Here is a 133,864-nt window from a genome sequence, read left to right as displayed (position 1 = left end):
CTACCCCATGCATGTACTCCATTACCTCCCTCCCCCTCGCATCCATCACTATCCCGCCCCTATCCGTCACATCATAGCAGACCACTCTCTCTATCTCTCTCATCTCCTCCTCTTCCGAACTGTCTCCTCTAACTCTTCTCTCTCTATCTCCTCTCTCACCGCGTGCCCTACTACCTCCCCCACCTCCCCCACCTCCCCCACCAAAGCACCCGCCGCATCCTCCACTCCCACTCTTCCTACTGCTGCGGGTGGAGTCACGACTGGGGGATTGTCTACGTGACGGTGGCTGTGAGCCCTGACGTGACGGTGGCTCTGAGGGAGCACGTGATGGTGGCTGTGAGGGTGTACGTGAGTGTGTCTGGGACGAGGTATGTCTCCTCGGTGGACGTGGAAGAGGAGAAGCTGCATGCCGTCTCGTCGGACTCGGAGGAATAGACGGCACTGGAGTGCCCTGGATACTCGCGGTAGGGGTATAGACACCAGGCAGGGAAGGAGGGGGATGGGCATACATATACTCTGTAAGCTCAACCGGACCAGGTTGGCGCCCAAAATGATTCAGCATCTCCATCAGCCAATTGCTGTACGCAAATGGATCGGATGAAGAACCTGGAATATCCATAAAGAACCTGCAACAAACATCTTCATGTACATCATGGGCTGTCTCTTGACTCACACAAATATCATCATTCAAGTCAGTTGTGTTGCCTGCAAATCATGAAATCTGAAACGCCGCAGTCTCGTGCAGAAACGCGTGTATACACCCGTCAAAAAACGCGTGTATACACCCGTCCAAAAACGCGTGTATATCCGCGTGAACAGACTCTGCAGACAGGTTACACGCGCTTTTACACGCGTTTCTACACGCGACCTGCGAAATTTTTTTTTCGAAAAGACCGACCCCCGACAAAGACAGAGTGTCCTTATAAAAGGACCAACCATTGTCGCCCCTGTCAGGATGCAGTAACCCAATCGTGTGCAAAAGGACAAACCCAAAGAGCAAAGAGCAAAATAAACAAATCTGACGAAAGAGACAAGGCACAGGACAAAGTGACTCACCTCTGAAAAAGTGAGTCTTCTCTGCTCCTTCTCTGCTCCCTCCTTCTCCCGTGTGTGTGCTCCTTTCTCTGCTCCCTCCTTGCTGTTGGAAGAGGCGAAAACAGGCGAAAACGCATGCAGAGTCGATTTCTTAGTTCAAAATCTATATTTGGGGAAGGCGGGCTATTTTTAGTTTAAACATACTGTCGCGTTTATATTCGCGTTTATAAACGCGTGTATATTCGCGTGTATGATATTTTAGCTGCGTTTATACACGCGTTTTGCAGAAATTACCCGCGTTAATACACGCGATTTTTAGGAAGTAGCCGCGTTAATACACGCAATTTTTAGGAAATAGCCGCGTCAATACACGCGATTTTTGTGCTTTCATTAAAAACATATAATGATTTTGTGTTTTCTTATTTGTACACAGGATGTCATCAACCTCTTCAAGCAGTTCTGGGGAAGATGAGACAATGCGTCATCGTAATCGTGATGTGTGGTTGGGACAACGGATCAAATGTATGTGTAATCGATGTCAAGGATGCATTGTACGAGCACGTCAAATTACCTTGAATCACATCTCCATGTATGGAGAATGGAATCAAACAGGTTTAGAGGTGAGTAGATGTAAATTGATGGTATTCAAATAACTCATGGTATCCAAATTAAATTAATAGAGTTGTAACATATAATTTGATAAATTGAAGCAGGATGCAGTACCACACCCTAACATGGTACCCTACGCGCGACGAGAGCACGTAAAGCGTCGACGAGATGATGCTGGAGCTTCGGGATCTATTGTCAGAGATGAGTGGGAAAGGGATGACAATAGCCCTGCATCCCACGAAGTTGTGGAAGAGGAGGTGCTTGATGATATGGTGCGGAATCTTTTTAAGGATGATCCCAAAGGTATGGACGACGATGATATGGAACAAGAGCATCTTTATAAGGCTTCATCGACACCGGTGTTTGAAGGGTGCACATTCTCTGTTTTACGTGCTTCACTTGAACTACTTAATATACAAACAGTTTATGGATGGAGCAATGCCAGTCTTGACGCATTGTTGAAGTAAGCATTCTAACTTACAAATTTGAATTAGTGGTTTAAGGTTTAGGATTTAAGACTAATTATAATTGATGATATTGGATGCAGGCTATTATCAAACATGCTTCCAAAGGAAAATAGACTACCCACCTCAAGAGACATAGCGAGGCGCTATGTGACATCTCTTGGAGGACTGGATTATGATAAAATACATGCATGCGTCAATGATTGCATTCTCTTTCGTGGGACGCATAAGGAGGCTCTACATTGTCCCACTTGTGGTGAAGCAAGGTACAGAACAGATATGAAGAGTTTTGATGTACCTCGTAAAGTCTTGCGACACTTTCCTATAATTCCTCGCATCAAACACATGTTCAAGTGCAAATCCATAGCAGAGCTCATGTCATGGCATTCCTCACATCGATCGGATGATGGCATGTGGAGAATTCCCGCAGACACTCCTGCTTGGAAGCATATTGAAGATGAGTGGCCCAGCTTTAAAACAGAGCCCAGAAACTTGAGACTTGGCCTGGGTATGGATGGAGTGAATCCATTTGGTTTCAAAAGCACCGCATACAGCGTGTGGCCAGTTGTGTTGGTGAATTACAACCTTCCACCATCAATGGCGATCAAGAAGGGACATCTTATGTTATCCCTTCTAATTCCAGGGAAACATAAAGTCAAGCATATGGATGTTTATCTTGAACCACTGATTGATGAGTTGGAGGAACTATGGAGAGGTGTTGCGGTGGTGGACATTAGTAGGCCTCCCTCCTCTCGACACTTCGACTTAAAAGCAGTGTTGATGTGGACAATGCATGACTTTCCAGGATACAGCGATTGTTCTGGTAAGAATTCTAATTACCTCCCTACTCTATTACTATTGGCTATATATATTAATTAGACGGTTTGACTTTATTATTCTAACTTTTATTTATATTTTAACAGGTTTGAAAACATCGGGTAAACATGCATGTCCTGTTTGTGGCCCTTCGTTAGTACATGAGTATGCTGATGGTTTGTGTAAGACTATATTCGATAATCATCATCGATTTCTCCCCTCAGATCATCCTAAATATGTTGCTAGTAAGAGTAACATTCCTCCACAAACACTTCGTGCAAAAGATTGGAAGCGTATTTGGGAGTCTACAACTATTCTTCCTCCAGATGGCATGAACAGGTATAGTGATGTTTTTTCAATCTTGTTTTGTGTAGTCTCTAATTGGATTAAAGGTCACATAGAGCAATCCCTTGTGCAGGTACTCCATTTTTTTCCGGCTGCCATATTGGACCCATCTTAAGATCAACCATCTTCTTGATCCCATGCACATCTTCAAGAATGTGGGATCTGGTATTTGGGAACATATTACTGGTAAACGAGACAATGTTAGCGTACGTGAGGACTTGCGGGTCGCAGGACGTATGCGTCAAGCTTGGCCACGAGAGGTGGGTGGGCACGTTCGTCTTCCGCCTGCACCATGGATTATATCAAAGAAAGAGGAGAAGCAGGTAAAGCAGGCCATCACCACTTTGCGTACTCCCACTGGATGCATGAGATCATTGAAGGGAGCCTTTACAACCACTAAAGAAAAGAGGCGTTGAGCAACTATATGGGTTGAAGTCCCACGATTGGCACAAGATGCTTCAAGTAAGTGTTTTCCAAGTCTTGTACGTATGTTGATATTAAATTTTGTAATGCCATAAACCATAAATGTGCTCTTATGTGCGCAGTTCATACTACCTACTAGCATCGACCATTGTGCAAATAAGAGTTTGAAAAAATGTATTTATAAGATGGGCGAGCTTGTGAGGTATGTAAAACCCATGCTCAGATCACCCTTCATTATACCTTGCAAAATGAACGTGCATGAGGTATAACGTACTATTTATTTATTTTTGAATATATTTCATTGTTGTAAATGCATGTAGTGGGATTGTGTAATGATGTATACTGTAATGTACTATGAGATGGTTTAAGGAAAATAGTTTTTAATTTTGTAAAGGAATTCAGTTTTTCTCTGCCATGCGTGTATTAATCCGTGTATAGTAGCGTGTATTTATCCGTGTATAATAGCGAGTATTACCCCGTGAATATTATCGTGTATAGATGCGTGTATTACTGCGTGTATATAAACGCGTTTATACACGCGTTGATAAATGCAAATATACACGCAAACTTAAATACTAAAATACACGCGCCCGATTCTATTCAAATACAAGCGCGACCATACACGCGTTCGTAATTTATCGCGTGTATGAAACGCGTGTATGGCAGCATTGTCTTGTAGTGAACTATACTCACATTGCTATGGATTTCATCACGAGACTTCTTGACACAAAAAAAAGATGGGACAACTTGTATGTAGTTGTGGATATATTGATAGAGTGACACATTTCATCCCTACAAAGGTCAAGTACCATAATATCTATGGTTGTAGATTTGTGGAGTATATGTTCAAATTACATGGTACGCCGTAAAAAATTGTTAGTAATTAAGATATCAAATTCATAGAAAAGTCTATTTGAGACCATGGGAACCAAGTTGACTTCTAGTATTATTGCTTGTCACCTTGAGACCGATAGTCAAATGAAGAGAGTGAACATGTGGGTGGAGACTTATTTGAAACATTGTTGCCATGAGACTCAACATGCATGGGATGATTGGTTGGCTCTTGTCGAGCTTGCTTACAATAGTACTTATCATGTGAGTATTGGCATGTCACCATTTGAAGCATTGTATAGGTACAAGATCAATGTGCCAATGATGGTCATCAAGCAAGAGGGTGTTAACCCGAATGCAAACGAAGAAGTAGAAAAGATGCAAGCTTTGCTTCAAAAATATAAGAGCAATATCAAGAGGTCACATGAAAGGATGCAGTACTATGAAGATATGAATAGAAGGCCATTAGAATTCAAGGAAGGGGATTATGTATTCTTGAGACTTTCTAAATCAAGATATAGATCTCTCAAGGACAACACTAATACCAAGTTGGCTCATTGCTATTATGGTACATACACAGTTTTAAGGCAAGTTGGAGAGGTTGCATACTAACTATTATTTCCACCAACTACCAAGATACATGATGTATTCCATGTGTCACATTTGAAGGCTTATGTTGGACTAGAAATACAAGTGTTTGATGAGTTACCACTAATGCATAAAGAAAAAAGGATTGGATATGTGCCAAAGAGAATAGTAGGCAAGCGAGAAAGAGTGCTTCTAACCATACTATGGTTGAGTATTTGATCAAATGGCATGGATTACCTTTTGACAAAGCTTCATGGTTGGCAGCCCAATTCTTTGTTGGAAGGATTTGAAAAGCTTTTGAATGAATATGATGAGTGATATTAATGCCAAATGGAAGCTATTTGCTTTCTGGAAATTCACGTTATAACAGTTTGGAGGTCCCATAAGTGGGGGATTTCTCATCATGCAAGAAATATTTCATGGGACTTACATATGGATATGGAGAATCATTTGGGAGAGCATATCCTACAATGTTTAGAAGCTATTATTCTCTCATGGACAGATTTGGAGCCATGTACCCAGAAGCTACTACATGTTATATATATCTTACATGGTTATTGGAGTTACATTCCATCTCGTGGGCTAAATATTCATGGTTTTGAGGACGAAACCAATTCTTATATGGTTCAAAAGGCCATGGGATATGAATGATTGGGTGTGGCACTGCGGACATAGGGCAAGGGCCAAGGTCACGAGGGTGGGCATCAATAATGGAGTGTGTAATGGGCTTAAGTATGAAAGACAAATGTGAGCCTAATGAGGTCTCAATCACTTAACTCATTTTTAAGTGATGTATTATTAATAATAATTTTCTAGTGACATAACGTAAATAATAAATTTATTTCTTTCAAGAAATTGGTTTAAGACCCAAGGACACATGCTTAAGCAAGGCTAGGATAAGTGCTTGACTTAAACTTATTTGGCCCTTTTATCGAGGACTATCCCACTTGTTCTATTAAGACTAGGACTTATGGAAGATCCACTATTTCTTATTGGTAGTAATAGAGCTAGTTTATTTTTTTGAAGTCTTTTGGTTAAAGTTCTCTTGGTCCTAGAGCAAGTGCTGTAAGATTCTCTTGGTCCTAGAGCAAGTGCTGTAAGATTCGAGCTCTAAATTCTTTTCTAATGTCAAATATGTCAGGTCAACAAGTGCGTGCTAGTGGATGTGGTGGTAGAAAACCAATGAGATAGGGAGATAAGTTGAAAGGTGAGATAATAGTGAGATGTAATGCAGGTGAGATAAGAACGATGGTGTAGGCATAGACCCAAGCATCGACAATGGCAACTACAATGGTGTAGGCGTAGACCCAAGCATCGGCAATGGCAACAAAAAGAAACATCAGTACGGAGATAGTGCTAAGGCACAAGATGACGATGACCTTTATTTTTAAAAAAAGCACGTGGTAGTTTTGGAAGATGGAAAGATGTGTTTGTCTTTTTTGGAGAGAGGTGAACTTTTGTAGCAATTTGGATGCTCAACATCCAATTTAACACAAAACTCAACCTAGAAGGATTCACATCTCTCTCTCTCTCTCTCTCTCTCTCTCCCTGTCTCTCACTCCTTGCTAGATTGAATGGCCAACGAGTTCTTCACCCTCCCTGTGGAGAAAAGATGAAATTCTCTTCTCACGAAATGATGTTCTTGCTAGAAGGCAAGGCTCTTTGTTTGGGGACTAGATTCAATCCTTACAATGACAACATGTTGGAGTGGAGAGATGTGCTGCACCATTGATGCCTCGAGGGTGCCTCCCTAGGTCGACAACCAAGAGTGGTTAGAGAAGCCTGCTAGATACAAGTGGGTGCGCTCTTCCCTTTACTCTTGCTAAAACTTTTATAATAGCAGCAGCTGCAAGGTTGCAAGACACCGTGGTTGGCCTTCAAGTGAAGGAGGACGGAGGCTGTATTGTAGTTCAACTGGTTGTAGCATGCAATTCAATCTATGCCAACAAGAAGGAGGTTAAGGTTTTAATTAAACCTTAATCTTCCCCACAGTGTGTCAGCAGTGGGCTTGCATCGTGATCATAAAGGTGTTGTGCAGATTTGGAAACCGCCAGATCAACAACCACAGGTCGCGTACAACAGTTGCCGATGAAAATAATTTTAACATATTTTAAACCTTAATAAAATAAAGGCTTTAATGGAAGCATGGTGTGAATGTTCTCCACATGTTCCTATGCAGAGTGCTTTGAGGCTGTGGTTCTATCTTTTTTCACACCAGAGAAATGGTGTTTTGGCTAACATCAATGTCCAATCTGCACAATACACAGTAAGCTGAATTAAATTTGAGATGGTCCAAAAGGAAAAATGAGTCAGCTGTTCCAATCTGCAAGAATTTGGTAGAAATTAAGGAGGGAGCTGAGGGTTAGGCCTTGCCCATCGCCCCTCCCTATTGATGACGACCAAGCAATGTTGATGAACCCCATGACAAAGTTAATTCACTTCATACGCACGAAGATAAGGTGATAGGAGATGTAGGAACAGATTACAAAGACACAAATTCACTACATGCGCACAAAGATGAGGTGACAGGCGACACATGAGCAAAATATGCAAAAGTAGATGTCCTTAATACATTTGTAGTTGCTGCTTCAACTCCAAATCACAGAGAAGCAAAAATAGATCAAGAAGCAAGATAAAATGATGTCGATGAGTCTGCTAATGCAAGCCGTAAGGTCTTTTTGGGTGCCAGCATCGCAGCAACAACATAAGACACCCTAGGCGAAGGCCAAGAAGTGGGTGATGCTGCAAATCCTGCCCATGCTACCACCAAATTTGTTGTAAAAGTACTCGTAGAGTAGCAACACAAATAGCTAGTGTCCAGGAAGACAGGGTGAATCAAGAAGCAGATAATGCTGCAACAATCCCAGAGCATGATGCCCACTCAGCACAAGAGATAATTGATGATAATAGAGAAGAAGGAGCCCTTGTTGCTAACTATCAAAGAATCCCTACATATTAATGCAGTAGATGAAAAATTGATGCTAGTTTGTATCAGCAGGCTGTTGGATCCCTTCTTTATGTGTGCAACACAAGGCCAGATATACAGAATCCGGTCTCACAGTTGAGCAGATTTATGCATAGCCCAAGTACGAAGAATAGCCCAGGTACGAAGCATTGGCAGGTTGTTAAATGAGTTTTTGGTTATTTACAGGACACTCAGTATTCTGGATTATTTTATCCAAAGGGAGGTGAGTCACAGTTGCATGCTTTTAGTGATTCAGATTGGGCTGGATGTTATGACACACGAGTATCCACTAGTGGGTTTTGCGTTCGCCTTAGTGATTCATGTATATCATGGCCAAGAAGCAACATACAGTGCGGGGAATGACACCACTGCCATTCTCCCTTACATTCTAGAAGAATGATAGTGGTTCCATTCTTAAGGCATCCCATCATTTTGATTGAAGAAGAGAATGGCACCACTCCCATTCTTATGGCCTCAAGTCACCTTAAAGGGGAGAATGGCACCACTGTCATTCTTAAGGCCTCCCATCCCATCCCCCCTGAAGGGGAGAATGGCACTAGAACCATTCTCCCTTTAAGTTCATTGAATAATGGCGGTGGTGCTAGTCCCAAGGCCTCCCATCACCTTTTGAGAAGGGGAGAATGGTACCACTGCCAATCTCCCCAATGGCATTATGGAGAATGGCAGTAGTGCCATTTTCTCCCATTTTCGATTCTCAATTTTGAATGTGATTTTGAATTTGAATTTTAATCCCCCTTGAATGAAAGGGAGAATGGCACCAATACAATGCTCCCTTACATTCAAGGAAGAATGGCAATGGTGCCATTCTCAAGGCCTCCCATCACCTTCATGGGGAGAATGGTACCACTGCCAATGTCCCCCATGGAGTTATGGAGAATTGCAATAGTGTGATTCTCCTCCATTTTCAATTCTCAATTTTGAATGTGATTCTGAATTTGAATTTGAATCCCCATTATCCCCACCCTCCCTCCTTGTTTTGAATATAAGTATGGCACCAATGTCTATCCATTGGATTTTGAATTTTTCTCCTTGGATTCCAGAACCCTAATTTCAAAATTTTCCTCCCAAATTTGAAGCTTGCCTATCTAATATCCCAAACAATTCCCTCCCAAATTTGAAGATTGCCTATCTAATATCCCAAACAATTCGCTCTCGGTGTTTTCATCATTTTGGGCCTTAAGTTCATTGAATAATGGCAGTGGTGCTATTCTCAAGGCCTCCCATCACCTTTTCAGAAGGCGAGAATGGTACCACTGCCAATCTCCCCAATGGCATTATGGAGAATGGCAGTAGTGCCATTTTCTCCCACTTTTGATTCTCAATTTTGAATGTGATTTTGAATTTGAATTTTAATCCCCCTTGAATGTAAGGGAGAATGGCACCAATACCATGCTCCCTTACATTCAAGGAAGAATGGCAATGGTGCCATTCTCAAGGCCTCCCATCACCTTCATGGGGAGAATGGTATCACTGCCAATGTCTATCCATTGGATTTTGAATTTTCCTCCTTGGATTCCATAACCCTAATTTCAAAAATTTCCTCCCAAATTTGAAGATTGCCTATCTAATATCCCAAACAATTCCCTCCCAAATTTGAAGATTGCCTATTTAATATCCCAAACAAGTCCCTCCCAGTGTTTTCATCATTTTGGGCCTTAAGTTAATTCACTAATGGCAGTGGTGCTATTCTCAAGGCCTCCCATCACCTTTTTAGAAGGGGAGAATGGTACCACTGCCAATCTCCCCAATGGCATTATGGAGAATGGCAGTAGTGCCATTTTCTCCCATTTTCGATTCTCAAATTTGAATGTGATTTTGAATTTGAATTTTAATCCCCCTTGAATGTAAGGGAGAATGGCACCAATACCATGCTCCCTTACATTCAAGGAAGAATGGCAATGGTGCCATTCTCAAGGCCTCCCATCACCTTCATGGGGAGAATGGTACCAGTGCCAATGTCCCCCATGGAGATATGGAGAATTGCAATAGCGTGATTCTCCTCCATTTTCGATTCTCAATTTTGAATGTGATTCTGAATGTGAATTTGAATCCCCATTATCCCCACTCTCCCTCCTTGTTTTGAATATAAGTATGGAACCAATGTCTATCCATTGGATTTTGAATTTTCCTCCTTGGATTCCAGAACCCTAATTTCAAAATTTTCCTCCCAAATTTGAAGATTGCCTATCTAATATCCCAAACAATTCCCTCCCGCGGTGTTTTCATCCTTTTGGGCCTTAAGTTCATTGACTAATGGCAGTGGTGCTATTCTCAAGACCTCCCATCACCTTTTGAGAAGGGGAGAATGGTACCACTGCCAATCTCCCCAATGGCATTATGGAGAATGGTAGTAGTGCCATTTTCTCCCATTTTCGATTCTCAATTTTGAATGTGATTTTGAATTTGAATTTTAATCCCCCTTGAATGTAAGGGAGAATGGCACCAATACCATGCTCTCTTACATTCAAGGAAGAATGGCAATGGTGCCATTCTCAAGGCCTCCCATCACCTTCATGGTGGGGAGAATGGTACCACTGCCAATGTCCCCCATGGAGTTATGGAGAATTGCAATAGTGTGATTCTCCTCCATTTTCGATTCTCAATTTTGAATGTGATTCTGAATGTGAATTTGAATCCCCATTATCCCCACTCTCCCTCCTTGTTTTGAATATAAGTATGGCACTATCCATTGGATTTTGAATTTTCCTCCTTGGATTCCAGATCCCTAATTTCAAAATTTTCCTCCCAAATTTGAAGATTGCCTATCTAATATCCCAAACAATTCCCTCCCAAATTTGAAGATTGCCTATCTAATATCCCAAACAATTCCCTCTGGGTTTTTTTATCATTTTGGGCCTTAAGTTCATTGAGTAATGGAAGTGGTGCTATTTTCCAGGCCTCCCATCACGTTTTGAGAAGGGGAGAATGGTACCACTGCCAATCTCCCCAATGGCAGTATGGAGAATGGCAGTAGTGCCATTTTCTCCCATTTTTGATTCTCAATTTTGAATGTGATTTTGAATTTGAATTTTAATCCCCCTTGAATGTAAGGGAGAATGGCACCAATACCATGCTCCCTTACATTCAAGGAAGAATGGCAATGGTGCCATTCTCAAGGCCTCCCATCACCTTCATGGGGAGAATGGTACCACTACCAATGTCCCCCATGGAGTTATGGAGAATTGCAATAGTGTGATTCTCCTCCATTTTTGATTCTCAATTTTGAATGTGATTCTGAATTTGAATTTGAATCCCCATTATCCCCACTCTCCCTCCTTGTTTTGAATATAAGTATGGCACCAATGTCTATCCATTGGATTTTGAATTTTGCTCCTTGGATTCCAGAACCCTAATTTCAAAATTTTCCTCCCAAATTTGAAGATTGCCTATCTAATATCCCAAACATTTCCCTCCCGGTGTTTTCATCATTTTGGGCCTTAAGTTCATTGACTAATGGCAGTGGTGCTATTCTCAAGGCCTCCCATCACCTTTTGAGAAGGGGAGAATGGTACCACTGCCAATCTCCCCAATGGCATTATGGAGAATGGCACTAGTGCCATTTTCTCCCATTTTCGATTCTCAATTTAGAATGTGATTTTGAATTTGAATTTTAATCCCCCTTGAATGTAAGGGAGAATGGCACCAATACCATGCTCCCTTACATTCAAGGAAGAATGGCAATGGTGCCATTCTCAAGGCCTCCCATCACCTTCATGGGGAGAATGGTACCAGTGCCAATGTCCCCCATGGAGATATGGAGAATTGCAATAGTGTGATTCTCCTCCATTTTCGATTCTCAATTTTGAATGTGATTCTGAATGTGAATTTGAATCCCCATTATCCCCACTCTCCCTCCTTGTTTTGAATATAAGTATGGCACCAATGTCTATCCATTGGATTTTGAATTTTCCTCCTTGGATTCCAGAACCCTAATTTCAAAAATTTCCTCCCAAATTTGAAGATTGCCTATCTAATATCCCAAACAATTCCCTCCCGATGTTTTCATCATTTTGGGCCTTAAGTTCATTGACTAATGGCAGTGGTGCTATTCTCAAGACCTCCCATCACCTTTTGAGAAGGGGAGAATGGTACCACTGCCAATCTCCCCAATGGCATTATGGAGAATGGTAGTAGTGCCATTTTCTCCCATTTTCGATTCTCAAATTTGAATGTGATTTTGAATTTGAATTTTAATCCCCCTTGAATGTAAGGGAGAATGGCACCAATACCATGCTCTCTTACATTCAAGGAAGAATGGCAATGGTGCCATTCTCAAGGCCTCCCATCACCTTCATGGTGGGGAGAATGGTACCACTGCCAATGTCCCCCATGGAGTTATGGAGAATTGCAATAGTGTGATTCTCCTCCATTTTCGATTCTCAATTTTGAATGTGATTCTGAATGTGAATTTGAATCCCCATTATCCCCACTCTCCCTCCTTGTTTTGAATATAAGTATGGCACTATCCATTGGATTTTGAATTTTCCTCCTTGGATTCCAGATCCCTAATTTCAAAATTTTCCTCCCAAATTTGAAGATTGCCTATCTAATATCCCAAACAATTCCCTCCCAAATTTGAAGATTGCCTATCTAATATCCCAAACAATTTCCTCTGGGTTTTTTTTATCATTTTGGGCCTTAAGTTCATTGACTAATGGCAGTGGTGCTATTTTCAAGGCCTCCCATCACGTTTTGAGAAGGGGAGAATGGTACCACTGCCAATCTCCCCAATGGCATTATGGAGAATGGCAGTAGTGCCATTTTCTCCCATTTTTGATTCTCAATTTTGAATGTGATTTTGAATTTGAATTTTAATCCCCCTTGAATGTAAGGGAGAATGGCACCAATACCATGCTCCCTTACATTCAAGGAAGAATGGCAATGGTGCCATTCTCAAGGCCTCCCATCACCTTCATGGGGAGAATGGTACCACTGCCAATGTCCCCCATGGAGTTATGGAGAATTGCAATAGTGTGATTCTCCTCCATTTTCGATTCTCAATTTTGAATGTGATTCTGAATTTGAATTTGAATCCCCATTATCCCCACTCTCCCTCCTTGTTTTGAATATAAGTATGGCACTAATGTCTATCCATTGGATTTTGAATTTTGCTCCTTGGATTCCAGAACCCTAATTTCAAAATTTTCCTCCCAAATTTGAAGATTGCCTATCTAATATCCCAAACATTTCCCTCCCGGTGTTTTCATCATTTTGGGCCTTAAGTTCATTGACTAATGGCAGTGGTGCTATTCTCAAGGCCTCCCATCACCTTTTGAGAAGGGGAGAATGGTACCACTGCCAATCTCCCCAATGGCATTATGGAGAATGGCAGTAGTGCCATTTTCTCCCATTTTCGATTCTCAATTTTGAATTTTTGAATTTGAATTTTAATCCCCCTTGAATGTAAGGGAGAATGGCACCAATACCATGCTCCCTTACATTCAAGGAAGAATGGCAATGGTGCCATTCTCAAGGCCTCCCATCACCTTCATGGGAAGAATGGTACCACTGCCAATGTCCCCCATGGAGATATGGAGAATTGCAATAGTGTGATTCTCCTCCATTTTCGATTCTCAATTTTGAATGTGATTCTGAATGTGAATTTGAATCCCCATTATCCCCACTCTCCCTCCTTGTTTTGAATATAAGTATGGCACCAATGTCTATCCATTGGATTTTGAATTTTCCTCCTTGGATTCCAGAACCCTAATTTCAAAATTTTCCTCCCAAATTTGAAGATTGCCTATCTAATATCCCAAACATTTCCCTCCCGGTGTTTTCATCGTTTTGGGCCTTAAGTTCATTGACTAATGGCAGTGGTGCTATTCTCAAGGCCTCCCATCACCTTTTCAGAAGGGGAGAATGGTACCACTACCAATCTCCCCAATGGCATTATGGAGAATGGTAGTAGTGCCATTTTCTCCCATTTTCGATTCTCAAATTTGAATGTGATTTTGAATTTGAATTTTAATCCCCCTTGAATGTAAGGGAGAATGGCACCAATACCATGCTCCCTTACATTCAAGGAAGAATGGCAATGGTGCCATTCTCAAGGCCTCCCATCACCTTCATGGTGGGGAGAATGGTACCACTGCCAATGTCCCCCATGGAGTTATGGAGAATTGCAATAGTGTGATTCTCCTCCATTTTCGATTCTCAATTTTGAATGTGATTCTGAATTTGAATTTGAATCCCCATTATCCCCACTCTCCCTCCTTGTTTTGAATATAAGTATGGCACTATCCATTGGATTTTGAATTTTCCTCCTTGGATTCCAGACCCCTAATTTCAAAATTTTCCTCCCAAATTTGAAGATTGCCTATCTAATATCCCAAACAATTCCCTCCCAAATTTGAAGATTCCCTATCTAATATCCCAAACAATTCCCTCCCGGTGTTTTCATCATTTTGGGCATGTAAAGACAAGTGTGCGTGCACAATCGACACTGGTGAAACTACTATCATAGGTGCACTTCCTTGTAGTTTTTTTTTTTAATGTATGTATGTACGGGTCCATCGCTTTGCTTGGTCCATAAAATTAGGATTAATTCATATCCGTATATGAATTTTAAACTAGATAACTCTAAACTAAACTAATAAAGCACAAGTTAAACTAAACTAATCAAGCACTAATTAGATTGTAAATAATAATTAGACACAAATTAGAATCTAAACAATAGTTAGATTTTAAACGAATTAGAGAGAGAGAGAGAGAGAGAGAGAGAGAGAGAGAGAGAGAGGTGCAGAGAACGTGTGTGTGTGCGTGCGCGCGCGCGCGCGTGTGTGTACGAGTTCGAGTGGATGACTGTGCTTAAAGAGTGATCGACCGGTGGAGGCAGACCACCTGCTTGCTTTGGTCAAATCCCTTTCCGTCCCCGACAGCAAGCAAGCCCTCCCTTTTGCCTTGCGCGCGCTTGTTGGCTGCCCTCATGCTTTCGGCCCTTCCTTTGCTTTGGCTGCTGCGGTGCTAATTGTGGCGGCCTAGCCATTGCTAATATTAGTTTAAACACCCACATCACACCATATTAGTTGGCAGGCTATACCACGTTGGAATGTACATAGTGTTAGCACCTAAATTATGTGGCCATAATATCCTCTCGGACAATATTTAAAATCTATCAATGAATCAAGTGTGAGTGTCCAAGACTAAATTTCAAACTCATGCGACCTCATTAAACTTTAATATAGTGAGTCTTTTCAAGATGGCATACCAACTTGAAAGATTGACCTAAAAATTTCTCACAATTGATTTCTTTTAATTTAGTTGCAATTGTCCTAACTATCTATAGAGAATAGATTCCCATATGCTTCTATTGGGCTTTGCAAAGCTTTCTTCAAAAGGATAGGATAGTCATAGCCCCCCTTGACGCTTTCCTCCTCATACAACAAGGCGCACCACTACCTACATCCAAGTCTTATTCACTAGCACAAGTGTTGCTTTCTTTCTATACAATCAAGGTCAAACAATATTATATGGTCAAGGCTATTTGAAGTCTATCAATGAGGAGTTAATGAGTCAAGAGTGAGTGTTTACGACCATTTCAAACTTATGTGCCGACCTCAAAAAACATTTGCAGCCACTTAGTCCCTTATCTGGAATACAAGATCCATCCATAGAATCTTGGTTTGGTGGGCCTCCTCCATAGCATCTTCGTTTGGGGGAATGATTGGTATCCACAAGGACTCATACCCAGTCTCATCACCGACATTGGCTCTCTACATTTTCCATTCGATCTAGGCAGTTCGACAACCATTGCTTTGGGATTTATATAGCTTGGATTTACACTTCATCCATGCAATCGTGGTTGTATAGATTACCTCATCTTCAGGGTGAAACTTGTATCTTTTCCATTTGATCCTGAAACTTGTATCTTTTCCATTTGATCTTGAAGGATACCCGACTAGCCTCATCATGGAGGGGAGTCCTTTATCTTTTCCATTTGACCCCGAGGGGTCATGAGATTCATGTGTTGGTGTTGGTTCTTTGCAATGGTGGCACTTGGTCATGTATTAGGCTTTTTGTATATAGCCTTTATATTTGTTTTGTGCATGACCACCCTTTGATTTTGAGGACAAAATCATCATAGCAGGCAGGGGAAACATGTTTACAACGAGTAAAATAGGTAATATTTCCTCAAAAAAGAAACATTTGGCATCTTTCAAAGATTCCTTTCAAAAACGACCTTTTTTTAAGGGTTTTTTGAAAACATTGTACTTATGAGTAAAGCATGTGCAAAAAAATGACAAAATTTTGGGCACTGTGTACAAATTTAGCATGATACAAAATGATAAATAAACTAAAAACATTGAGATTTTTTGACAAAATGTTGCTTGAAAAGTCGAATAAAAGTACAAATTCATGCCATATTTTGGAGTCTTACATTAACATTAGGAATGCCAATTAAAAACCATACTCTGCTCAGTGCAGCTCCCATACTATTAACTGAGTCCTCCACTATCACTAGTGGTAGTCTCATTCCTTGAGGAAATTAATGATGCGTAATCCTCCTCAATATCCACAAGTACATTTCCCTCCTCTAAGTGAACTCCTAGAGAAAGAACTCCACTACTTCATTGGTGTGTTCACTCACGACACATTTGGTGATGAAGTGTTTGCATGCTTCCCAACATTCAAAATCTTCAATGCAAGAAGGCAAATGAACAACATCAAATCTGGTTCATCTCTTTGTTCCTTCACTTGTCCATGAACAACATTGCCTATCCCCTACATAGGTAGTAGTCTTATATAACTAGCAAAGCTTTTGATATTAGAGTAAACTCTTTTTGTGGATACAGCCATAGCAGGTATCAGGGAGGCCAAAGCCTGAGAGAAACCATGGTGTGTGAGTGCTAAGAGAGAAGAAAAGAGATTAGAGACAGAGAGACTTGCACGAAATGGTTGTATTCTATTCTTGAAGAAAGTATATTTTTATACATGACGCATGACGGTTGAGACTCAACATGGTGTATGCACACCAACATCCGCCCTTAAGACGAAAACCATCATCAAGGGAATGTAATTATTTTAATGTGCCTACATGACAAGTGAGTGCGCTCTTTTTTTGTGGTTGAACTATCAATTGTGCATAGATATAGTCTATAGATTTATAACAGTAGCTTATAGACAGTTACATCTCATCTAGGGGGGTCAATAAAAATGTGTTGAATGTATAAATGATTAGTAAATGAGTGGATTATCATCGTCTTCATTGACATCATCGAGATTGAGTTAATTTCCATCTTATGAGTCTACATAATATCTGCCATCTTCACTTGAGCTTGATTGTCCATACTTCCCCCGTTCAAGCAAAAGGGAAGATCCATGGCAATATGAACCAACAGATAAGCATGAGGGATAACCTACCAATCATCCATAAAGAAACCTGCATAAAGTAGAGACCCAGCGAAAGGGAATATCCATGGCAATATGAATCAGTAAATAAGCATGAGGGAGAACTATACCAATCATCCATAAAAGCAACTTTCATAAAGTAGAGACCCACCAGAATGATGGCACTCCGTCTTCGACCTACGATTTGGCTGCATGTACTGATCATAGCTTGGCCATTAAAGAAATTGCACACATCCACCATACATGTGGGCATTGAAGAAATCACATCTCTGGATTTTACATCAGCCCATTATCATCCTTGTGCATGGAGGGAATCGGAGTATACAAGGCTCCAGAATGATCATTTTTTGGAAATTGTCTAGTGTCACACGTGGAGGGCATCGGCGGAGTGTGCTAAGCTCCGGAATCAAGTATGAGAAACCCATAATATTGGTGGTCATCTGCAATATTGGAAGTAGGCAGGGTAGGAAATGGCTCACTTGCAAGATCCATTTTCAGAAACTCAGTTTGGGCCCGATTGTCATCTTCAAAGTTATGTGGAACATGTTGGATCTTCTTAGTTGTGAGAGAAACACCTTGCTTAATGCATGCATCCTCATCCTTTGGATTATTGAGGGCTGTGAAAAACTTCTTTTCTGAATATTCATGGGACGATTCATCTGGACCCTCAACTTTATATATGCAAAGTGCTTTTACATGCTCTCTTCTTGTATCATCTTCTTCAGGTTCATGTATTTCAAAGATTGTGTATAATGAAAGAAATGTCTCTATGATTACCTCATGGGCTGCATAAGGGTCATCTTGTGCTTCTCCTCTCTAATTGTTCATCTCCTACATTTAAATGTAGGGATTATTTTACAGCTAGCACCAAGGGCTCCTTCTTGTCCATTATGATCACTTGTCTCTTGTGCTGAGTGGGCATTATGCTCTGTAGCATCATCTGTTTCTTAATTATCTGCTTCTTGATTCACCCTGTCTTCCTGGACACTAGCTATTTGTGTTGCTACTCTATGAGTACTTTAACAACAAATTTGGTGGCAGCATGGGGAGGATTTGCATCATCGCCTGCTTCTTGACCTCCGCTGGGGTGTCTTTTGATGTTGCTACGATTCTAGCACCCGAAAAAACCTTACGGCTTGCATTAGCAAGCTCATCGACATCATTTTGTCCTGCTTCTTAATCTATTTTTGCTTCTCCATGATTTGGATTTGAAGCAGCGAGACTACGATTGTATTAAGGACATCTACTTTTGCATGTTTTGCTTTTGTGTCACCTAAAACCTCATCTTTGTGCGCATGTAGTGAATTTGCTTCTTTGTAATCTGCTCCTACATCTCCTATCACCTCATCTTCGTGCACATGAAGTGAATTAACTTCGTCATGGGGTTTATCAGCATTCCTTGGCAGTTGATAGGCAGGGGCGATGGCCAAGGCCTAACCCTCAAGGCCCTCCTTAATTGCTTCCAAATTCTTGTAGATTGGAACAGTCGACTCATTTTTCCTTTTTAACCATCTCAAATTTAATTCAGCTTAGTGTGTATAGTGCAGTTTGGACATTGATCTTGGCCAAAACACCCTTTCTCTGGTGTGAAACAAGATAGAGTCACACTTCAAAGCACTCTACATAGAAACAAACCCTTGTGGAGAACATTCACACGACCTTTATTTTATTAAGGTTTAAAATATTTTAATATTATTTTCATCTACAACTATTACATGACCTGTGGTTGTTGATGTTGTCGTTTTGAAATCTGCACAACAGGAGGCGAAGTGGCTGTACGAGAATCATCTTTATCATCATGATGCAAGCTGGCCATCACCACCCTACTCTACTGACACATTGTGGCTATTAAGGTTTAATTAAAACCTTAATGTTATATGCACATTATGTGTGCATATACTAGGAGGCTAACCCACATTAGGCTTGTGAGCATGGGAGCATGGGTTAGGAATAACCTTAAGGGTTAAGGTTATACATGGGAAATAGAGAGTCAAGAGTCACTTGAGGTCCCTCCTATATATAATAGGGGCATGGGGCACACGGAACTAGGGCTTGCTCCGCGGTCTCAACCACAATTTCCTTGACCAAAGCAACTGTCTCTTCTGCGATAGATTCTCCAAGGGGTAATATAGCACTATCTAGGTGAGGACCGAGGTTGGACGTATCAAGGTCCACCTCACATCACGTGCATATAATGCCCAAGCATTCATCCATTCTCAAGCCAACTGTCTTTTCAAGGTCATGAAGAAATAAGTATTCTTCACCTTCCACCACAATGGTGCTCAAGAGATTGATCTCAAGCTCTGGCAGCACCTTGCTCTCCTGGTGTGGGGAAGATGGCCCCACATCTTCTACTACAGTGGGCTGTTCAGCTGCTGATTGTGCACCCTCTGGAAAGTGCTCTGATGCAAGCTGCTCTTCTACACCAGCACTTGTTCCTACTGCCCTCACTTCCTTGTCATCCCTCAAATACCCTGCCAACTGCAGGCATCTCTACCTCCTCATCCGAATCCTCATCGTCGCTGATGAGGAACGCAAAAGTGGCGAGCCACGAGAGGAACCTAGTTCCTAAATTGCCCTTCCCCAACCTCTTCAACTCCTGCTTATTGAAGGTATAGTAAGCTCCTACGGGGATGCAGATGTCGATGAAGCATTCAAGGCACTGGATGTAGGGGCAGGCATATTGTTGAATGTACTTAAGCAGCTCAACAGGCACCCATCGATCATTGGGGCAATGGGGAAAGGAGATGGACTGGGGAGCCAAGTATTGCTCCATGTATGCAATCTGCATCTCATAATGTTGGGACGCAAGGGCGAGCGACTTTTCAAAGTCGATTTCACGAGAGAACATGACAAAGAGCTTGCTCTTGCCTGCCCACAGGGTGGTGGAGAGGAACACACAGAAGTTGGGACGCAAGGACGAGCGACTTTTCAAAGTCGATTTCACGAGAGAACATGACAAAGAGCTCGCTCTTGCCCGCCCATGGGGTGGTGGAGAGGAACTCACAGAAGTTGTCAAAGTGGGTAGCCATGTGAATGCAAAGAGATAGTGTGAGCTCGTGCTTGGTTTCTATCACGTGAAAATGAGAAAGAAGGCACCTTTGGCTATTTATAGTTAAAATTTAAAGTTTGGCCTTTTCACACTAGACCGCTAGTAGAAAAAATTACAGTTTGCAAAAATATTAAGATTTCAATTAAATAAAGATTGGTTAAAAAAGAGCGTGCTACAAAATTACAAGCATGTCATCTAATCTAAAATTGTTATAATGTCTTCATTTTTTGTCCCTCTTGTGACATTTACTTCATGTTGATCTCCATCTGCTTGTTGACTTGAAAGCTTGTCATTGCCTTGACCTCGATCCTGAAACTCTTGCCCCTCATGTGCATCAGAATAGAGGCTATTTTTCCATATATTGAGTTCATCTTCAAGCTCTTCCACATGCCTACTATGTGTTGGTAGGGCTATGCACCTTGCTCTGCTGAAAATTCAAGGTCCCCCATTTGCCATGATTCTGAGACCATGGCTATCCTCTCCTTACGCTTCCCAATCTGTAAAAATATAGAAAGTGGCACAATAACCAGAAAGTGTAAGGGTTAACTCTAGACATGTAGTGGAATTAGATATACCTCATCAACTTGAAACTTGACTCTTCCACATTGTCAAAGCCCATGATGCTTAAGTGTTGCCGCTCCAATGCTTGCTTGCTTCTGCCACTCGCTCAATCCATCCATTTTGCATCATCACAGCTACCTCAATAGGCATAATTTCTTCTTTTGAGACTTGAAGTGGGATCCATGTCCCGTGCTTTTGCATCCATCTTTGGTAGTGCAGAGGCATGTACAAAATAGAGCGTGCCTTCAAGAACCTGAAAGACACTGTAGAATCTACTACTTTGCACTTGTACACATCACCTTGATGTGACCCCTTATTAACCTCCCAATCCTCTCCTAGTAATCCTTGAATGAGGTCAGACCGTACCTCCTTACAAATATACATTATTTTTGTTTGGTGCATTGGCATGGAATTGAACATGTGCACAAAAACATATAAAGGACAAAACCAATTTAGCCCTACTGACCTTTGAAAACTTGAGTGATGTCTTGATATCACTTACCATCTTAAACTTTAAGCATAAGATGGTCCAAGCATCAGGTTTGGGCCATTCGGGATTGTTAAGAGGAGGGTTGGGGATCTCTTCTAGCTTGCCAAATAAACGTGGTTTTTTATCTATAAAATATGAGTGAGAAAAGAAAAAGATATTGTTCTGTACAAGATCACTTTGGCTTTGAGATACAAACATTGCCTCTCCAATGGATGCATGCATAGCATAGAAAACTCTAGTGTTGCTAGTCAGAAAGGCAAAGGTAAAGCTTCTTCGCATGGTGGCTATAAGCCAAATTCAGAATCCTTAGGTAAGGATGTAGAGAAAGAAGGTGATAAGCCTAAAAAGAAGGGCAAGTGTCACTATTGTAGGAGGAAACTAAGGCACTACATAAATGAGTGCAAGAAAAAGCTAGAGAAGGAGGAAAATAAAGAATCAGGCATGGCTGTGCCTGATGCATCTGTACCAAGTGCATAGAAGAAGAAATTTGTAATTTTTTCTCAAGATGATTGGGCATGGATTGTACATTACAATTATGACCCTTATGTTCATGATGTATGCATGTCAGTGTGGCAGAATCGAATGCTTTGTACTTTGACAGTGGTGCTAGGAAGCACATTACATCGCATCTCTGGAATCTGTCCCAAGTGTAGGAACCGTCACATGTATAAATGGTTGAGTCATATCCTGTCAAAGGAGTTGGTAGAGTTGAGCTCACTACTGCAAATGGAGGCACATTTACTCTTTCTAAAGTTTTATATGTGCCAGGCATTAAGAAGAACTTGCTGTCAGTTTCAACCTTAGCCTTGTTAGGCTTGATAGTGAAATTTATGGATGACAAATGCACAGTTCAGGATAGAAATGATGGTTATTCTATCATTGCCTCATGTACCTTGTTTTATGGCCTATACAAGATGGATATATTTGAGAACTTGCAGCATGCTGCTTATGACTCATGCTATGAGTGATGCAGAATTATGGCATGCATGATTTGGCCATCTGAATTATGGTAGTTTGTTACACCTTCAAAGGCATGATATGGTGTCTGAGTTGCCAACTCTTGAGACCCCTGTTAGACATGTATGTGAAGGGTGTATTCTTGGTAAAATGCATCGGGCATCATTTCCAAAGGATGGATTTGTGAGAGCTGTTAAGAAATTATAGCTTATACATAGTGATGTATGTGGCCCTATGAGGACACCATCTTTTGGGGGATATCTCTACTTCGTCATTTTTATTGATGATTACTCCGGATATAGCTGGGTGTATCCATTAAAGTAGAAGTTAGAGGTTTTTATGTGCTTTAGAAACTTTGTATCCATGGCTGAAAATGCATGTGAATGTAAAGTTGGCACCCTTCGTTCAGATCAAGGGGGGGAGTATATGTCCAAGGAATTTCATACATATATGGCTCAAAAAGGCATAAGGCATAAATGTACAGTGCTATACACACCTCAGCAAAATGGTGTGCCTAAGAGGAAGAACAGGTCTCTCATGGAGATGGCATGATGTATGGTGAAAGCCCAAGATTTACCTCATGGTTTTTGGTTAGAGGCAACTATGTGTTGAACAAATGCCCTACCAAAGGCCTTGCAGTCTAAAACTCCTTATGAAGCTTGGCATGGCACGAAGCCTTCTGTGGCTCATTTGCGTGTTTTTGGTTATCTTACTTATGCTTTTGTGCCTGAGCAACAATGTAGTAAGCTTGATGATAAGATAGTTAAATGCATATTTGTGGGATACAATTCACAAACCAAGGGATATAGACTCTACCATCTGGCCTTCCTCAAAGCGGATTTTGGTAAGTAGAGATGTTGTTTTGTTGAAAACTTAGTTTAACCCATGATTTCATGCAAAAAGTAACAGAATGTATGCTCACAGGACATGTTTGATTCGCTCCTACCTTTGTTTAATGGAGGGCAGCCATATGTAGAGAAATTGAATGCTCAACCAAGTGCTGAAATTCAGTCTTTGCAAAAGTGCAAAATCAGCCTTTTGATGAGGCACTTATTGAGGATGTAGTGGATGAGGAGGGAGCAGCCATAGAAGAATCTAGGCGTATGCCAAAATGGCTTGTGCAGACATTGACGGATAGCAAGTTGGTAGCTCCTTTACTTAGTAGAACTCATGCAGGTTCTCATCATGCAGATTATTCGCATGTGAATCATGCTCTCATTTCCACTTTATGTAATAAGGAGGAACATGTTTCCTTTGAGGAAGCACAGGATGATGATCATTGGATGCATGCTATGGTATGAGAAGATTCATGCATACTTGGTTGCAAATGATTTTTGCAACAGTCCAACAAAGAGTACCCTCTATGTGAAGAGGAGGAGTAAGGACACATTTTTGGTCATCGTTGGATGCATGCTATGGTATGAGAAGATTCATGCATACTTGGTTGCAAATGATTTTTGCAACAGTCCAACAAAGAGTACCCTGTGAAGAGGAGGAGTAAGGACACATTTTTGGTCATCGTTATATACGTTGATGACATGCTACTCATGAGACCCGATATAGATCAGATTTCAGCATTTAAGACTGATTTGCAGTCATCGTTTGAGATTTCAGATTTGGGGCCCTTGCATTACTATTTGGGGATTCAGCTTATGTAGTGTAATGATGGCATTGTTATGATGCAATCTAAATATATACAGAAGCTATTGAAGAGGTTTAATCTTGAAGACTGTAAACCTATGGCTACACCTATGGAGACAGGTACTCGACTTAGTCTTCAAGATACAAGACACCCCAGGGTCAAATAGAAAAGATAAAGGACTCCCCTCCATGGTGAGGCTAGTCGGGTATCCTCTAGGATTAAATGGAAAAGATACAAGTGTCGCTCTGATGATGAGGTAATCTATACAACCACGGCCGCATGGATGAAGCGTAAATCCCAGCCATGCAAACCCCAAAGTAATGGCTCTCGAACCGCCTTCATCGAATGGAAAATGTAGAGAGCCAATGTCAGTGATAAGACTAGATATGAGTCCTTGTGGGTCAAATGGATAAATGTAATATGCATCACAAACCCTTGAATCCAATGTAACAATAGATCTTGGGTTAAAAGGGAAGCTCAAGTCCAAGGGATAGTTCCTAAGCCCATAATTCTGACCATAACATGGAGCTGACATTTAGGGTATTCACCAAATTGAAAGAAAACTCAAGTCCAAGGGATAGTTCCTAAGCCCATCATTCTGACCATAACATGGAGCTGACATTTAGGGTATTCACCAAATTGAAAGAAAACTCCTAGCTAGAGTGTTAGATCTTGGGTTAAAAGGGAAGCTCAAGTCCAAGGGATAGTTCCTAAGCCCATCATTATGACCATAACATGGAACTGACATTTAGGGTATTTGCCAAATTGAAAGAAAACTCCTAGGTAGTAGAGTGTTGAATGGTTTGTGTATATCAAGACCAAGAGATGTCACAAGTTGCATGCTTATCCGAACTAGATGTTTGATAATCATGATATGTATATAGTTCACATGCATGGCATACATACACAATGTTACACCTCGACGCCATAAAAACATCCATCGTCTAGCATAGAACCGTGCCCTATCCTAAGCACTCCTAATAAAATCCCAAGCTTTGGTCAGCATTTCCTGCATATCATGCAAGAAATCCCTTGATGCATCAAGCTCGATATCCTTAAGACACCGACATCAATAGGTGCCCTCAGTTGATACCCATACATAAGCATGAAGGGACTAAAACCAATAGCTGTATGTTTAAAACTATTATAGGCAAACTCCATCATTGAAAGATATTTTTTCCAATTTGATGCTTTTCCAGAGACATATGCACGAAGCATATCCTCTACAATCTGATTCATACGCTTTGTTTGCCCATTAGACTGCAGATGATTAGAGGAATTCATACTCAAAGTAGTTTCCTCGTTGTTGTAAACCATTCGGAATAAAGTAGGAAAACATGGCATTATAACAGCAGGAACCAGGTATCCATCGGCGGCCCGATGTACCCACATCTTCTCATGGAATTATCCTAAGTGCTAAAACCCTAAGATCTCTCTAGATAATTGTTATGCATAAACATGCATAAATCAAGCAGCATAAACTCATCCACCCGGCCGAGCCCAAGAAGGGACGCACACATGAATTATAATGAAGTACATCATACCTTTACCTTGATGTCCCATACCATCAAGAGGTATCGAAGGAGGAATTCACAACCTTACAAGACAAGCTAGAGGCTAAAAAGGATACCCTTGCTGCTAGAGCAATGGAGGAGACTAAAGCACCAAAAAAGGATGAGGCTAAGTCCTCGATTGACCTCTCCGTCCCCACCAGCACTTTGGCAAAAGAAGACATTGAGCAAGAGGTAATAATCGACCTTTTACAACCTAGAAACATTTGTAATTATGTATAGGAAAATATTTTGATTTTTCCTTTGATTGCAGAGGGTGGTTGAAATTGACGCATTTGTTGGGAGAGGCGGTGGTAGCAGTAGAGACCAGGCCAAGGTCCATGGACATGATGCTGCGTTGGCGCATTATCTTGGTCGACTTCTTGTGGATGGCATCGCCATTATCCATATGGACTACACCCCTTAATCTGCCTTCACTCTCTTCTTTTTGAAAGCGCTCTCTAAGGTGTGTAGCCTCTATGGCATAGAGCACCAAATGTATAGTTCTAATTAAAAAATCCCTTGCCTTCGATTTTTTTGGTTCTGGATTTAGGGGTAAGCTTCTTGCTCGTATAGGTATAGCCAAAAGCATAGGCATAGAGGATCCTCAAGAAATAGCCCAATCACTCCTTGAGCACACTTTGCCCAATAACAAGAGAAGGAAGCTCAATATTGTAAGAAAGCTTTTGTAAAGATGATGAATCATTTCTTATTATGAATACAATACAATTTTTGCAAACTTATTTTCATCAAGTATATCATTGTTTTTTTTAGTTTGTACCATCAATGTTTTTGTGAATGCATCAAAAATGACCCTGGGAGCTTGGGGGAGTGCCAAAACAGCTTCCCCAACCCTTCAGGAGAAATTCTGATGCATTGGATGATAAATAATGTATTTTTACACATGATTAAAGGTATTTTTATCTTAAACATTACTGTTTCTCATAATCAATGTACTCAACTTGATTATAAATGCATCAAAAATGATTCTGAGTGGCTGGGAGAGTAGTGCCAGAATAGTGCAAATTTTGAGCCTGCACCCGCTGTTGTAGAGTCCAAATTTGCACTGTTCTGGCATAGCTTCCCCAAGCCTCCAAGAGCAATTCTGATGCATTGGATGACAAATAATGTATTTTTATACATGATTAAAGGTATTTTTATTTTATAAATTACTGTTTTTATAATTAATGTACTCAACTTCATTACATCAGAAATGATCCTGAGTGGATGGGGAAGCAGTAGAACAGTGTGAATTTTGAGCCTGCACTGCCACCGCATAGCCTAAATTCGCACTGTTCTGGCATAGCTTCCTCAGTCCTCCAGGAGTAATTCTGATGCATTGGATGACAAACAATGTAATTTTACACATGATTAAAGCGGTTCTTATCCTATAAACTATTGTTTCTCACAATTACTGTACTCATCTTTATTACAAATGCATCAGAAATGATCCTGAGTGGCTGGGGGAGCAGTGCCAGAATCGTGCGAATTTTGAGCCTCCACCGCCGCTGCAGAGCCTAAATTGGCACTGTTCTGGCATAGCTTCCCCAGTCCTTCAGGAGCAATTCTGGTACATTGGATGACAAACAATATAATTTTACACATGATTAAAGCCGTTTTTATCTTATAAACTATTATTTCTCATAATTAATGTACTCAACTTCATAATAAATGCATCAGAAATGATCATGAGTGGCTGGGGGAGCAGTGCCAGAAGAGTGCGAATTTCGAGCCTGCACCGCCGATGCAGAGCCTGAATTCGCAGCCTGAATTCGCACTGTTTTGGCACAGCTTTCTCAGTCCTCCAGGAGCAATTCTGATGCATTGTTTGATAAACACTATATTTTTACGCATGATTAAAGGTGTTTTTATCTTTTAAACTAATATTTCTTATAATTAGTGTGCTCAACTTCATTATAAATGCAGCAGAAATGATCCTGAGTGGCTGGGGGAGCAGTGCCAGAACAGTGCGAATTTTCAACCTGCACTGCCGTTGCAGAGCCTAAATTCGCACTGTTTTGGCATAGCTTCCCCAGTCCTCCAGGAGCAATTATGATACATTAGATGATAAATACTACATTTTTACACATGATTTAAGATGTTTTTATCTTATAAACTGCTATTTCTCACAATTAGTGTGCTCAACTTCATTATAAATGCATCAGAAATGATCCTGAGTGGCTGGGGGAGAAGCCTTGCGTGCCTCTTGCGCAAGCTTAGATTGTTGGGCCCGCTCCCTAACCAATACCCTTCCAAAGGTTGTGTGATAAAACCAACTGAACATCCCTTGTAGATAGTTTGTACGTGTTCCTCCTACAGAAGCTCCACCTCCATGTCTTGTATTTTTGAAATAAACCCCTCTTGCTTTATAATGTAATTTCTCCGTTCCTTGGGTACTCCACATGTCGAGCGATCCATACTTGTTTATGAAATACGCACCATGCACATAAACTATGTGCTGTACACATAACAATAGAATTTAATTAGAAAAAGTCAAGGTTAAAACACCAGTTTATTTTTTTACTGTACAACTTACCATATAGTGTGTTACTTTACTCTCTCCCCAAGCACTTAGCACACTTTTGGTGAATTCTATGATATGATGTTGGAATGATGCTCGTTCTTGGGCAGTTGTGCTACTTTGATTCATAATGCGAACCATGTTATTGAAATTTATCCAAAGCTGTTTGCGCATATTTACAAGAGCTGGCATTGGACAATCTACATTTGTGGTGATTGCAAACAAGTCTCTCCAGAGTCCCCAAGTCTTCTTTGAATTCTCTATGTTTGCTGGCTTCTCCAAAAATCTCCTTGCCTTTGATCTAGTCATGGAGACCTTTTGAGCAACCTCGTATGACATACCAGAGGCCTGCTTATTCACTCCAATTTTCACGTTTCTACCATGGTAGCCCAGAGAATTCAAAAGATGCTCTAATTTACCCAGGGCTGCAACTTTCCTCTCTTGTGTAGGCATTGTGAATGCATAATCGATATGGCACTTAAAAGCAATCGATCAAAGATTCTCATAAATGCATGAAGTGTGCAAAAGTGTATATTCTTTAGTGGAAAATTAATGATGGGGCTCCAATTTGAATTCTTGTTTGTAGCATATCACGAGAGATGACACCTTCCACCCATCTTGCATTTGGTTGTTCCTCATCTTCATCACATCAGTTAACTTGGTTGGATCTACTGTATCTTCTTGTTGCTTCTTCCCTTTCTTGGGACCTTTGAGGCATCCTTCCCAACAGAACCAACCTTCAATATACCTTTTCCATTTGTCTTTTTCTGCCTAGGAATATCAATCTGAGCATTGCAGTATGGACAAGGCTATCTTGATGTCACGCCGCCTTGAGCACAACCCATCATGCATTTAATTGTCTTTAAATCTCCCCCAAGATGCCAATCCACCTTGAACTTTCCTATGTTTTCTACATCTAAAAGTTGACCATCAATTTGCTTTTTGATTACATCTGTTATCCAGGGAGTCCTTTCAAACATCCATGTCAATACCTCTCATGTGTCTCCTTCGGTACCTTGAATGCACCAAGCCACCGGACCTCTTTCTCAGATTGCACACTAAAACTTGGTTTGGTAGTCTTTTCCCATGCACAAATCATGGCCTCATTCATGAGCGTAATGCTCATACGTTCTAGCTTCCGACCTTTCACAATTTGGCACTCATCTAGCTTGAGCACAAATGAAAGTGTGCTCCCCAAAATTGCAAATAAATGGTAATTTACAATATTCAAAACAAAATAATCGTCTTCATTTTCTGCTGAAAAACATGAATAGTAGCAATTGCAAGCTCTCACCTTTTGGTGAAAGACCATAGAACTTCACCATAGCTTGTTGTAGTCTCTCAATATGAACAAAGATGTTATTGTAAACATCATTGTGAAATTCTGTACTTGTTGTCTTGATTTTCTTTCTGCTCGACCCTGTGTCTAATGTTAGTGTGTCCTCAATATGATAAAACTATCCTATAGCTCGTTCCACATCATCATTATTGATATGCTTGACATTGTAAATCACTTTGAGTATAGGAAATAAAGTGCCAGTGATTCCTTGTCTTAGAAATGCATCTTTTACAACCTGACAAATTGGTTAGTACCCTTTCATGCTGATTCCAGTCGCATCACAAGCATGTTGAATTAATGAAGAATCGATGGAGGTGGTAATCTTGCTCACTACATTGCTGATAACAGCTTGGCGTATTTTAGGATGATGAGGGTCAGTAATAATTGAGAGAATATCCTTGGTATTCAGAATGGCTTTGACCAAATCCTTCCATCCCTCTTCATTAGAACCACACACCTCTTGCAGAAAATTCCTGGCAGAACACAAATCATGACTATTTTGTTTAAATGAGAGTGCATAATGAAAGTTTATGTTACTTACTTTGTTGTACGAATCCTTTTCTTCCGTTCTCCACCTTTAAACGCAAGAGATTCTATACCAGCCACCAATGTCTTTTTGCATTCACGAGCACCATTTGGCATTGCTTGAGTCGTTTGATAAGTTCCTCTAGCCTTTGAATCTTTGTATCTTTCTCCACATTCTCTGTGAGGATCTCTTTCATTTTATCTAATGATGTTTTAAGTCCTTCTTGACATTGTAGAAGGCTGAATTATGATGCTTGCAATTGAGATTGGAGAATATGGGTTTGCCAAGCTCCACTTGTAGTCAATCTTCTGAAGTATCCTAAACAAGCCAAGCTCTCCTTCACCAACAAATTGCATAAAAGATGATAAATTGCGGAAAGGAGGGTTTGCTCTTAATGGAAACTGGATAGAGATGCCCATCAACCCAAAGATCTACATTTTTCTCCTTAGCTATCCTACGAGCTTGGAAAGATTGTGCATTAGTAGGATGAGTTTTTTTAGAGCTGCCATACTCTTTAGGAATACGAATACGTAAATCAACCTTCCGTTTTCTAGCTTCACAAGGGGCTATACACACAGCTTGCAAAGGCTCCATAGCTAAGCAGAGGAAGAAGCTAAAGCGCAGGGAGAGAGAGAGAAATGAAAATGAAATGAAATGTTATATTAACATCTTCAAAAGGCCAAAGTGACCTATGAGACCAAAGTTACAACCATGTGATATCTGATACACTGTCTGGAAAAGAAAAGAAAGAACTAAGCATCTAGCCCCACAATACATCAGTAGGGGGGACATCCGGAAGCAGCAACTAGGGAGAGTGGGAAGCTAATGCTACTAGTCAAAATGGGGTACATGAGTACATGAGTACATGGATACATGAATACATGAATATGGGGGAGTACAAAAGTGACAATGAGTACAACAATATATGGCTGGAGTCATAAATTGTAATCATCCTAGGAGCTCTAGCATGGGTCTTTGCTAGATGTCCTGGATATCTGCCATAGTGAGATGCCTGGTCGAGCGAGCCCGATGCCTCGCAATGATGCTCTGAATCCTCCTTTGTAGGTACCATCTGTGATGTGAGGATCCACGAACCCTCGGGCGTCTAGATCTGCCCAACTGGATAGCTCTCTCAACTAGAGTCCCACGGGGTGCTCGCTCTACTGCTGGGCTGTCCGGCTGTGTGTCCTCCTCCCGGGTAGTCCCTCTAAAGAAGTCAGTAATCTGTCTCTGTGTGGACTCCCTACCGGTCGGGCGTCTGCTCCTGATGATGGACTCTCTGAGCTTGCGGATCTCCAGGAGATAAAAACCCAAGCATCACTGATCACAATAGTCCATGACTCTAGCCAGTGGTCCAAATCGCTCTCTGAAAAGGCCCTCGAATCTCATAATATGCTGTGTAGCAACAAATGTAGTGCTCCTCCGTCTCTGGCTCTATCCAAAAAATCTAACAAATCCTGTCCCCTAGAGGTATGCCTCTAAATCTACATGTCTCTATCTCTAACTGATGTGAGGAGGTGCAGATCTGCCCAATGGTGCACCTCAATCCATGAGACAGATGGATATCCATGTAGCTCGGTCTAAGTATAAAGCCAAAGCCATCCTCAGTGGTGCAGAGAAGATTGTCTCTATAGAAAGCCATCTTCGTCCCCAACTCCTGTGAGGGCTCTAGCCATGTCCTCCTAGTGTCCAACTAGGTCTTGTCTGATGACTCTACTAATCTCAGAATATGTCAAGGTGAGAGAGGGTGCCTCCAGAGAGTACTGGAAGGGTGGAAGTCTGTCTAAGCTGAACCCATGGAGCTCAAACCAGGATGCTATCTGCGCATACCAACATGAAGTGTCTCCCTCCATGGCTAGCTGATGAGAGGACTCTAAAGCAAGTCATGCATACCGGTGCCGGGGAAGCTCACAAGTGCTATGAATGAAGGACACTGATCTGGAAAGAGCCTCTACTACGATCGGTGGTGCTCCCATCTCGGCTCGGATAATCTCACGGGGTACTGAGGCCTTAGCCCGAATCATCCTGAATATCATGGACACAAGTGGTCTCTCCATCGATCTCCATCCATCGTATGTGCGTCCTGATCAACTGTGACGATCTAGGCTAGGCCCCCAGATCTGTACTCCATATAGCATAGCCAATGTGACCAGCGTGTCAGAGAGAGAGAGAGAGAGAGAGAGAGAGAGAGAGGGAGGAAGTGAGTGAGAGAGACTGTTAAAACTTTGCTGTTGGAGGTTTAACACAAATCCGTTTTTCTAAGTAGAAAATGATCTTTTTGATATACAAATATACTAACATGGAGTTTTTCATCAATAAATTACATTTATGAGAAAAATTTAAAAATAATAATTTTTGGGGTCCCCACAATTTCAGGATTTGACAATTAGTTATGTTTATGGGGTTGTGGGGACCTGACAGTTAGTTAATGGATGTACTGGTTTCTGACAGGCTTCTGACGTGACCCTTAAATTACAAGCTTTTTGGAGGGAAAAATTTATTTTCATCATACATATTGGTTGGGTGGTGTTTTTTCCACCTCAAAATGTAAAAAAAAATAAAAAATAAAAAATTTTCACTTTTTTGGGGCCCACCTAAATACGAGAATGTTTTGCTAATGTGGAAGGGAGATATAGCGGGAGTTAATGAGAAAGGAGATTTCAAACTGACAAGAAAGATTCAATTTATAGAGAGTGAAGATAAAAAAATTCAAAAAGTAAGAGAGAAAGTATGAGAAAAGTCAAAAAGTAAGAGAGAGAGTATGATAATATTCCCTTTAAAAAGTGAAACTAGGGGAATATGGCTGATGTGGCAAGGTAAAAAATAGGGGTCATCATAGCCTTTATCTCCCTTAAGCCCAGCTTTTTAAGCTCTAATCCCTTAAAATTAAGAATCCTTTTAGGAGGCCCTTTTTTGGGTCTAAAAAATTCCTAATGACAGAGTAGAGAATAGAGTGTTACTGGAAAAAGTATGATGCTCAATGATGTTGAAGACACTGTAGATGCTGCTACACACCAAATCTTTTCCTACACAGCCTAAACATCCAAAATCGAGTAGAACCAATCCAAAATGACGTTCTCTAGAACGTCTACAGAAATCTTACAGTGTCCAAAATGCACTCGAATCGCGTCGTGGACCCTAAAAACTACAGTATATACTATAGTATATATATCTTCTTCTCCTAAGAGGGTATCTTAATCGGAGACAGAAAAATAGGGTCATGAGGAGGGAAGCAGACTACTAGATTAAGTGTCAAGGAAGCTAGTTTTGCTACCAATTGTTGGAATTAGGGTTAGGGTTGCAACAATCCACACACACAAGATAGAGAAGATTGAGAGAACACAAACTCACTAGATTAGAATAATCAAATGTATGCCAGATACAAAAGATAAGTATATACCAAAAGTGAGTAGATAAGCGGGTGTACATATGCATAGAGGAGAAAACCTCCTAATGAGGGAAAAAGTACCCCGGCAAGATTGTTGCAAGATCAGGGTGTCCAGTTTTATCCAGTTTATGCTCGACTGGGACAATGCTTGGAGAGCAAATTTTGGGGGGCAAGGTACTTAAAATGAGATCAAGCAAATAATAGACAGAACGCTTGCCCTTAAATTAACCCAATATAACTTAAATTAATATAAATTAGTCTAATTAATCAAAATTAATCAAAAATATGATAAAATGATAAACAAATGATCTTTCCATACTTAGAGTGATCCAATTTATTTTTCCATAGATGCACCATTACAAGTACACTAGTCCCTATAGGTTTTAGATGATTCACATCAAAAATGTAATTTTACTAATTAGATTATTAATATTTGCAGGCCTTCTGATAGTCTGGAAGAATTTTGAAAAAGAGATCATTAAAAATCCAACCATTGGATTTGTAATTTTTACTAACCACCACATTCTACTAATGTCTCAGTATCTACCCACTCTTTTGATCTACAAGATTAAGGATTTTAAGTGGTAGCCATTGTGGATACAAAAAGTGGCGTATATTATAACACTTTAAAGACCTTGAAATATTTAAAGAAAATAGACAAACATCTTAAAATTTTCTCAAAAAATCAAGTTAAGCTCCATATTATGTGAAGATCTAAAGTACAAAGTGGGAATCTCATATGAGTTTATATGTAAAGGATATTAGCATTTTATGGAATCAGTTCAAATTTGGGACAGGGTGTATACATTGACTTTGTACCTAAGAAAATGAGGACTTTTGACTATCTAATGCTTAATCAAATTATGCAACTATATTTCCAACTTTGAATATGATGTTCCAACAAAAGAACTTGAAACGAAATTCCTTCATTTACTAGGAGAGATTAGCCACTAATTATAAATAAATGCCTGTTTTTTTACTGTTTACAGGGTGCCTGAGTGGACAAAACTGGGCACCCTGATCTTGCAACCACCCGGCAGTCCTAAGTGTGTTCACACACATCACTACCATATAATGCTACAGAGGGAGCAGTGCCATTCTTCCTTAAACATAAGGGAGATCGACAGTAGTGCCATTCTACCTTTCACGATGATGGGATGGGAGGCCTTGCGAATGGCAATGGTGCCATTGTCCTAAGAATGGCAGTGATGCCATTCTTCCCATCAGCCAAGGTGATGGGAGGCCTTGAGAATGTCATCACTAATATTCTTCCTTTAATGTAAGGGAGAATGGCAGTGGTGCCATTCCCCCCTTCAAGGTGACGGGAGGCCTTAAGAATGGCACCACTACCATTCTTCCATTAATGTAACGAACAATGGTAGTGGTGCCATTATTCCCTTCAAGGTGATGGGATGGGAAGCCTTGAGAATGGCACCACTTCCATTCTCACCTTTAGAGTCAAAGGAGACTCTGAGAATGGCAGGGGTTCCATTCTCCCATCCAATCAAGGAGATGGGGGGTGCTGAGAATGGCAGTGGTTCCATTCTCCCCTTCAATCAAGGTGATTGGAGGCCTTGAAAATGGTACCATTTCCTTGAGAATGGCATTGTTCACCCCTTCAAGGTGATGGGAGGTCTTGAGAGTCACACCATTGCCATTCTTCCTTGAGAAAAAGGCAGTGCTGCAATTCTCCCCGTCAAGGTGATGGGAGGTTTTAAGAATGGCACCACTGCCATTCATCCTTGAATGTAAGGGGGCGAATGACAGTGGTGCCATTATCCCCTTCAAGATGGTGAGAGGCCTTGAGAATGGCACCACTGCCATTCTTCCTTGAATGTAAGGGAGAATGGAAGTGGTCCCATTCTCCCCATGAAGGTGATGGTGGGAAGCCTTGACAATGGCACTACTGCCATTATAACTAGAATGCAAGAGAGAATGGCAGTGGTGCCATTCTCCCCTTGAAGGTGATGGTGGGAGGCCTTGAGAATGGCACCACCGCCATTCTTCAAAGAACACAAGGAAGAACAACAATTGTTCTATTCTCCCCTTCATGGGGATGGAATGGGACGCCTTGAGAATGTTACTGGTGCCATTCTCTCCTTTAAGGTGATTTAAGGCCCTAAGAATGGCAGTGGTACCATTCTCCCATTCAATCAAAATGATGGGATGTCCTGAGAATGGAACCACTGCCATTATTCCTTGAATGTAAGACTGAAAGGCAGTGGTGCCATTGCCCCCCTTCAAGGTAATGGGATGCCTTGACAATGATGGCACCAGTGACATTCTTCCTTGAATGAAAGGGGAGAATGGCAATGGTGCCATTCTCCCCTTCAAGGTGATGGGAGGTCTTGAGAATGGCAGCCACTGCCATTCTTCCCAGAACATAAGGGAGAATGGCAGTGGTGCCATTCTAACCTTCAAGATTATGGGATGGGAAGCCTTCATAATGGCAATGGTGCCATTCTCCCCTTTGAGGTGATGAAAGGCCTCGAGAATGGCAATGGTGCCATTCTCCCCTTTGAGGTGATGAAAGGCCTCGAGAATGGTAGCGGTGCCATTTCCCCATCAATCAAGGTGATGGGAGGCCTTGAGAATGTCATAACTGCCATTCTTCCTTGAATGTAAGGGAGATTGGAAATGGTGTCATTCTCCCCTTCAAGGTGATGGGATGGAAGGCCTTGAGAACGATAATGGTGCCATTCTCCCCTAAGTTAAGGTGATGCGAAGCCTTGAGAATGGTAGTGGTGCCATTCCCCCCTTCATTCAAAATGATGGGATGCCCTGAGAATGGCACCACTCTCTCTCTCTCTCTCTCTCTCTCTCTAACACACACACACATTATTCTCTTCACACCTCTGTAACCCACACACACACACATTATTCTCTCTCTCTATAACACACACACACACACACACACATTATTCTCTCTCTCTCTGTAACACACACACATTATTCTCTTCACACCTCTCCCTCTATCTCTCTCTCTCTCAAACACCTACACACACTAAGAATGGTAGTGGTGCCATTCTCCCCTTCAACCAAAATGATGGGATGCCATGAGAAAGGCACCTCTCTCTCTCTCTCTCTCTCTCTCTCTCTCTCTTTTTCTTACTCGCTCTCTCACATGCACAAAGAGTTCTCTCCACCTCTCTCTCTCTCTCTCTCTCTCTCTCTCTCTCTCTCTCTCTCAAATACCTAAACACACCCTTGAGTCTCTCTCTCTCTCTCTCTCTCTCTCTCTCTCTCTCTCTCTCTCTCTCTCTCACACACACACACACACACATAAATAATTGTCTCTTTCTCTCTGATTGCTTTAATTAGTTTCAAATCCAATTAGCGTTTAGATTATAGTTTGTGTTTAATTATTATTTATAATCTATTTAATATTTGATTAGTTTAGTTTAATCAAATTAGGTTAGAGTTATCTAGTTTAAAATTAGTATATGACTAGGAATTAATCCTAATCTTATGGAACTTTATTTATGTGTATGTACGTACATACATACATACATACATTAAAAAAACAATCCACAAGGAAGTGCACGTGTGGTTGTAGTTTCACTAAAGTCGATTATGTACGCACACTCACCTTTACACGCCCAAAATGATGAAAATACCAGGAGGATGGGAAGCCTTGAGAATGGAACCACTGCCATTCTTCCTACAATGCAAGGGAGAATGGCAGTGGTGCCATTCTCCCCATGAAGGTGATGGGAGGCCTTGAGAATGGCACCATTGCCATTCTTCCTTGAATGTAAGGGAGAGTGGAAGTGGTGCGTTCTCTCCTTCAAGATTATGGGAGGCCTTAAGGATGGCACCACTGCCATTATTTAAAGAACATAATGGAGAATGCAAATGGTCCCATTCTCCCCTCCAACGTGATGACACAGGATGCCCTAAGAATGGCAATGGTGCCATTGTCCCCTTCAATCAAAATACTGGGATGCCTTGAGAATGGAAGCAGTGCCATTCTTCCTTGAATGTAAGGGAGAATGGCAGTGGTGCCATTCCCCCCTTCAATGGTAGTGGTGCCATTCTTCCCTTCAAGGTGATGGGATGGGAGGCCCTGGGAATGGCACCATTGCTATTCTCACCATTGCTATTCTCACCTTTAGGGTCAAAGGAGACCCTGAGAATGGCACCATTGCTATTCTCACCTTTAGGGTCAAAGGAGACCTTGAGAATGGCAGTGGTGCCATTCTCCCCTCTAATCAAGGTGATGGGGACCCCTAAGAATGGCAATGGTGCCATTCTCTCATTCAATCAAGGTCATTGGAGGCCTTTACAATGACCTACGGCTCCCTTAAGAATGTCACCACTACCATTCTTCCTTGAATGTAAGGGAGAATACCACTGGTGCCATTCCCCCCTTCAAAGTGATGGGAGGTCTTAAGATTGGCACCACTTCCATTCTTCCTTGAATGTAAGGAGAGTGACAGTGTGCCATTATCCCCTTCAAGATGGTGAGAGACCTTGAGAATGACACCACTGCCATTCTTCCTTGAATGTAAGGGAGAATGGTAGTGGTCCCATTCGAGTCCCATTCTCACCATGAGGGTGATTGGAGGCCTTGAGAATGGCACCACTACCATAAATGTAAGAGAGAATGGCAGTGTTTCCATTCTCCCCTTCAAGGTGATAGGGGGCCTTGAGAATGGCACCACTAGAATTCTTCAATAATAGAAGGGAGAATGGTAGTGGTGCATTCTCCCCTTCATGGGGATGGGATGGGAGGCCTTGAGAATGTTAGTTGTGCCATTCTCCCCTTTAAGGTGATATGAGGCCCTAAGAATGGCAGTGGTTCCCTTCTCCTGTTCAATTTAAATGATGGGATTCCCTAAGAATAGAACCACTCCCATTCTTCCTTGAATGTAAGATACAAAGGCAGTAGTTCCATTCCCCCCCTTCAAGTGATGGGAGGCCTTGAGAATGGCACCAGTGACATTATTCCTTGAATGAAAGGAGAGAATAGCAATGGTGCCATTCTCCCCTTCAAGATGATGGGAGGCCTTGAGAATTGCATCCCACTGCCATTCTTCCTTGAATGTAAGGGAGAATGGTAGTGATGCCATTATATCCTTCAAGATGATGGGATGGGAGGCCCTAAGAATGGCAGTGGTGCCGTGCCATTCTCCCCTTCAATTAAGGTGATGGGAGGCATTGAGGAATGGCATCACTGCCATTTTCCCTTGAATTAAAGGGAGAATGGCAGTAGTGTCATTCCACCCTTCAAGGTGATGGGAGGCCAGAATGGTACCACTATCATTCCTTCCTTTAATGTAAGGGACAATGATAGTGGTGCCATTCTTCCCTTCAAGGTGATGGGATGGGAGGCCTTGATAATGGCACCACTACCATTTTCCCCTTTAGGGTGATGGGAGGCCCTCAGAATGGTAATGGTGCCATTCCACCCTTCAATCAAGGTGATGGGAAGCCTTGAGAATGGTACCACTGCCATTTTTCCTTGAATGTAAGGGAGAATGGCATTGGTACCATTCTCCACTTCAAGGTGATAGGAGGCCTTAAGAATGGCACCACTAACATTCTTTCTTGAATGTAAGAGAGAATGGAAGTGGTTTCATTCTCCCCATGAAGGTGATGGGAGGCATTGATAATGGCACCACTGCCATTCTTTCTAGAATGTAAGGGAGAATGGCACTGGTTCCATTCTCCCCATGAAGGTGATGGGAATCCTTGAGAATGGCACCATTTCCATTCTTTTTTAAATGTAAAGGAGAATGGCAGTGGTGCCATTCTCCCCTTTAAGGTGATGGGAGGTGCTCTGAGGATGGCACCAATGCCATTCTTCAAAGAACCTAAGGGAGAATGGAAATGGTCCCATTCTCCCCTTCAAGGTGATGGGATGGGATGTTCTAAGAATGGCAATGGTGCCATTCTCCCGTTCAATCAAAACAATGGGATGCCTTGAGAATGGCACCACTGCTATTCTTCCTTGAATGTTAGGGAGAATGGCACTGGTGCCATTCCCCCCTTCAAGATGATGGGAGGCCTTGATAATGCCACCAATGCCATTCTTCCTTGAGCATAGGGAAGAATGGAAATGGTTCCATTTTCCCCTTAAGGGTGATGGGTGAAATGCATTAAGAGTCGTACCATTCTCCCCTTTATGGTGATGGGAGGCCATTCTCTCCTTCAATAAAAATGATGGGATGCCCTGAGAATGGAACCATTGCCATTCTTCCTTGAATGTAAGAGAGAAGGGCAGTTGTGCCATTCCCCCCCCTTCAAGGTGATGGGATGCCTTGAGAATGGCACTAGTGCCATTCTTCCTTGTATGTAAGGGAGAATGGCACCACTTCCATTCTCCCCTTTAAGAAGGTGATGGGAGGCCTTGAGAAGGGCAGCCACTACCATTCTTCCTTGAACGTAAGGGAGAATGGTAGTGGTGCCATTCTACCCTACAAGATGAAAGAATGGGAGGCCTTGAGAATGGCAATGGTTCCCGGAGAATGGCAGTGGTGCCACTCTCCCCATCAATCAAGGTGATGGAAGGCCTTGAGAATGTCATCACTACCATTCTTCCTTGAATGTAATGGAGAATGGCAGTGGTGCCATTCCCCCCTTCAAGGTGATGGGAGGCCTTGGTAATGGCAGTGGTGCCAATCCCCCCTTCAAGGTGATGGGAGGCCTTGATAATGGCACCACTGCCATTCTTCATTTAATGTAAAGAACAATAGTAGTGCTGCCATTCTTCCCTTTAAGGTGATGGGATGGGAGGCCCTAAGAATGGCACCAGTGCAATTCTCTTCTTTAGGGTCAAAGGAGGCCTTGAGAATGGCAGTGGTGCCATTCTCCCCTCCAATCAAGGTGATGGGGGGCCCTGAGCATGGAAATGGTGCCATTCTCTCCTTCAATCAAGATGATTGGAGGCCTTGAGAATGGTACCGCTCCCTCGAGATTGGCACCACTACCATTCTTCCTTCAATGTAAGGGATAATGGCACTGGTGTCATTCCCCCCTTCAAGAAGGTGATGGGAGGCCTTAAGAATGGCACCACTGTCATTCTTCCTTGAATGTAAAGGAGAACGACAATGGTGCCATTCTCCCCTTCAAGATGATGGGAGGCCTTGATAATTGCACCAGTTCTATTCTTCCTTGAATGTAAGGATGGCACCACTACCATTATTACTTGAATGTAAGAGAGAATGGCAGTGGTGCCATTCTCCCCTTCATGGTGATGGGAGGCCTTGACAGTGACACCACTACCATTCTTCAAAGAATGGAAGGGACAATGGCATTGTTGGTGCCATTCTCCCCTTCAGGTGGATGTGATGGGAGGCATTGAGAATGTTAGTGGTGCCATTCTCCCCTTTAAGTTGATTTGAAGCCCTAAGAATGGTAGTGGTGCCATTCTTCCATTCAATCAAAATGATGATATTCCATTAGAATGGAACCATTGCCATTCTTCCTTGAATGTAAGACAAAAAGGTAGTGGTGCCATTCCCCCCCTTCAAGGTGATGGGATGCCTTGAGAATGGCACCGGTGACATTCGTCCTTGAATGAAAGGGGAGAATGGAAATGGTGCCATTCTCCATGTCATGTTGATGGGAGGCCCTTCTTCCTTGAACATAAGGGAAAATGGCAGTGGTGCCATTATACCCTTCTTCAAGATGATTTCTTCAAGATGATGGGATGGGAGGCCCTGAGAATGGCAGTGGTGCCATTCTCCCCTTTAATTAAGGTGATGGGAGGCATTGATAATGGAATCACTGCCATTCCTCCTTGAATGTAAGGGAGAATGGGAGTAGTGTTATTCCCCCCTTCAAGGTGATGGGAGGCCTTCAGAATGGCACCACTGCCATTCGTCCTTTTATGTAAGGGACAATGGCAGTGGTGCCATCCACCCCTTCAAGGTTATGGGAGGCCTTGATAATGGCACCACTGTCATTCTTCCTTGAGCGTTTAAATAGTGCCACTATTCTCTTCAAGGTGCCATTCTCCGCTTCAAGGGGAGAATGGAAATGGTGCCATTCTCAGCTTTAAGGTGGTGGGAAGAATGCCTTGAGAATGGCACATACCATTCTCCCCTTTAAGGTGATGGGGGGCCTTGAGAATAGTGCCATTCTCCCCTTCAATCAATAATGGGATGCCCTGAGAATGGAACCATTACCATTCTTCCTTGAATGTAGGAGAGAAAGGTAGTGGTACTATTTCCCCCCCTTCAAGGTGATGGGATGCCTTGAGAATGGCACCAGTGCCATTCTTCCTTGAATGTAAGGAAGAATGGCAGTGGTGTCATTCTCCCGTTCCAAGGTGATGGGAGGCCTTGAACGTAAGGGAGAATATAGTGTTGCCATACGACCCTTTAAGATGATGGGATGGGAGGCTTTGAGAATGGTAATGGTGCCATTCTCCCCTTTCAAGTGATGGAAGGCCTTGAGAATAGCAGTGGTGCTATTCTCCTCTCATCAATCAAGGTGATGGGAGGCCTTGAGAATGTCATCACTGCCATTCTCCCTTTAATGTAAGGGAGAATGGCAGTGGTGTAAGGGAGAATGGCAGTGGTGTCATTCTCCACTTCAAGGTGTTGGGAGGCCTTGAGAATGGCACCAATGCCATTATTCCTTTAATGTAATGGAGAATGGTAGTGGTGCCATTATTCCCTTCAAGGTGATGGGATGGGAGGCCTTGAGAATGGCACCACTGCCATTCTCACCTTTAGGGTGAAAGAAGGAACTGAGAATGGCAACGGCTCCATTCTCCCCTCAAATCAGGATGAAGGAGGGCCCTGAGAATGGCACTGGTGCCATTCTCCCCTTCAGTCAAGGTGATTGGAGCCCTTAATAATGGTACCACTCCCTTGAGAATAGCACCACTGTCATTCTTCCTTCTTAAATGTAAGGGAGAACGACATTGGTGCCATTCCCCCCTTCAAGGTGATGGGGTGCCTTGACAATGGCACCAATGCCATTCTTCTTTGAATGTAAGGGAGAATGGCAGTGGTGCCATTCTCCCCTTCAAGGTGATGGGAGACTTTGAGAATGGCACCATTGGCATTCTTCCTTTGATGGTTAGGGAGAATGATAGTGGTTCCATTCTCCCCTCAAATCAAGGTGAAGGGGGGCCCTGAGAATGGAAGTGGTGCCATTCTCTCCTTCAATCAAGGTGATTGAAGGCCTTGAGAATGGTACCACTCCCTTGAGATTTACACCACTATCATTCTTCCTTGAATGTAAGGGAAAATGGCACTGGTGCCATTTTCCTCTTCAAGGTGATGGGAGGCCTTAACAATGGCACCACTGTCATTCTTCCTTGAATGTAAAGGAGAAGGACAATGGTGCCATTCTCCCCTTCAAGATGATGGGAGGCCTTGAGAATAGCACCAATGCCATTCTTTCTTTAATGTAATGGACAATGGTAGTGGTGCCATTTTTCTCTTCAAGGTGATGGGATGGGAGGCCTTGAGAATGGCACCACTGCCATTCTCACCTTTAGGGTCAAAGGAGGCACTAAGAATGGCAAGAGTTCCATTCTCCCCTCAAATTAAGGTTAAGGGGGACCCTGAGAATGGCAGTGGTGCCATTCTCCCCTTTAATCAAGGTGATTGGAGCCCTTGAGAATGGTACCACTCCCTTAAGAGTGGCACCATTGCCATTCTTCCTTAAATGTAAGGGAGAACGGCTGTGGTGCCATTCCCTCCTTCAAGGTGATGGGGTGCCTTGACAATGGCACAACTGCCATTCTCCTTTGAATGTAAGGGAGAATGGCAGTGGTGCCATTCTCCCCTTCAAGGTGATGGGAGGCCTTGAGAATGGCACGACTGGCATTCTTCCTTGATGGCAAGGGAGAATGGTAGTGGTGCAGTTCTCCCCTTCAATGTGATGGGATGGTAGGCCTTGAGAATGGCAATGGTTCCATTCTCCCCTTTAAGGTGATGGTGGAAGGCCTTGAGAATGGCAGTGGTTCCATTTCCCCCTTCAATCAAAATGATAGGATGCCCTGAGAATGGCACATCTCTCTCTCTCTCTCTCTCTCTCTCTCTCTCTCTCCACTTCAATCAAGATGATGGGATGCCCTGAGAATGGCACAACTGCCATTTTTCAAAGAACTTAAGAAAGAATGGCAGTGGTACCATTCTCCCCTTCAACGTAATGGGATGAGAGGCCTTAAGAATGGCATGGCATCGGTGCCATTCTCCCCTTCAATCAAAATGATGGGATGCCTTGAGAATGGAACCATTGCCATTCTTCCTTGAATGTAAGACAGAAAGGCAGTGGTGCCATTCCCCCCTTCAAGGTGATGGGAGGGAGGCGTTGAGAATGGCACCACTGACATTCTTCCTTGAACGTAAGGGATAATGGAAATGGTTTCATTTTCCTCTTCAAGGTGATGAAATGGAAGGTCTCCCATCAGTCATGCCGTTCCCCACTTTAATCAAAATGATGGGAGGTGATGGGAGGCCTTGACAATGGCACCATTGCAATTCTTCGAAGAACGTAAGGGAGAATGGTAGTGGTGCCATTCTCCCTATCAAGGGGATGGGATAGGAGGCCTTCAGAATGGAAATGGTGCCATTCTCCACTTTTAGGTGATTTGAGGGCCTAAGAATGGCAGTAGTGTCATTGCCCCCTTCAATATGACGGGATACCTTGAGAATGGCACCACTGCCATTCTTCCCTGAATGTAAGGGAGAATGAAAGTGGTGCCATTCCCCCCTTTAAGGTGATGGGAGGCCTTGATAATGGTACCACAGCCATTCTTCCTTGAACGTAAGGGAGATTGGAAACCATGTCATTTTTCCCTTCAAGGTGATTGGAAGGAAGGCCTTGAAAATGGCAGTGGTGCCATTTCCCCATTTAAGGTGATGGAAGGACCTGAGAATGGCAGTGGTGCCATTCCCCCCTTCAATAAAAATGATGGGATGCTCTGAGAAGGACACAACTCTCTCTCTCTCTCTAACACACACACACACACACACATTGTTCTCTCCACACATGTCCCCCCCCCTCTCTCTCTCTCTCTCTCTCTCAAACACCTACTCACACTAAGAATGGTAGTGGTGTCATTCTCTGCTTCAATCAAAATGAGAAAGGCACTAAGAATGGTGGTGTCATTATCTGCTTCAATCAAAATGATGGGATGCCCTGAGAAAGGCACCTCTCTCTCTCTCTCTCTCTCTCTCTCTCTCTCTCTCTCTCTCTCTCTCTCTCTCGCGCGCGCGCGCACACACACACACACACACACACACATAGTTCTCTCCACACTTCTCTCTCTCTCTCTCTCTCTCTCTCTCTCACACACACACATCCAACAAGAGATTACCTGGTGAACCACAACTGTCGTGGATCTTTCCAATGGCCGAGCTCATAACCCTTGAAGTCTCCAAGCTCTACAACTCCCTGAGAAGCAATTCCACCGTGCCTCCCACGAGCATTGTGACACTGTCGCATTGCACTACAAGTACTCGTCTCTCCTCTCACCTCACATCACTCACACACACTTACTAGCATGCATTAGAGGGAGAGAGATTAGCAAGAGGACTAGCAAGAGAAAGACTCCATTGCATAATGGGAGAGTATATTGTATTATGAGAGAAATTCACATATATATATGGCCGTAAGTATTCACACTCACTTAAACTTTGGCTAACCAGGCACTTTAGGCTCATAAGAGGCCTAATGCTATTACAATGACTACTCTCATAATATATCCATGAAGTACATGACTTGGGACTTCATTCTACATGCTACCACACGCTCTTGAAGCGGGAATCACCATAATTACTCCATCACACCATTATGGGCACCCGTCCAAGTTGTAGATTTGGACACCATTGCTTCATATCTTGAATGTATGACCCTTTGGTGTATCTAACTTGACTCCTTGATGTAAGATAATGGTGGTAGCTCTTGTTAACCCTAGGAATGGGTTAACATTTTCCCCTTCTTGATGGCGATCGCATCCTTGTAATCGCGTTGAAGACCTTTGTGTGGGGAGAATGGACAAGATTTGTCGATAGCTTTGATGTTGAGTGACCCTTAATGGTCTTTGTTCCTCTGGAAGGAATAACAAAAGCTAGTTAGTGAATGAAAATCTTAGTGGTTTATTGGGAATTCCTAACCGGGTGGGGGGTGAAGTTTTTTGCGAGTGATTGCATTTTTATATTTGTGTGAACATTTTTTTCAAATTTTTTTAAAAGGATTGTTTAAACACTTTATTTTTGGCAATCATAAGCTAGGTTACATGTGATTTGTGTTAGTGGGGATGCTAAGAGATGTTAATAATGGGAGAGAAGAGAGAGAAGGATCTCGAGACATAATCATCAGAGCGAGATGGTGATTTTCAGTTCCTCATTTGATTCATTGAAGCGACATTCATCATTTAAAGAAATTAGCTTTTGATGAAGTCCCTTTGTGTGGCAAGATTCTTGTCAAATGTTATTGAGTAGGACCTATTCTTGTATACTTCTTCCCATGTGATTTTTCTATTTTTATGTATATTTAAGTGCTCTTATGAAGTAGATATACATGAAGTACAAGAATTGAGTCAAATATACTCTTATTAACCTGTTGCGTTTTGTTGAAGTGGCCACTTGTTGTTGAGGATTTAAAGAATTACGTCGACTTGCGAGGCTAAGGTATCTTCACTAAAAATTGGAGATCATTGATTTGTGAAGATGGTAGCACCATTTGGAGAGGTTGGTAATTTGAAGGAAAATTCCAGGCGATAAGTTGTACCATTGACCAAGTTTGTAATTTGAAGGAAAATTCCAGGCGATAAGTTGTACCATTGACCAAGCTTTTGCCCACCATGCCCCCCCATCCAAAGATGTGCCTGGAAGTTGTTGGTGCAAATGTTCTCCAGTGCATGAGTATGGATATGTACTCGTGGAGAAGCTGCTACATTAACATAGCCAAAAGCATAGTAAGCGATAAGATTAACAAGATATAATGGCTATTGAAGATCCTTGAGAGTTGCTTGTGATATTCTACCACTTTTAGGTAGGCCATATGTGTGACTCCCTTGTGTTTGTATGTTTTTTTTTTAATACCACTGTGCAAGCAATAGGTTCTTGTGATTAGTCTCCTTTTTTGAGAGAATAGGTTCTTATGTTCTGCACTTGCGCTTCACATCGAGAGAGGTGAAAAGAGCATTGTGAGTTTGCCTTTGATGTGCTCATAAGTCTCCATTGCAGACGTGGGAATTGATTCTTGAATTTTTGGCTCAAATGTTGTCAAGGTGGTAGATAAGGCTGCTGGTTGGTTACCATTGGGGTTTTTTGAACACATAAGCTCTTATGTAGGTGCTGAATGCATGAGAGTGTTTGAGTGACTTGCCTGGTGTTGCTTGGGCCTCCATTCTTGTCAAACTTTAGGTGAAGCTATTGGGGTTAATGTCAATAACGAGAATTTCTTCATGTTGTTCGATTTGGCAACCATATGATGGGATGACCATCATAGTATCCTTGTTGTTGAAGCACATGCACACAGGTACCCATCTTTGATGAACATTATAATGTGGTGGTTGATGCTTATGGTGCTAAGGTTTCGTTTTTTGTGCAGGCTTAGGGGACTTTTTGATGCACTTGGGAATACAAACATTGGTATTTCCTTGGTAGTATCCTTGTGCTTGCAGTAATATTTTGGGTACCCACACTTGCTGAGATGTTAAGAGTTCGCTGAGGAACTCGCATAGGCTTTTGTGGACAGTGTTGTGGAGTACTTTTCTTTTTCCTTGGCCTCTGAGTGGTGCTGCGTTGAGGAAGATGATTTCAATATCGATGCACCCAACATTTGATTCGCACCTTTGTAGTAGCCTTGAGCAACAAGTAGCTGATTCTCCACCCACATTTTGATACCATTAAGATACCTTGATTTTGTTGTCTTGGTGGATTTATCTTTTTGGTTGAAGTGGAAGGTTGTGAGTTTTTCTTCACCACTGAGGTTGCACATTTGAGACTCATGGGCATTGTTAACGATGAGCTTCAAGTCTCTTGTAGAGTGGCATTCGATGATGAGGCTTTCAAGTATGCGGTTGTCTCCTTTGGTGAGGCTTTCAAGTATGCGGTTGTCTCGTTTGGTGAGGTTTGTCAATGAAGAGGCATAGGCTCCAGGGCTTTTCCTTTGAGTTCCATGTTAGGGATAGATGGTTGCACGGGGGAAACTTCTTTAGGAATAGCTGTTGATTACAATGTTTTGGCATCGTTGTTGGCATCGAACTTCATTGGTGAGGGTGGGGTTGAAGGAGTAGATGCTTTATAGGAGTCACCCGTTTTGACACACATGGTAGGTCATTGTGTAGAGGAGTTTTTGTGGAAGAGGCTTATAACTTTTTACGTTTAGCATCGTAGAAATCCATTAAGGTTGGATCCTCTTCCTTGCAGTATGGTATCATCAACTTTGTGCCATTGACCATCATAATGACCCTATTGGCAAAGCACAGTGGTGCTTGGGTAGCAATAGTCTATTTATGCCCCAATATCAAATCTGCTTTCAACACATACTCAACCACAAAAAACTTGCAATTAAGGGGGCCAGTTTCAATATACATTATATGTTCAAAGTACCCCAAACATGGCATGTTCAAGTCTTTTGTAAAGGAAATTCTTTGAGGATGATCCATGAGTGTTGGTTAACCTAAAAAATCCCATAATTTGAGGTTCATGAGATTGTGTTCTTGTGTTGGATAAAGTTGTGCTTGAACTATGGATGATTTTTATTGAAAAGTCTCAATCCAACTAGAATCCGAGGAATCTTTTCAGTAAGATATGTTGGAAGTTCCAGCTCCTCCAAGGTCTCTTCCTCCCATAATAACAATTGTACAATGCCTGCAGGAGTGTTCAAGGTGACTGTTTGCATGGATTCATCAATTGAATACAACAAGTCACGTATCCAAGTTCCACCAAGGACAACATCATACTTAAAGGGAATCTAAGATAACATGGAATGTAAATTCCACATCTCCACCGAGTATTTGAGTAGTATAGCTAAAGTAACCAGGAACTTCAATGTTTTGTCCATTGACTCCTCTTGCAAGACCATTGTCTGTAGGGATTAATTTAGGTTGCCCCAATGACACCCAAGTGTCTATTGTCATGATGTTATGATTAGCTCAAGGGCCAATGAACACGCGTTTACACTTTACATCATTGCTTGTAGGGAAATCCAACCATATCATGATAGAATCTTCAAGAGGAACCATGGATGTTTCATTTTTTGTTTCAGCTTTAGATCTCATTTCGATTTCATATTCCCATTCACTTTCATCCTCTGTTTGGATCTTAGCTTTTTCAAGAGTACCCAATGTATACACTGTCATACTTGGTCCTTTGACGATTCTAAATGAGGTCTTTTTGGAAACTTGTGAATCCTCACAGTCTCGTTCTATGGAGCTCTTTATGTCTTGGTATAACTCATGTTGATCCCTTAAAGGTGCAAGTGCTAATGTTATGCAGGCTTCACCCATGAGAGAAAAGCATTCCTCCAAATGACGTTTTCTGAGATTGCTTTAATTTTGTCATGGAATTATCAATTTCCTCACGTGATTTCTCAATCGCATAATTTGTGCAATTTGTCTCTAATGACTCTTCTGTAGAGAGTATGTCTTCCTCTTGAAAGGGGAAGCGATACTCCTGTGGGTTTTGTATTTTGGTTGCTTTTTTAAGATTGGCATTATTCGGTTCAATCACAATCGCTGATCCTGTAAGACACTCAACCGTGCTAAACATGCTCTTCTGAGCTTGCTTTTTGCATTTCTCATATGTCATATGATCATGATTTTTAATTTGGGGGGGTTGGGTGGGTTCTAGTTCCTTGATTGGTCTATGAGCTGCGCTGAGTGAAGAATAAGAAGTCGGTTCATCCTCACTGAGTGACGTACTAGAACTTGTTTCATTTTCTGACTTTCTTTGGATCATCAGGTTTTCTTTATGTTTGCGCATGCGACGAGATCGAATTTTCTTTTGGGCTTTTGTATCCTATGTCACACATATGGGTAGTTTCTACCCTTTGGACTGTTTCTATTTGGTGCATGGGAGACAGAGGTTTTGAGTTGATTGTTGATGAATTGGGACACTTTGTAGTATCATGATCAAAGAATTTACAATATATGTAGTATAGAAAAACAGGTGCCTTGTATGCACAATGGGGATTGGGATGGTCATAGTGATTGTACTTAACATAAGGCATTTCCCTCCTCACTTATAGAGGCAATAAGGATGTTTGGCTTTGAAGGATTTCATCCTCTCCTAGAGATGTCGATTGAAAGCTTTTAAGCACGGTTGCATAGAACTCAAGGAATGACGATTCCGAGATCGATCTTTCTTTTGCCAGTGCGTCACTTGGTTGAGATGAGAAACATCTCGTAGCATGATCGTCTTCCATCATGTTGTCATCTAAACATATATCTTCTTTACAACATTGATCAAATGTTTAATTTCTCCCATGACTCATATCATGAGTCCAAGAGTTTTATCCCAAAGGATAAAGTCTCTAATGGTTTCATTTGCTTTACGCTCAATTGAATAGAGTTCTTTCGTTGCACTCCACCGATCACCTTGTCTTGAAAAGCCATGGATAAAGGCTGTTTTCAAGATTCTAAAGTTGGTCTTGATTGCTGTCATCAATGTGATGAACCATCAACTAGCCTTTCCCTCTAAGCATAGGTTCAACGCATGTATCTTGGTAGGGCAGTTGGTATTTCCAAAGGCTTCGCATCATTGTTCAACTTATTTGTATGAATTGAACAGGATCTGTTATTTTGTCGTATTTGCCCATGATTGTGGAAATCTATACAGCTGCATTTAGGTATGAGTCACTGAGGCCGTATGTGAGTGCTCTTATTGGTATGGACTCACTGAGTCCTTGGCCTACCCCCTTGCTAGACTAGTCAGTATGTCCAAGGTGGGGGCATCGAGGGGTTGAAAAGGGTTGGTACCTATAAGATTGGTGGAAATGTTAGGTAAAGGACCAAAGCCTGGTGGGATTGAAGTGACAGGGGGTGTAAAACCCAATGACACACTTGTTGTAGGCATGGCCAATGGGAGTTGCAGTTGGGGCATAGATCTCAATGGCTTGAAGATGTCAGCCATTGGGTTCAATGAGGGTGTCGGCCCACGTAGTCCCTCTATTGTTTCCATGTCTGATTTTGCCTAATTGCTCCTTAATGAGCAAGCACAAATGTGTGTTTTTTTTTAACTTTTTGGATTTTCTCACAACCCCTACAGCCTCAAGAGGCCTGGCGTACTCTTCATTGGGTCAAACGGGTGTCCGTTTGCCCTAAATAGCTTAGCCTTCTACACGCACGTGAACAACCTTCGGATATTTTTCCGAAAAAAGTGCATGCCAATAACTTCTCAGATGGAAGAGGAGGTCCTAAAACCTATTTTCCATCGCTGTCTTAAGATAAATTTTTTTTGGGAGAATTTGTTTCCTGTTTCGCAACACGTTTTTGAGGGTGTTCCAAAAGGAATTTGGAAAAACTCTGTATGAGAGAGTTGTAGTATTTTTGGAGTACTACAACTTTGCCTCTCTGAGTTGTTCGTTATTTTGTCGTTTAGACCCTCAAAAAGTAGCCCGAATATGGTTCAAAGTAATTTTCGCATTGTTTTTTTACGATTTTGTGCTTTTCGGGTTGCTTTTTGTCTCGATTTCCAGGTCGAATTTTGAGGCTACTGGTCAGAGGCCAAAACGATTGATTTTGACTTTGGACAGTCAAGACCAAATTTGAAGAGCTCGATGTCGGCTTTCCGATGAGCACTAGAGTGTCTTCATCGGATTCACGTTTTAGGAGATACGAGTCTCCAAACATGGTTTTTGTTTTTTGTCTTTTTTTGCCAACGAACCCCCTTTCACGTCGTGAACTAGCAGCGTGTAGGTCACAGCGTGAAGTGGACTTCACAGATTTTATCAGATTTGATTTTTTTTTTTTTTGCCGACAAACCTCCTTTCACGTCCTGAACTAGTAGGGTGTAGTTCACAGCATGAAATGGACTTTAAGGATTTTATCAAATTTATTTATTTTTATTTTTGTTTTATTATTTCACGTCGTGAGATGCTTAGTGCTTCACGCCGTGAAATGCTTAGTGTTTCAAGCCGTGAACCAGACTTAACGAAAAATTTAAATTTATTTATTTTTAACTGTTTCACGTCGTGAGATGCCTAGTGCTTCACACCGTGAAATGCTTAGTGTTTCATGCCGTGAATTGGACTTCATGAAAAAATTAAATTTGATTTTTTTTTGGTCGTGAACCTCTAGGCGGTGAAGTGGACTTCATGGATTTTATCAAATTTATTTATTTATTTATTTTTTTATAATTGTTTCACGTCATGAGATGCATACTGCTTCACACCATGAAATGCTTAGAGTTTCATGCCGTGAACCAAACTTCATGGAAAAATTAAAATTTTTTAAAAATTGTTTCACGTCGTGAGATGCCTAGTGCTTCACATCGTGAAAAAATGTGTTTCACGCCGTGAACCAGATCCGCTTCACATAAAATTAAATTTTTTTTTGGGCGTAAACCCTTAGGCTATGAGACCTTAAGGCATGAGTGCAAAAAATGATTCACGTGTAAACTATTTTTTCATTTTTTTTGAGGCATGAACCCTTAGGCCATGAGACCTTAAGGCGTGAGAGTGCACCATTTTTTTCGAATTATTATTACTATTTCCTTTTTTTGGAGTGTAGTGGGAAATATGAATTTCCTTGTTTCGGGGGGATTTTTTTGAATTTAAAATTAAGGTGATATGGGCATTTTTTCAAAAAGGTAAGTGGGAATCAAAAAGTCAACCTTTTGATAACACCCCTTGGCACCCTTCATAAATGACCCCCAAAATGGACAATTTGATAACTCATGAGTATCTACTCATTCAATGCTCATTACCCTTAATGAGTTATGTAAAAAAGTGATTAAGAATTAATTAAAGATTAATTCTTTCACTAATCTTTCCCTCTTTTACGCTAAATAAGGCCTCTAATTAATCCCTAATCACTAATTAATTCACACAATTGAGCACATCATTGAATAGAGCAAGGAGTTTCTAAGTTATGTGCATCAACTAATGTGTAAATCAATGTATAATTGGAGATTAATTAAGCTCTTAATTTTTGTCTCTTCTTAAGGTAAAATTAAGCAAAAGGAGAGTCAAATTCCTCCAATTGATGAAGAAATTGATGTAATTAGGTGTTTTGATGCATCTAGATGCTCTAAAAACACTCAAAAACATTAATTTTGAATACTCACATGATCAATTCAGACCCCAATTAACATATTTTCTAAAAACTTTTACCCCTTGAACAAGATTAATTACCCTTAATGACAAAAACCAGTCCATTAAGAGAAATTAGTCGAATTCAAGGGTCTTTTGGTGGCTTTGAGATTTTTTTTTTAAAATTAAGGTACTTCTAATGATTGATAACACTCTAATGCAAATAATTTCAACAAAAAACATGCAAATTAAGCTAAAATTAATGATTTTAGTTCTATGTTTAACACTAAAGAGAACTAACATTCACTAAAAACTACATTTTATTGCATTGTTTGATGCAATGGATGCAAACAAAGCCTTGCACAATGTCCTAGCATCTACACCTCATGAAGAGGGCATTGTAAAAATGAAGGCTAAGGGGGTCTTTTTATAGGGAAACACCCACCTTGATACATGGGAAGGCTCCTAGTTTGGTATAGCCACCATGCGCTTTAGTTCACGTCCATCTACCCTAGTTAAACTACATCTTACTTGAGAAAAAAGGGGCTAACTCATGCATGCCACTCATTTTTGTGGGCTAGACTAAGGTGAAATCAAGTACCACCTAGTGAACTAATAAAATAAGGATATTCCTGACACCACCAAACCACCTTGGTGAATACCATCTACCCCACCAAAACCACAAGCTGGAATACCTCTTACAACTTTTCACAAACCATTTTCTCATTTCAACATGGTATTCTTGCAACCATGGTTTTCTCTCAACTCCTTGATAACCTTAGCCTTTACCTAATTATTTGATAATTAATTGCCTAAGGTTTCTTTAACCTTCGTCTAGAAAGATTTTTAATTTATTTCATGGACCTATACCTTTTCAAAAATCAAACCCTTGTAATTATAGGGTCAAGACTGTTGAGATATCGAGCTCTAGTGAGGCGGTGGACACTGATGACCTGCCTGGGGGATAGGCCCCGCACTTACACCACTGGCATGGTTGGTGAGATCTTGGGTGATATGCGGCCAGTGGGATGACAGGCTGTGTGACAGCCACTCTAGAGACTGGCATAGTTATAGCGCCAGCTCATTTAGTCGGGTTCACACTATAGAGAACCCGTGTATGTATTTGGTTGAGTACCTTTCATATTGTGTGTACTCTTATTCTTGTATATGGGTGTTGAGTGTTGAGTAGAGAAGAAGAAGATTTTCAGCCTCTCACCTTGTGTGTTGTCTATTAGGGTTTTGTGAGTGTGTGTGTGTGCTTGCAAGAGCTCAAGCTCTCTTCCCCCCTGCATCTTTTCATGGTATCAGAGCCTGGTTTGTGCTAAGGGCTGAGCTGCAAGCAAGAGAACCACAGGAAGCGGTACGAGGGTAAGAGCTTCAACTACTCTTCCCTATTTGTGTTGGTGACTACACCCTTGTCGGGAGCTCTACGGGAGGCACCGGCAAACGATCTCCGATTGAGGAGCTTTCTTCGCGGGAGTAAAGCTATAGGGCAACTATACAGTCCTTCGGACTAAGATTTTCGGGCCGAAAACGCGTTTCGGGCGCGTCTGGACCTCCGTTTTTCAGAAAGCAGGCTATTTCGAGCACTGCGGCGGGTAAGTCATCGATTCTCTGCAGAACTCTGTTTTAAGAACTGCAGGAAGACAGATTGACTGTGCAGACACTGTGGGTGCTGCAAAGAGGTCTACAGTTGCCATTGGGTGTATGTATGTGCATTGAAGTCACTGGTTGTGACATTTGAGAGTACTGCAGTACCGCTGTGCAGGAAATACAGCATTTGTGCAGAAAAAACCAGAGTGCAGTTTCTGGTAAAGTTGTGTGTTTGGCAAGATGTCAAATGATGGGATAACTCAGATTGTGGCTGAGAAGCTGGATAAGAATAACTTCCATGCTTGGAGGTTCAGGTTGACGAATTTCCTGATGGGAAAAGGTTATTGGGACTACATAGAAGGTGAGCATGAAGAGGCACCGGAGATACCGGATATAAATCCGACTGCTGCAGATGTGAAAGAGTTTAAAGACTGGAACCAAGGAGCCAGGAAGGTTATGTATTGGCTTTCCATTAGTATACAGGACACCATGATTGGGCACATTCAGGATGCCAAGTCCCCCAAGGAGGCGTGGGACACCTTGGTAAAGCTTTATGAAACAAACACCAAGGCACGTAAGATACAGTTGAAGAATGAACTTCATACTGTGGAGAAAAAGAGCATGTCTGTGAATGACTATGCGCTGAAGATAAAGGGTATTGTGGAATCCCTTGCATCTATTGGTGTGTCAGTAGATGATGATGACAAGGTGGAAGTCTGTCTACGTGGTCTCGGGCCACAATACAAGGCGTTCAAGACGTCCATTCAGACTCGGGAAAACATTCCCAACTTTACAGATTTGGTGTCTATGCTGATTATCGAAGAGAAGAACTTGGGTGAAGACCAACAGTCTTCACAAAGCAAAAACAGTTCAGAGCAACAGGCCTTCTACACGAGTTCAGGAAGAGGACGAGGTAGAGGAGGCCGTGGACGCGGTCAAGGAGGTGGCCGAACAGGTAATCAGAATTATGGCCAGCAGCAGCAGCAACAACAACAGTCCCAGAATCAACAACAACAACAACACGCAGGTGGAAGAGGCAAATTCAGAGGCAGGGGGAGTCAAAGAGGCCGTGGAAATTGGCAAAGGCAATATAATGATGCACGTGAATGCTATTATTGTGGTAATCCTGGACATGTGCAGTCAGAATGTTATAAGAAGCAGGCTGACATGCAAAATGGGAAAGTGCAGCAAAACAACTATGCATCCTCAAGCAGAAATAATGAGGATAATGAAAGGTTGTTTGTTATGCAGCATGTTGTGAATGCCATGTCTGAAAATGTTGATGCAGCACAAAAAGATAATGTATGGTATGTGGATTCAGGCGCTTCGAACCACATGACGAGTCATGGGGAGTGGTTCAAGGAGATGAAAAACCTGGAAAGACCAGGTTTTGTGGAAACAGGGGATGACACTGCTCATCCAATTGCCCACGTTGGAGATGTGCCATTGTCTATGCAGGATGGCAAAGTGAAGTACCTTGCAGATGTACTTCATGTACCGAACATAACAAAGAATCTGGTTTCAGTTGGCCAGATGATTGAGCAGGGTTTGCAGGTTAGGTTTAACCCTGATGGGTGTTATGTTGAAGACTTTAAAGACAAGTGCAGGTTGGTTGCAAAAGGCAACAGAGTGGGCAGAATGTTTACATTGAATGTAGACATGCCTGAAATGAGTGCTGCGATGTTTGCAAATGGTTCAGGAGTTGTTGCAGACACAGACATATGGCATAAAAGAATTGGACATGTAAATGTGCAGAGATTGAAGTCTATGCAGACAAAAGGAATTGTGACAGGGCTGCCAAAATTTAAAGTGGAAGGTATGCAGAAAATATGTGAAGCATGCCAATTTGGGAAGCAAACAAAGCATGTGTTTCCACGTAACAGATATGTGAGCAGAAATGCACTAGATGTTGTGCATTCAGATGTATGGGGTCCTACGAAGACCGTGTCTATGGGAGGCTGCAGATACTATGTCACTTTCATTGATGACCACACAAGGAAAGTGTGGGTATATTTCATGAAAGAGAAGAGTGAGGTGTTCACTCACTTTCAGAATTTCAGAGTTTTGGTTGAAAAGCAAACAGGGAAATATGTAAAGTGCCTAAGGTCAGATGGAGGGGGAGAGTACTTCTCCAATGAGTTCTCTGAATTCTTGAAGAAGAATGGTATTCGGAGACAGTTCACATGCAGATATACTCCGCAGCAAAATGGAGTTGCTGAGCGGAAAAACAGGCACATTGCTGAGATTGCGCGAGCATTGATGGAAGAGAAGAATATGCCGCATTGCTATTGGGCTGAGGCTGTTTCTACAGCAGTATACAGCATGAACAGGACTCCAACTGCAGCCATACATGATGTAACTCCAGAGGAGAGGTTTACTGGAAGAAAACCAGATTTGTCTCACTTGAAAGTCTTTGGATGCATTGCATATGTGCATGTGCCAGATGAGCTAAGAACTAAGCTGGATCCGAAAGCTGAAAAATGTGTGTTTATTGGATATTCCCTTGAGCAAAAGGGATACATGTGTTATAATCCTGCTACACGTGAGTTGAGGGTAAGCAGGGATGTTGTGTTTGATGAGATGAGCAGCTGGTATGCTGCTGGAAAAGAAGCTGTTGGGGCCGATGTGAGTGGAAGTGTGGTTGCACAGAATGCAGGTCAGCAATCACAGTCTTTGAGTGGACCAGGAGAGTCCTCATCTAGTGGGTCTGTTGATAGACCATGGAGTGGCAGGCTGCGTCATAATACCAGCCCTGCAAATGTGATTACTACATCACGTAAAGGAAAAGAGAAAGTGGTTGAGCCCCTTGGTATGCCTGACATTTCTGCAGGGCATTCTCATGTTGATGGAGAGTCTAGTGGCTCAGATATGAGCCTTGATAAGGAGCTTGGGATCCCAGCTATGAGAACACCTGGTGTAAAGAAGGCTATGGAAGCCATGAATGAAAAGCTGCGAAGATGAGGGAGAGTGAAGAACCCTGTGCAGAGATTTACATATGATGGTTATGTGGCACATCACTATGCATATATGGCAAAGGTTGTGCAGGTTGTTGAGCCCACATGCATTGATGAGGCTATTGGAAATGTGTGTTGGGAGAAAGCTATGGATGAGGAGATGGATGCACTATATGGAAATGAAACTTGGGATTTAGTGCAATTGCCTGAAGGCAAGAAAGCCATTGGATGCAAGTGGGTGTACAAAGTTAAACATAACAGTGATGGAAGCATAAACAGGTACAAGGCTAGATTGGTAGCCAAAGGATATGCGCAGACATATGGGATTGATTATGAGGAAACTTTCAGTCCAGTTGCCAAGATGGCAACGGTGAGAGTTGTGATAGCAGTGGCTGCGTCAAAGCAATGGTCTTTACATCAGATGGATGTAAAGAATGCATTCTTGCATGGGGATTTGCAAGAAGAGGTGTATATGTTGCAGCCACCTGGTTATGAGGATGTGGGTCACCCCGAGCATGTTTGCAGGTTGAAGAAAGCCTTGTATGGCTTAAAGCAAGCACCAAGAGCATGGTCTGACAAGATTTCTGAATATCTTGTCACTATTGGCTTTCATGTAGCCAATGCAGATTTCTCATTGTATGTGAGACATGGTGATAGAGGGGTTGTGCTTGTTGTCATCTATGTAGATGACTTGATCATTACGGGGGACCATGATGCAGAGATCTTTGATGTAAAGATCTTGCTTAGACAGAAGTTCGAGATGAAGGATCTGGGGGAGCTCAGATATTTCTTGGGCATTGAGGTGATTAGGTCACCACATGGTATTGGATTACTGCAGAGACAGTATGGCTTGGACATGTTGTCCAAGTATGGTATGGCAGGCTGTAAGCCTATTTCTGTGCCATTGGATCAAAATGGCAAGTTGAGTGCAGATTCAGGAGAGATCTTGGAGGATCCTACTATGTACAGGAGCATAGTAGGAAGTTTGATCTACATGACGATCACCAGACCAGATTTGAGCTATGCTGTTGGGTTGGTGAGTCAGTTTATGCAGGTTCCACGGAAACCGCATTTGGATGCAGTGAGACGCATACTGAGGTATGTGAAGTCTACTTTACATTGTGGACTATTCTATGAGACTGGGACAGAGATATGTGTACATGGGTACACAGATGCTGATTGGGCTGGTAGTATCTCAGACAGAAGATCTACCAGTGGATTCATGTTTTCTTTGGGGAGTGCTGCTGTGACTTGGAGCAGCAAGAAGCAGCCTACGGTTGCTCTATCGAGTACGGAGGCCGAGTACAGAGGAGCTGCTATGGCAGCATGTGAGGTAGCTTGGTTGAGAAAGCTACTTGCAGATTTGGGTCTATCAGTGGATAGACAAGTTGTCATTTTCTGTGACAACATGAGCAGTATACAGTTGGCCAGGAACCCAGTCTTTCATGCTCGTACGAAGCACATAGAGGTCCACTACCACTTCGTCAGAGAGAAGGTCTTGGCAGGAGACCTTGACCTTGTTTATGTCAGCACAGAGGATCAGGTAGCTGACATCTTCACCAAAGCATTGGGTACAGAGAAGCTCCGCAGATTCAGGGCTTCGCTTGGTGTACATGAGATGGAGTTGAGCTCGAGGGGGAGTGTTGAGATATCGAGCTCTAGTGAGGCGGTGGACACTGATGACCCGCCTGGGGGATAGGCCCCGCACTTACACCACTGGCATGGTTGGTGAGATCTTGGGTGATATGCGGCCAGTGGGATGACAGGCTGTGTGACAGCCACTCTAGAGACTGGCATAGTTATAGCGCCAGCTCATTTAGTCGGGTTCACACTATAGAGAACCCGTGTATGTATTTGGTTGAGTACCTTTCATATTGTGTGTACTCTTATTCTTGTATATGGGTGTTGAGTGTTGAGTAGAGAAGAAGAAGATTTTCAGCCTCTCACCTTGTGTGTTGTCTATTAGGGTTTTGTGAGTGTGTGTGTGTGCTTGCAAGAGCTCAAGCTCTCTTCCCCCCTGCATCTTTTCAAAGACCATATTCTAGACGCAATGGTGGTATCGTATTTACCAATTTCCAACTCTATCACATAGGTGTTGTTCACATGCACTTAGTCGGGTTATATATTTGTGTAAATTTTGACCCTTTTCTTTGGCACGTGTCTGAGTACTATTAGATTTACACATCCTAATGATAATTTCGTTATTACTTATATGGTGGTATCACCTAAATTGTCCTTGTGTGCCTTTATACACAATGTGCACGTGCACCTAGGGATATGTGCACCCTTAATTGACTTTTCTTTGTCAAGTTTGCTTTAGCCTCTTAAATTTCCCAAAAGTTTAATGTAAATCAACACATGGGAATAAATCTCTCAATCTTTTCCTAGAGAACTTAGAATTGGAATGAAATGGGTAGGAGGGATCTTACATCCTCTCCCACTTATGTTTCTCTTGTGCCAATGCATAAAGGGGTGATAAATTCATGTACCATGCTACAATCTTTCCTATACTTTAAGGCCAGTTCATAGAGCTAGTCAAAGAGCTACTTTAGGGCTAAAACTTCTCTTCTTAAATGCGTGTCAGTTGTGACACGCCTTCAACATCTTGTGCCAATCATGAAATTTTTGAGACCATGAAATTGAGTTATTCCCTTCCTCTTTGTTGCTATAAAGGATCCCTTAATATAGACAAGGGACCTGCAAAGTTAAAAACAAGTTACATGCATGCATCCACTTTTGAAGGTTTGCTTTTAACTTATTATATATCAATTTCAAATTTCTACCTTGAAAAACCACATTGTATGATGCAAATTTTAGGTCTCCATATCTTTTATTATTATAGGCTCCGTTATAAAAGGCTTGTGATGATCTGTATCATGTAGGTCAATAAAGTCATTTTGTTTTTCTCATGGCTCCCTTACTTTTGAAACCATGCAAGGTGGTTCATTTTTGAACGTTTTCTTGAATAAGCATCAAAACCACCACTTTTTAATGGTAGAGAAACTAGTAGTCTCACTTGTTAAGCTCATATCATGGTCTTTGTTCTTGTTCATGTTCTTATTATAGATTAGTAAAATCTAGGGATAAAGAAATAATGCTTGATATTTTCCCGTCAATCCCTAAAAAGATTGGTTTGAGTTTTCCCATCAACTTTCTAAAAAATATTCGTTTAAGATTTCACACCCTCACATCTCATATTAAAGGGCTCAAGGGCCTATAAGAAATGAGACTAATGAGAGTACCAACTATGTATTGGCAAGAAGTAAATTGGTTTAGTGCAAATGGTAGGAATGTAATTGGAGTATGATTTGGCATGCTCCACTTGCTTTCTTTGATGGCACAATGCACACTATACTACCTGATTCTCCACATACACCTTAGCAATTCTACTCACATTAGCTTGAGAGAGGGATTTGAGATAAGCTAGAGTACGTCAAACATCTGACAATTGTAATATCGCACTTTCTATGTATAAAATGATTTTATTACGTTGTCATCTATATATAGCACATTTGTAATATCACACTTTCTTATATGTAAAGGAAATTATTACACTTCTTAGTCTCTTTCCTTGAGGGCCCTTCTGGGGTGGGGCATGACGTTTAAGAAAATGCCCTTGGGGAGGCCATTCACCTCTAAAAACTCCTATGAGCATCAAATCCACGAGAAGGTTTTTGGAGCAGAGTGGCCTCCCTGAGGAAAAATCCCCTATGTTGAGGCCAGGAGGAGCAGGAGGGTAGTAACTATTATGGTAAGGTAATCATTATCTTACACATCGATGGAAAGGGAATGTCGATGGTGATTCAAGGAGTGTAGAAAGCTTGACAGCTAATTAGTTTTTGAAGGGAAAGGGCATTGGTAAATTGTGAGAGGAGTGTTGCATGTCAGATTCCCTTTTTGAAAAGGATGACGATCACAACGACCCATATGGAAATTCCAGCAATCTTGCTGAGACTGTCACAAAGCGACTCACTTTTGAGGCTCGTCGTCTCGGAGCTTGCCTATTGCCTTCAAAAGTGATAAATGTTTCGAAGGGTGGTACCCCCTTGTGGTACTTAAGTGTGTGTGTGTGTTTATAGAAAGGAGGATAGAATCTCCTATGCCTATAGGCTAGACTTAGGACTCAATCTCAGAAAAGAGGGTGGGAAGCCAATGACCACATATTCCTATACCTTCTTTGACTCCAAGTCTCCATTACCTTCGTCACTCATGATATTAGAATAGATGTGGCGAGATGAAACGTGTTGCTTATTGTGCCTTCAAGGTGGTATCTTGGTGGATAAGGCTTTACACTTTATATGAGAGGTCTTAGGTTTAAATCCCCTCGGGGGATACCTCATACTAAGGGTGTAGGTGGGCACGTAGGCTGCTATCCGTACACCTTACTGTCCTCATTCGAACATCTTGACGCTTACTTCCAGTGTGCTCTTTGGTGATCCTGTGGGCCACAACAATGTGCTTGCCCTTTAAGCTCATGGTGGATGATGGTTGCCATGGACATCAAAGATCGTGACTTAACTTACGATGCCTAGTTCTACCAAAGTTGTGGGAGGGTATTGACTCCAATAGGCCGAGCGACGTTATCCCGCGGCTTGTCCATTGCCTACAAAGTGACCAATATTTAGAGGGGTGGTACTCAGGTGTGTTTGCAGTCCTGAGGCTTGCCTCTGAAGTAGTATGGTATGTGTGTAAGAGGGTGAAATTCCCGTGAGCGACTAGGAATGCAAAGGGGCTTGTTGGCACGGTATTTCAAGAGAAATGTTTACCGAAGGAAAAGGAGGTGGTGGTGGCTAAGCATCTCCGTACTACGTGGTGTAATAGACCAGAGAGTTCGTAAATTTCCGGCACGTGGGGATTTAAGTGAACACATGTGAGCTGTTGTTTTTACTCTCACACACAATTTCACACAAACGAGGAGAAATGGATCGCGCTGGAGATGGTGGTTGTAACTCTCGCTTCTGGAGACAGCTGGGCCTTATAGGCAGGCAGGCAGGATCGATGTAAAGGGACTTGCTGCTGTGGGACGTTTCATTGAACGAGTGCGATAGCGACTCCAGAAGAAGCGGGTGGCGGACTCCGGACGCAAGAGGAGGCGCTCTTTCAGCTGTGGAGAATCATAGAACTTGAGACTTGAAAGGTCCGTCCGGCAGGCGCACGACAACACCGCCGCTTAGGTTTTCGAAGGGGCAAATGGCAGGCAGGGTGGCCACGGCAAAGCGTAAGATGGCGATGGAAAGCGGAGGTTCTGGCCGTGCGGCAGTGGGGCGGGCCGAACGTGTTAGCCTCTCAGGAGCGCGGAGGTCCCCATCGCGACGCAGGCCTTGTCTCGAGTGGCGCTCCTCTCACCATCCTAAAAATAGCAATGCTTGCAATCTTAGTAAAACTAAGTTACCCCATAAGTCGCGGTCCCCTCCTCAGCACCCTCGCCATCCATTGGGCTGCCCTTTACTCTCCTGGCGCTTTCATGCCTTTATGGAGTCGCCACCCTCACAGGTGCCGCTAGCAGCGCAGTCATGGAAATGGCCAGTATTCAACTAGGAAACAGTTCTATTATCTTAGCCCTCCTCGCACAGCTCTGCAAGATCTTCCAGACCAAACTAATCATGACGTCGTCCCGCATCGTAGACGCCCCTATTTCCCACGAAGAGCAGCTAACTGCAGCCGCCACCCCCATGGCTCCTCCCCTGCAGCTGCTGGTTGATCCCGCTCAAGAAAACAGCCAATCGTCGAGGCGGCTGTCCTTACCCCAGAGCCGCGGCAGCATCCCCATCCGTCGGATCGAGAACCCCACCAGCCGCCAAGTCACCTTCTCCAAGCGCCGCAACGGACTACTCAAGAAGGCTTACGAGCTTTCCATCCTCTGCGAGGCGGAGGTGGGCGTCATGATCTTCTCCGCCACTGGAAAGCTCTCCGAGTTCGCGAGCTCAAGGTACGCCTTCAGACATTTGAATTGCCCACTGTATAGTGAGCTCTAAAGCTTACTTTTAATTACTGTTAAGAATACGTCAGGTGCAACTACAATCTACCCAGATGCTCCCTCTCCCTCTCCCTTTCACCCATACGGGCCGATCTCTAAGGATTGGGCGGCTATGCTCCACTCATATTGAAGTCAAAATGTACGGTTGCAAAGAACTCTTTTTCTTGTACCCAAAATTGCTTCCGATACATACTCGATCATCCCCTCCTCGTTCACTAGAGGTAATTCATCTTGCACAAATACCTCCAGCCCAAGGTAAGCTTTGAGATGGACACATGAAATATATCATGAATCTTTGAAGTTGATAGAAGTGCCAATTGATAAGCAACTTCAACAACACACCTCACCACCTTGTATGGTCCATAGTAGTGATGAGCTAACTTGGTATTTGTGTTGTCCTTGAGAGAATCATATCTTGTCTTGGAAATCCTCATGAATACCCAATCACTCTCCATGAACTCCAAAGGCCTCTGATGAGCATTAGCATAATGTTTCATCCTTTCTTGAGCTTGCTTCATATTAGCTTTGCATTGTTGCAAGAGTGCAACTAGCTTTTCTATCTCCTCTTTTACATTAGAATTAATTTCTTATTGCTTTTGAACCATCATTGGTATATTCACTTTGTACCCATTGCATGTCTCAAAAGGTGATATGTTAATGCTCTCATGATGCGTGCTATTATAAGTAAACTCGGAAAGCAAAAACCACTCATCCCAAACACCTTGCGTATCATGGAAATAGTGACGTAAGTAAGTTTTCACCCACTTGTTCACCCACTTAGTTTGTCCATCGATTTTCGGGGGTGATAAGCGGTGCTAGGTGTCAAAACAATCCCCATGATCTCAAACAATGTCCTCCAAAATGAACTCAGAAGCTTCACATCTCGATCACTAACAATTTGTTGTGGCACTCCATGTAACTTGAACACATGACAAATTGTTTTGCAACCATAGATGTTGAAAATTTGACCTTGGAAGGAATTAAATGTGCCACTTTTGTCAAGCGGTCTACCACCACGTATATGATATCCCATCCCCTCCTTGTATGAGGAAGTCTCGTGTGATGAAATCTATAGAGATGTGTGTCCATTTGCCATGAGGAATAGGCAAAGGTTGAAGCAAGTCACCGGGCTTATGCGTGGGATCCTTGTTTTGTTGACAAGGTAAGCAACTTGTCACAAAAGTATACACATATTTTCACATTTCTTTCTAATAAAAACTCTTTTGCACCTTCTCAAAGATCTTAAACAGTGCCATGTGCCAAATAATGGAGAAGAATGCATCTCTTCTAATACCCTCTTCTTTTAGCTTGATGTAAGCACAAGGTAGACTTTGTCTTTGTAGTAGATGAGTCCATTATAAAGTTCAAAATATAGCAAATCATCATGGGACCCTTGCTGTAATGTTTGTCACATTGGTGCCGCTTTCTCATCCAATAGGTGCTCTTCTTAGATATCCAAAATCCAATCTTTATGTACCTTCAAAATTACCATGCATCTACATGTCCATATACGTGACCATGCATCCTCCACAATATTATTTTTCCCTTTCATGTAAGAGATTTCGAAATCATAATTTTGCAATGTAGCCACCCACCTTCTTTACTTGGGAGAGAGAGTGTAGATTGAGACAAGAAGTATTGAAGCACTCTATGATCACTCTTTACAAAGAAACGACTCCCATATAAGTAATGATGTCACTTTTTTATTGTATGAAGTATTGCCAACATCTCTTGATTATAGATATGCATAACTATTTCTTTCTCATCAAGCTTTTGGCTCTCTCAAATGTAATCACTCCATATTCTTGGAACAAAAAAGCTCCAATGCCTCTTCCACATGCATTATCTTGAACCAAAATGGCTTTGTGAAGTCTGGATATACAAGTATAGGGGTTGATGTAACCATCTCCTTGAGCTCTTGGAAGCTCCTATCGGTTGTAACATCTAAAAAGAAAGCTTCCAAGAGCTTGTCGGTAAGAGAAGCGGTGATATGAGCATACCTCTTAATGATATCCTATAGAATGATGACAAGTCGAAGAATCTCCTTAATTGATGAGTATTTGTAGCCATGGGCTGATTCTTAACACACTTAAACTTCTTAAGATCCACCATAATGCCTTCCTTGCTCAATATGTGTCCAAGATAATCTCCTTAAGCTTGTCGGTAAGAGGAGCGGTGACACAAACATATCTCTTAATGAACCTTATATAGAATGATGAAAAGCCCAAGAATCCCCTTAATTGATTAGTATTTGTAGGTGTGTATCAATTCTTAACACACTCAACCTTCTTAGGATCCACGATAATGCCTTCCTTGCTCACTATGTGTCCAAGATACTCAACCTTTTGTGCCATAAATATACATTTTCTCTCCTTTGCATACAAGTTGTTGGCTCTTAAATCATCCAAAACATCCCTTACATCATAGTCACAAGGGACGCAGGGGATAGGAGCTTGGGACGTGGGGACGGTATCCCAGGACGTGATAGAAATGGGGATGGACGGATGTTCCCCTGGAGGCCTTCCACACAAGGGACAGGGGATGGGGATGACTACTGGCTGGGAACGTTGTGGGGGGCAGCCCTGTAGGGGGATGACAGAGAGTCATTGCGCTTTGCAATGGTTCGTTTTCTAGCTATTTTTCGACCGTTTAAGTGGCTGTTTGGGGACGTCATCTCCTCTTGGGCCTTGGCACTTGCCTTGGCCTTTGGGGCTTGGCTCTCACCTCTCTCTCTTGCTTATCTATATAAGAACAAGCACACACACACACCTTCAAGAAACTTTCAAGTCTCTTATTGACCCCTTGAGCATGTAGTGGGCTTTGTTGGCAAATGGGGAGCCTTCCAATAGGGCGGGAGCTATCCTCCAAGGTATGTATGGACATGTCACAGTGTCCTTTTGTATGGCTCATTGCCTAAACAATCTCCTCAAGAACATAGGGGCATTGCCATGGATCAGCCCACTCATTGAGGAGGCTAACACCATGGTCTTCTTTGTCGTTAAACCACCAAAGACTTCGGCATGAGTTCAACAAGAGAGGTACTCTCTCTCTCTCCTTAAATATTTTGATACCCTTTTTGCCTACAACTTTCCCATGTTGGGCCAGTTGAAGGATTGTAGCGGTGCTTTGAGAGGGATTTTCTTTAGCGAGATGAGTTTGTCGGCATGCAAGAGTCTCGTACAAACACTGGCCAAGAGTGTAGGTTATGGGCGGATGACGTCTCTTGGTGGGAGAGTGTGAGGACCATGGATGCTATGGTGAGGCCCATAGTCCACCTATTGAGGGTTGTAGACTCTATGCAACCATGTATAGGCAAGGTTTACGAGGCCATGGATAGCACAATAGAGAAGTTAAAATACTTTGTGCTCCTGACAAAGATAAATACGAGGAGATCCATGCCTTGTGGCTTGGAAGGTGGAATTCCTACTACTCTCCATTGCATGCAACAACTTATGTGGTGGACCCAGAACTCCAAGGCAATAAGTAGGAGAGCGATCGAGAGGTGAGTGCTGGATGGAGAACCATCTTGGACCGTCTTGTGTGCCTGATGCATCAGTTAGGCGCAAGATTAGGGACCCACTTTCCATGTACAAGTCATTTCATGCATCCTATTGCTGTCATGATGCACAGATCGATTGCTCCAAAGTTGGTGCTGCTCTACGGTGGGAGGACTTTGGCTCGGATGGACTGGAGCTATAGCATCTGGCCATCCGCATACTTAGCCAGGCCGTCAGCTCCTCTTGCTTGGAGCAACTTTGGAGCACCTACAGCCACATTGCCTCTAGGAAGAGGAACCAACTTGGGGTAGAGCGTGCTAATAACCTTATCTTTGTCAGCATGAACTTGCGAATGTTTTGCAAGAGTGTGACCAAGAAGGTAAATCCCTTCACCGAGTGGGAGATGAGTCAACAAGAAGAGAAACAAGAGGATGAGGTGCAACAACATGTGAGTGAGGATGAACTTGATGCTCCTTTGGCACAAGCTACCCATGACCATGAGGCGATTACCTCACGTGGATGATCATTCATGGATCATGATTCATGGGCCTTACTACTTAACTCTAGCCTCTAGGCTTTAACACTTTTTGTCATTGACTCATTTGAGTCCTTCCATGTATTGTGCCTCCTTAAGGCTTAGTCCTCATTTTGTATCTACTTAATTATTAATATAATCAATCGTCAATGCCTTCACTCTTTAATTGACGTATTTTGTTATTATGACTCAAAATCTTACCATTTTAGTGTAAATTTGTGCTCATTTTGATGTACTTCCAAAGTAGAATAAGTTTAGAGTAGAAAAACTTTTAAAAAAGATTTTTTTGAGTGTCATTCCCTCACTCGTCCCGTGCCCGTCCCCCGTCCCTTTTGACTATGCCTTACATGCATTAAGTGCTCCTTCTCCCCTTTGACATATATCAAGATATCATCAAACAATACAAGCACCCATTTGTAGAGAAAAGGTCCAAGCACCTTGCTCATTAAGGCTTGAAATGTTATCGGGGCGCATTGCACAACCCAAACGACATAACCAAATAATGGTAAAGACTTGTCTCGGTCTGAAATGTCATTTTGTACTCATCACCTTCCTTGATCTTGATTCTCAATTGGTGATACCCCGATCTCAAATTAATCTTGGAGAAGAAACATGCACCTTTCAACTCATCAAGCAAGTCATCAATTTATGGAAGAGGGAATCTATTTTTGATTGTAGATTTATTCAAATCCCTATAGTCCATACACATGTGAAAAGTTCCATCCTTCTTCTTGAGAAAAAGTATGGGTGATTCAAAAGGAGATTGGCTAGGAGTAACCCATCCCAATGTGTCCATAAGCTCTTGCACTTGCTTTGCCATTTCATCCTTCTCCACTTTTGACAATCTATAAGGTGGTTTGTTAATGGGCTTGGTATGTGGCTGAAGCTCTATCCCCCATAATCTGCCTCCCTTTTTGGCGGGCAAGAACTTTGGCATTTGCAATAAATCCTCATACTCGTTTAACAATTTCTTCATACCTTTATGCATAACCTCACTTTTTTTCTCATTGATCTCCGTAAGAAGCATGACCTCCTTGATGGTTTCAGGTCTTTGAGCATCCACATCAACCTTGATGTTGTTTTATAGCCCTTTGATAAACTTCCTCAATTTGTATTCCTCACTCAAGGCTTTCACATGAAGTGATAACTTTATAAACTTGTGCACATTATCCTTGACATTGCTCGTTTGAGTGAGATCATCCCATTTCTCTACCATTCTTGATCTATTGAGGGCTGAAACAAAGGTTCTCCTCATCTCATTCTTGAAATCTTCCCAAGTAGTGATCAAATAGCCGTGAGCATTCAAGTGTCACCACCATGCATAGGCATAACCTTCTAGATACAAAGTAGCAAACAAAACCTTGGTCTTATCACTACGAGGACTAAGTTCAAATTAAAGATCTATCTTATCAATCCATTCTTCAAACTCCTAATTGGTTCAGCCTTCACCCTTGAAATTAGTAAAAAGTCAACTTGTCCTTCACTCCCTTAAACTCATCTTCATTACTATGCAGTCTATGCTCAATTGGTCTAACATGATTGGTCCCAAACTCATTGAAGTGATGAGGTCTACCATGATTAGGTTCCATCCCATTCAAATGATTACCCACCTCATCAAAGTGATGACCACTCATGTGTGAAGGATGATGACCCATCTCATCAAAATGATGACCATTCATGTGTGGATGATTCCAATTTTCATTATCCCTTAATTCTTCAAAAACTATGCCTTTGCTTTTGTTCACATTTCTCCCTTGCATTGATGAAACCCCATTCATAGGACCATGCACAGGCATACCGGGCATACTTTTTCCACCTTGATGCATCAATAACAGAGGCATCTTGTCTTTTCCAAGAATATACCCATGATTCCCATCAATATGGTGCATACTAGCTTGAGGAGTATGCAATGCATTTGCTCATGTGAAGGTCCCGTGTAGTAAAAGATCCATAAGCTTGTGGTTCCATTGGTGGAAAAGTGTTTGGTGTATATGGATGCAACATAGGCCCACCGTAAGCTTCTTTGCCTTTATTTGCTTCTTACCTTAAGCTTGAGATCCCATCATAAAACTCTTTGTTGTTAATAGAGTCAAACTTGTCCACCATGAATTAAAATATTTCGTCAGTCCTTTCAATCATGGTTTGTATGAGATACATCATGTTGTTCATGTTTATGTCCCCATCTTCTTTAGGTATTTGTGGAACATTTACCTCTTGATTCAACCGTTCATTGATGTTGCCACTAATTTCTTCTTGCATAGATTCTTGATCAACCTAGTTTGGTTCTTGTCTTTCTTTCGACTCAAGAGCTTCCTTGTAGTTTCCCTTGTTGAGTTTGGTCTTCAACATCATCTCAATTTCTCAAAAGACTTTTGGAAGGGTTCCCAAACTGCAAATTGAATGGTCTTTGACTCTATAGAGATGTATTTCAATGCTCTATTTCCAATTATGTACTTTCCTTTGCCTTAGTCAACCTTGTACTATTCTCTGTTTTGACTTTTTTTGAAAATTCAACTTCAACACAAAAATGACCAAATCTTGATTAAATGAAAACCATATTTTGAATTCTTTAGATTGATGGGATGATTTAAGCAAGACCTACGCATTCATATTAATGCCTTGACCAAATTTTATCGCCAATAGTGCTCTGTTTTGACTCCTTTTACTAATCAACTATTTTGATCAAGTCAACGATGCCAAGATCAAGAGCCCTTTCATTTTTTGGGGAGCTAATGGCATGTGCAGTGCCTCCATAGGCTCAAATCTCCAACTTAATTCTTTGTTTTTGATTGGGCACCACTTTTGCCTTACGAGGAGACTTGCCGATTGGAGAAGTAAATGGAGTCAGAATGGAGCAATTGAGGGCTCCAAATGTAGCCCTTGGAGACTAGAATGAATCTATGTAAACCCCTTGAAAACAATCTCAATCCTCTTGGACTAAATTAGGGTTTAGCAATGCAGCAAAAAATTATCAAGATTGTCTCCAATTGCTATCCACACTTCCCATTTGCATTGGTAATATCTTGGACCCATTCAAAGGCATGCACCACATCAATTTGCATCTTTGGGAATCCAAATCTAACCTGAAGTGCCTTGCATATGTGCTTTTTGCAAAAAAGTGATGGTTGGTCTTGTGATTTGAAATTAAGAGCAGCTCTCTCAAAATTTGGTCATCAGTCAACCCATGGACCCAAAACTTAGAAAAGATGAATCAAAACGATCAAATCCACTTAATCAAGATCACCATGTCTCTCTTCTTGATCAAGAAAATCAAGAAATCCAAGAATTTCTTAAATTTTCTTAAAACTAAGATGAAAGTGGATCAAAGACTAAGCTTTGATACCAATGAAAGAAAGGAGCATCTAGATTAGCCTTGGTTTAACCTAATTATTCTTAGATTAGCTTAGATTAGGATGATTAGTCTAGGTTTATGAAGAAGAGAGAGTAATTGACTTGTATATTGATGATTATCAAAAGGTATCCCAAATATGGCATATGTGACATATATACATGATCACCCCTTTCACATTATCATATGAGCATGTCCTATTGGCCTTAAGCCCATTATTCATATGCGACCATTTCACTTTGTTACAAACATAATGCATGCATATAATGCATTCTTTATCATCATAGTACTTATATATTGCTAGTTATACAGTAGTTTAAATAATGGATCCCTAAACAAGAAATTGATAGTGCATGCCATTAGAAGAAAATAGTTGATAATAGTTTTTCAACAAAAGCTAAAACATTTTAGTTAAAAAAAAAGATAGACTAAGCTATTTCAATAGTAGTGAAGTACACAAGATGGCTATTATAGCACGTGTCGATAGATACCAACTTGCGTAACCTCTTAAACTAGATGAAATGCATTGAGAAATGCATTGAGAAATGCTAAGCGTTTTGCTATTATTAATACCAAATTTTTCATTTTATATCATAAAACCACCCATTCATATAGGATGTTGATATCTCATCTCCTTGTAAGCTATTTTGTGATTGCTTATCTAGTTCTTTGGAGGATTAGTGATTGCACTAGACATGCAAAGTTTAAAAAAAACCACTCATTCATGAATGTTGATATCTCATATCCTTGTAAGCTAGTTTTTTATTGCTTAACTAGTTCTTTGGAGGATTAGTGATTGCACTAGACATGCAAAGTTTGGCTGTGTTAATCAGGTCGCTTCCATTTATTGAAGCTAACTAAATCATTACAAAATCTTGTTTAAAGATACACATGGAAAATTATGATTTTCTTACTTAAGTTATATTTTTCCTTTGTATGTGATAATTTAAAATAAAATTTTGGTAGTGGTAGAAATAATTAATTAACACATGCAAATGGAAATGAGAGTACAGAAGATAAAATTCTAGCAGTGGCAGAAATAATCAAATCAACACATACAAATGAAAATAAAATTCTAGCAGTGATAGAAATAATTAAATCAACACATACAAATGAAAATAAAGGAGTATATAAAACACTCTATTCTTTTTGCAATGGGTTTTATTTAGAACTATAATGCCCTTGCTATACCAATTGTTACCTAGAAGGTTAAGCCATGCATAGTTTGTTGTGAAAAAAGATTAATCCCATCACATTTTCATCACTAACAACATTTAAAATCAATTGAAACATCGATTTTGATTAAAGTTGCATGCTTTTTGCATGCATTCAATTATTGACCTCATATTTACTAGGCATTGTTTGTATTTTTCATACTATCTATTTGAAACATTGATTTTGATTAAAGTTGCATGCTTTATGCATGCATTCAATTATTGACCTCATATTTACTAGGCATTGTTTGTATTTTCATACTATCTAGTATGGTATACAAATAACTTACTAGCATCATTATTATATTTAATTATAGAATCACCCACCTTGATGATACCAATTATCTAGCATGATACAATTAAATTGGACATTCCTAATATATGAACAAAGTAGTGGTTCTCTCTTGGACATGTTAGTTGATACCCTTCCAACTAACAATCTATGATATTGATTACCCTTACAACTAACAATCTATGATATTGATTACACTTACAAACACTTTGGATTAGATCTAGTTTTTCACAAAAGGAACCTCACTTTTGTGCTTATTGGCCTAGCTCTAGAATGATTTTTATATTTGTAATAAATAGTAAATAATATACTTATTTTACTAGATAAATAACTATAGTGCTTAAAATTATAGTAGCTCTCCAATTGGAAAGAGGGTATAGAGAAATCAAGAAAAATATAGTGTTCCACGTAGCATGAGATAGAATTGACCCCCGAAGCTCAACCAATAGTCCTCCGCACGTACAAAATGTGAAAAGATGCATTTGAAAGCTTGTTTGTTTGTAAATGTGATAGAAAAACAAGTGAAATTTGTATGCATTTCGGTTAGAGTCATATTAATTGAACAAAACAAAATATTACTAATCACTATTGCATTGATTCCTCTAAATCAAAATGTTCTTTCTCACAAGCCCCAAGACGCAAATTATAATCTAAATATGTATGAATACTCAAATCAATTAATGTTAATTATAAGAGCATGCTTGTGATTTAGAAACTAAAAAATTATTCTTAGCAATCTATGTAAACAATTAAAGTATTCAGTAATTGCTTAATCCACATATAGTTTTGAAAATTTCAAGTTTGGCCGAATGGAAGCTAATAGCTCTACTTTAAAATCAAGTTTGGAAGAGTGGAAAACTACAAACTCTAAAATTTTGAAATCTAGAGCACTAATGGAGAATGTAAGAGTCATTTGGGATAGAATAAAAGATAGTAACTAAAGCCTTTTTGGATGAAGAATAAGCGCTATTCAAAATGTAGTAAACAAATGTAGTAGCTAAAGCCTTTTTTGGATGAAGAATAAGCGCTATTCAAAATGTAGTAAACAAATGTCAAGTTGGAGAAAAAGCATTATTATTATATTCTTCATCCTTACAAAGTAGGGGAGGGAGATTTTAAACAATTATTTGTGTTTTCTTATTGAGGAAATGGCTTGGCATCAACTGCATCTACTTTTGATAACTTTACATATTTTTCAATCAAATTAAATATAGCGTACTTGGTTTGTCCATGTATTCTTCTCTTTATTATAGTAAATATGCAAAAGTACTGCCAGTGAAAGGTAATTTTGTCCATTACATAGTGTGTTTTGATATTAGAAGATATTATTTATCTCCTTCAACTTAAAATTCCTCAAAAAGGACCACCCAAGATTCCTAACGGCTTTTTATTGACCAAATGGATGTGATGCCTATGACATTACAACCAATATTCATGTGTGTGAATTGTATAACTTTCAACATAAGCTCTTTGAACTAAAATTTGTCATAAATTAAGGGAATATTTTCATATTACATCATTGATATTTTTTAAGCCTACATTTACTCTTAGTTTCCATTATTTTTGGATAGAGTGAAAATGGAAGAAAGCCAGTTTAGTCTCCATCTTATAAAAAAATCATATAAGAGAGTTTGGGAAAATCCTATTAGTTTGGGAATTTTCTTTTCAATATACTTTTCAATGTATCTTCAACATATCAAATCCAAACTTGTCAGAGGATGTGGATTTAGAACCTACTCATCAACAGCTTTGCAATGATATGTCATATGAGCTGGTTTTGATAAAAGCTTAAAAGGGTTCACCATGCTCTCATTTTTTTAAATCTTGCAAAATGGAAATTGTGATTTTTTCAAATTCCCATATATGGTCTTTAAATGAATCCTATAGCAATGATTTTTTCAACGATTATTATTTACTCTCAATTGTAGATATAACTAAGGACTTAAGTAAGCTTTATTCTATGCAATATCTCTATGAGCAAATGCTTCTTTAAATAAATAAGATATATTTTCTCTCATAGTATCATGAAGAGAGGGAGATTCGTACAACTATATATATATATATATATATATATATATATATATATATATATATAATTTTCTAATGAGAGTAATTAATATACTCTCTTAAAGTCAATCTTCCATGCATTATTTCTATCTTAAATATATATGTGCTTACGTATGTTTGATGTTTTTGCTATCTACATAATGAGAGTAATTAATATACTCTCTTAAAGTCAATCTTCCATGCATTATTTCTATCTTAAATATATATGTGCTTATGTATGTTTGTTTTTGCTACCTACATAATAGCAATCTAGTTATGGCAATGAATAAATCTTTCCATGCATTATTTCTATCTTGAGTATATAAGTGTTCATGTATGTTTTACATATCTACACGGTAGCACTCTTATGGTCGAAATGATTAGTGTTTTAGTTGAAGTAATTAAAGATATAATCTTAATAGCAATACTAGATAAATTTATTCATTTGTATTTTGAGATCATAATTCTTTTAAATTGATTTTTTATTTGTTTTGAAAAATAAGGAGTTGTTAGATTTATATTTATATTTTATTTCGGCAATGATATAACTATTTTATGTTGTAATATTTATTACTTTAATGTGTAGCATGTTGAACATTCTGGAAAGATACCAAGAGTATGCAGTTGGCATTCCATCTAAACAATCTCTACTTCAAGATATTGAGGTATGTTAAACTGTGATCCTACTTTAATATATTGAGGTATGCTAAACATAGAAATTCAAAGATATTTTTTTTAAAATATGAAATATTTTTACATACTTGCACAAGTTAAGAGGCTTGCAAAATTCAAGAAATCCATAAGAGATGTAGTATAACATGTCAATTCATCATTTGTAAAATACACAAGAGATACACTATAACATGTAAATTCATCTTTTGTAAAATACACAAGAGATGAACCATAACATGTTATCAAGTTTATATTTTAATTCTTTTGACTTGTTTAGACAACTGCATTTGATTCTTTTAGCTTCTTTATACACCTTGTTACCTTTTTAAGTGTTGTTTACAAGACATACCTTTGTTATAAAATATCTTTGGGAGATAAATTTACAGTTTAAAAATATGATCTACAACTTTTGAAGCTTCTTTATAGTTAATCACCTTCTCTTTATTTCGTAAATGAATATGATAGATTGGTATATTATAATCTATACAAACATATTATGATATAGTTTTTTTTAATGAAAAAAATAGCGTGTAAATATTTTTAATTAATAATTTATTAATTGATATGTTAGTGATTAATAAAAATAAATTTGATATTAATTATTATAAGATTATTATTTTAATTTATTTTATAAGATATTTATACACACCCACACAAACACATACATACATACATACATACATACATGCATACCTATATATATATATATATATATATATATATATATATATATATATATATATATATATATATATTATTTTAAAGATATTAAGATTTATTTTTAAAATATTTTTAAGCTATCTAATTAGTAATATAATTAATAAATATATATATATTTTAAAATAGGTACAAATATAGTTATTTGTAAAAGTATAAATAATTAAATAGATATTTTTAAGTTAATATTTAATTAGTAATATGACTAGTAAAAATATATTAAAAAATAAGTATTTTTTAGTTTTTAAAATATCATAATAATCTAAATATTGAGAGATAAAAAGGAAGTTGCATAATCTCTTTTTGTCACATGTTACTCTTCAATGTATCTTCTGTAATTATCTTCTTTTGTGGTAAGTAGCTTAATTCCTTGCTACTTAGTGACAAATTTTGACACATTAGTTGGTTAGCCAAGTTTGAAAGATATTTTGGAGTTCATAACTTATCAAGGAGATCTTAAATGAAGATAGGGAAAGTTCTAGATAATTTAAAAAAAATATATTTATCAACATCAAGACAATCCATTAGTTACAAATTATATGAGTATAGTATACATTTTATTAGTTCTACTACTATGAAAACATTTTATATTTACAATTATATACATTTTTATATAGTTCTCTTGGTTATTTAAATTGGATATAACTCATCTTATATAGAAATAATGAATGAAAATACATGTATAAAATTATTTCATTATAGCATCTAGCTACTTATAACTTTTATGTTGTTCTAGCATAGATTAGAGAGTTTTAATACTAGTTTGATAATAGGATAGAAATGTATCCATGGACATACTTGATTCTTATTATTGACCAACTTTATGGAATTATTTGTAATATATGTATAGTGAAAATCCAAGTTTTTTTTCTCGAATCATTAGTACATAGTGACGAAAAAATGAGATTTTTTAAGATTATAATTACATTTTAATTATTCATTTTTTGTTAATCCCATTTTGAGGCTAACTAAATATCTCTCCATTACATAGGAGAGATAGCACAAGAAGTGTTATGAAAGGGCACTATAAATGTTCTAAATCTATGTATCTTGTAATTATAAGAATGGTCGGTAATGCCACAAATCCATGTATCTTATAATCATTTACTTTATATTTATTTAAGTTTTGGGTGTCCAAGTGTGAATAAGGGTGAGTTGTATAGATAATACAATCTCATAATGCAAGACGCAATCCCTTTCGTATCAATTGAGTTTAGTTTTATCTCCTTGCTCTCTTGTGTCTATGGTATGAGAGAAAGAAAGTTGAGAGGAGAGAGCTTCAATCTTGGTGCATGTTCCTCTTATGCTTGAGTTTCTAAGTGAGTAGAGAGGAGTGAGTGTCCTTGTATGAGGAGAGATAACCTCATGGTGACAGCTTGAGGAGGAGACAAAGCAGTAAAGCTAGCTACTACCACTAGCATAGCTTGGAATCTTCAAAGATACGAGCTTGGATATACGAGGAGGGATAGTGTAGCTTGTAACATTTTTGGCACTGTTGCGACGGGGAGCCATTGGTCTCTTTCTACTCCATTTGCACTTTCTGTCATCTTTTTACAAGTCTCTTAATATGGCTTTTTGAAGCGTTGTGATTGGTTGAGAAGATAGGTGGTGGGAGAAGAGAGAAAAAAGAGAAAAAGAAGAGCTACTTTTTATCACGGGGGTTCACTATATGTAAACTCTTTATATTACATGCGTTCAAGGCCTAATTAAAAAACCCCTTATCTGTAAAATTTTTCATGAATAAAACACTCTTTTTTTATTCAATCTGTAAATACTTCCTTTAAATGGTACCCTTCTGTATGTAAAAAATGTGTTAAAAAGAGATTTTAAAAACCCCTTCTGTTGAATCCATGTGCTACACTTACATATTTATGAGTGACCCCCTTGATATTTTTATTATTTTAGCATTTGAAATGATTGTTTGCATTGTTTAAGAGTTAGAAAAGTAACTAAATAAAGCATTTTCAAAACATGTATGATGGCAGTTGTTTGCCAGTAACTCCACAATCATGTTGTGATTATGCATGAAACACCCATTTATTGCATTTTTTGAAAATCTTAAATTTTTTAAAAATGAGAGCCATTGATCCTATTTCTTGATATTCTTTGAACATTTATATTACAAAGAAACATCTTGGAAAATGTGAATTGAAAATTTTAGATTTACACTTCCAAACCAATGATTTTTGGTTGAAATCTATGAAATCACATCGTCATGATTTTTTAGTTTGCAAAATCACATCCGTGATTTTTGATCATGCTTTTGATTTTTTATCATACCATGATTCTCTCATAATTTTAGCTTTTCTACTAATCTTGAGAGTACGTATTGAATGTGCGTTATCTCTGATGATAGATTTCATGTTATGTCATCTTATCCAAATATAATCACGGATCATAAATCATGGACATGATTGTTAATCACAATTGTGATTGCCACATCATAAACCACATCTTTGAATCATGCCCATGATAAAAAATCACGTTGCCATATCGCTCACAGTGATAGAACATAATAATTTAATAAGAACGACAATTGAAAAATAGCTATTAGGGAAATCAAGGAACTCGTATAAATATTCATTAAACTTGTTTGGGTGAAGGTTATCATTGTGATTCTGCAGAGAGGATCACGGTCATGATCCTTGATCCTATAGGATTATGTTAGTTCAGACCTTGGACAAGTGCTCACAGGGATATTTTTAAGGTCTCCTTGACACTAAGGGTAGTGGTAAGAAAACATTTGGGAATACTTTTTTTTTTTTCATGATTTCTATCGCGATCATGTTCGTGATTTAACTATGATTCTATAAAAATCTCGTAATTGCAGATCTAATAATTCCAATTGTTTGCAAATCCACATTTGGGCTAGTTATAGCCATTTTATGTCCTTAAGGTCGGGAGGACTTATTGGTGACGACCTCACCATTTTGATGACAATGCATTTAACCAAGATACTTCTACCAGAGAAGCCTAGGTTAAGCTTGCATGGCGAGCATATATAAGGTCGGGAAGGCTTGTAGGTGACGACATCACTATTGATGACAGTGCATCCAACTAAGATTTTTCTACCAGAGAAGTCTATGGTCAGCTCGCATAGCCAGCATACAAAGGAGTGTGTTTGCTTTGCAAATGTTAAACCATTTTAAATCATGTAGTAGTGAGAAAAACATGGAGAACCCTCTTAACATAAAATTTATGAGGAGAGAAAATTTGGACTAAAAAAAGAGTCCTCTAAGAAATGTCATGTCAGCTTTTTCTAGAAAAATGGGTTGAAGGCTAAATTTTCACAAATCAAATCAATTTTTTCAGAGATTGTAGATTACGGATCTACTCTTCAAGATCTTTTCAATGATATATAGCATGATGGAAAATTTTTCATATTTAAAAAGTTCTCAAATTGGTGATGATGTGGCATGTTACAAAGTTCCCAAATTGGTGACAATGTGGTATGCAACATCATCACTAATTTGGGAGCTTCTTGAATGTGAAAAATTGCACATCATGATCTATATCATTGGAATGATCTTGAAGAGAAGACTCCTAATCTAGAATCTTCGAAAAAATTGATTTGATTTGCAAAATCAGTCCATTTTTTTAAGAAAAAGCTGATATAGCATTTCTTAGAGGGTCCTTTTTTGAGTCCAAATTTTGCCTAATGTTCTTTTCCAATGTTATGGTGGTGGGTTCATGGTCTTCGCTTAAGGAATCCTAGGATACAATTATGAGCCTAAAAGGGAAGCTCCACAAGTTGTTAAGGGATAGCCATCGAGCTCGAACAGAGAAGTAATAAGCACTGAAAGACCTTGGAAAACATAGTAATAAACGGAGAAAGGAACATTTACCAGGGGGAGAAATCCTCAAAGTGAGGAAGGAATAGTTGCTAGGGGTGAAATCCTCAACCTACAGTATAGCTTACTTCCAAAATCCGAAGGGATTCTATAACTACCCAAAGAATAGGGAAAATGTATTTCCCCACTTCTAAGGACTTGCTAGAGATTGAGGAAATAATGAGAGAAGCATAAGCCCAACTTTGAAGCCTTGAACAAGACAAGATAAACTTAGATCTCTTCCAAGGAGTTGGTCGAGAGAGACATTCCTTTGATACGACAATACATAGGAAAGGTTCTTCCAATCTCAATAGATTGAGACATGATGAGGACTTGGTCGCACATGAGGTAATTCTAGGAAAATTGGACATGTAATGGAGGAGGGTATGCCACCTCCAGAGTCTATTTTGAAGGAGCCTCAAGTAGAATAGCTCTCCTCGCAACACCTCTCTCAGGAAATGATTATTAGTTGAGATATTTTGGAGAAAACTTACACTAAGACAAAAGTAGACGCAATGTTAAGAATCCCATATTTTTGAGAGTACATGAGAGGTATGTTGTTACACAAAAGAAACCTGGGAGAAATAGTCTTGGATGATGATATGATTAGGAATGTGGGAGGTGTTCCAATACAACTTGACCCAAGGGTACATGTAAATTTTCATGCTAGAGCCATAAGAGGGGTGGATAGCCATAGAAAGGATAGTATATGTGGCTCCATCTAGGGAGCTTATTAGAGTAACCACTCACATGGAGGTCGAAACACCTATCAATTTATTAGGAATTATTTAAGAAATAGGAAGAGGGGTTGTTAGGGAGTTAGGTACCACACTGGCACCACAAAGCACAACACCAGTCAAAGCCCAACCATGTGGTAAGATTAATGCAAAAGTTCTTAGATGATGGTGATGCCATACAACACCTCGAGATATTCAAATCAGTGTGCAAAACTTGTGGTCAGTTCAATGACCAAACAAAAATATTTGTGTTCTCCTTATACTTAAAGGAAAAGTGCACCAATGGTATTGATCACTTAGGCTGAATGACGTGATTAATTTTGCATAGCTTAGGGTTGTATCATACCTAGTTTTTTATGAAGTGGAGATGAGTGAAGCCATGTGGCTCAATTATATAACATTAAGCAAGAGGCACATGAGTCTATGAGACATTATATCTCACGTCTAAAGAACTTGAACGTAAGGTTTGATCCCAGAGAAAAGTTAAGATTTAAAGAATTCTTCCATGCTTGAAATGCGGAGTTAGAGACATGAGGATGCATGACTACATGTTGTTAGCTATTGGTGGCCAATGAGCCCATTTGGCTACCCAAGTTGCCGCTTGGTTGTCCCATTTTGTAGCAAACTATTATGGGATAATCTTTCTTACTTTGTGACAACTTTGTAACAGTTTCTTGCCAATGAGTAGTACCCGTATGGATGTAAGCAACAAAGGGGTGATTCCAATATATGTGGATTAGAGAATAGACAACTAAGTGGATAGTTGAGATTAGAGAATAGACAACTAAGTGGATAGTTGAGATTAGGAGTTCATGAGATGAGTTTTGCTAGTGTATTGTACTGTTGAGAGTCCAAAATAATATTAAAGAATGTCTCATAAGTTGAGATTAGGATTTCATGAGCTAAGCTTTGATAGTGTATTGTATTGTTGTTGAGAGTCCAAGCTAATTTAAGATTATGAGGATACCTTTAAAAATGACTGTCACTTCCCTTCCTTATATTTATGCTTTTTCTCTAGAATTTACACACTCCCTCTCCTTAGATTAAAGTATATTACTTTGAACCTTTTTGAGCGAACATAAGTATTTCATACGTATTACCAAGAAATATATGCTAAGTACTTGGAGATAATCATTGTAAATCACCACAACCTACTTGAATCATTGTTGTAAATCACCACAACCTACTTGAATCATTGCTAAAACATGTGATCATTTATTGATATCATTAGATTATAACCATACATACATCGTGAAAATAAATACTACCAAGGTCCCTCTCCCTAACTTAAATTTAAGATTTAGTATTCACCTTAATACATGGCCTTACCCCTACCTTATAAACGTATGCTTCATTTCCAAAACCCCCCATGTTGTACACTCACGCAATATCTTAAGTTTTCTAAGAGTAGATTCCCCAAGAATCTATGTTAATTTTATTCCTATCTAGACGCGAACTCCTATCCAGAATCATGAAGAACCTAGGGACTAGCTTTCTTGTAGTCACGAGACTGACTCCCCAAACTTAGCTAGACTAGTAGCTCAACATGCCAGCATTGGTGTGTTGCATTATTGGGCACATTTTTATTAGTCGCTACTCTTTAGGAGCTAACTAAGTCGTTTAAAACCACACGTGTCAAGTCTTAATTGGACTCCAACACTTCTGGCAATCTTGCTCATGAATGGTATGCCAGGAAGGGGAGTAGGAAGGTAGAGGCTAGTTTTGAGGTTAGTTTTGCACAGGAATTTCGACGAATAGAAAAGATAGTTGGAGTAGATCAAGAGAGGAAGTGCGCACATTCTTGGATCAGGTATGTTCACAAGGGACTCATAGGAGTGCAATTGTCAATGCATGGAGGATGAATAAAGCTCAAGTAGAGCAATGCGGTACCACCACACGTAGTCCGAAGCCGTAGAGGAAGTGAAGGGCAATTGCATCATCCAAGAAGACTTTCGAAAGGGATTCCACACCAACAAAAACGAAAGAATTAGGAACCTTTGAGAAATTAAGAGGAAGAGGAAGAGAAATGAGAGCTTCAAAATAGGAGATAAGAAGATTAAGAAGAAGACGAATCGGTAGATGTTGGGAAGGATGTCTCTCAAATACCTAAAATTCAAGAGTAAGAGTGAGTAGGATCACATCTTTCTCTTCGAGACCAACGTCTTGGCCACCTGAGCTCCATTGCTACAAAAGATAGAGTACTTTGCAACAATGACTCTGGGTAGCAAGGCCACCAGCTGGTATGCTCAGTATGGTCTAGAGCACTTATAGATGTTTCAAGAAATAAATAAGACTTTCTTGAAAAGATTTAGGAGAGACAAAACCATCACAAAGGTACTGCTGGAAAAGCTGCAAAGGCTAACTCTGAAGAAGAGGCCAATAGAGGATTATGCGACATAATCCAACAAACCTATCCCAACCACACTAAGCCAGTGGTTTGTGAGAGGACTAAGGAAAAATCTCCAGATGGTGGTAGCCTCATATAATTTGGAGACTCTCACTTTTGAACAAGTGGTGGTAGGAGCAACTAGAACTGACGAGATCTTGTAGCAGATAAGTAAAGACCCCAGAAAACAAAAAAGGACAAAATAAACAAGAAGGAAGAAGAAACTTCCGAGTCGGTTTTTGGAGAAGACACCTCAGAATTAGATTTTAGTGAAGAGTCAAATGCCAAAGAGTGAAATCTTTGAAAGAACAAAGGTAGGAAGGAGGTGTTGGTGTCTGGTAGACCTGCCACTTGTATGGTTTTGAACCGCCTAGGAAGGAGGTGTTGGTGTCCGGTAGACCTGCCACTTGTCTAGAACCGCCTAGTCGGCTCTAGACAAGAGGCGACTAATACAACTGTGCCCAATGTGATAACCTAACACTCATTTGCTGCACTACCAATTTGTGTAAGCTAAGGGAGTTAGTCATGATAACAGAGAAGTTAGTTCTTACATCTGAGAGGAACGTGGCTCGTGATCTTGTTTCTAGATAGGAGTCACGTCCAAATAGGAATGACTCTGGATCTAGATTCTAGTTAGAAGACATGTCCAGACAAGAAAGCACTTAACATAGACAAGGAAATAGATATACTTATATATTAAAGAGTAGATAATTGCATAGAGGAATCAGTGTATCACTAGAGTGAAGGCTTAGCCCAAGAGTACAATGTAGTAGCATAGAGGAATCAGTGTATCACTAGAGTGAAGGCTTAGCCCAAGAGTACAATGTAGTAGCATCTCAATTGTCACTCTTTCTTCTCTCTTCTCTCTTCTATATCTCGTATCTCAACCCCTGGATAGTTTCCCTTACTTCCTTTTTTTCTCTGCCGCTCGAGTACTACTTGTTAGAGTAAGATCAGTTTACAAAGTTCTTATAAGAAGGAAGATTCTAACCCAAGAGTTTGTTGCCCAACGGATACACTGGGCGGCGAGACTGATGACTGGATGGCCACCAACACCTGGCAATCACGGTGGACGCTGCAGGCCAGCAGAAAAGCCCATAATAGCTTATTGTCATTGTCGTCCGAGTTGAAGGATCTTAAACCTTGAAGTTTTGAGTTGTTGAGATTCAAGCTCGATGTCAGCTTGTGCCAGTTGTACTATGTGCTGGCATGTTAGGTAGTAACATGTGTGACATAAATGACGCCGTCTAGCTGGTCATAGTGTGGACATTAGCTAGGGTTAGCTGTGTGTGGACACAATACGTAGTGGATTGTAGCTTATAGATTATGGCTTTATGCATTGTGTGAGATAGGATATGGCTTCCCTCTATGGTTAGGGTTTGATTAATACATTAGGGTTTGCTCCTGTGTGTGTCTCCTCTCCCTCTACTATTTTTCATCATGGTATCAGAGCCTGGTTCTCTCTATTAGGGTTTATGAGAGTGAGAGAAGAGGGAGAAGAAGCTGTGAAGAAAAGCTGTGAAGCTTGCCATTGGAGCTGTGAAGCTTGGAGCACACTGATTTTCACCAAATCTGAGAGCTTGGCCTACCGAGTAAGGAATACTAAACATCCTTGAGTAGATTACAGGTGCAAAAAACACAAACAACATATTTGAGTTGCCCAAAGCAAAGGAAATTTTTTTATTTTGCAAGCTCTCCATTGAAGCTTGAGTGTGGTGAATGTATGAGGCAAATGGATGCAAATCTGACAAAGAATCATGTATCTGGAAAATGGGAATATATTGGCAGCTCATGTGCAAGCCCTAAATGAATTTGGAGCAAGTTTGAACATTTAAGTGATTGGAAATTCACTGTGCCCACATGCATTGATGAGGTTGTTGGAAATGTGTGTTGGGAGAAAGCCATGGGTGAGGAGATGGATGTACTATATGAAAATGAAACTTGGGATTTAGTGCAATTGCTTGAAGGCAAGAAAGCCATTGGATGCAAGTGGGTGTACAAAGTAAAACATAACAGTGATGGAAGCATAAACAGGTACAAGGCTAGATTGGTAGCCAAAGGATATGCGCAGACATATGGCATTGATTATGAGAAAACTTTCAGCCCAGTTGCCAAGATGGCAACAGTGAGAGTTGTGATAGCAGTGGTTGTGTCAAAGCAATGGTCTTTACATCAGATGGGTGTAAAGAATGCATTCTTGCATGGGGATTTGCATGAAGAGATGTATATATTGCAGCCACCTGGTTATGAGGATGTGGGTCACCCTGAGCATGTTTACAGGTTGAAGAAAGCCTTGTATGGCTTAAAACAAGCACCAAGAGCATGGTCTGACAAGATTTCTGAATATCTTGTCACTATTGGCTTTCATATAGCCAATGCAGATTTCTCATTGTATGTGAGATATGGTGATAGAGGGGTTGTGCTTGTTGTCATCTATGTAGATGACTTGATTATTACGGGAGACCATGATGCAGCAGAGATCTTTGATGTAAAGATCTTGCTTAGACAGAAGTTTGAGATGAAGGATCTGGGGGGGAGCTCAGATATTTCTTGGGCATTGAGGTGATTAGGTCACCACATGGTATTGGATTACTGTGCAGAGACAGTATGGCTTGGACATGTTGTCCAAGTATGGTATGTCAAGCTGTAAGCCTATTTCCATGCCATTGGATCAGAATGGCAAGTTGAGTGCAGATTCAGGAGAGATCTTGGAGGATCCTACTATGTATAAGCGCATAGTAGGAAACTTGATCTACATGACGATCACCAGACCAGATTTGAGCTATGCTGTTGGGTTAGTGAGTCAGTTTATGCAGGTTTCACGAAAACCGCATTTGGATGCAGTGAGATGCATACTGAGGTATGTGAGATCTACTTTGCATTGTGGACTATTCCATGAGATTGGGACAGAGATATGTGTACATGGGTACACAGATGCTGATTGGGCTGGTAGTATCTCAGATAGAAGATCTACCAGTGGATTCATGTTTTCTTTGGAGAGTGCTGCTGTAACTTGGAGTAGCAAGAAGCAGCCTACGGTTGCTCTATCCAGTACAGAGGCTGAGTACAGAGGAGCTGCTATGGTAGCATGTGAGGTAGCTTGGTTGAGAAAGCTACTTGCAGATTTGGGTCTATTAGTGGATAGACAAGTTGTCATTTTCTGTGACAACATTAGCAGTATACAGTTGGCCAGGAATCCAGTAAGTTTTTGTGCTCGCATGAAGCATATAGAGGTCCACTACCACTTCGTCAGAGAGAAGGTCTTGGCAAGAGAACTTGACCTTGTTTATGTTAGCAGGATTAGGTAGCTGATATCTTCACCAAAGCATTGGGTACAGAGAAGCTCCACAGATTCAGGGCTTCCTTGGTGTACATGAGATGGAGTTGAGCTCGAGGGGGAGTGTTGAGATATCGAGCTCGTCTAGCGAGACGGTGGACAACACTGATGGCCCGCCTAGGGGATAGGCCCCACACTTACACCACTGGCATGGTTGGTGAGATCATGGGTGATATGCGGCCAGTGGGATGACAGGTTGTGTGACAGCCATTCTAGAGACTGGCATAGTTATAGCGCGAGCTCATTTAGTTGGGTTCACACTATAGAGAACCTGTGTATGTATTGGTTGAGTATCTTTCATATTGTGTGTACTCTTATCTTGTATATGGTGTGTTGAGTGTTGAGTGAAGAAGAAGAAGATTTCCAGCCTCTCACCTTGTGTGTTCTCTATTAGGGTTTTGTGAGTGTGTGTGTGCTTGCAAGAGCTCAAGCTCTCTTCCCCCCTGCATCTTTTCAATGCATGTCAAGAAGGCATTGAGTGGGTAGTTTGATATGAAAGACTTGGATGAATTGAGATACTTTCTTGGGATTGAAGTGGTCAAAGACCATGCAGGGACATGGTTAGTGTGCAATGCCAATATGCATTGGAAATGTTGGCAAAATATGGGATAACAGGGTGTAAGCCAATCAGTACACCTTTGGAGCAGAATGTGAAGTTGCGGGTTGATTTTGGTGAAGAGTTGGATGATCCATCTATGTATAGAAAGATGGTTGGCAGTCTTATTTACATGACTATCACACGACCGGATCTCAGTTATCGGATCTCAGTTATGCTGTGGGACTAGTAAGCCAATTTATGCAAAGCCCCAGAAAACCTCATTTGGATACATTCAGACGCATTATGCGCTATGTAAAGACCACTACACATTATGGTCTTCTTTATGAGCATGGTAAAGGCTTGGATGTACACGGCTACACAAACGTAGATTGGGCAGGTAGCTCATATGACAGGAGGTCTACTAGTGGATATGCATTTATATTTGGAAGTGCAGTGGGGAGTTGGAGTAGTAAGAAGCAACCTACTGTTGCTTTATCTAGTACAGAGGCTGAATACAAGGGTGCAGCCATTGCTACATGTGAAAGAGTATGGTTAAAGAGTCTCTTGGCTGATTTGGGTGAGCCTATTCATGGCAAGGTTGTCATTCATTGTGACAACATGAGCAGCATACAGTTGGCTAAGAATCCAATTTTTCATACGCAGACGAAACATAAAGAGATCCATTATCATTTTGTCAGAGAAGTGTTGGATGGTATAGTGGATTTGCAGTATGTGAAGACTGAAGAGCAGGTGGCCGACATCTTTACAAAGCCACTTAGCAGGGAGAAGTTTGAGTACTTCCGTACTATATTGGGAGTATATGGGTTGAGCCTGAGGGGGAGTGTTGAGAGCTTTAATAGCCCAAGCTCATCTACATCTTCATCTATGGCAGTACATCATGAGCTTGAGAGGGGCTATTGAGATTTAAGCTAGATGTCAGCTTGTGCTAGTTGCACTATGTGCTAGCATGTTAGGTAGTAACATGTGAGACATAAATGACCATGTCCAGCTAGTCATAGTGTGTGGACATTAGCTAGGGTTAGCTGTGTGTGGACACAACACATGTAGTGGGTTGTAGCTTATGGATTATGGCTTTATGCATTGTGTGAGATGGGATATAGCTTCCCTCTATGGTTAGGGTTTGATTAATACATCAGGGTTTGCTCCTGTGTGTGTGTCTTCTCTCCCTCTACCTGTTTTTCATGAGTGACGGCCTTTTCTTGGTGGAGATAGCAGTGGATGACCGTGGCCTTAATCTTGTGCAACCAAAACAACTTCCTTCTTGAATGACCAAAATTTTATATCCAAAATCCGGATTCAAACTCTGTAGTCCATTTATCTAAGGCTTGTTCCAACTCCCTTCTTCTGGTTCTCTCTATGTGTGGTAAGTTCTCTTGACACAAACTTGATGGGCTTGTCCTGGGCATATATGGGCTTGTAAGCCCTCTTCTTGCTACTCATCCAAGTGTGTGGGCTTGTCTTGGGCATATGTGGGCTTGTAAGCCCTCTTCTTGCTACTCACCCAAGTGTGCCCAAGCCCAGTCTTCTCATTTGCATGACAGAATCGTACATCAATGGGCTTGGAATCTAGATACTTTTTCCTAGCCCTTCCCATTGCATCGATGACCATCCCTGTTGCAAAATCATGTGGCTATATCTAATCTAGGGTAATGATTGCATCCTCAAATATAGTGTGTTGAGGCTTTCTTACTCTTTTTCTTCCACCCTGACTCCACTACCACCTATATGGTGGTCTGTCTATTGGTTCTGATTTGGAGTGTGTCCTCTCTCTTTCTACCAAGTAACTTTGTTGGCGAGGGGCATTGGTAGTCCTGCTCTCTGCATGAGTTGTTATCTCCTCACCTAGATCCTCACGTCACAAGATCCCGCCACTTCCTTGGTAGTGCTCGGGATCCGGATAAGGGGCTTATTCTTGGCATTGACTCTTCTGTCCGAGAGTGCTTTGCCCTTGTTTCTCTGCTTGAGACATGTCCAATTGGTTCATAAATTTTGAAATGTCCTTCGAGTTGGGTGGTCTTACAGCTCTTGCCTACTTAGCAGCATGAATTAGGCTACTTTGTACGTGGCTAAGGGCTGCTGTCTCTTTCCAGACACGTGCTCTCTCTTGCTGGAGTCTTTGCTGTAGGACTTCTTTTTCTTTTTTCTCCCTTTTGGCCTATCCTTAGAAGTCTTCAATCATATTTTCTTTATTTTGCACTTCTACTGCATGTGCTTTCCTCATGGCCTCCACCTATTCTTGTCTTTTTTCGAGTTCGTGGCCTTGGATGCCTTCATCTCCTCTGCATGTGTTTTTCTCTTTAGTTCAGCATGGGATGTTGTCAGAGTGACATTCAACTCATTAACTGTCATTCTTCTTCCTTTTCCTCTTGTGTTCCTGGTAGAGGTTATAGATTCTAATTCCTTCTTGAGGGCTTTTATTGTCAACCCATCTTGTCGTGTTGTTGTTCCTTGAAATCTTCCACCAGGTCATCTAGTTCTTCGATTTAGGCCCTAAGTGCAGAGTCATTTCTGGCCCTTTCTTCTAGCTTCTTCATGGATGCCCAAGCATTCTCCTGGTAGCTCATTATCGGGGATTATTTCCATTGATGATGATGTGTCCAAGGAACTGGAATTTTCGGATACCCAGTTCTGCAATTAGTCAAAGCTTCTAGATTGCTGATGGAAATTCTCAACTTATAAACAACATATGGATGGAGGTAATACAAGCTTCTTTCCCTTTCCCTCATAGTGCTCCTGTGGTTTCTTGCCATCACCCTTTAGAAGAGTGAACCATTTTTTCCATGTTTCCAGCTCCATTCTCAACTGCTCATTTTGCACTTGCAACGCTTTTCTTTGCTGGTGCCTTCCACGCTTATCACCTGTAGCTTCGAACCACATTCTGAATTTGTCAATGGACTCCCCCAAATGTTCTTCAAACATGCGGCTGGCATGACTCCATAATTTTTGAGTATATTGCTGCACCTCTTTCTTCAACTCTTCCAAATCTGCCTCAGTCCCACCAACACTCCTGTATAACAGATTGCCCCTCCAAGACTGCTTTCTCCATACTGATCAACGGAGTCAGTCTGTTTATCAGAAAATTATTATCCGACATAAGCTCCACAATCCGGTCTTCAAATCAATGGCCATATTTAAGCCATTTGCCCAACTACCAAATTCCATAGCTGCTTGCAACACTTCCTCCATCTTCCCTTGCATCTGCTCATTTAATTTTGACAATTCTTGCTCAAGCTGAGCCTTTTCTTTTCCTGCTACATCCAAATGATCCTTAAGAAACTGAATCTGCCTTTCTAATACTCCCAACTGCTCTGAATTCACTTTCTGACCCTCCAAAGACACAAGCATTGCCTCTTGATTATTGATAAATCTTCCTAACTCTGCCAGGCTATTGATAGCCTCATTTGCAGTAAATATCCCCGGCAAATTGACACTAGCCCAACTCTGTGACATCAGAGGCTTAGACACAGATTGAAATCGCTTCAGTTCTCCCAACTTTTCCCCCAGCTTTTGCGGAATGAAAGTGGAATTCTTGGGCTTTGGCCCTACATGAGGCACACTTGGCAAAGAAGAAAACAATGTAGACTTACTTGCTCCCCCTTGGGCTACCGCATCACTACACTCCGGAGTCACCCAAGTTATGCGATTTGCTGGCTTTTGCTTTGAACCCGATGGAGATCCGTACTCCAGCTTCCACTTCTTTGCCTCCTTTGACAGCGTTATCACCGGTCCCACAAGTACCTGCAACACATGACTGAAAATACCCCCCAAATATGGGACAAGCTTCGTCAGGGACAGTGATCTCCTCTTTTCTTTGATCTCCGCAATCTGCAGTCTCTCAAAAAGAAATGAGGCCCAGTCAATGTGAACCTCGTGCTCTGCATTCCATAACGGTGCAAACGCCTCTTTGGACATGTATGCTGTCTTTGCCAGCAAATAGATTTTATCCAAGTACCAAAACAAATGCTTGCTTCTCACTTTTTCTGCATTCCTCACCATATAATAACCCTGGTGCCCTGTGGCGGCCCAAACTCCCCTTTCATGATAGACTCCGTAATCTTCTTCAGCTTTGCACCCTGTTGATTTGGCAACTTAAACACCTCAGCCACTAATTGCGGCGTCACCTCTTTATCATCAGTGATGTAGCCCCTGTTTTCCCTCAAATGCTGCATCTGCTGCTCTGCATAAGGATTTTACTGCCATGCAGACCAAGGCAACTGTGCATACTCAAACAATCCAATCCGCTTTAGCCAACAAACCTTCGTTTCATCTGCATGCAAATTGATACCTTCATCTGACTCCGTGTCGTGACTCTGAGCTTCTGATACATTGTCGGCTTCATCATCATCTTCAATCACCAGCACAGCAACTCGTGGCATCTTCAATTCCTCCAAAGCTACCTTCATCGAATGCGTCTGCAGCATAAGATCACTTCCCTGCTCCTGGGGCTGCATGAAGACTTTCTTCCTCAAACTCTCAGAGAACATCTTGAACAGGACACTGAAAATGCTCAAAAACACCAAGCTTCCACACACTTTGATTTGGACTAGTCGGGCACGTCGACCCTTCACAGGTTTATCATGGTGCTCCTTCTCAAAAAACGCATCCCATGCAAATTTCTCAAAAGGCGTGCCTAAAATCTGTCTCACACGTGGCACCATTCTTTTCTTAACTTGAGTGCAAAGATTCCCTCGAAATAATTTATTTCCCACATTTTGACTTCCATTTCGGCTATCCCTTTGACAAAATATCTGACACCCACATTGTCTATCCAAAAACTTCTTTCCCACACCCATTCCGATTCCGCTTCGGCCTGCCATCAAATTCCCCTGGAAACCTGGTTGCCAACTTACTTTCCTCCTCACTAATTCTACTCCAATTTCTAATTCAACTCCCACATGCCTCATAGATGTCCTCAGCCTTATTAATCATCCATCTTGGAATTTTAGGAATCTTGCCATAAAACTTCTTCAGTCGGAATCCATTTACTGGCTTAGGGATAGGAGTTCCAAACACATCTATCAATCTAAAAGTCCCTTGTCCCAATTCTTGCACAATCTGATATGGACCAAAATACCTAAGCTTCAACTTTCCCGGGTGTGGCCCTAGTTTCGAATTGTACATCATCACCCAATCACCTTTCTGAAAAATTTTGAATTTGACCTGTCTTGTCATCCATGCTTGCCTTCTGTTTTGACTTACTTCCGCCACATAAGCACTGTAAATTCTATCTTCTTCCAACTTTAACAATTCCTACTGCCTATGCATCACTAAATCTTCAAGGCTCAATCTATGCTGAACTGCAAGCCTCAAACTAGATATCACATATTCCATAGGGACAACTGCCTCAATCCCATAAACTAGCTTAAAAGGTGTCATGCCTGTTGCCACTTTGTATGCAGTCCTGAATGACCACAATGCTGAATCCAATTTCTCATCCCAATCTGCCCTGTTTTCAGAAACAATCTTCTTCAAAATCCTCACTAGTACCTTATTTGTGCTTTCTTCCTGCCCATTAGCTTGCGGATGATACGGGGTAGATTTCTTATGCAGAATCATGTGCTTGGATGTCAACTCCTTAATGACTGAATTTAGAAAATGGACACCTTGATCAGACACCAATTCTATCGGACATCCAAATCTAGTCATCATTTTGTACAGGAACCTAGCCACACTGGCTGCCTTGTTATCCTTCAAAGCCACTGCTTCCACCCATTTGGTGGCATAATCTGTTGCAACCAGGATGTACCTTGCTCCTGTTCTTCTGGATTTCGGCTTAATCGGCCCAACAAAATCAAGACCCCATTTTTGAAATGGTTCAAGGCGGATGATCCTACATCCGATCCATGGATGTTGGTTGGCCCATCTTCTGGCATTGCACACATTCTCTTGCAAATGAATAAGCATCCCTCAGCAATAATGGCCACCAGAGTCCAGCTTGCATAATCTTCCTACCAGTAATCTCTCCCGAAAAATGATCTCCAGCTACACCAAAATGTGCTTCTTGTAAAACTGCCTTCTGTTCTTCATCTGGCACACATTGCCGAATGATCTGATCTGCTCCTCTTCTACACAAAGATCCGGCAATTATCAAAAATGGTCTGCTCCTTAGAACAAACTTCTTCCTCTGATCAGCTGTCATGTTGGAAGGTAATACCCCATCGGTCAAAAACTGAACCATTTGGTCATACCAGTTGTCATATGCTTGACCTTGAACCTGAAACAATTCCGCATCTGGCAATTCATCCGACACCCCTGATGTATCTGAGATATTTTCTAGCTTGCTCAAATAATCCCCACTGCATGCTGATTTCTAGGAGTATGCACTACAGTGTAATCAAATTCCTGTAACAAAAGCATCCATCTTGCAAGCTTTCCTTCCAGCTTTGGTTTATCCAAAAACAACAGAGCTTGACGATTCACATGAAAAACAACTTTGTTTCCCAACAAATAATGCCTGAATTTTTCCAATGCAAAAATCATTCCCCTAGCTTCCCTATCTGTGACAGTGTAATTCCTTTCGGCTGGATTTAACATTCTACTTGCATAATACACTGGTCTAAACCATCCTGGAACCTTCTCCTGCATCAAAACAGCTTCGACTGCCATATCCAACGCATCCACATAAATATGGAAAGGTAACTCCCAATTTGGTGGTTGAAGGATAGGTGAAACTACCACCATTTTCCACATAAATATGGAAAGGTAACTCCCAATTTGGTGGTTGAAGGATAGGTGAAACTACCACCATTTTCTTGATAATCTAAAAGGCTTTTTCCTGTGCTTCACCCCACACAAAACTCACATCCTTTTTGGTCAAATGACAAAAGGTGCACACACATCAGCCAAATATCTCAAATAACGGCTATGCCATTTAGTTTGACCAAGAAACCACATAATTGCCTTCAAATTATTCGGTGCTATTGCCCTCTGAATTGCACTAATCTTGTCAGCATCAATTGACATCCCCTCCTTGGATATGATGTGACCCAGTAGCTTTCCTTTTTGAACTGCAATAGCACATTTGTGTGGGTTTAAAGCCATTCTAAACATCCTGCACCTCTCCAAACATTTCCTTAAATGCGCCAAATATTTAATCTTCTCCCCAAAAACTAAAAAATCATCCATGAGAATCCGCATACATTCTGTCAAATATGGTTCAAAAGTTTTAAAAGCTGCTTTTGAAAATGAAGGTGGCCCATTCTTCAACCCAAAGCTCATCACTGTATAAGCAAATGCTCCCCATTCAGTAATAAAAGCTATCTTCTCAATGTTCTCTTCTGCCATTGGAATCTGATTATAGCCAGAAAATCCATCAAGAAAGCTATACATCTCATGTCCTGCAACATCATCCAAAACTGAATCAATGAATGGTAATGGAAATGGATCTGCAATGGTTGCTGCATTCAACTTTTTGTAATCCACACAAACTCGGATTTTCCCTGACTTCTTTGGCACCACCACAATTGGGGACAACCACTCTGCTTTATCCACTGGGATGATAAATCCAACATTGAGAAGTTTATCCAACTCTTCCTTCACCTGTTTGGCGTAATTCGGATTCATTCGGTACCTTTGCTGAATCACAGGCACCGCATCCTCCTTTAAATTTATCTGATGCCTATACACCTGGGGATCCATACCCTTCAAATCAGAATAATCCCAAGCAAACACATCCATGAATTCCTGCAACAACACCTTTAAATTGGCCTTGAAATCATCATCTAGGTTGACACTCACTTTGACAACCTTTGGATTCTCCACAGATCCCAAATTTAAATCTTGCAAATCATCCTCCTTCACTCTGGAAACCTTCTCCATCAATTTATCATACAAGAACTCTGCTCTAATTATTACCTCCTTAGGCGCGATCTCTGCAGCATCATCAACTTCTTCCACCTTGTCACCATCATCAGTTTTTTCTTCCTTTATCTGCGGAATCTGCTCGGAAGTACTGTCAACTGTTTGACAAAACGCATTCTCCTGAATCGGATAATCAACATATCTATCAAGAATCCGTTCCACATCCACTTCAAAAACAGGAACCACTGTTGGATTGGCTGCCAAAAAATTATCTTCCTCATCATCCTCAACTTCTTCTGCCAAACTAATTGGTTGTGCCATCATTGGCTTCACTGCCCTTAACAGCTCCTGCTTAGACCCCATTGGTATTGTAATCACTTTCTTACCCTTCTTTAATGTGACCACATTCTTCTCCCAATCCTGCTTGAGCTTTGCTGTTCTAAACGATGGCCTTCCTAACAGCATTGAATATGCATTTGTATCATCCTTCATCCGCAAAACAACAAAATTTACTGGAAACTGCAAACCTTGTATGATAAGAGCTTGTTTCCTCAGCATCCCAATAGGTTGAACCCGACTTTGATCCGCCATGCGTACTTGAAATGGTGCTGGCTCAAGCTGAACATTCTTCATCTTCAAAAACTCCAATTCTGACAAAATATTGACTCCGGATCCGCCATCCAAAAAAACTATTGAAAATCTCCGATCATCAAAATCCAGTTGAACTGTGGGAACAGTGAAATCCACATCTTCTGGACTAATCTGATGACTGCCCACACTTTGATTCAACACAGCCCGGATTCCAGACACCTTCGACTTTCCCATAGCCGAATAAACTCGATCCCTAAACATCGGAACCAATGAAAGCAACTGATCCAATGTAAAACTGATAGGACTATTCAACAACTCTTGAAACAATGCTTCTGACTTATCCTCCTTATGCTCCTCCTTATCCAAGGATTTCTTCTTTCTTTGCTGCATTTCCTCTTTCTGTTGAGCATCCAAAATTCCTTCAGTTACTTCTTCACGAACATCCTTCTGTTCCTCCCAATCCAATGGAGACTTTAGCTTTGCTTTGGAACGTGTAACTGCCATAACTTTTGAATCCCATACAACACACTCCGAATAGTCACATGTTATCCCACATTCTGCCATTACTCCACTTGCTCTTGTTTCCAAACAAACATTCACATTCACCATATTACTCTGTGGACTCTCTGCAGGAGATGAGGGCATGCTATCTTGAGGTTTTTAGAGGGACCACATCACTTAGACAGATCTGGGAGAGATCGGACGAGAGACAGCTAGGCAGACTACTACTAGCACTACAGAGACACAGGGAGATCTTACTTCAGAAACCCACACATCATAGCAAAGGAAGACAGTCCTAGTTGACTGACTTCTTCTAGAGATTGGCACCAGTAGCCCAGCCACACACATTGGGAGTGACATCTTAGCGAAGCGGAGGAGATTCGAGCTAGGCGACGACCTAGACTAGCCGGATACCAGACACCATGGTTACACCACACAAAGAGATTGCGGCCATCCGGTCTCGACACCAGCAAGAGGTCCAGGAGCAGCTGGCACATTTTTGCTCTGATCCAAGATGTATGTTCCAGACATTTACGGCATCCTTAGATTGGATGTATGACATATTATACCCAGACTATGGGACTGGATGGAGTTAGGAGTAGATAACATATCATACTTGTATCACCCCTTCAGCATATAGAGATGCATTAGTAGCCCTAGTACTCCATCCACACCCTCTCATTTGTACACCACCATTGAGTCCCCTAGGGTCGTGTTGTCATACTTGTACATTTTATTACTCCACATTTTCCTCTTGATGACTGGAGGAACATCATTGTACTACTTGTTTGTCTCATAGGCCAATTTTGGCCTTTTGCAGACGTTACTATATCTTTCTTTCTTTCTTTCTTTCTCTCTCTACTATGAGCTTATGGCCTGCATACTCACTTTCCCTCTCTCCTCTCTCTCTACTATGCTTTCATGCCATTGTAACTCTCTCTCTATTGTGATTTCATGGCTTAACATCAACATAGATGTGTTAATACAATATTACTAGGGTATGGTATTCAAAGTTTTGAAGGTACCTACTTTTAGTGGAGAAGAGAAGGAGAGAAATAAAGATGCAATTCATATTTTTCTACCAAAATTACAAAATTTGTATCTTTTAAGAAATGTGTCTGATTATAACCGCTCCATTGAAGCTAGCCTATCCTTACAATGCAAAGCTTATAAGTGGTAGATGAGTTTAGCGAAAGCTAGGAAAGTACCCGATTCTTGGAATTTATTTAAGGAATTATTCTTGCAAGAATATCTTCCTGAAAATGAAGAAGATCAAAATTGGGAGGAGTGGATTAATTCTTCTATGGAATAAAAGAATTTAAATCTCACTCAATGTATAGCTTGCTATAGAGAAATTGTCTTAAAATGTAAGGCCATAGATAATTTTCAAAAAGTAAGAGGCTTCATTAGAGGCCTCAAAAGAGAGTACAAGAAAGAAGTTCTCTCCAAAGAGCCAAAAAACTTAGATGAGGCTATAAGATTTGTAAGACATTTTGATGGTACCATGGGTAATGGCAATTGTAAAGAAAAAGATAAGAATTTTTCATATAAGCCTCATGGAGAAAATTTTAGCTCTAAAAAAGAAAAGGGTTTTTTCTTTAAAAAGGGAAAACCTTCAAAAAAGCAAAAATCCTAGTAAGTTTTTGAAAAAGTAAGATTTTGAGAGGGTGATTAAAGAAAAACTTTGTTTCTTTTGTCTTGAGCCGAGACATGATAAAAAGAATTGTTCTAAGTCCCAAGGATAAGAACTTATTGGGAGTGCACACTATTAAAGTGTGCACTCCCAATAAGTGCACACTATTCAAGTGTGGACACTTAAGGATTCTCCTAAATATAAATCGGTCGAGGTTTGTCATTCTCTTGAAAAGCATTTTTGTATGGTGGCAAAATCTTTGTGGAAACCATCATTTGGACCACACACATAACTTTTTAAAGTACAACTTGGTTAAGAAACTTAAGTTGTCTCAATTCCCAAGTTCTCATAAGTATATAGTATCATTAGTCCCAATGGCTATGATAAAGACGAGTGAAATACTGTGGTAAATCAACTTGAGATAAAAATGCAAGAGTCTCAAGCACTTTTAGATTTTCAAGTGATGCGTATGTTGACTGTAGATGTAATTCTTGGGAGAGAATGGTTATTTTCATTGGGGGAAACACTTTTGATAAGCTATTTGCATAATACTCTAACATCTGAGCACAAAGCAAAATTAATTAAATTGCAAGGAGAGAAAAATGTACCGTCTTCTACTTTGTTATATAATATTGAGCTTCAAAAGCTTTATCAAGACAATGAAATAGAACAAATGTTTTTTTGTTATGTAATGCCATAATCTAAAAAGAATGGTGAAAATCTTGATTCAATTATTTGTGAAGTAGTTAATTCTTCTTTGAAAATTTTATTAGAAGAATTTAAAAAAATATTTTCCGAAAACAATACCAAAAGGTTTAACTTGGAATAGAGGAAAAAATCATCCTATAGAATTTTTAATAAAGGATTAAAAGCCAATTAGTAAGCCACCTTGTAGACTAAGTTTATCTGAAAGACAAGAAGTTGAAAAACAACTAGCTGAATATTTAGAACAAAGCTTTTTATCGAGTCAAGTATAACTTCTCACATTGGTATGATTTGTATTGTATTTAGATTTCTTTCTAGTTAACAAGAAATCACATGTGGATTTAAATATACTAGAGTGGCTTTAGAAGACATACTAGAGTGGCTTTGGAAGACATACTAGAGTGGCTTTCGAAGCTGTACTAGAGTTGATGTGGAAGACATAGTTGATATTGTTCTTCTCAAAATGTATTGACAAAAAGGCTAAAAGATAGTTTTCTTTGGATATTTCTTATATGTATAGTATTTCTTTAAATAGATGCAAATAAGTATAAAGTTTATACGGTTTAATTTTTATTAAGAGTATATGTATGTATGTATATATAATCATTCATGTTTTTTAAAATCTTGCATACCATATGCACTAAAACGGTATTTAATTATCCTTTATTTTTTTGAATTTTGAGTCCTCAAGACTTCTTAAAATGATCATTAAACTCTTGAGTCCTTACGCACTTATGTGAGAAATTTCTTGAGTAGTCCTTGGAATGATCTCTTATGCTCAAAGAAACTTATGGATTTTTGAAAGAATAAGCATTGAAAGGACTTTTAATTCTTGTAACGTTTAATTATTTAATAGATAAAACGAAACCTTCTTTTTGAAGACACTATTAGGATTACATATCTCTCCAAACCCTCATAACACTTGATTATGTAGATGGTACATGAGCACTCTATTGTTCAAATGACTATTTTTTAATAATGCCTTTATATGATAATAAAATAGTTCCACATTATTCTTACTAGGTAGATATTACTAAAAATCACTTTTTTATATCCTCAAACCCAAGTACCATTTTATCATGTACAAGGTATAAGATCACTCTATTGATCAAATCACTATTTGTGAAATAATGCTTCTAAAAAATAAGCAAATCATTCCACAATATGCCTACTAGGTAAATATTAATTTTTTTACTATTATTAGGTAGGAAAAACTAATTATTAGAGGTAGTTATTAAAATATTTGCTATTATTAGGTAGGACACAATAATTAATTCTAATAAACTATCCTCATATATCCTACATGCTATATAAGGTACGATAAACTTCCCTCAAAGGAATAACATTTTGCCTATCCTACCAAAAAATGGATATATCTCAATTATTCTCCTTATAATTTACAACAAATTCAATCGGTAATTTATTGTTTATCTTCACTCTACTCTATGAACAATAGAGTATGGGATGATATAAGTTTATAGCACTCATCGCAACACACTTAGTTTGCAAACAAAGATTTTTTGAATGTATATTATAAAATCCTTGTATTATATATTGTTGAGGATCAACTTGTTTCATAACATATATTAGTACTAGAGTTTTAAAGAAATTGCAATTTCTAATTTAAGAATGGTAAGAACAAGCTCAAAATTGGTTTTGAGATATCATTTATTATCATAAGTGCTTACATTGATGAATGCATATTCTTTGTTTCAAAAGGCTCTTTGATTGAAGTTCTATTGAAGTGAAATGGATAGTTGTCAGTAAAAGCATTTATGAGCCTCTCTCTCTCTCTCTCTCTCTCTCTCTCTCTCTCTCTCTCTCTCAAAATTGGTTTTGAGATATCATTTATTATCATAAGTTCTTAAATTGAATGCATAGTCTTTGTTTCAAAAGGATCTTTGTTTGAAGTTCTCTTCAAGTGAAATGGATAGTTGTTAGTAAAAAGCATATACAGGGTATCTCTCTCTCTCTCTGTCACACACACACACACACACACACACACACACACACTCAAAATTGGTTTTGAGATATCATTGATTATCATAATTTTTTACATTGATTGCATATTTGTTTATTTAAAAGAATCTTTTATTGAAGTGAAATGGATAGTTGTGAGTAAAAGCATATACACACACACTCTCTCTCTCTCTCTCATTGTCTATAAAAAAAACATATCCATGTTCTTTAGCTAATAATTCAAATGAAGCACTGCTTTGTAGTGAGTTCATACATATACTACTCAATTTCATGCTTGATTGGTGGATATGTGTTCATTTCTATATGCTCATGCTTGATTGGTGGATATATGTTCATTTCATAACTAGGGGGCCATATAGTACCATTCAATGAAAAGAACACACAACACAATATTTATCAGTACCTTATGTGGGATAGCCACCTTCTCATTATTTATTCTATGGTGACATCATTGAGAAATATGCTCTATACAATAGTACATGCATAACACACACATCATATGATAATCTTATTATCTTGAATAAATTTAGAGTCTTAATTAATTTTTTTTTTGAAATAGTATTGGAGACGTGAAGTTGTTCTGTTAAGGGAGCAAATATGCTACGTCAAGAATCTGCAAAGGTACCTAAACACTTTTGTATAATTACTCTTAACCAAGTTTTCATTATAAAGCATTTGTATATTTATAAGTCACAATGTTTCAAGCAAGTTTCATTATATGACATTTTGTTTTGAGAATTTTACAGTGGCATGTTGGGTGAGAATCTCATATTTATGAATCTCAATGAGATTCAAAAGATCGAAACTCGACTTGAAATTGCACTCAACAAGATAAGAGGCAGGAAGGCAAGTGGTTTTTGCACTTCAATGTACGGATTTATAAATAAGAAAAAGTGTCCATTAAAATAACGTTTTAAAAAAAGCTTCATTTGCAATTGTTTATATATTGGATGATGTAGATGCAACTACTGCAAGCAGAAGAAAAAAACATGCGTGAAAGGGTAAGATTCATTTCTTAAATGTATATTACAAAGTGGTAAATATATTTTAAAATCATTAATTCATATGTTTTTTAATAGTATTACTATTAGGGGGAAAAATAAGTTTTTAGATAAAAAGAGGTGGATTAGGTTGGAATGATTCTATTGGCATATTCGAAAGGGAAATAAATGACTTGCCTATGGTCAATGCCTATGGTCAAGACAAGAGAGTATCAAGAGCTTTAGTGTGAGGTAATAGATGAAAGACATGATAGTACTCTTACTCATACTAAAGTGGTTTTTCTAAAGATAAGGAAGTTTTAATAGACATTGATTGAATAAAGAACATTTGATAAACTTATTAGTGTCACACCATTTTGCCATAAGAGCTATAAGAACACAAGTTAGCGAGATTTGATCAAGAATGAGGATCGTAATGCATTTTTAAATAAACTAGAGATGTGTCCTTGGATCTACTATCTCTAAGAGTTTCTAAAAAGGAGGATGAATGCTTAACTTTTCTATTCAATCAAGGCAAGGAGGAATCTCTACATACAAATGGGATCATTATGTAGAATTAATTTACCTAGAGTGCACTATGAAGGAAAAAGTGATCAATCTAGTCCCTAGAAAACTACCTTATTCTACATAACATAGCTCTTAGGATATTTCTTACTATCAGAATTTATAGATTTAAAAACTTATTTTTTTATTTATATAATATAGTATGGAATTTTTACATCCATCCAAGAATAAATAGTAGGATATATTTTAATATTTAGAAGGAGTTTACAAACAAGGGGATAAGGTAATAAAATTTTACCTAGCTTAGCTATATGACAAGGTCTAGTGAAAACTTTAAAGAAATGTTTTATTGAATATAGTCTTTAGAGATAGGAACTAGATGTTTTATTGAATATAGTCTTTAGAGAGATAGGAACTAGATGTTTTTTTGGTGATAATAAAAAGTGTTGCATTGAAAGAGTGAAATTTGAAAAGTCAAAATTATGAAGAACTAGTTTGTATAACATTAGAAACTTTAATTGAGAATTTTTTGTTTAGACTTTAGATTCGTGATGGAGGTCTATATACTTCTGATAAACGGACCATTGCAATAGATTTAAGAGAGTAAAAATTATGACTTTTGGATACATTTCGAGTTGATTGTTATGCAATACAATATATCCATAGTTCTTGGTCTCCCAACGTTTTTGGATACATTTTGAGTTGATTGTTATGCAATACAATATATCCATAGTTCTTGGTCTCCCAACGTTTTTGCAAAGACATAGAACTAGACAACATGGATATAAATATTTGCAAGATAGTAGCCCACTTAATACTTGGAGTATATAACAAGGTGTAGGTTACCATCCTAGATTCTCAAGAAGGGAGAAGCTCGCCATGGAAGATTGATCTAGATAAGAAGATAACCCAATGGTTAATATTTCCAAAGATGTCAAAGATGTAAAAGATCCACAAACTATCCCATAAGCGACTTATATAGTCACTTACTCCTAGGACCTTTCACACAATATGGGCTGCTCAAAAACCCAAGTCATATGCCCTATATCATGTGTGTAGGCCCTCATCCCACATGTGCATGTGTAGTAAAACCAAGCACATAATTTCTTACATTACAAACCATCCCCTCCTAAAATGATTTCGTCCTCGAAATCGAAGGGTGGTTGTGTAAAACAAACCAAAATCGACCCACAATATGTAGAGTCATAGACCATAGTAAGCGCACAATAGTCTATGATCCTATATAATAAACTGAGTTACCACCAGTATCAAATGGAAAACCATGAATGTCGATGCATAAATAACATCAACATCAAAAGGTCCTCGTAGTCTCCTGGATCAAATGGAAAACTCCATGAACCAACTCCCTAGTTATAAAACATAATGCTACCTGGGTCAAAAAGATGATGTAGCCATGCATCCTTAAGCATTACATAATCTCCTAGGTCAAATAGAAGTCCAAAGTACTAGTGATCTATATGCATACATGCATAACCATATGCATTGAAGGAAGCTCCATCTAATAATCTACCAAAATGATGATTCACACGATCGCCTGGATGTAACAAATTGTTCTTAGGATGCAGATGCACATGGGATGGGCCTAGGAACATGGGCTTAGGATCATTTACATGTGGAATTAGGGCACATGGGCCTTGGAAATATAAAAGGCATGTGGTCTAGGAGTATTGTACCTTTTGAGACCTTTTTGACTCCTATTGACCTTTGGATATACTTCTTGATACTCATTACACTTAGTGCTAATCTCTATAGCTTTTCTTAATCTAAGATTAATTAAGATAATTTAAGATTAATTTAAGCTAATCTAGATGATCCTTTCTTTCATTGGGTATCAAAGCTTAGATCTTTATGCTTTGACTAGAAGATTAATCATTTTCGGATTACTGTTAACTCAGTTTTTTGAAATGCTTTTTTTTGATCAAGATTAGTGTCAATCATTTTTGAAATTGATTAAATTACACAGTTTTCAGATTTGCTAATTTCTTATTTTGACAAGAATAGCTATGAGACTTCTGCTAATCATTTTTAAATTTGTATTAATCACTATTTTTAGAATCCTAATCCACTTTATTGTTTGATTTCTTGAACTTATTGATCTTGATTTTCTTGATTTTTAAAATTAGGATTTGCAGAGATTTTAGTAACAAATATTGAGTGATTTTCTTCCACTATCTTACTTAGAGAGCCTATGGTTTCAAATATCAATCCTTCAGGCCTAATTTCTTCAAGATCAAATCCTAGATTCCCAAATCTTGAGTTCTTTGGGAGAAGCATTGCAAGAAGAAGATTGTGGTGCAAAAAATCAAGGTTGTTGTGCAGAGTTTTCAGATTACTATACGGAATTTTGGTTCATTCTCGAGAAAGTATGCAGAAATTTGATACAGTTTCAAGAAAGTGTGTAGAATCTTGGTACAGATTTCAAGATTTTATGTGCAATTGATACATGATTTCAAGGATTGGTGCAGATTTTTAAGAATAGTGCAGATCTACAGTGCAAAACAGAAGTTTACAGATTATGCTAAGTTTATTATGCTGAAATTAAATCTTGATGCAAAAACAGATACGGTAAGTGATTCTTGATCTTATCTTTCTAATCTTGTCACTTTCTTATAATAAAGTTGGACAAAGATTACAAATCTGTTGGAGTAGTAAAAATCTACACATATTAGTGTATAAATCTTGATGTATTGCAAGTAAAGGCAACAAGAAAAATGTTGAAAAGACAGTGTTTGCAAGCAACACATATTCTCGACTGCAACACTTTAGCACATTTCCATCAAGAAAATGTATAGCATGTTGTTCTATTACAGATCTAGGCATCAATATTATGCAAAGAGCATGTTCAAGACTAGTTGATGCAGCAAAAGTGTACAAGCTTTACAATTTCAAGTGTAGAAATTCAGAAACTTTGTTGGGTAATACTGTGTTTGCAAGTATGGCCCTATACGGAATTGAACCCAGTCCACTGGTATGAGTCAGTATGCCCAATACACCACAGGGTTCTATTAACTTGCGTACAAGGTTTCTTGAGTGTGAAGATCTCCAAGCAATAGTTTAGAGTTTGGTTGAGAGAGCAAACAATTTGGAACTTGGATTTTGGCATCATTAAGCCGTGAGTTTCCAATTTCTTTCAAGGATTTACAACAAGCAAGTAAGAGATGCTAAAAAGCAGTTAGCGCAGACATGGAATGTAGCTGGAATAACCATGTGTGCTTGCAAAAGATTGATGATCAATTGGTAGCACATGTGCTCTAGCAAACAAAAGTGTATTATTTGGAATTTGTATAGGAAGACTCCAAAACAGATTTATGTCCTTCCTTGCCCCACCACAAGCTAGTTATTTAAAGGAAAAGCTAGCTGTTAAAAGGAAAATATGTCATCAACTAATATTGAAAAATCCAGAAGAGTCTGTGCATAACTAGAGGTCTCATCCTCAGCTAAAGCCAAAGCAAGTTATGGTTACATTTCTCCGAGCTTGTGAGTGCCATCAAGAGCATTTGGTTAATGTGAAGAAGCGAAGTGAATCCTTCAGCAGCAAACCACCAACCAACTCAACGTCGTGTGCACAAGTAGAGTTCAGCATAGCTCCAGGCCACTAGAGGTTTTCATTTCATCTCAGGCCATTGTTTGCTTCAACAAAGAAAGCAACAGTGAGAGAAGCGCAAGCAACTTTGTTTCTGGGAAAAGCATTCAATCATCGCCGCAAAGGAGGTTTGGAAATCATTTAGGACTACACATTTCTAGGGGCAGCAGGAGGGATTCCAGAGAGCTCGAACTTCCCGAGCAGGTTGCTATCTCTGGTTCTGGTCCGCTCTCCTTCGAAGACTTGGATCGATACACTGGGCTGTCTGTTCTGAGCAAGTGGATTGTAACTTGAAGAGTGGACACGAGTCAAAGAAATAGTTTGCAGTCGTCGTGTGGTGAGCTAGCCGTCATCGCTTTTGCAAGCTTTGCACAATCAAACGTTCATCAGCAAGACCAGCCGCCTCAACAGCATGTGCAGGAGGGAGCGCTTCAATCAATGTTTTGCTGGGAAGGGCGGCTGGTCGACACGCATAAGGTCTCTTCATGAACAACAAGCATGGGCGTCGTATGCAAACGGTGAGCAGAAAATAGTATCGGCTTCATCGCCGCCTTCAGCACACAAGCATAAAATAGTATTGGTTTCAGCAGAAAATAGTATTGGCTTCATCGCCTTCTCCTTCTAGGAGGCTCATCTCGCAACAAAATGGACATTCGTTTCTTTTTTTTTTCTCCCCTACATATGCGCAGCGCAGACCTCACAAGAGAGCGCAACGTAGAATATCACAAGTAGCTAAGCAACATCATTCAGTGCAGTAGCTCGAAGCCATGGTTTTGCTTCAGCAAGCACATCAATAAGTTCACATCTTGGCGTCATTGAGCATGAACCTCTCAACTGAAATCTACCAAAGCAAGCTAAGCCATGGTTTTGCTTCAACATTAGCACTTAGTTTGGGTGCATTCACACACGGTGTTTCCTTGTAGCCCTTGTTCACACGCTTTGAGCATCGGGTAGTGTTCACACGTAGCCATGGTTTATTATCATTACCGTCTACTACTTGCACGGTCCTTTCTTTCTTCAACAACGACATCATCTTGTGACTCTTCATGATTGGGGATGCATGCGTGATGCTAGATTCTTAGTTGGGATTCTTCGTACACAAAACCATGGGTTACTCGACATGATCAGATTATACATCACTTTTGTCGACTTTGTGCATATATTTGGGACATCCAGACTTCGACCATCGAATCCTTCATCATCTATTTCACATGACGAGGTGATAGTTCATTTAAGCCATAGATGGAGGATGGAGTTGCGGAGTTTATTGTCTATACATGTTTGACATCTATGTGATGAGAGAGATTGGCACATTCAGCGATCCTTGGATTGTTAGTTATTGAGATATTTCTTGGAGGGAAATGGATCAAATTTTATGAGTTGGGATGACTTCTATGGTCGCTTATTTGAGTGTCCTACATTATTGAGTAGTTGTGATTATGTTCTTGAGGATGTAAATTGCATCAACATCGGCATAGATGATGATGTATTACACCCACATACTTATGATGATGTATCGTGTACACATACACATGATGATGTATTACACCCACATACTTATGATGATGTATCGTGCACACATACACATGATGATATTGATGTACCATACATACATACACATGATGATAGTGATACATGAGCACATGTTGCCACTGACATATATGCACATGATGATGATGTATGTGATAGTGATAGCGAGAGTGATGTATGTGAGTTAGATCATGTGGGCATGATCTTGATTGGAGGGATGGCAGCGAGCTTTTTGAGAATTGTGATTGATGATACACCTATGTCCATCTACCTTCGAGCGCATCATAGTGATGCATTAGACTATCATGGGGATCAACTCTTGACTAGTGATGCATCCATTTAAGTGTGAGATTCGGGATGTTGATACTTCACATGTTGATGAGCATACAATAGTGCATGAGGAGCATAGACCAAAGTTTCTAGTGCTAGATGAGTTACGCTACTCTTTTAGATATTCTATTCATGGAGATATCTATGAATTTATCTTTACTCCTAGCTCTCATAGCATACCTGGCAGCATTCATTTGGGTTTAGTGCATGTACTTGGACAGTCAGGAATTGCACATGAGCATAGTGATGATTTTGTTGAGGCGAGGCTTCATAGGAGAGAAAAGATTATGCATATGGATCTAAAGAGATTCGCATTTGATTTGGGTATTTTCCTAGATCCAGTGACTAGAGAGATTGACCTATCTTTGGATATAGGTTATATATGGATTCCATTGATGGATATGGACCATGATCATGATGATGATTTTAGAGATTGTGAGGATGACATGGTCACTGATTTGACGGATGACGATCATATCCATAGTAGATCACATGGTATAGATTTTGAGAGATTTTCATTTGATCTGGACATCTCCTTAGATCCTATACTATTGGAGATAGATTTAACATGGGATTATGGTCACATAGGGGCATCATTGAGATAGAGATAGACCATGTTTATGAGGATGACCTTGGAGGCCTTGGGGATGCCATAGATGATGATTTAGGAGATGATACCATTTATCTTTCATGTGAGGATACCTCTTCATTTTTTAGTGATGACTATGATGATGTTGATGATTATGTTGATATCTTAGATGATCATACACACATAGAGGGTCTTGCACATGAGGATATAGTTCATGGGTCGGCTCATACTCATGCACATATAGATGCAGTGGATCATGCCTTTGTCTTTTCGAGTAGAGCTACAAGGGTGCCAGATGGCATGGGTTTCCATTTGATTCTACATGAGGTTAACCTCGAGATAAGTTCATTTGGCTTCCATGGGTGTTTACATGATCCTATGATCTTTGGAGTTGCAATATTCATCTTTGGGTGCATTTCATGCCACGTGAGATGTATGGTGGATGATTATGTGAAACGACACTCAAGATGCACCTCTGAAACACCTTTGTATTGGCCTACATGATGATTCTTTTGTGCCAGGATCATTTTTCATTCCGACCATGTGTGATGGTTACATTCGGTGGACTCCACGAAAGTCAGATCTACATTATGGTCGTGAGGATAGATTACAAGTTTTTCTTATGACCTAGGAGCTACTATATCAACATCGGAGGTCCGTGATGTGCACTATATCTATCTGTTTGACCCAAGAGGGTTGGCAAGCTCCATCATCGACATTGGCTCTTCACATTTTCCATTTGATCCAGGTGGTTTGAGGGCCATTGTTTTTGTGTCTATATGATGGCTTGGGTTTATCTTTTATCTAAGTGGATGTGGTTATATGGATTATTTCATCTTCCGGGCAGCATTCATATCTTTTCCATTTGACCCTGGAGGATATTGGACTAGCCTCATCATCGACAAGAGTCTATTATCTTTTCCATTTGATCCCAAGGGTCATGAGATTCATGTATTGGTATTGGTTCTCTATGATAGTGACACTTGGTCATGCATTTGGTTCATTGTATATAGTCTTGACTCTTTGTATGTGTTTTTTACACGACCACCCTTCGATTTCGAGGATGAAATCATGGATCTTGGGTCTATAAAAGGAATGTTCTCTAGTAGTATTGTACCTTATGACCTTTTGAGACCTTTTGACACCTATTGACCTTTGGATATACTTCTTGATAATCATTACACTCAGTGTTATATAATCTCTCTAGCTTTCCCTAATCCAAGGCTAATTTGGATTCTCCTTTCTTCCTCTGGATCAAATGGAACTCCATGAATGTCGATGTCTCATAGTGATGGGAATGACAATGATATTTTTGCAGTGATCAATAAAGTGGCCACCAATCATTCTAGGTTCAAAGGGAAATTTATACGCTTTCCATCCTCAAAGTGGGAATATCCCTCCTATATTCGACAGGGCCTTTGCTTTTTAGATAATCCTGCTCCCGTAGGGCTTGTAGCTTGGTGGCCCACCGCAAGGGAACCCTATCAAGGTACTCCAGTTTTGGGTGCAAGATGTACCTCATTAGGCGGTCTCCCGAACATAGATTTTTGTGCAGCGGCAGTTTCTTAGTCCATGGTTCATTGGATGTTTGTACAAGGCCAAAAATTAGCACTGCTTGTACCCTTAGTTCTTGCCCTTCGCTCACTGGGCTTGTCCCTACCAAGTAATCATAAATGCAAAAGTGGCATGTCCCGTGATAAAAAAACATGCATGCCAAATGACATGTGACATATCTGAAAGTGAATGCCTTGACTCGATAAACCATGGATTATGATGACATCCACAAAGGCTAAATGAGCATGTCTCATACGTGGAATCATACACCATCATAAGCAAACTGACACCCTCCTCATATACATCATTGCTTGAATGATCCAAGGCATGGCCCACTATATCAATGTCTCTCTAGACAATATCAACATATGTATAACCATCATCATGAGCATGCATAACCATAACATTTGTAGCTTCCCAAATATATCCACGTGTGAATGTCTCATAGACCGAGTCTACAATATCAAGACAACACCCAATAAAGTGAAAAAACACTAATGCCTTGTAGATGTGATATCTGGCCTCATAAGAGCATCTACAGACATCAAAACAAAATGACTCAAAATGTAAATCATGCCAAGGTATAATCAATGTTAAACCATCAACATCATAGGCATCTTGCAAATCTGTCACCTAGAACCACATAGGCATATGAATGCTCAAAAGATGCATCCAAACCTCTACCACCATCCACATTTATGCATACATTCTCATTACAAAGACAATCATCAAAGTCCAAAACATCCTCCATGGAATCATTACACGAGTAATTTATCAATCTAGAGGTGTCATCGAGACTCAAGATGAAATCCAAAATTTTCATGATATGCATGTGGCTTTGCATTTTATTGTCCAGCAATTACAACAAGTCTCGTGTTCATTTCAACACCCACAATGTGTACATAAAGACCGCATAGACATACTCTATGCATTGACCAAAACGTTGAGCAAGCGGGTAATATCTTTTATCCCTTTTAATATCTAAATCTTTCAACATGAGTTGAAGCATAACATCCCCTCTATAGCATGAAGTGTAACCAAGAATGGGTACCACCATCTCATTCATCTCTATCTCGCTTAGCTCGAAAAACTTGCGCTTTTGTGATTGACCCTTTGGTATGCATGTGGACAAGTCACGCCAACACCATAATCTCATCAAGAATAATGTCCTCATCAATTTTTATAGTACTTTGACATACTTGCATGAAGTCTTTGTGTAATATTTGAACAAAACCCTCTATGATTTACTTCTCTTTGATGTTAAGACCTTAAAAGGAAAGGTACCGGTATTTACCCATATAGCTAGATAGAGAGTCCTCATGTGAGAATACCATGCATCGATCTCTAAAGCACTTTTGATCTTGGTTGGTCACAAAGTGTTGCACAACACCATATGTCAAATTTGGCCAATCCCCAATCATACTTGTGTATTTCCTTCAACCACCAAGATGTTGCTCTTCCCTTGAATGAGAAGTCGCTTTCTTCACTTTGTTAAGCTTGCCACAAGGAAAAGCATGAAAATAGGCATCCCAATTATGAATCCAATCCGTTAGTCCCATGCAGGTGACTTCTTCACCATCAAATGCAAAATAAAATCATGCAAATGGCTCTCCTCTTTTGAACCATAAACTACCCACTTGAGTAGACATGATATACTCAAGAAAAGCTTGCACTTTCATTGGTTTCAATAACCTTGTATGCATAAGTCCATACATCATGGAAAACCTAAATCTTGATTTTGCATCCAAAACCTTTTGACTTTGAATATTACCACCATAATGTTCTATACTCCTTATGTCTTCAAAAGCATATTGTCCTTTGACTTGACTCTCAATTTATAAAGGCCTTTTATAGGCATTTCCACATATTTTCCTTGAAGGTAAAAGGCCTCGTGTTGGCCTTGCTTGAGATATAACGCATCCTTGTATACCATACATGCTTGAAGAAGATTGCTTATGTCTTCAAAAGCATATTGTTGTTTGTCTTGATGCTCAATTTATAAAGGCCTTTGATAGGCATTTCCACCCATTTTCCTTTAAGATAAAAAGCCTTCGGTTGGCCTTGCTTAATATATAACTTCTCCTTGTATACCATATATGCTTGAAGAAGGTTGCTTAGTATAAACATTAATTCTTGCTTTCATAGCATCATAATCCTCTTCATCACTATCCTCATCAATTCAGTCCATAAGATCACTCTCAAGGGTGTTGAGTCGAGATTCAACTCCATTTTCTTGGTTCCAATCACCATCATTATGAGTGACCTCATACAAAGAATCGTAGCCACCTTGATTGAGCTGAGATTCAAGTCTATTTTCTTTGTTCCAATCACCATTGCTATGATTTATCTCATACAAATAATTGTAGCCACCTTGATTGCATTGAGATTCAAATTCACTTTCATGTATCCAATCATCATTGCTATGAGTGACCTCATAGGAAGAATCATAGCCAAGTTGATTCTCGTAGACATAATCATTCCTATGAGGTCACTCATCGCTATGAGTGACCTCATAGGAAGAATCATAGCCAACTTGATTCTCGTAGATATAAGCATATTTGATACCTTCCAAATTCCCTTGAAGATCATAATCATAGTTTTGATTACATTGAGCATTATCCATGCATGTTGAATGTTCATGATTGTCACTATTCCCATCGAAAGTATCATCCTTCGATGCAATTTTTCTCATCCATGGTAAAACTTCCATTGTAAGTAGTACGAGCATTGGTATTATAGTCATTTTCATCCCCATAATAGCTTTCATCATCCTCACTAGCATCGTTGAAAGAGTGCATAGAGCGGAAGTAGAGTGGCACTAGAATGTGCTGAATAGAGAGTGCGAGAGAGAGAGATATGGAGAAAACTATGATGAATAGAGAGTGCAAGAGAGAGATATGGAGAAAACTATGATGAATATACTGAAGCAAAATAGTCCCAAGTAACACACACTACAAGTCTTATAAGTGAGGGAGCAAAATATGTACAAGACTGAATGAACAATGAGAGGCCAGCACCCACTATTTATAATAGAGGTAAGCTGGCCGACTGGAGCTGCAAAACAGGCTGACTGGAGCTATTGGATAAGGCCGATTGGAAAATGCCAGAAAGGCTCAGACAAATCCTAGTAAAATACTATAAAAAGGGGTGGCAAGCCCACAAGCAATGGCCATGCAAAAAGGGACCAAATGGGCACCATAAAAAAGAGCAAAATGTGGGGATGAATGTGCTAACACCCCCTCTCAGAACCAGATGCTGAACAAACTCCGAGAATCCGAAGATGAGGAGCCAAGGAGGCCTGAGAAACTAGCTTGGTGAACAAATTTGCAACATTCTCCCATGGAAGGACAATACTCCAAACGCAAATCTCGAGCAGGAACCCATTCACGAACATAGTGATATTGAATCTCAATGTGTTTCGTACGAGCATGAAACACAGGGTTCTTCGCGATGGCGATGCAACTTTGATTGTCACACCAAAGAATAGTAGATCCAGTAGGAGGACAGCCAAGCTCCTCTAATAATCTCTGCAACCATATCGCCTCACATGTAGCATAACAAACTGCACGGTACTCTGCCTCGGTAGAGAAAAGTGCCACAATAGGTTGCTTTTTACTGCTCCAAGAAATGGCTCCAGACCCAAGTGAAAAAACACAACCAGTGGTCGAACGCTCTATATCTGGATCTCGAGCCCAAGAGTGCATCCCTGGCCAAAAAATATGCCAAAATCTAGTGTGCCATGCACGTAGAACTCTGAGAGCACATTGCCAATGTTGCTGACGGGATTTGGATGAGAAGGAACTCAATAAATTGACTGCGAAGCATATGTCCAATCGGGAGTAGGTCAACCATACCAAGAAACCAACAGGAATGTGATATTGTCCCTGATCAGTCCTTGGAGAAGCATCAAGTGAAGAAAGCTTCTCACCAATATCCATAGGAGAAGATACTAGTTTGCACCCAGTCATTCGAGAATCTCTCGAGTGTACTTCTGCTGAGAGAGAAAAATGCCCTTCGAGGTCTACCAAATCTCAAAGCCAAGAAAATAATGCAAGAGGCCAAGATCCGTCATCTCAAACTCTGTCTCCAAAGCATCCATATAACAAAATGGATCCACATAATAAGAACCTATAAAGATGAGGTCATCAACATAGACCACAATGATAACAATCAAACCCCTCTCAAGGAGGATATAAAGGTTCAAATTTGCGTGAGAATGGCGCAGGCCGAGCTTCTGAAAAAACTCATTAATCCACTGGTATCAAGCTTGCGGAGCTTGCTTTAGACCATATAAAGCCTTTTTTAGCTAGTACACATGATCATGTTTGCTCAGAACAACAAATCCTGGCGGCTATAAACCTCTTGTGTAAGCTCTCCATTCAGGAAAGTTGATTTGACGTCCATCTAAAAAATGGGCCATCTGTGCGAATGCGTCATCCGGGCCGTCGGAGTGAAGGTCTCATCAATGTCAACTCCAGGGCAGTGCTGAGCATAACCCTTGGCAAAAACCAACCTTGCCTTGTGGCTGTCCAAGCTACCATCAGCTCGAAACTTTGATTTGAAGATTCAACACACACCAATCACCTTATGTTGCAGTGGCTGAGGCACCAAAATCCAAGTGCCATTCCATTCGATACCATCTAGCTCTGCCTGCATAGCATGATGCCAAGGCTCATGTGTCAGAGCCTTTTCTACATAAGTGGGATCAGAAGGACCATTAATGATAGTAGACATAAGAGCATAATTAACAAACATGTTGCCCTCACGAATTTATTTCCCTGTAACTCTAGAGAACGCGGAAGAGAGCCACGCGGATGAGCAGAAGGAAGCTCACGTAACCTAGAATCACGAAGTGTCTGATAATACCAACTAGGTACATATCTGCTTAAACTCACCAAAGGAGGAGTAGAGTCATCATCATCTGACTGAGTATCCTTAGCTGGAGGTGTAATAGAAGTAGCGGGAGTAGGAGGAGGAGGAGAAGGAGGCGGAGACGGAGACAGAGGTAAAGGAAGAAGAAGCTCACCACCCCCTTCTGAAGATGTACGAGTCTCGTCGAACACCACATCACAGCTCACAAACATTTTTACTGGCCTAAGGATCATAAAGATGATATGCCTTGGTGTATCTGAGAAAAGTGAGACTTTGAGAGTCCAACTCGGATCGATGCTCCTTAGGCACTTGAACATACGTCGTACACCTAGATATCCGAAAATGAACAACGGAGGCCTTCTCACCATGGAAAGCCTCATATGGAGTTTTATCGGGAAGGGTAGTAGTAGGAGACCTGTTCTGAATGTAGGCAACAATGGAAGCTACCTTATCCCAGAAACGTTGAGGTAATGAAGAATGCTCAATCAAAGCACGGGCTATCTCCATAATGGTCCTATTCTTCCTCTTGGCAACTCCATTATGTGATATAATGGTCCTATTCTTCCTCACAGCAACTCCATTCTATGATGTAGTAAGCTGTCTCCGAATGCCATGTGTCTTGCAATATTCCTTAAACTCCTGGGATATGAACTCACCCCCTCCATCGGTCCTGAGAGCCTTGATGGAGTAATCGTTCTCTTTTTCCACCTCAGCTCTCCAATCACAAAAGTGCTGAAAAGTCTCATCCTTGTTCTTTAGAAAGAAAACCCAAGTATATCTGGTTAATATCATCCACCATCACGAGCATGTACAATGCCTTACTCAAAGACGCGGTACTCACAGGACCACATAAGTCTGCATGAATGAGAGTAAGTGATGTCGAAGATCTGTGTGTCGCCTCCTTTGGAAAAGCGGCTTGGTGTTGCTTCCCCTGTAAACAAGAGGAACATGCACAAGATGGAGCCTTGATTGTCGGTAATCCCTCAACCAACCCATCCTTCGAAGTTCACTGCAGAAGCTGATAGCTCAAATGGCCAAACCGAGCATGCCAACCAAAGAGCAGAAGAAGCACCAAAAGAAAGCAGAGCAGTCAACTTGTGGAGACCACTATCTTGGACTCCCTGAGCCAAGATGCTACCAGTCACCTTATCACAAATGGTAATCTCATAAAACGAGAAAAGATCACTTCTGCACCCTGAGCTGTAAGAGCACTCACTGACAAAAGGTTAAAAGCCAAATCTGAAATATACAGAACGTGAGAGAAGCACCTCTTGTCCTCGTCAGAATGGAAGATGGGGATAGTGCCATGTCCATGCACTGGCACGGAAGAAGAATCACCTAACGTGATCTCGCCTGATCTGGCCCGCCTGATTTGGTAGTGAAGTCCTCAAACCAATATCCATGGGGTGTCATATGAGTAGTAGCACCACTATATCAACAATTCAAAATCGTGGCACTGAGAAGTCACAAGAGCAAGTATACGCGGAGTACCTGCTAAGAGAAGAATGCCATCATCCTTCTTGGGTTGAGACACCGCCGTTGAGGAAGAGTTCTTTGCTGCTTCATCACGCTTCTTCTTATGACATTGGGGTAACTTGTGACCCTTCTTGCCACAATAATGACATTCAATGTCCTTATTCTTTGAAGATTTGTTGTCTTTATCCTTGTCGACATCCTTGGAGTTAATGTCAAAACCCCCTTTTCCTTTCTTTTGTTGATTCTTCCCTTTATCTCAACTACCAAAGCTCCATCAGGGCCACCAAAGGTGCTAGTCCGCTCCTCAAAGGCGAGACTCAATTTGCATAATGGAGGGGAGAAATTCCTCCCAAGTAACTGGAACAGGACTAGGAGAAAAACAAGAGACTAAAAGTATGCATCAAACCTCTCTGAAATTTAGAGAGCAGCCGAATAGCCATGTCCTTTGTGGAGATGTCCTTGCCACAAACAACAAGCTGGGCTCTCAAAGATCTTTCATCTTCGAGAGATGAAAGCAAATAAAGATGGAAAGGTAGAAACTAATAAGTTTATAAGTTGCTTTTCCAATGCCAAAATCTGACCCATCTCATAGAGATCTGCAAAAGCCTTCCAAACTTCATATGCAGCATCTGCTGTACGCACATGAGAGAGAATAGAATCCTGACAGTTCAACATCAGAAAGGAGAAAATGTGTCAGTCATTTGACTGCTAAATATCAATCTGTGCCTGAGTCGCACCACCGGAAGCAAGGGTGGGAGGGGTGGCATTGGCCGGTGTACAAGACAATCCCAAAGATCCACGCCACGCAAGGCCTATTTCACCTTCACCTTCCATAGGGTGTATCCAACTTGGGAGACTCAGCAAACATATGAAGAGAAGTCGGTGTAGCAATCACAAAATCTTGGGCTCAATCTCAAGAAAAAAATGCACAAACTCTGAAGTAGAAGTGTCCTCCCCACCACAGGTACCAAAAGTGCCACCAAAGCTTGAAACACCACAGACCCCCTCTGCAAAGGGAAAAGCCCACTAGAGAGGAAAACGCACCACACAGAAGGGTGTTGTCTTGAAAACACAAGCTGCTTATGTCCAATCTCCATGTGGAAAAGAAAATTCTCATCAAAGTACCTGATGGCTGTGTCGGTGAAGCCAAACTGTAGGCAAAAAGACCAACATGTGTTTTCCAGAAAACGCAGTAGCAAAGGGCTGCAAATCTAAGAGAAAATGCAGAGGAGAGGATGCTAAAAACAATGCTGAATTTGGGGCAACAAAGAGGTTGCTAAACCGGGAGTGATGATACCATGAAAGAGTGCATAGAGCAGAAGAAGAGTGGCACTAGAATGTGCTGAATAGAGAGTGCAAGAAAGAGAGAGATATGGAGAAAACTATGCTGAATATACTGAAGAAAAACAGTCCCAAGCAAGAGACACTACAAGTCTCATAAGTGAGGGAGCAAAATATGTACAAGACTGAATGAACAATGAGAGGCCAACACCCACTATTTATAGTAGGGATAAGCTGGCTGACTGGAGCTGCAAAACAGGCCGACTGGAGCTACTGGACAAGGCCGACTGGAAAATGCCAAAAAGGCTGGGAAAAGTCCTAGAAAAATACTAGAAAAAGGGGTGGCCAGCCCACAATCAAGGGCCATGCAAAAGGGACCAAATAGGTACCATAAAAGAGCAAAATCTGGGGATGAATGTGCTAACAATCATCACCCTTGGCTCTTGAATAGTATACCAGACCCAAAATTGCCCAACTATGCCCCCCGTACAACTTGTGATCCAACTAGTGACGCCGACTGAAAAGGTTGAAATATTTTCTTGAAGCTTATGGTGATGGTGTGAGGATTGAAGCCCAATGATTTCTTTTAAAATAGCCCTAAACCCTCTTGACTCAATTAGGGTTTAGCACTCTACTCTATGCGATCAAAAACTGCCAAAACATCGAATAGGTCATATTTTACTCAAATGGAGTCGATGAGCTTTAGTTTTCCATGTCCACAATGAAGAGAAGAACGTGTATGCCACATTGGATTCCACTTTCGATGTGTGTTCTACCTCTCTATTTTGAGATTTGTGCCACAAGTCCATTTTCTATTACACCACTCAAATGAACCCCAATTTGCATGAGATTTGGGTCATTGGAATGTTCTTGATGAGTAGATCAAGGATGTGTGAAAACAACTTTAAAAAGTTAACCTTGTTGACCAAAGCTGTGAAAAAGTCAACTACTTTGAATTGACTAGTCAAATAGTCTCCAAACCGGGCATGCTTGGGCTTGTTGGAAATCTCTTGACATTTACTTTCATGCTATATGATCACTTTTCCATTAGCGTGGCATTTATGACTAGGCCAAGGTTTTATATAATTTGCCCTAAAAAACAATGCAGTGGAAAATGCCAAAGTTCATCGCCTTTGCAAATTTTGAATCGTGATTTCTAATGCTTGTTAAAAATCTATTTAGTAGTGCTATCTAACACTCCAAACCACTTTAAAACATCCTGCATTGTTTGTGATTGAATTAAGCTTTTCTCCACTACTTGCAGGTAGTCAAAACTATCCCACTAGTCTCCAATGCATACCAAAAATGATCTTACCAATGTCAAATAGCATGTATTGACTCAAGATAAGAATTTGGCATTGCATTTCGAAGAAATTTTGGCATGACTTTTGGGTACTTGCTACCGGATCTCAATCCAAATGTTGCCACAAATAATGCCCAAGCATGGGCAATATATACATGCCAAACAATTGCAATCCTTTTCACTTTGCCTATGCCATTTCTTTGCCCCAAATGCAATAACCAAATTGTGCCATGTGTTATTTCTTTTCTCCAAACATAATTACTAACAAGATGATTGTCGATGAAATGTGTTGATGCTTGCCAATCTCTCGGCCAAGCACTTCCCACCCAGTTACCAAGTTTGGTATTCAAGGCAAGCATTGGGGCCAAGTCTTCACTCTGATGTGCCTAATGCCTCACTTTACTGCTTTAAGCCATGCTCCCCCGGTCTCTTCTCCATATACCGGGGTACACTCACAAATCACTAGTAACTAGAGATGAAAAGTGTAGTCTCAAATAGATGGTGAGATCACTTATAAACTGATTTTACACATGACATGCTCTTAGAAATGTTCATATAGTCAATCATGTTCTCATACCCATCCATCTTTAAGGCATAGATCCATAGCTCTCAAATATTCTCAACACATCATGCCCTTACCATGAAAGAAGATAAGCATACACAATCCAACCAAGCATCATTTAAGCATAGATTGCATCAATGTATGCGTATGATGAAGATTCTTTCAAAAGCCCTTTGATTGGATATGCCAATTGATTCAATATTTCTAGGTATGGTGTAGATCTTGCAAGATAATCTCAATTCAAGGCATTAACCATTTCCTTGTACATAAAAATCCATCATGAAACATTGACAATGGAAAAATTATCCATGTAATAATCCCCCATTTTCCCTCAAAGTAACAAAGAAGCGACCAATGCTTTTACTAAAATCAAGCATGGATTTCACTAATGCTTATGACTTGAATCACAACCAACAACCACAAATCATAGCCATCAATGCATCAAAGAGCCCCATGTGTCCACTCGTAGTATGTGATAGTTAATGAGGGCACAACACATCCCATTAGTTTGCAATCATGCATGTAGAATCTCCAATGGTATGTATGGAACCATTGAAACCATCTAATACTTGCTATAGATTGCAATACCTCCAAAAACACCATAACCTATTGATCTAGGGTTGGATGAATAGCTTAATGATGCCATTTCACATGCATAAGGTCCATAATGTTACTTCGCGTGGTTGTTTGGCAAATTGATTAGCATGTAATCAAGTCTTGATCCATGAGATTAAGATTTCTTGAAGGGAAACCTTAAATCTTGATAATGGACTGAAGAAGTGCAAGAAAGGAAAAAATTCCATGAAATCTCATGCTATAGCAACAATCAATTATATGTATGCATATAGCCAAGCATGGAGAAGGAGATTATTTAAAGAATTTTTCCCAAATTTATGATAGAAACCCTATGATGAGGAGCTTGGCATTCTGTCAGTGGTTAGTGTAAGGAGAACTAGGGTTATTTTGAGGACACCTAGCAGTGATCCAGGTGTATGCAGGTCTACAAGGGTTAGATACCCTATTGACACGTTGAGATATGATTGATATATAACCCATCATCATTATGCTTACAAGGTTAAAGCAATACAGGAGTTTGACTCCACTTGTTTTGAGCAAGCACTTAGAAACAAAAAAAGATAAGATGCCATGGATGAGAAGATTGTTGAAATTTGAGCTAAATGATGAGCTATGGTGGATCAAACACTAGAATCAACAGAATTATCAAGGTGATTAGCAAGTGATTAAGACGTAATTAGTGAATAATTAGCACATAGATTAATGTAGGCATGGATACTCAAAAACCAGCAAATTCTCATTAGGGCTATGCCTCAATTTACATTAGGAACTCAATGGAGTCTTCTTGGGCCCTTTAATTTGCCATGAGGTTATAGAAACGTTTAAATTTTTGACAAATAGGAGCCTGCCATGTAAGCAAAAACCATTGGTTTGTAAGAGAGGTGTAAGAGTGGTCAAAGGGTGCACTTTTTCCCCCAAAAAGGGGGGGGGGGGGGGGGGGGCAATTTTACAATTTTCGGACCTCCATAACTTCTACATACAAGCTCCGATCTGAGCGGAGATTACAGATCCGTGATCTACACATCAAGAGCTTTCCATAGATATGTTACATGATATGGTTTTATCCGCTAGATTTTAAATTCCATTTTCCCCCCCAAATTCAAATTCGAATAAAGTAGCCGTTTTGAAGCTTCAAATTAGAAAACGTTTCTTCTTAAGAGAAAAGGTTTGACTTCCTTAAACTGCCAAATAAAAGGGCCCAAGAAGACTCCATTGAGTTCCTAATGTAGTGTTTACATCAAGCATCAAATCCCCTTGATTTCTCCATGATTCACTCCCAGAATATCTCCACCTTTTGCCTGATTCTCTCCACCTCTTCTCTTTTCCCTGAATATCTCCCAGAATATCTCCACACTCCTAAATTCCCTCATGCTACCCATTATTCTCTCCCAGTAGATTCTTCTAACCTTTTCACAGGTTCTTTCACAATTACATCTCTTCTTTTACAGCCTCTATCCAAGAGCTTGTTCCCACACACACCCTATTCACTTGTATATTTCAACACCTCCCCTCAAGTGAATAATCCTAACACACCTAGACCCTATACCAAGTTTGCCTCCCCTTACTTGATAGCCCGCGACCAGTGCCTCAAGTCCCTAAACCCATAGTCCTTGACACTCTCTCTCTCTATGTGTCCAAGGCTTACTATAGTTGCCCGCGACCTTGACTAAAGTGCTCACACATACATCTATCTACCACGTGGCCTACATCATCGGTGGCTCAGAGGTGGTTTTACTTTATCGGGGCAGGTTACATTGGGTTGTGGGGTCTCTCTCTCTCTCTCTCAGAAAAGATGATCCGACTCCACTTCCCTTGGAGCCTCCATGAAGTTTGCCGATGTCGTTCCTTCTTCACTGGGTTTGCTATAGCAGTCTCTCGCCATGTGTCCTGGCTTTCCACATTTGTGGCAAGTGAAGGTCCTCCCTCCTACTCTGCCTCTTCCTCGTCCTCGTCCTCGAGAGAATCCTCCTCGGGTGAAGAATGCTTTTTCCTCTCCTGCTGTTGAGTCGAGCTCTTTCTTCTCTTTGCCTTTGCTCTCTTGCTCTAGTAGAGCTGCTTCTATCTCGTGTATCTTCAGTTCAGGTACATTTTTTAGTGTTGCTACAATGTTTTCATAATCTCCTTTGTCCACACTCTTCAAAAGTACAGCTAATGCTTCATCATCTTCTACCTTTTTGCCAATAGCTGCCAGCTGTTGCTTAATGCTTTTATATTTGTTCAAGTGTGTGATTAAAGGTTCACTTTCCTTCATGTCCAGTTTGTAAAATTGCATTAATAGATTTATCTTGGAATTTTTTGCTTGTGTACCAAATAATTTATTGAGTTCATCCCATGCATCTTTTGCCCACTGTATCCCTGTGATATGATGAATGATCTCATCATTTAAACTGAGTGCAATAAGCCCCAATGCTTTTTCATTCCTACTCTTCCACTCATTTTCCCCTCTCTCTGGGCATTCATCTCTCCCTTCAACTAATCCCCACAGATTTTTCCTCATCAGCAAATAGATGGTTTTTGTTTGCCATGTATAAAACTGTTCTCCATTAAATTTGGCTATTTCCTGTGCTGAATTCATGGTGATGTGAAGGGGGTCTTACCTCTTGATCCAAATTCAAGATTCAAGGGCAGTGTCTACCCTTTTACAACTCAATCTGGTGTTTAATAGATGATTACAACAATTTTATCACCATAAAATCACCAGAAATTACATTAAATTGAGAGTAACCAATTTGTACGGGATGGTTGGAGTATCAAACCAACTCCGATTTGCAATCTGAAGCTTTAGGGATCTGTATCAGATACCTAATGGTTAATTTGAACCCTCAATTGCACCAAAGTACAGTGATTAGCACTGATTAATCACTGATTAGCAAATTAATGCTCTGGTTTGTGTGCAGAAAACAGAGTATGCGGGGAGCTCAGATCTGGTGCCTTCCACTTCAAATGAGCTCAAATGCTTTCAAAGGCATCAATAGCAATGAGTCTAGTAGAGGATTAAGCCAAGAAACACAAGATTTGACCAAATAATAAAAGCTTAATCTCTGTTTTACCAAAGTCACCTGCAGATTTGATGAAGAGCTTTGATCTCTCTGTAGACTTGATGAAATTGATTTCTGTCTTCACCAGCTTGTAGAGCATGCTTGATTACTCCTTGGGCTAGGAGGAATTGAAGTAATTTGATTGGAGCAAAGAGAAATCTGCAGATTACTCAGGAAAAAACGCGCCGGCTAAAAACGTAAATTCTCCTGAATGCCTTCGCGGTTTGCAGCGCCGTTTCGATGGGCTGGTAGCTAGGGGTGTTGGCTAGCTTAAGCTAGAAGCTTGTGACCTAATTTGAAGTGTGCTAAGTGCTAGAGACCCTCCACCACTAGCTGGGGGTGAAGGGGAAGAGTGAAAGCTTACTAAAAAATTGATTTTTTACTAATTATTTTACTAATCCTAATTAATTCACTAATGGGCTCATAAATCTGGTTGATTCTAGGCATGGCTCTGATACCATGTTAAAATTTAAGCTAAATGATGAGCTATGGTGGATCAAACACTAGAATCAACATAATTATCAAGGTGATTAGCAAGTGATTAAGACGTAATTAGTGAATAATTAGCACATAGATTAATGTAGGCATGGATACTCAAAAACCAGCAAATTCTCATTAGGGCTATGCCTCAATTTATAGTGTTTACATCAAGCATCAAATCCCCTTGATTTCTCCATGATTCACTCCCAGAATATCTCCACCTTTTGCCTGATTCTCTCCACCTCTTCTCTTTTCCCTGAATATCTCCCAGAATATCTCCACACTCCTAAATTCCCTCATGCTACCCATTATTCTCTCCCAGTAGATTCTTCTAACCTTTTCACAGGTTCTTTCACAATTAGATCTCTTCTTTTACAGCCTCTATCCAAGAGCTTGTTCCCACACACACCCTATTCACTTGTATATTTCAACAAATATGGTAGCATTGGAGCCCACTTGTTTTAAGCAAGCACTTGGAAACCAAAAAAGAGAATATTCCCTGGATGAGGAGATGGTGGCATTGGATGCAATGCAACATGGGAGTAGTGCCTTTTCCTAAGGAAAATAAGGCAATTGTATGTAAGTGGATGTATAAGGTCAAGAATAACTCAGATGGATCAGGGCAAGATTGGTTGTGCTAAGGGTTATGCACAGACCAATAGTATTGACTATGAGAAAACATTCATCTCGATTGCGAGAATGGTAATCGTGAGAGCTATCGGTTAATTGCTAACTAATATCATCTTAATCATCATCTAATCACTTGCTAATGATGTTGATTCTTGCATTTGATCCACCATAGCTCATCACTTTGCTTGCATTTTAACTGACTCCAAAATTGTATCACCAATGAAAGCTTGTCTTGGGGAAGAGGATAGTGTACCCTCCTGAGGTTGTTGTTGGCGAGACGAGTGAGGTGCCAGTATCTCCTTGGGGGGCGAGAGGGTTAGTGGGAAAATCTATCTACTACTGAGGATTGAAAGTAGAGAATATGCAGTTGGCCTAAGATGTGTTAGTAGATGGTGCATTAGGATAAGGATTAAGGCTTGGAAGTCCACCTCACTCAACTTGCTTACCACAAACATTTTTCATATCTCAAGTTTAGACTTTGATTTGGCTCCACGGCAGAAAGCTGGGTTTCGGTTTCGGTTTCATTCCCCAAGTTCAAAATTTACTAGTGACATTAGAATATACGGGGTAAGTGGGAATGGAAGATGAATACGATGCCTCTTCTTAACCATGACCTGTGCTAGGGGGTGGGTGGCTAGGGAGTCATTGTTGCTGAGGAGGTCTGATATTGCAGTTTGGCGGACCATCCTTGCAGCATCCAAATCCTCGATTTGCCAAGTTGCTTCCTCTTGGGCACGCATGGCTGTAGCTTCTCTTTCTTGAGCTTCTGTGATTCTCTAGAGCCTTTTGGCAACCAGCCTCTGACTGTCTTGTAATTACTGCGTGATTTGTGCCATTGCTTCTTGGTGTGCTAATACCATCCTTTGCATCTCGACTTGAATGGCACCAAGAGATGTACAAAGTTGAGCATTGAAGTAAAATATGAAGTTCTTACACCTTGGAGAAGCATTGTTAAGTATCGTTTTGAAACCAATGTGATTCATAGCTCCCAATCTTAATGAAAAACATGCATAGTCCACGACCATCCTCATGAGAAGAATCATGTGTAGCATAAAGTCTCTTGTGGTGCTTGAGTTGAAGCTTATACCATCTTATTCAAAATCCTAGGCTTTTTTAAGCTTTAATCTTCTCATTGAAGCTCCAAGATTCCATTGAAAGGATGCACAACTGGTCGGCGGCTTGGCGAGCAGAAAAACACGGAAAACCTTACAATTTGATGCTTGAATTAAAGCTTTTTCCTTCCTCTTTCATAACCCTAGGCTATGGCAAGCTCAAAGTTGAAGATAGGAACACCATAGCCTTCACAAGATCAAAGTTGAACATAGGAACACCATAGCCTTCACAAGATCAAGGAGAGAGGGAATAAAGAGCAAAAACATTTTGATTAGAAAAAGTAATCATGATTAGTGACTTTCCCCCAAGTTTGGCCTTGCAAATTTGAAAATTTGATACGATACTCCAAAATTTGGTCCACATTAAGTCCAACGCCCAAAACCTTTAGGAATTTACCATAGAAATAGTAATTCCACCAGTCAATCACCCTAGTTATCTTCTTGATCAAGAAAATGATGTGACAAATGGTGGAAAATAGAAAAAACAATGGATCAAAGAAAATCTCTACCACTGCAAGATAGTGGCCAACTCAATATTTGGAGTAAGTAATAAGGGTATTAGTCACCATCCTAGCATCTCAAGAAGGGATAAGCTCACCATGGAAGCTTGCTCTAGGCATGAAGATGACCTAATGGTTAATATGTCTTCTTGCTCTAGGCAAGAAGATGACCCAACGGTTAATATGTCCGAAGATGTCAAAGATGTAAAATATGTAAAAAACCTTTCACACATGGGATGACCACCATAAACCCAAGTCCTATGCCCTATATCATGTGCTTAGGCCCTCAAGTACAACCAAGCATGTAATTTCCTACATTACAAAGGTATAGGACTTGAGTCTATGGGCAACCCATGTGTGAAAGGTCCTAAGAGAAAGTGACAATATAAGTCACTTATGGGATAGTTTGTGGATTTTTTACACATGGGCTGCCCATAAGCCCAAGTCAGATGTCCTATAAAATGTGCTTACGCCCCCTCATCCCACATGTGTATGTGTAGTACAACCAAGCACATAATTTCCTACATTAAAATATTTATTATGGAGGACTACCATGGTAAAGAAATCCAAAAAGAAAAGAGTTCCAAGAACTAAGGGCTTAGTGTCTTGCACATAAGTGTTACTATAAAAAAACTTGTTAGGTAAAGTCACATGCTACCATGTCTCTCTACTCTCAACCTTGGGGTATGAGAACTAGAGGCTTGATCAAGTTTTTTAAAGTTATGGCCCTTTTAGCAAAGTTTGTAATTAGGATGAAATACATTCAAAACTATATTTTTCACTAGTGGGGTTTTTATACAAAGTAAAAAAAAGTTTACGAGCCACTTGCGCTATCTATAATGCTACTCCTCATCAATTCCCTCGTTTTCTCCTCCGACTTCCTCCTTATCATCAATTGAGATACCCTATTATAATGAAAAATAAAGGACCATGAGAACCCATTAAGCATTAAGGACATACTCAAAAAGTGGATTTGAAAAATCAGTCGTATAGTTTACTATGTCGGTCCAATCTAGCTTGATGCCTTCCCTCCCCAACTTATTCAACAAGGAATTTGTCCCTCTCCTAAGGGTGTGCATGTATTATTCCATTATTGAATCATGGCTCATTATGAAATGTTGAATATATATTTACAAAGTATGCACAAATGTATACACACATGCGTGTGTGTTTGTGTGTATGTGTGTATGTGTGACACATAAGTACTTACAAAGTATAAATCAAATTGACCCTTTTTATCGCTACCAAGGTGAGAGGTTTCTATGGTCTCTTGTCTTCTATGATCTACATCTTGTTATTACTGTGTGTACATGTGTTTATTCATTTGAGACAAAGCCTTCTTCTAACTACACTTATGTACGTGAGTGGGCTTTGACTTTCCTGCTTTGATTAACTCCCTTGTGTTGAAATTTCTATGGCTCATTGCTTGCCTTTAAATATGGTGGTTTGTTACCAATGTTGTCATATCCTCTTGCAAGGGATGGATTTCTAGAAGGTAATGGACATGGCCCTTATATACCATCTTTATACTATATATTTAGAATAGTGACGAGCATCCAAATGTGGTCCACAAATTAGACATGCATGGATAACTAACTTGTAAAAACTAATATGTTTAGGAGATGGAAATGCTTGAAATGTATATTGAACTTTAAAAATATAAATCATCCCATCCTTGCAACATTGTACTTGAGCACTCACCTAGATATTCATGCATGGTCCATGTCAATACAACCTTGATATTCACATCTCATTGATTTCCAGGAGATTCGGATATATCTTGCATACTTAAGAACTCACCTAGATACTCATGCATGGTCCACATCAATACAACCTTGATATTCATATCTCATTGATCTCTAGGAGATTTGGGCATATCTTGCACAAGGTTTGAAGGTTTGAAGCTTCTCTATAATGGTGCCATGTATACATTCAATGTATACATTTATTTAAACTTTATCTTTCCATAATAAGAGAAGAAGTAGTGTCAAATTTTCATTCTTGATACTCATCCTCAGTGGTCTTATAGCTCACTAAGATCATTCGACATGTGGACTATGTTGTGCAGTGCAATCATAATAGATTTACACCATCCATTCTTAAACCAAGTTGCAAGTGCCCAAACTCCTTAAACTCTTATTATTTTTGCTCTAAATGTTTCCATTCTACATAATGAGCCAAAATCCTTAAGATACTATCACTAAAGTATGGGTATAGGGTTTTAGGATTTACGATTTATAGTTTAGATTTTAGGCTTTAGCATTTTAGATTTTAGGTTTTAGGGTTTATAGGTTTTGGATTCTAGGTTTAAGGTTTGGGTCTTGGGTTTTAGTTTTAGGGTTAAGGGTTTACGATTTAGACTTTAGGGTTTTATGGTATAGGTTTTAAAGTTTGGGGTTTAGGGTTTAGGATCTTAGTTTTATGGTTAGGTTTTAAGTGTTTAGGCCACATTTTTGAAATATTTTCATGGGTTCCAAGAGATAATTAACAAAATAATTAGTCTTAAGAGCAGATTTAATCAAAGATGCATAACATTTTCATTCGAGGTAAAAGTTGGTTTCCATTTGAGAACCATGACTAGCCAATCACTTGCCTTTAAAGATGATGGTTTTTTTACCAATGTTGTGATCTCCCAATGGATGGACTTATGGAAGATAAACAACATGGCCTTCATATACTATCTCTTTAGAATGACATGTATCCAAAATGTGGTCTACAAATCAGACATGCATGTTAACACTAATTGATAAACATGTATGGGTAATATAAAACCTTGGAATGTTTATGAGAAGGTAACGTTTAGCATGCATATTTAACTTTAAAAATATGAAGTATGTTTTGTTTGTAACACTATACTCAAGTACTCACCATGACCTAGATAGTCATACATGGTCCATATCAATAAAGCCTTGATATTATTCATACCTCAATTTCTGTGAGATCTTGACATAAGCTACACATTATTGCATTGCCATAAGGCTTACAGATGGTGCTTTGTATAAGTTCATCTCGGGGGGGTCACTATATGTAAAATATCCCTATCGCGTGCGTTCAAGGCCTATATTTTAAATCCCTTATTTGTGAATTTTTTAATCTATATAATATTCCCTTTTTTTATGAATCTGTAAATTTTTTTTGAAAAAATTTTAAATCATACCCTTATGTAAATATATTTCTGTAAGTTTCATAAATTAAAATTATGCTTCTGTTGAACGCACGTGATATTCACATTTTTTTGTGAGTGACCCCCCCGAGAAGTTCATATTGTCTAGTTCATAACACAAGAGGAGCAAGCATTAGATGTTGGTTTTTATACTCAACCTTGGTGTCTTTAAATTCACCAAAGAAACCACTAGTAGATGTGAACATTGTGTTAAATGTAATCAGAATGGATATACACCATCTATTCCTAACTAAAGTTACAAGTACTAAAGCGGTTTGTGGAGATCCATAACATTACACTCCTTACAAGCCTTGGCAATGCCAATGAGTGCAATATTTTGGACAGGTTACATCTTTCACAAAGACATGTTGCAATAGAATGCAACCATTTAGTCATGCCTTAATAAAAATCATAATACATACCTGTGTAGTCATAATCATTTTTGCTTCATCTTATGCCTCAAGCATGGTATTATGTTTGAAAAATAAACTTTGTAGTTTTCTATGAAAGAAAGAAAGGGAAATTTTGATTTCACATTTATAAAAATTAAAAAAATAATATCAATACTTACCTGAAAAGTATACAGAAACTAGTGTTGTGGACTGTCCATACATTGACTACAAGTTAAGATTTAAGAGGCACATTTTTAACTTAGATGTTTTTGCTCCTTCATATAAAAACATCTAGTGTTGAACTTTATATCCTTACCTCCTTCTCTGATATATTTGATTTTTTAGGATGGGAATTGAGCTAACATCTCCTGTAATGGTTCCTTGAGTATCTGAGACATATCCACATTATTAGGCAACTCTTCTTCCAAAATACACCTCCATGTATTCACTACATTGTCCTTTGTCCATTTCTTTTTAAGTATTTAGAGACACATTTCCACCTTGTAGATTGTGTAAATTCAATTCAATTGCACTTGAAAATACTATTCAATTATTACTAAGTCTTCATATGTGAAAAAAATATACAAGATCCATACTTATACAATTAGAATAAGAAAGATAATTGATACAAAGAGTACTTGTAATTGTAAAATACTCCAAAAAACATGTCATTAAGAACATATTGATCACTGATGCTCTTTAAAATTGAATAATTTCCTTTCAACCTCCCCACCATAATTACATACATGGACCTCTGAGTTTCCTCATAGTCTCTTAGTGCAGTACTTATATTGTGAGAACAAGGGAAGGAGATCTTGCCAACTTTGAGTCCCACACACACATGTTCTCAATTTGATTTGAAAGAATTGTTGGCATTCTCCATTTTTACTATTCATTTGAGAGGATTTTTCCACCCTAAGCAAGAAGAGGGGATTAGAGCAAGAAAAAACTTGATTTTAAAGCTTTAATGGTGAGCTTTAATGGATTTCAAGAGGGTAGCCCTGGTTTTTCTCCTGTAGCAACCGCGTCGAGCAACCATTAGGGCTTAAATTCAAGTTGTAGACTTCTAAGGCTATGGGCTTCAAAAGCCCTAAGCCAATATAGCCTACAACCGCCTATACATGGCGTATTGTTGTACGGCATCAGCTGCACAGTAGAGTGCCGAGTTGAACCAGTCGAAATGCCACGGCGGAGAGGAGACGATTCGGCTGATTGGCTGTACGAATGTGTGCGCTTGAGCCTCCCCTACAAGTTCTTAGTTGAACATTCCACGAGTTCTTGCCTCCACAAGTTGCTGGAGGGCCTCTAGGGCCAGGAGGTTCAGCTCCACAAGGGAAAAGATAAGAAAATTGACCTATTCTACACCACAAAAGTGACCTACTCTTGCCAAGCTCGAGATACCATGTTAGAATTCATGGTGCTCATGCTAGATCAACTATGTGGAGGAGAGAGACTCACAAAATACAAGAAAATATTAAGTTGCTCAAATACAACTAGGCGTCTTGCTCCATACAAAAATGCCTTCTAGCTCCACCTTTAAATAGATGAGCTAGTGGACCTTAAGTCCCTTCACACACACACACCCTTCTCTTCCCCTTTTACATAATCTTAGTCTCTTAATATTACCCCAGCCCTGCTTTAATATTAGGACCTTTACCTTTGCAAACCGATAGACATCTTAAGTAACCATGTACTACCTCCTAAATCCCTCACATCTTTATTGAGTTAAACTTAATTACTTCTTAATCCTACCCTTAATATCTTGCCCCTCCTTCAATACTAGGACTTTTATCTTTGCGATCGATAGACATCTTATTCAACCTCGTACTGTTTTTGAATCTTGATTAGTCTTCTTTCATACCCCAAGTGTCTTGAGAAGATGGCATCAATCACCATTAGCAATCTCTCTCATAATACACCTTTTGATATGGCAACAATGAGTTTTTTATTTTGTGTGGAGGGCATGCGAAGCAGAAGATCAAAGCTGCAAGATTACATAAAGTTAGAAAATTCTTCTGCTTCAATATTGTGAAAAGAATAAATAAGATGGTCACCTACCATATCCCACCAATACTAACATTAGGAGTTTTGGAGAATATAAAGTGTGGCGAAGAATTGGAATTACCCTTAGAACTTGGTTTTCTGAATTATGTTTGGAATATATAAATATACAATGGATATATAGAAAAATTGGCCTTGGGCTTTGATTATAGTACCTTGTGGTTGTGATACTTTGTGGAGGGTTTGGGAAAAGATAGGTTTGCCTTAACCTAGAACTTATTCAATTTCTAAAAAACCTTCTCAAATTGCAGGAGGAAGGAAAAACACCTCCTAAAAAAATCCAAGATTTAGTTATATTCAGATTTCAGTATAAAGAAAAAGCTTGTTCAAAATTATAATCTCCTCTTCAATGCATGATGAAAAGGATTGATGTAAGGCTGAGTAAAATTAATTTCCCGAACCCTGGAGTACTATGGCACTTGATAGGATGGAGCCTTGAGGGTCGTTAAAATAAAATCTAGGTTGGTTTGGCCAAAATCCGTGGAAAATGTAGGTGCTCTTCTGATTTGTTTTTAAATGTGTGTGTGTGTGCGCGTGCAGGAAGCAACTATTCTGGAGGAAAACAATATGCTTAAACTGAAGGTAAGAAGTTATGGTTATGTATTAATTGGAGTAACTAGATGTGTGTGTGATGGATTTAACATGGGTGAGTGAGCTCAACTCATCAAGAATTAGATATAAGGAGGTATCATGGGGGTTGCAGCTTGCGGAGGCGACTGCATTCAGGATGAACGTTCCCTCGCGAGCTTTCATGTGCACTCAGAGTACCATCCAAGAGTGCCCGAGTAGCAACTCGTCGTCTAGAGCAGGAGCAGGAGGAGCAGCAGCAGCAGCAGCACCCCCAGCTCCCTCGCGTGGTCGGAGGGGAGCTCCGAAATCAACCCACGAGGATTCTTTGCAGCTTGGGTACGTCTTCTGATATCACATTCAATATTGTATCCTGCTTCCTGCATATTCTCATGCGATTTGGCTTCCTCCCAGGCTAGAGCTGTTTCCGAGTTATACAGAGTAACAATGCCGCATATGATGCTGCTGCGCTCACAGTTGGGCTGCGATCTGCAACAGTGTGTTACCTGCAACGCATTATTATCCAAAGCAAAGCTTCTTCTTGCAGAAAACATCCTTTCCAGCACCTTAGTACTCTTCTTGCAGGATCTATATTATTGCCACCTTGTGACTGTAATTATAAAGGATACAGTAAATGCCTGCCTTCTTCTTCTCTTTTTTTTTGTGATGGCAGCAGTAACTTGGACATAAACGTAAAAGCTAGAAAGCTATGGTCTTTTTTTCAGACTCTATGGCCTGTCGTCATGTGTTCCTGTACATGATCACTGCTGAAAAACCCTCATATGTTGCATGTGTTGAAGAGGGCACCTGCACCACATCGAGCGGCTAGCTCTAGAGTTCTATCATAGCTATATCTCTGGAAATTGGGAACCTTTACAATCTGCTTGAACTTGCTAGCAAGTAAGAAACTTCACTTATATGTGCATACTTGAACTTATGAAGTTTAAGCATCTCTCTATTCCCCCCCCCCCCCCCCCCCCTCTCTCTCACACACACACTCTCTCTCTCTCTCTCTCACACACACACTCTCTCTCTCTCTCCCTCTCCCTCTCTCTCTCTTCTCAAAGCCAATTATTTTTTAGTGTTGTTGGCATGCCAGCCTTTTGTTTTCTCTTTTCCTCAAGTCACAAAATTAGAGAATCCATCCACTTTTTATGATGATTTATAGAGTAGATATTGGACTAAGGTAGAAATTCCAAGTTGGATCTCAACTCTAACTATTAATACAATCATATATGACACTCCTGTAATCCATAAAAATGTCCAATATAGTGCTCATAGGAATGCCATGTACCCCACTCCTCTATGCTAAAGGTGCAACATGACAATAGTCACTTTCTCCATCTAAACATTGTGTGTTGTCCATGTGGCATCTTTGTCATCCTAGGAATATGCTTGCCTAGCCCACAAGTACCAGAATTTAGTGATGCTATTTTGCTTAGAATTGAAGGGAGAAAGTGTTTGATGCATTCATAAGATTTGTAAACTTGGCTAAACAAAAAGGAGAACATGTTACCCACTAAATTTAATCCTTTAGTAACCTGAATTTTTCAGTATTGGTGCCCCTAAGTAAAGAATTACAATTTTGATAGAAACTCTATGACATGTGTGAGGAGTGTTCAAATAACACCTAGTACTATATTTCCTTATCATAGTCATTGTATTCCTTTAACATAAGCTATGTCTCATGCCATGTGTTGTGACAACATCACTATAGTTTAGAATGGTGTGTGCGAATGTGATTTTGCCAATGTTATTGAAAGAGGGGGCAAGATGATAACATAAAAGAAAAATCCAAATAAAGCTAAGGAAAATGAATAAAAAATTGAGTACCTACATGAGCTTTGCATTTGTTTCTTTGTGTGTGTGTGTGTGTGTTTTGTTAAGTGTGATAATGAGCTACAAAACGAGTGATAGAAGTTGGAAGTGAGGCCAAGAGAACAACAAGTTCATGTCAAAAAGAATAAAGGCTAGGGTGTTTCTATTGATAGTAGCCGATGTATGGTAGTGTAATTAACAATAATGAATTTTGTAAGTGAGGATTCATAAACTAGCTCATGTGTTTTTCTCATAAATCTCCAAAGTCAAATGTTGATCAATGTGCCATGCCATCTTTAGTTGAGAGAACCCATGATAATAATCCAAGAATAACCTTCAATCCAATCAACAATGTAAGCCAAATTAGGCTTTGTTTTATGTTTTGGGGCTCATATATACCAAATGGAAAATTTATTGTACCAAAACTAATTTAAACTTTTTTTGTGATCTTTAAATCTCCATGTGACTCCTTGGAGTTAAAATGTATTTATATGCCCTTAAATTTAGAGAACAAGAGGGAGGAGAGAGAGAGAGAGAGAGAGAGAGAGAGAGAGAGATGGACAAATATTGTTGTCATCTTCTTGTATGAATGTCTTCTTATAACATGCTATCGTTGAGCTATCGTATTAGGTCCCAGACAACCCTTACTTTCATATATAGATCTAGAAGACATGTATTTGGTTAGCATCTCAGAGCACACAAAACGATGGAAGATTGGGGGGGAGGGAGGGAGGAACAAACATTGTTCTCATCGTTTTGCATGAATGTCATCTTGTGACACAAGCTGTGGTTGAGCTATTGTATTAGCTCCTAGACAACCCTTACTTTCATTCATAGCTCCAAAAGACATGTATTTGGGTAGCACCTTAAAGCACACAAAATGACACAATCATGTTGTTCTCATGGAAGATGGGGAGGTTAAGAGGGCTAAGCATGTATATTTATGTGTAAGTATAGCACTATAGAAGATGGGAAGGATGGTGATGTTGTTTTTGCAAATGAGAGGGTAGAGAGCCATAAGTATGCACGTCTATAGGCGCATCTATTTGCTATCTTTTAAACGTGCCTTTAGATGCGGGTCTGTAGACGCGCTAATAGACGTGCAAATAGATGCGCCCATAAGTTTTTTTTTAGTTGAGTAAACGCGTCTGTGTGCGCGTCTGTAGGTGCTTTGTCTTGTTGTGCAGGATCAAATGGAAAATGTGAAGGGCCATCATTTATAATGAAGATAGTCATGTGCTCTCCATCAAAATCACACTCCGAATGGCACGAAGCACATCCATAAATGAATTCCCCAACTACATAAACCATCATCTCATGTCCACATCCACAGAGTCCAAAGATACATGCCTCATAGTAGCTGACATCCATA

At 40.0% G+C, this 133,864-nt stretch overlaps 1 protein-coding gene across 2 annotated transcripts; it reads left to right on the top strand.

Annotated features, from left to right (window-relative positions):
* The first annotated feature begins 62,577 nt into the window (after positions 1-62,577).
* Positions 62,578-131,601, top strand: LOC147622819 (agamous-like MADS-box protein AGL11). 2 transcript variants are annotated; one of them, XM_086822703.1, is made up of 8 exons: positions 62,578-63,120; positions 74,688-74,766; positions 100,109-100,170; positions 100,296-100,395; positions 100,509-100,550; positions 130,648-130,689; positions 130,811-131,013; positions 131,089-131,601. In XM_086822703.1, exons 1-8 carry the CDS (start codon positions 62,705-62,707, stop codon positions 131,117-131,119), a joined length of 975 nt encoding a protein of 324 aa, XP_086678829.1. In that variant the 5' UTR covers positions 62,578-62,704; the 3' UTR covers positions 131,120-131,601. The 2 variants fall into 2 exon arrangements, with proteins under 2 accessions (XP_086678829.1, XP_086678830.1); XM_086822704.1 differs by lacking the exon at positions 100,509-100,550 and having other exon boundaries at positions 62,635-63,120.
* Positions 131,602-133,864: the final 2,263 nt, after the last annotated feature.

The sequence above is a fragment of the Cibotium barometz genome, chromosome 28 (genome assembly GCF_041138505.1).
Source record: "Cibotium barometz isolate CiBa-2024 chromosome 28, ASM4113850v1, whole genome shotgun sequence".
NCBI classification, from domain to species: Eukaryota; Viridiplantae; Streptophyta; class Polypodiopsida; order Cyatheales; family Cibotiaceae; genus Cibotium; species Cibotium barometz.
This window is presented reverse-complemented; position numbering and strand designations above follow the sequence as displayed.

What these genes read in the sequence shown, in the direction of transcription:
- LOC147622819 (XM_086822703.1), top strand. Translation starts at nt 62,705, where the DNA reads ATGGAAATGGCCAGTATTCAACTAGGAAACAGTTCTATTATCTTAGCC. An exon ending in ACAATATGCTTAAACTGAAG is followed by an intron (nt 130,690 to 130,810) that starts GTAAGAAGTTAT and finishes TGGGGGTTGCAG; the next exon opens with CTTGCGGAGGCGACTGCATT. An exon ending in GAGGATTCTTTGCAGCTTGG is followed by an intron (nt 131,014 to 131,088) that starts GTACGTCTTCTG and finishes GCTTCCTCCCAG; the next exon opens with GCTAGAGCTGTTTCCGAGTT.